At 41.4% G+C, this 141,403-nt stretch overlaps 11 protein-coding genes and 3 non-coding genes across 16 annotated transcripts; 4 read left to right on the plus strand and 10 right to left on the minus strand.

Moving 5' to 3' along the window:
• Positions 1-2,206: 2,206 nt before the first annotated feature.
• Positions 2,207-14,052, minus strand: prr14 (proline rich 14). Its single transcript, XM_061090726.1, has 11 exons — positions 13,997-14,052; positions 12,580-12,607; positions 12,310-12,419; positions 11,143-11,305; positions 11,011-11,037; positions 10,238-10,278; positions 6,301-9,198; positions 6,063-6,204; positions 5,416-5,525; positions 4,605-4,673; positions 2,207-3,794 (listed from the first exon to the last, which is right to left on the minus strand). Exons 3-11 carry the CDS (start codon positions 12,405-12,407, stop codon positions 3,491-3,493), a joined length of 3,852 nt encoding a protein of 1,283 aa, XP_060946709.1. The 5' UTR covers positions 12,408-12,419; positions 12,580-12,607; positions 13,997-14,052; the 3' UTR covers positions 2,207-3,490.
• Positions 14,053-15,761: 1,709 nt separating this feature from the next.
• cd2bp2 (CD2 (cytoplasmic tail) binding protein 2) lies at positions 15,762-19,699 on the minus strand. The gene is made up of 7 exons (XM_061089917.1): positions 19,630-19,699; positions 19,243-19,321; positions 18,107-18,236; positions 17,863-18,020; positions 17,194-17,782; positions 17,025-17,110; positions 15,762-16,041 (listed from the first exon to the last, which is right to left on the minus strand). The coding sequence occupies exons 2-7, from the start codon at positions 19,315-19,317 to the stop codon at positions 15,931-15,933; spliced, it is 1,149 nt and encodes a 382-aa protein (XP_060945900.1). The 5' UTR covers positions 19,318-19,321; positions 19,630-19,699; the 3' UTR covers positions 15,762-15,930.
• A 1,838-nt stretch (positions 19,700-21,537) lies between these two features.
• pheta2 (PH domain containing endocytic trafficking adaptor 2) lies at positions 21,538-24,638 on the plus strand. The gene is made up of 4 exons (XM_061090709.1): positions 21,538-21,595; positions 22,674-22,762; positions 22,865-23,168; positions 23,892-24,638. The coding sequence occupies exons 2-4, from the start codon at positions 22,682-22,684 to the stop codon at positions 24,287-24,289; spliced, it is 783 nt and encodes a 260-aa protein (XP_060946692.1). The 5' UTR covers positions 21,538-21,595; positions 22,674-22,681; the 3' UTR covers positions 24,290-24,638.
• A 6,730-nt stretch (positions 24,639-31,368) lies between these two features.
• mylpfa (myosin light chain, phosphorylatable, fast skeletal muscle a) lies at positions 31,369-34,469 on the plus strand (the record flags this gene model as incomplete). The annotated part of the gene is given in 8 exon segments (XM_061089832.1): positions 31,369-31,410; positions 31,412-31,438; positions 32,063-32,161; positions 33,307-33,382; positions 33,481-33,585; positions 34,022-34,100; positions 34,229-34,277; positions 34,368-34,469. Coding segments are annotated over 8 exon segments (579 nt in total), but the record flags the coding sequence as incomplete, so codon positions are not given.
• A 1,748-nt stretch (positions 34,470-36,217) lies between these two features.
• On the minus strand, positions 36,218-48,600 carry LOC133022587 (TBC1 domain family member 10B-like). 2 transcript variants are annotated; one of them, XM_061089417.1, is made up of 10 exons: positions 48,154-48,600; positions 46,139-47,167; positions 45,189-45,288; positions 44,917-45,024; positions 44,129-44,235; positions 43,577-43,691; positions 40,751-40,816; positions 40,470-40,659; positions 40,159-40,313; positions 36,218-40,014 (listed from the first exon to the last, which is right to left on the minus strand). In XM_061089417.1, the coding sequence occupies exons 2-10, from the start codon at positions 47,149-47,151 to the stop codon at positions 39,079-39,081; spliced, it is 2,790 nt and encodes a 929-aa protein (XP_060945400.1). In that variant the 5' UTR covers positions 47,152-47,167; positions 48,154-48,600; the 3' UTR covers positions 36,218-39,078. The 2 variants fall into 2 exon arrangements, with proteins under 2 accessions (XP_060945400.1, XP_060945398.1); XM_061089415.1 differs by having other exon boundaries at positions 46,139-47,170.
• A 2,033-nt stretch (positions 48,601-50,633) lies between these two features.
• hsd3b7 (hydroxy-delta-5-steroid dehydrogenase, 3 beta- and steroid delta-isomerase) lies at positions 50,634-58,166 on the minus strand. The gene is made up of 6 exons (XM_061089418.1): positions 57,927-58,166; positions 55,986-56,141; positions 53,775-53,883; positions 53,018-53,117; positions 52,746-52,908; positions 50,634-51,752 (listed from the first exon to the last, which is right to left on the minus strand). Exons 1-6 carry the CDS (start codon positions 58,084-58,086, stop codon positions 51,340-51,342), a joined length of 1,101 nt encoding a protein of 366 aa, XP_060945401.1. The 5' UTR covers positions 58,087-58,166; the 3' UTR covers positions 50,634-51,339.
• Positions 58,167-60,820: 2,654 nt separating this feature from the next.
• On the minus strand, positions 60,821-82,301 carry setd1a (SET domain containing 1A, histone lysine methyltransferase). Of its 2 annotated transcripts, none has more exons than XM_061089663.1 (21): positions 82,281-82,301; positions 81,100-81,244; positions 80,917-81,015; positions 80,543-80,813; positions 79,775-79,917; positions 79,372-79,628; positions 77,161-78,799; positions 75,438-76,424; positions 75,114-75,281; positions 73,820-73,904; positions 73,591-73,733; positions 73,288-73,327; positions 73,023-73,200; positions 72,870-72,913; positions 71,067-72,367; positions 69,560-69,908; positions 69,253-69,434; positions 64,260-64,370; positions 63,287-63,406; positions 63,005-63,142; positions 60,821-62,912 (listed from the first exon to the last, which is right to left on the minus strand). In XM_061089663.1, the coding sequence occupies exons 2-21, from the start codon at positions 81,235-81,237 to the stop codon at positions 62,739-62,741; spliced, it is 6,567 nt and encodes a 2,188-aa protein (XP_060945646.1). In that variant the 5' UTR covers positions 81,238-81,244; positions 82,281-82,301; the 3' UTR covers positions 60,821-62,738. The 2 variants fall into 2 exon arrangements, with proteins under 2 accessions (XP_060945646.1, XP_060945647.1); XM_061089664.1 differs by lacking the exon at positions 82,281-82,301 and adding an exon at positions 82,152-82,248.
• A 2,797-nt stretch (positions 82,302-85,098) lies between these two features.
• On the minus strand, positions 85,099-90,139 carry ccdc47 (coiled-coil domain containing 47). The gene is made up of 13 exons (XM_061089433.1): positions 89,860-90,139; positions 88,524-88,822; positions 88,311-88,409; positions 87,841-88,015; positions 87,606-87,727; positions 87,448-87,513; positions 87,215-87,316; positions 86,970-87,080; positions 86,701-86,786; positions 86,556-86,614; positions 86,352-86,461; positions 86,081-86,248; positions 85,099-85,585 (listed from the first exon to the last, which is right to left on the minus strand). Exons 2-13 carry the CDS (start codon positions 88,812-88,814, stop codon positions 85,505-85,507), a joined length of 1,470 nt encoding a protein of 489 aa, XP_060945416.1. The 5' UTR covers positions 88,815-88,822; positions 89,860-90,139; the 3' UTR covers positions 85,099-85,504.
• A 529-nt stretch (positions 90,140-90,668) lies between these two features.
• dcaf7 (ddb1 and cul4 associated factor 7) lies at positions 90,669-95,108 on the plus strand. Its single transcript, XM_061090013.1, has 7 exons — positions 90,669-91,033; positions 91,341-91,499; positions 92,071-92,182; positions 92,280-92,398; positions 92,489-92,698; positions 93,179-93,296; positions 93,545-95,108. The coding sequence occupies exons 1-7, from the start codon at positions 90,896-90,898 to the stop codon at positions 93,715-93,717; spliced, it is 1,029 nt and encodes a 342-aa protein (XP_060945996.1). The 5' UTR covers positions 90,669-90,895; the 3' UTR covers positions 93,718-95,108.
• A 1-nt stretch (position 95,109) lies between these two features.
• kcnh6a (potassium voltage-gated channel, subfamily H (eag-related), member 6a) lies at positions 95,110-121,037 on the minus strand. Its single transcript, XM_061090015.1, has 16 exons — positions 120,962-121,037; positions 117,137-117,367; positions 115,185-115,334; positions 114,839-114,960; positions 114,040-114,349; positions 112,567-112,769; positions 103,496-103,921; positions 102,384-102,801; positions 101,402-101,601; positions 100,467-100,719; positions 99,691-99,884; positions 99,347-99,446; positions 98,961-99,248; positions 98,085-98,274; positions 97,261-97,468; positions 95,110-96,475 (listed from the first exon to the last, which is right to left on the minus strand). Exons 1-16 carry the CDS (start codon positions 121,035-121,037, stop codon positions 96,194-96,196), a joined length of 3,651 nt encoding a protein of 1,216 aa, XP_060945998.1. The 3' UTR covers positions 95,110-96,193.
• Positions 97,977-98,048, plus strand: trnac-gca (transfer RNA cysteine (anticodon GCA)). The gene has a single exon. It is a non-coding gene; the product is annotated as a tRNA-Cys (tRNA).
• trnac-gca (transfer RNA cysteine (anticodon GCA)) lies at positions 101,177-101,248 on the minus strand. The gene has a single exon. It is a non-coding gene; the product is annotated as a tRNA-Cys (tRNA).
• A 7,080-nt stretch (positions 121,038-128,117) lies between the features above and the next one.
• gfap (glial fibrillary acidic protein) lies at positions 128,118-133,103 on the minus strand. The gene is made up of 9 exons (XM_061089834.1): positions 132,583-133,103; positions 131,143-131,203; positions 130,944-131,039; positions 130,624-130,785; positions 130,407-130,532; positions 128,968-129,188; positions 128,838-128,881; positions 128,380-128,462; positions 128,118-128,159 (listed from the first exon to the last, which is right to left on the minus strand). The coding sequence occupies exons 1-9, from the start codon at positions 133,101-133,103 to the stop codon at positions 128,118-128,120; spliced, it is 1,356 nt and encodes a 451-aa protein (XP_060945817.1).
• A 6,637-nt stretch (positions 133,104-139,740) lies between these two features.
• Positions 139,741-139,812, minus strand: trnac-gca (transfer RNA cysteine (anticodon GCA)). Its single transcript has one exon. It is a non-coding gene; the product is annotated as a tRNA-Cys (tRNA).
• Positions 139,813-141,403: the final 1,591 nt, after the last annotated feature.

The raw sequence follows: 141,403 nt of genomic DNA on the forward strand, positions 1-141,403 counted from the left end.
CTAGATTCCTTTTTACCTGTAATAGAATAAACACCTACCTACACAGGGCTTGTCCTCAGATAAACGGTGAAACTTATCTTAAGTTATTTGAGAAGTTAAAACAATAAGGTATCAATCACTCAGGTGAAACTTTATAAACATGCGGTTATGTTTTTCAGAGATGAACAAATCACCTCAGACGTCTGTGACAATGGAACAGGAACCACTACACACCATGCCAGGTTCGGCTGATGAGAGGAGCAGTAGTCCAGGAGGCGCCGCGTCCTGCTGGGAAGACAGGAACCACAGGAAACTGGCCATCTGCAGCATCATCTGTGGGTTCTCCTGCATCGGGATCAATGCTTTGATACATTCAGTCCAGGTGCTTTGTTGTCTCACTCTTCTTTCCCTCTCTCCCTCTGTCAGTCAACGTGTCTAAAGCCTAAAACTGCACCTTCCTCATGTAGCGAAAAGGACAGTTAGAAATGTTGTCAGTTAATGTCATGCAGCTCTCACTACCTCTGCAGAAACAGCTCATACACTCTCTCTTGGGGAATTCAATGTTCTCTGGATGAGGTTTAAGTCTTTTATGCCCTCATGTGGACTCGAAGGGTTTTGACTTCCTCCTGCACACAGTGTCTGCAGAGGTCAAACTCACTTCCTCTGTTCAGCTGAATAAGGCTCCAGCATCCACAGTTAGAGGAGTTTAATGAAAAGCATCCGGGGGCGAGGCAGACCCTGTGAATGCTGTATATGCCCCAATTAGACTATGCTAATATATATTGTATATATTATAAGTATGATGTCATTTTAGTCAAGGGGTCCTCAACCTCTTGTAACTTAACGCCCACTTCTGATTTTTAGAAACATTCTGAGGTCCACCTTTTCAAACAAATTAAGATAAAGAAAATCACCAGGTTGTAAACATTTGTTTTACCAAAGTAAATACTTAGCTTACTCCTATTAAGACGCTTCTGGGATATATATGATGAAGTTGTGGTGGGGGAGCCTGTAAAATTCTTGGCTAAATTAATAAAACTTAGACCATAGGACGTGAAATGATTTGTCGATATAAATAATCTGTAGGTCGTGTCTATTAAGTTATCAATGGATTTCTACGCTATATGACATACTTTCCATCTTTTATCATGGGGTTATGATATGATACATATATATATAGTTTAGGTCTATAATTTATTTTATGTCTAGTCCTAAATAACGCAGAGATACCTTGAAAGTGCATCTTGGAACTACAGTGTCCATGACTTTTTTTTAACTTCTTGATGACATCACTTGTAAGAAATCATAATAGGGAATCGTTGCCTGACCAATATCTGCTCTGTATTGATTTTTGACACATGAATATGGTTATGCATTTGTCCCTGCATATCCTTTACATATAAAACTGATGGTGTCATATAAGGAATTCATGATTCAATGTTTTTTTAGCCTAAACTAAAGATGTAAGCATCATGTTTGTTCGGGGAACGATTATCAGAGTTTTCCTTATGTTGGGTTGTGATGAGATCAGTAGAGAAAATAAATCCTATTGAAAAAAGTGGAACACATATTTTCAACATATAAAGCAGTATAGGCAGAAACTAATGTCAACAGAACAGATCCAATTATGTTCACAAAACCACAGAACTTGACTTGGAATCTTTTTCTTAATCCACTTATTGTCTTTACTTCTACAGGCTGAGAAAACAGAGGATGGAAGGGAAAAAAAGAAGTCTACACGACAGGCGAAAAAATGGGCCATCATATCCATCTTAGTGTGGGTTTTCTTTTTGGTCTCAATCCCCGTGCTGATGGCGCTGATCTCATATCTTCTCACTCTGAGAGACTGATCGCCTTTGGATGGACGCTAAACGACGGCGTGGCTCTTTCTGACTATGGATGATTACAGAGACAGTGGACTGTACTGAGGTGCTCATGCTATATTACAAGGAGATGTGAAGAAACTGGTATTTACGGTACATGTAACACAAAAATAACCACTGCTGTAGCTTTTCTTGTTGTCCCAGTTTCCGTATCACTGCTTCCTCTTAAACATCCTCATATTTTACACAAGGACACCTCTCAAGAAAATAGTGTTAAAAACCGTCTTTTCTTACACGCTGAAATATTTATTCGATATATATACGGACCACTCTAAATGGCAATAGAAAATTCAACATTGCTGATAGTTTGAGACATGAAACAACTTGATACATACAGTATAATATTACAATTCCTCAGTAGCGACCCAATCTTTAATATTATAAATGCAATTACAATTGAACACTCATTACTAACTTACGTATTGATGGAGGATTGGGTCTGTTCTAGAAGGCAGAGATCCTGGCAGTGCTTCGTCAGAACATAAGAAGAGACCCTGCTCTTGTTGCACCAACATTATCTTGGCATTATTGCATTTTTAAATTTTATTAATAATGAATGTTTCAATATGCTGTACCATATACAAACATGTACAAATTTTATAATAAAAATGACAAACATAAGAGCTCTTGATTGACTTGAAACACCTTGACGTGCCTTCCTAAAAAAAAGCCACATTTACAAAAAACTCTGCCTACAAAACATCTATTTCAACAAAATCTTACAGTTAAGGCAACTTCATTTTAATTTGGCAAAAGACAATTAAACATATAGTTAATTTGTCAAGAAGTTACATTTGCAATACAAATATAGACACCAGAAAACAATCCAGAGAGAACCACAGGTAATAAAAAGACAATCAGCTGTGGAATCTGGACACTTCCACTCTCGACTATAAATCTTTTCTGGGGGCCTGATTTGTTTCCATGTTACATTTCATACAACAAAAATCTCTTCAGCCATAAATTTATAAACTCAAATAGTTGTATAATTAAACATGGTCTGCCCAGAGCAGGATAAAACAATGATCAATTTGTATTCAGACTGTACAGAAACGTAGTTGTAAAAATGGTTAAAAACAAATCTCTTGCTGGCATGTTTCAAAGTTATATTCAGCATTTAATTTTAAAAAATAGCTGCCATTATAAATAACTTACAACTATGCTGCAACACCACTTCTTTACCAAACTGCTCCCTTAGAACCAGACAGCGTTACAGAAATATGATGAGGGAGGGAGGTTGTGCAGATTTGTGATGCTCGTTGAGAAGTCTGAGAAAGAAAAGTGCTCTCATCGAGAATATCGCGGAGGTAAAGTGGCCGACCGAGAAAATGGACGGCTATAATAATGATGAAGCGATTTATTGTGTAATACGTTTAACCGGTATGTTGATAACTTTGGGGATGAAATACATTTATGGTGCTATGACGGATTGTTCTTCAAATAGCAGACTACATCCTAAAGAATGAAAAATGCCATTCTTCAGTAGAAACATGTAACCACAACATTTAACACTGATTGTGCTGAAAGACTCGCATGTGAATCTCCATGTTGAAAATGCATTACAAAAAGTCTTATTAACAGCACAGCTTTGACTTTTTAAAAGATGTATCGCCATTTAAAAAAGGTATTCAGTCAGCTGTCGCTCTCTCATCATCATCATGTATCAACCACAAATTCAGCTGATCCAGCTTGGCACAGAGTAGTGAGTCCACGTCCTGCACACTGAGGGAGGGTTCGTCTTTTGTGAAGGCCCCTCGCCTCGTCCTGGAAGATGAACTCGGGGCCTTTCCGACACCAACTAGCGGCCTCTTTGGTTTTCTGGCTTCGCCGACCTCCAGGAACTCTAAAAAGCGTTTGAAACGTCTCTGGCCAAACCAGGACTCGGAGCCGTTCCGGCGATTGAGAGGTACCTCGAATATGGTCTCCAACCGGCTGAAAGACGTGGGACATATTCCAGTCAGTGAGTCAGTCCAGCGGGTTAAGGGACACAAATGACTAATAATGATGAATGAATGACATTTAGTCAGTCTGGGGACAGTGAAACTGTAGCTGTGTCCCTAATAATACTGCAGAGATTTCTTAATTCCTGTTAGGGTTAGGGTTATCACCAAGAGGTATGTTGCTTTCTTACATACCTTTGATGCAACAACTGTGTACCTGTATAAAGATTAGAATCAACAAATTTAAACACGAGGGGTGCAGGGTTGGTACAATCACTGAGGTGCTGTTGTTTAGCAAAACTGCTGAGCAGGTCAGACTGGTTGTACACATAATGTCCCCCAGCTGTGAATGTGCGTAACTGCACAGACTTGCATTCTTCCCAGAATATATCAATTTGAAATATATATGTATAATTAGACCATTTGTCTTTAATTCATCCATATGTTTTACTTTGGGGCTACTAGTATGGATAAAGATATTTTATTGTTCTTTGAAACTTGTAGACAGTAATGCTGCACCCAGACCCTTTGCTTACAATGTCATACATATGCATTTTGTTTAATTAAGTTTTAATTCAATTCATTTAAACACACTAAATGTCTGACTCATTATTGTGAACGCAAATAATGGTTGTGTCTTTTTATAATTCAACTTTAGGTGTAGAAAACACAGCATCGATAAAAATGGTGGTGAAGCTGCATTTCAACTGCATATATTTTGATTAAAGACTTGACCTTTAAAAAGCAGTATGTGTCATCTATGTGCATCATTCAACCTGAACTTGTCTAATGCTAAGCTTACCTTTCGGGGGGTTTGCTGAAGTTCTTATTGGTGTAAATTTCTTCCAAGCTGAATTCTTTCTTTTTCAGCCTGTAATAGAATGACAATGGAAATCCATCAGTCTGAGTATTGATCAGAAAGTATTCAATGGAAAACAGACATGTATTGATACTGACATTCGCTTTAAAGGGTAGGTCAGAGAGCGATCCATTAGAGTGTGTCCTACTTTCATGTGTTAATGCCAATATGAAGCAGAGGAGAGACTCCTGTGTGACCATCTCAGGCTAAATTCATACAAATAACAAATGTTATTTGACTGCATCTTTAAAAACCATATTAACCAGTGCAGATTTTGACCTAGTGTTTATAAGTAAAGCAAGCTGGGTTAACATTGCCTAAGATTTCCTGTGATGTTTATAACATGCGAGTTCTGATAGTTGATCTTGCCTCTCCAGAATTTGTTATGTTAGCTTGTTTACAGATTTATCTGTTTCTGAACTCGCTCCTTGAACTTATGGGGCAGGGAGGTGTTGAACAGAAACCTTATTTTTTGACTTGACAATGAGCATGTCGACCCTTTTGTAAGCAGAGGCGGATCAATAAAGGAAACACAAACAGATTTAGAGCAACTGAAATTAGTATTAGCAGAGAGATCTTTACTGGAACAAAGGAAAATATAAAATATGGGAATACACAGATTTTAAAAATGATTTAGCATGATGATGATGATGACTTACCGATGTTTCACGCAGAAAAAGTTTCTGAGTGGAACTTGTAATTTTGTTAGAACTTTGTTATACATTGTCCTAAAGTTAAAGATTGGAGTACATACCTGATTGGTTTGGGTAGGCCCATGGGTGTCAGGTTGTTCTGAGGTTTGGGTAACGTTTTCCGAATTCTGATGGATGAAACCTTCCCTCGTTCCTCTCGCTTTTGAACCACCTGTGATATACGATAAATGAAAAGAGTTAAGAAGGAAAGAACAAAATAAAAAATATCCTTGTTTTCAAATTTACTGTGAAATAACTTTGACATCTACAGTTAGACAGTAACTTAGCCTCTTAGTTACAAACTGTTGTTCACCAGCAACATAATATGTTTTCTCTTAATGAACAATTGTCGTAAATCTGGATTAATTTATCTTATCTCCAATCAATAACTAATCAAAATTACTGGTTTTTCATCCAACCTCATCTTATATATATATATTTCACAAAATGTTGTTTTGACTTAGTACAATTCAAGTTATACAATTTAGTTCAGGATTTGACATGAATCTGGTTGGTTGATAATAAAAAACAACAAGTGGGAGGAATATTTGTCTCAAACTACCAATTAACAAGTTCTTAAATCTGCAAACAAACGTGCATGTTTACAGACCGATGAATAAAGACATCCACAGGGATTCAACACAAAATAACAGACAGTTGTTAGCAAACCAGTCGTGTGAGAATTCCATTCACTTATATAAATAAGTACCTTGATCTCAGAATCAGAAAAAGCCTTTTCTTCTCTTAACCCAACATCTTCATACTCGTGACTGGATGAACATGTCTCTTCACCATCGTCCTCCTCCTCACTCTGTTGTCTCCTCTCAGTCTCACGCTCCAGAAGATTTCCACTGCAAATAAAACCAGAGACAATTTGAGTGTACCTGAGAATAAATGGCAGGACCATAAAATATCTTGTCTTTTCAAGATTTTAAAAAGTATGTTACCTGATACAAGAATCCAAGTTAGCAAGAGAGGAGTCACTTCTTTGAAGGAATCCTGGAAGGTGCCTTGAGAAGGCGCTCACTGGGGATGTCAGCAAAGAGGAGATGGGAGAGGATATGTGACAGGAAGTGCTGGGGCTGGTAGCAGCACCTCTGCTGCAAACTTTCCTGGAAAGGAAGGCCAGTGGACTTGAGAGGAAACAAGACGCACGAGCAGAGAGGGATGTGCTGGGAGAATGTGTGGCTCTATAAAAGGGGTAGCCGCCGTCACACGGGGCAGACCTTCTGGATGGGTACACTTCCTTTCGAAGACACAAGGGAGCGATCTCCCTCTCCACCTCTATGCTGCTGACTGTGTGTCGGCGGGCTCGTCGAAGGAACTTGTTGGCGTGAATGACGGGAGGGGTATGGGCAGACTGGTGCTGATTGGACGAGTGAGTCTTGCTTTGATGTGGAGAATAAGCAGAAGTCGTCCAGGGCGTGTCAAAGGGGCGGAGGGAGAGGATCTCTGGGCACGAGTAGCTACGCAACAGGCCCCTTGTGATTTCGACTTCTGACGAGCGAGTGCCCCCTGTGACCAGATCTGTATCCTCCATCGTGATCGAGTTAGTCATCTCTTCACCTTTATGTGTCCTACTTCGCAAAACTCTGCACCTTCTCCTCTGTTCATCTGCTCTCGTTGACCGACTGTTAACTCTTCTTGTACTTGACCTTAATCTTGAGACACTGCAGTGATTACTGGCTTCAGTGTCAGAGGGAAAACCATCATCAGCCCCAGGAAAAGTACTCTTTCCACTATTATCTATGAAATGCTTAACTTCATTATTTAATATTACAGAACACTCTGAATGAGACTGAGCTGGGGAAGAATCAGGTTTGTGATTACTTTCAAAAGGTGTCATTTCAAAATACACTGGGTCCATTGTGCTTTTACCTCTGCCGTCTGTAGACTGGCAGTCTCTGGTTATCAAATGAAGGTCATCGATACATTGCTTTGACTCCTGGGTTTCACCCGACCCAGAAGATTTAACAGCACCTCTCAAAGCCTTTTTGGGTCTTTTACTCTGACGGTTCTGTCCTGTTTTCAAGTTCTCCTCCCTCTGAGTCGGCAGAGAGGTTTTAGAATCTGTGGGTGTGAGTTCAAAGGGCAACACTGATTGTATTGACAAGTTAGAGACCAAAGTGCTGTCTGATTCTGTCGTTGAACAAGCCTGGATTGGCGATTTACGTTTTAGTGGTTTCTTGGTTGTGATCCTGCACTTGCCCGTGCTTTGAAGCTGCTTTTTATCAGGATGGATGAAAATGTCGGAAAGCGGCTCCGCCTGCACTTGTCTGGTAGAGGTGATTGCCACCATGGTTTCTAGATCCATACTGTCAGTGTTCACGTCAGGTTTACCCAAACCTGACCTTGTTTTAAGTCGTCTGCATGAACCAGGCTTTGTCTTGCTGCTCCCGCCTTTTTGGTGATTCTCTGACACAGCGCTGCTTTTATCCAGTGAGCAAACCAACATAGCATCAGGGGAATTTTCAGTCTGTGTGTTAGACATGGCTTCATTTATTGCAGGAAGCATTTCTTGTCCAACCTTTCCTTTCCTATTTGCTCTTGTTGATGCAGCCTGTCTTTTCCTAAGAGGCTTCAGTGTTTCTTCCCCGTCTACAGTGGTATTCGTTAACACAACGTCCTTCCTTGGTGGTCTGAGACCTCTTAATATTCCACTCTCTGCAGCCACCTTTAATGGCTCTTGGTTTTTTATATCCTCTGAACATGTATAATCTCTCAGTTTTTTCCTCTTCACCGTTTCTTGAAAAAGTTTCAGTCCCCTCTTTGACCGTCCAACACCTGCGGCTGAATCAGTGTCAGGGTTTATCAGATTTCCTAGCTGCCGAGTTTCTAACGTGGATTTCAGTGTCCTTCCAGCAGCACTGTCATTTAAGCTTTTCAAGAGGCTTTGTCTCTCCGAGCTGCAACTTTCAATGTTCATGATATTATCATCAGGCTGAGGACCGTCCGCATCAAGCTGACGGAAGGAAGATGACAACTGACTAAAGTCGGCTTTGTTTGATTGGACCGAACTCCTTTGAGAAACATGCTCATGACTGACCTGTTCTTTGTTGACTTCCAATATAAAAGGCTTGGAGATGACTTTCTTCGATTCAGATCTAGTTCCTGTGCGTTTTCTGGCCAGTGGTTTTGGACGGACAGCCTGCTTCTCTTGCTCCTCCACTATGCCGGACGTCTTCAAACTGGATTCGTGCGAGGCACTTAAAGTGAGGGAGGCCTGCGACAGCGGTGATGACCCGCCGGCTGGCCCAACAGATTCTGAAACTTGTTTAGAGACGCTGCAGGGTCCGGGAATGTCTTGCAAAGGCACAGAATCCGGCAAGTTTTTTTCTGTAAGAGTTATTGCACATTCATCTGCCTCTTCAGAGAGGTTGATGTCAAACGCTAGCTTTCTTGAATAATTAAGGGCGCTGGTGGTCGCATTTTGTGCACTTTCTTCAGCACTAAGCCTCTGTTGATAAACTTCAGCCTCCTGATTCCCAGTGTCACTTTGTCCTACTGGCTGAAACATGTTGCCCAGCTCATCATCGGATGTTCCTTCTGGTCCGTGGTCCGTGGACAGTGGGGGACTATTAGCTCTGAAGAGTTTAACAGGACTCATGATGATCTGTGTGAAACTGGCCATCGTCGACTTGAGTGACTGAAACAACGGCCTGATGACCCATCTGTTTTGGGCAAAGGCATCTTCAACAGTGTGTTCAACAGCCAAGCCTCGGCATACAGCGATGTCAGATTTAGAGGCATCAAGATTCTGTGTGGTGTTGTGAGCCGCCTGCTCGTCTACGTTTTCTGCTGCAGAGACTTTAGGTTCATTCGAGGAGCTTTCCTGGTCCTTTTGTCTACAATGAAAACAGAGAAGGGGAAGAATATTGTCATTATATCAAATAGAAACAATTACAATTGTCACAGATCTGATACGCATATTTATATATGTGCCGTGACAGATGACTGATAATATACCAGTTTTAATTATTAAAGTGCATCTGACTTTTTGGAAAAGACTAGGAGAAAGCAGGAAATACCTCCTTCCATATTGTTGTAAGATGAGATTTATTTTTTACAGTAACCTATTTGTTCTCCGGTTTATTGAGAGAATGGGTGTAATTAATTTAATCGAAAATGGAGTAGATACAATATATATAACCTGAAATGTACTCTGCTCCTGACATAAGATCCGGAACAATATTATATGGTTCACCTTGCATGTGATATTAAACATGATAAAGACGTTTGTGTTCAGTGTTCGTTGTCCTACTATTAAAGTGGACACTGATGAAGACAAAGTAACACCCTATGTTTTTACTTTACCCACGATCTGAAAGTATTTGAATTCAATAGAATTGAGTTTATAGTTAAGGCTGAGATTAGTGAAAGTTACATATGCTGTGGTGGGTTTGAATTCAATTCAATTAAAATCCCTATATTTATCCGTAAGCAACTTCATTTGTGTTTATGCATCAGTGCATATTATAACACATATATCTCAACAACATACAACACACAGCAAACCACATACAACATGAACAGCAGTGAGTGCCGCTTATAATCATAATATCACAACTGTTAAATAAATAAACAATAAATAGTGATGAAATTAATAGATCAACCATTGTTGAGTCTGATGAATGCTGGCAAAAAACTAGTCTTACACCACGCGGAGTCTTCATCTGACATTAACCTCCAAGTTTGAAGGACGACGTGAGTCAGTAACCGATCAGAACATTGAACATTTTCTTCTGCTCCCTGTGTCGATGTCTCAGATTGGAGTGCTGCTTGTGAACACTTCTTATTAAGAAATCAAACCAACAAATATCTAGACCTTTTAAATAAACATCATAGTAAGCAGTTTCTCCACATAAATAAAAGACACACACTTACGAGTTTTGGTGCTCTGCTGCAAGAGTAGAATCAAATCCATCCTGAAAAATAAACAAAAACATTTCAGTTGTTGTTAAAGAAACTTTAGCTGTGTTTGGTAAAGACATCTATACCATTTGAGCTGCTGATCCAACCTACAAGAAAACACTAAAATGCAGTTGTCTATGAACAAGCATTATAAAATAATTTCCCAAACTTGTTGATAACAATATAAGAAAGCAGCTCACATTCATGATTACTGTTTTTGCCTTCTAGCAAATTTCACTTTTACTCCATCGATTTTTCAATATTTTCCAAGTTTAAGAGAAACCTCCATTTAGATGAGTGGCATTCAGTTTGCTGCTCATTTCAGTCAATTTACTCAATTATCGATTTAGTCATTTGTGTAGGTTCTGGTACATAAAACTATTAAAGCTATTGTTTTGTCTGACAAGGACAGAGGAGACAATGAAGATACTTTCTGTAAGATCTACAGTCTGTGTGTTAGTGGGTCACATTGAAATACTCGATTGCTTGTCTTTGTCAGATGCAGCAGACCATGAAGGAGGATTAAAGTCACTCAATTAACCCTCACACCCTGCTCACTGTACTGGTCTCCAGTGTTGCCATACACAGGCCTATGGTAAAGCTGCTGCACAAACAGATTAGACACTGTCAGCTTTATAACACCAGAAAAAACTCCATCAATTGTATTCTAATAGACAGTAAGCAGGAGATGTACCTAACAGCGATACAGCAAGGGTCGAGTGAGAGCAGGTCATGATTAAACTGACCTTGTTTTTTGTGCTTTCCACTATCAGCTGCGTGGACAAATCAGAGAGATGCACAGGTAAAGCATGAGCAGTGACTCTTCGTTACTCAAGAAAGTTAAAAAAAAATTGATTTGTTATAAGTTAAACCTTTACCATGCTTTCACTCTCGCTTTGTCTCTTGCTGGGGGACGGACTCTGTCTAGATGTTGGCGGAGTCGCTCCACCATCTGTGGTGCTCTGCTTTTTAGGTGTTTCAGCTCTGATCCCTTGAATACGACCACTGGTCCTGTCTCCAGATATCCCATCATTTGTGCAGCTGAAGAGATTTTTGAAAATCATTTAGCCAACATGGAGCATTTCTTGTTTCATATACAGTGAAGAGAAAGAAGGCAGTGCAGTAAGTGTCAGGGATGCACGATGCATCAGTAACAGAAAAACACAATTTCAATATCAAAGCTACAGACAAAATATACTGAGGCAATATATTTATCTGGTGCAATATAATCATCTCACATTCCAAGACCACCATTTTTCTGAAATCGAAATCTGCACCATGCATAGCAGCATACTAGACAGGAAAAAGGCAGACAAAGAACGCTTTTACGATTAAATATATTATATAAAGCTACATCCAGACAACATTTTCGTTTGAAATCACATAATCACTCACATACATTGGCACGCACTTGCCAGTGTACGCAGGAAGACAAGCGCTGGGCATGGGAATTGTTGCAGATAGCTTGAATAATAGCCCGTGTGCTATGCATGTAACTAGTTGTATCATTTTAAAGCGGTTTGCAAAAGACAAATGGGTCAGCAACGGTTTTAATTAATTATGTATGTTGCATTCTATACTGATAGGCGAGGCTAATGCCAGTTTGTTTTCTTCTGGAAGGAGTCATGTGATAGGAGCCTTATGATTCAGTAAAGGCTACATCTTGACCAAAAAGAGCCAATCAGCAAGTGGTTGTGAGTGACTAATTTCCTCCAGACTAAAATGCAGCCCCTGAGTTTTCCGACTAACCTGGGTCCAGCAGTCGCTAAAACAGAGAAGTTTCTGTTTTAGCGACTCTAAAGCTCTGTAGTAGTGTGGACACCAGGCCTATCTGTAGCAAAGATGATGCGCTGTTTAAATGAAAACGTACGAGTGTGCGTGTAGCCAAATATCTGTACTGCAAACGTTCCATTATGTGTCCCACTCACAGGTGTTTTCAAGTCCTACCACATACGTCCATAAATCAATTAAGTGCCAAAAAGCAAGAAGGGGAAAATAAAGACACCGACAGCAAAAGAAAGCAGAAGGTGCCGGGACAACTATACCTGGGAGTGACGGAGGAAAGGGGGAGGAGAGGTGGTGGAGGTTCACTGTGGGGAGGTGCACTACAGAAAGGGTTTGGGGGAATGGCATCTTCATCCATTGGACAAGCTATCTGAGGGAGCAAGTCAGAGGGATAAGTCAACATTCCCGTGCCCTTGCCCTCTCTTTCTCCGGTTTTCCCTGCAAATAACAATGAAAAAAAAAAAGGTGCAGGGTGTCGTATCAATATAAAAACACTTCACAATAGGTCTTAAAAATGAGGCTTCACTTACTTTAGGGCCTTTGGGATGGATGTTTATTCTAAAATGAAGAATAAAACAGGATTTCTTTTTAGTTTCAACATTCACATGAAAAATAACCGCAGGGCTACAACTAATGAATATTTTTCATCGATGTTAAATCTTGATGCAAAATTGAGAGGCTGGAAATAAAAACTAACGCAGACATACAAGGTAATTTAAAGTTATGGGACAAGGTCGAGGAGATATGGCCGAAAAATCAGTCAATATCGAACATTATTACATTCTTTGAAATTTAAAGAGTGATTTTTGCTCCTGAGTGAAGGTCGTGGTGTTAAACTCTTCTTTCTGACAAACACTTGATAACAGCAAAACAAAATACAAATCTGAGGAGGATTAGTTATGAGTTTACATCCTCACTGTGCTACACAATGCATAAGCAACATATCAGTTTATATTGAATCTTTGTTATATTGCTACTGATGAAAATCATATTGTGATAGTTAATAATATCCGTTTCAACCCTACGTGTTACAAAGGCTGGAAAAACAGAGAAGTAAGAATAAAATAAACATTTAGTGGACAACACAACTGTTAAAGGCTATTAATGGGACCATTCTTGGGGAATTTAAATCAAATTGATTTAGACACATGCACATTTAATTTAATGAGGATGAATGAGTTTCACAAAGTTAATAAAATGTTGTTAGATGTTATTATTATTTATCAAACAGTCATTTGCTGAATTGTTGACACTGAAGACACCGATCAAATGACATTTACGCGAACCCGAGATTTTTTTCTAATGACAATCTACGGTGCAGACTGAAATATGCAACTTATAATCAATATCAAAACAATAATGAGCTCAGGAGGCAACAGCATGGGACGCATGTTTTGGATTTAAGCACCGACTCAGTCATTGTCTTCAGCCTCGGTTCACTGGAGAAAAGTTGGCTACATCCATTAGCTTTGCTCGCTAAGCTGATGTGCTGTGTCACAGTAGCCACACACATCTGGTTCAAGCTCATTCCAATCATGTGAGCGAACGTTTTCAAACGATGTGGCGGTTTGACCCATGCGGAGCGGGGTCTACTTGCTGGAACAGACACCGTTTCACATTCAAAGTTTCTAGAAATGAGAGAGCACGTTAGCAATATGAAATGTAACTGTTCGCTGCACAGAGGATTCAATAAAATAAATAGCACGAGTCGTTTATGTGGTTTAGCTAGCAGAGCTTCAGTGTGACGCCCCGTCAACATCGCATGGTTTGGCTAACGTCGATATTCACCCTCCCTGTACGTTCACTCTCAGAGCCAGGTAGTAGCCGTAGCCGGGAGCTGTCACTCCTCCCAGCGTTCACACGCATTGCAGCACAGAGCGAGTCTAGTCTCCGCCCGGGGCCAAATCACACACGTCTTTTAAATGTGACTCGTAGTGAAGCACTCACCGGGGCCGCTGCGCTGGACCGCGGGGTCGATTCTCACCGTAAACAAGACATGTCGGTCGGCGCCCTGCAGCGACTCTGATGAATCCGTTCTGCGAATCCAACGACCACTCACATGCAGCAGCCAATCACAACGCGAAGCCCGCTTTCCGCCGGCGGAAGTGTGACCAATCAGAGAGGACACCGAGGCGTCGTGGGCGGAGACTAGCCAATAGGAGCACGGAGACATAGAGGCTGGTAAGAAACATCGTCTTCTATTATGTCCCCGGCTGACCCATTATTTCAGAAGACCTACATTTGATCAAGTGAGTGAAATGAGAGTCAGACTCCAGGCTGGACTCCCCAGGGACCCCGGACCCCCAGGAGCCCCCAACACCCCAGGCTGATCATCAGGCTCTTCATAATTTGATGAGTTTAACATTCGTACAATAAAATATCAACGATGATCCTCCATCTTGTGCCAAAATCAGTTACTGTTGCATGTTTTTTTAATCAAATTGCATCATTTTTAGCCATCATATATAATCATTATCCATTAGTGAGGGCAACATATGAAAATCTGGGAACTAAATCCTTACCAAGAAATTTGGGAGGTGTGTAATATCATGTCTTCAAATGTTGAAATTCAACTCCCATGGGAAACCTCCAAAAAAATTGCTCAAAGTTGGGGTACCTGTAACCGATTTTTCAAAAATCGGTTACAGGTAACCCAACTTTGGTAAGGATTTAGTTCCCAGATTGGTCAAATATCTGCTAAAATGCCCTTACTATATGTCTGAATATTCTTTTCTCTAGTAAATAATATGTTCAGGCGAAACAATTTCAGACAGGAGTGGGAGAATAATTAAGTGATCAGTTTTGATGTCTGATTATCAGTCAAAATCAAAAATGTTGCGCTTACTGTCACAGAAAGTCCAGAAGCCACTAAATTTTTACATTTAAGATACGTATGCAAGATATTTTCTGGGAGGCATTTCACTTGTGAGAGGCGGTGGACTGTTGGAAAGGCAATCGGAGTAGTGGTGGAAAACTTGGACTATGAGCAGAAAATTGGGAAGACGTCATACTGGAAGGCCTCTGGTTCGACTCCATGGAGTAACAACCAAAAAACAAACCTGGATGGACAACACTTGGATCTGTTCAAAAGTCCAGGAGGACTCTCCCTACCCCACTGTCTAGTGCACGGCACCTTACTCCCCCAACTAGTGCTCCCCGGATGCCGTACACGGCGGCCCACTGCTCTGTGTCCTGCTGTGTTCACGAGATGGGTTAAAAGCAGAGGAAAAATTTCCCTCATTTTGCATGAGTGTGTCTGTGCATGTGTGTGGGATTAATACATGTATCTTCTATCTTGTATCTACTTAAAAATAACATAAGCAAATTACTCATTCAGTGATTTTCTTTAGATCTGGACAGTTGTTTTACTGTGAACTGTAGTCAGTATTCAGTATCTTACTGAAATACTGTTGTATCAGTGTCTACGTGCAAAAAAGTTATAATCGAATAACTAAGTGGTATCTGAAAATGTGAGAATTTAACTCTGCTGAAGACATTCATTCATTATTGAGGTATCACAAATATAAAGTAGCTGAATTGCCAGGTTTATATACACTAGTAGAATATTTTCCTTATACCAGGGTAAGCACCCAATCATACATACAAAATAATTATAACAAAATCTTTCAAATATCACTGAGAATGTGACGTCTTGGTGGAATGGACTTATAAACTCTTAGAATTAAAAGAAAGAAACTGAATGGCAGATAGCAACACCTCATACAGGAATCATTTATTTAAAAATGACATAAAGTGGCTCCAGTTAAAATGACACATCTGACACCACAACCCTGGATGAAAGATCAGCGAAGGAGAATCCGTCAAAACATTCAAAACAAAACAAAGGGCACGGTTGTGCCCATTTAATGGTGAATAGTGAATCATGTATAGAGCTCAAAGTCCAGTCTCTTGGAGTTGTACCACTGAGATCCCTCCTGGTCGATCTTCCTACAGTAAACGCCGCTGCTGAAATAGTCTTCATCCACCCAACCCTACAAAACAGACAATAAGAAGATTAAAACCCTCCTAGTCAGATTGAGGTTAAAGGTAGAGCCAGACTGCAACCCAATAATCCAGTAATCTCACATAATTGGATTCACTCATATGTTTGAAGGTACATTAGTTTGCAGGAGAAAAAAAAAAAAAAAAAAAAAATACCTACGTAAATTGAAATTCAAAAGGTTTATGCTTGTTCTTAAGTATACTTTACCACAGATCTATATCCCTTAATTAAATCAAATATTTAAGCTTTTTAAGATTTCATCTTTTTCCTGTTTTTTGATCTGAACTAAAATAATTACAATCCACTGTTTTCTAACCTCCTTTTTTTCCTTTGTAGTATATGTTTGATTGAGCTAAAAGGCTGAGCCAAGTAGAATACCGCAAACGAATTCCAACAAACTTATTTGTTTGAGGAAACCATATGCTCAAGGTTAACAAGTGCCCCAATCAAGTATATGCAAACAATTTAGGTACACATATTGAATTTGCATCTATTTTAACTGTGCTTTTGTTGAACAATATTGTCCCACGAGCAAACTCTTGCTTTGGTATTCATAACCATCAGGCTAAGATTCGGACCAAGTCAACTGGACAGACACCAATAAATTTGTAATTGATTAGTCCAATACCTTTGGCATCTTATTCCCTGGACTGCTACTAACAGCCTTTTCCCTGACACCGATGGAAATCGCTTTTAAGTTTGCTCCAATAAATTGTACCACTTGCTTAACCAACAATGGTCCAATGTGTTGTCTAAATATATACTAAAAGCATAATAATAAAAAATATATATATTAAAAGTGTTTTTATCCTTATGACTCTTTGGCCCAGAGAGTATCTTTGCTTTTTGATTATGACAGTAAAATAACATAAATCACTTTTTTCAAAAAGGAAAGATACACAAGAGTTTTTTCTTTCTTCATATCCGCTACAAACTCAAGAAAAAAATTGTAGTGTCAGTGTAAGAAAATACCTGCATCTGCTCACTGGTGAAGGGGCCATAGACTTCTGAATCATCCGTATTCTCCCATTTGTACTCCCACATCACTTCACCAGTCACTGAAGGAGGACAAAATGTAATTAAACAAAACAAGCATATTCACAGCAGCGAAGATAATCCTACTAAAGATACATTGTGTTACCTGTTCTGTTTTCTTCCTCCCCTTTGTCCCCTGATTTGCTGTCAAGTGCCTCGTCAAATTTGTCTGCAAACATGTCAAGGTCGTCCTCTTCTTCACCATCGCCGCTGGATTTCTGCCCCACAGCTGGTTTCTTACCAACCATGCTTTTCATCAAATAGGCCAGTTTTTCATATGTTTGCTGATAGATTTCAAACATCCCAGATCCCACCAGTCTGTCGGCTAATGCTGTGAGCCGATCAAGCTTTTCTGCATCCCTTTTAGTGTCCTCTGTGGGTCCGCTCTCTTCTCTCAGCTTTCCCTTCTTCCGTCCTTTAAGGCCTCCTAGCCGACGGAGCGCCGTGGCAACTGTCTCCCCGGGTTTCACCAATTCGAGCACACCTTCTGTGAGCTGCTGCTGAGTGAAGGATGCCAGGGGGTCCTCAGCCTGCTCCATCTCCTCCTCCTCCTCCTCTTCCACATTTTCTTTGTCAGCTTGCTGTTCCTCTCTCTTTTTCTCTTCCTCTGCCTCATCCTCGTCACCAACCCTGCGTTTGCGTTTGGCTGCAAGACCTTTCTTCTTTTGCTTGAAAGGTTGTTCTTTTATTCTCACCTGGAGATGGTAACAGATATTATTGCACATTGTTTGGAAAGTTTTCAAACCTAATGATGTTGTGCGCAAAATGTTCTTACCCAGTCAATGTTGTCAAGCCAGTTGTCTCTAATCTCTTCTTCCTTTTTGACAAAATAGTTTCCCTCTGAGTCAAAGTGTCCTTCCTGCATCTCCTCATCCAGGTTGAAAGGTGTGATAGAAACACCCTCGTCACAGTCAATGGTCGCTCCCTCTTGCCCTGAAAACAAAGATAATTAAGGTAAATGACACAGACTCTCCACATGTCGCTTTATAGTTACAGCCGGAATAATTAACACGACATACCATCCACATCATCGCTGGCCAGAATGTCGTATTTGCTGCTGTTTTTGACTTCGCCTTCATCCTCTTCATCGCTATCAAGGGAATGTTTACCCTTGAATCTGGAGCCTGGTCCAGCGACGACCTCACAGCTCTTTTTCAACAGGAAAAGAAAGAAAACAGATATTACATGTAACAATCTGACGATTTTTTTTATCTGATTGAAGAGATCACGTGGATCAATTCGACAATCACAAACACACAGAATGATAGCCTTCTAGATAGCTGTGCCATTAGGGTGGATTATATCATGCGTCTCTATCACAGGGTCTTTTTAATGCGTGACATATTTGAAAAACACTCGTGGAGCAGATGTGGAGCTGGTATCGAGACAGGGGTGGACTTCACTTGTGAGGCAGTGGTTTGGCTCTGCACTCTCAGACATTTCTCAAAGGAACGTTATCTTTAAACTTAGTTTGGCACCAGTCAGCACTTCTGGAAAGCAATCGAACAGTTATATTGAAACACTAAAGATATTGTGTGATTGATTTAGATTCTTTGGATTCAAAACAGAAAAATTAATATTATAGAAGATTGTGTTTTAAATTAGGGTAAACACATCAATACATTGGCTGGTTTAGTCTGGATACTCTTGACAGACCATTGGTGTGGTAAAATCTTTGTGATTTCTACAAGGCATGCGAGTAGAGCGCATTGTTAACAGTTAGATAATTGATATGCTGTGATGCATTTACCAAATCTTTCTTTAAATCGTGATTTTACATACACTGTTGTGTAATCAATCGTCAGAAGTATATTCTCAGGTTTACAAAGGCAGTTCACTTAGGATTTCTCTTAGGATTAAGGTGCGTTCTGGACTTATAGCTGACACAAGTATTGGGCTATGCAACGTTTCTCGTGTGTGAACCTCCCTACAGCATTTAACAGTCATATTGAATTGTAAGTTAACTAATCAGATAAAAAGATCAAACTCAATATCGTAGCTTAACTTTCCTTTAGACTTACATAATTCGGTGACACAATTTGAAGGATATAAAGATGTTAATAAGCCCAGTTGATTCTGCCTGACATTTAAAACAAATCAACAATGTCCTAGTTGCGTCTCCTCTGTGATCATAACCTGATCGGGAGGCAGTTACCTTTTTGTTAGGGAGATCTTCCTCCAGCTCTATCTCTCCGTCCCCGTCCTCAAACCGAACTTTCCTCTTCGGCATGATGCTACAGGAGACAAGACAACGACTTCGTTACTCTAATAGCGTGCCGTAGCGTGACCTGCAGCGTCAGTGCGTAGATTAATCTGTAAAGTTCCCACACGTTTCTTCTGACGTCGTGAATATGAGCGGTAAACAGTGGCTCTGCTATGTTGCTAAAATATTAGCATACAACAGCGCATGCACAGCGACTGCAGCATTTATCACGGTGTAACACGTTGAAACATTTCGTGTCGAAGTCTTAGACCTAATAAGGGTAAATATAAAACAAACAACGTGAGTGAAATGATATTAAGCAGGAAAATGCGCCAGAACCTGTTCAAAACAATTCAGGCCAGCCCTCGTTTCAGTTTCTTCTTCGCTTGTGTTGTTCTTCTTCTTTGCTTCTGGTAAACGCCAGTGATGTTTGACAAACAGCGGCATGGAGTGCTACTGCCACTATCTGGTGAGGAGTTAAATGGAAGTTCCTACAGGCTTCCACTGAAATGCTAAAACTGAGAATATAAAAAGACTGTAACCGATATTTTTGTCGAATAGGTACAATTCCAAGCATCTATTAACACTGATACTTACGGAAGAGGATTAGGGCCACTGTGGAAAAAATAAGTGAGTTCTGACTTTAAAGTCAGAATTCTGAGAAAAAAGTCAGAATTCTGACTTTAAAGACTTTAAAGTCAGAATTCTGAGAAAAAAGTCAGAATTCTGAGTTTAAACTCAGAACTCACTTATTTTTTCCACAGTGGCCCTAATCCTCTTCCGTACATCTTGTTGTGATGACACTCATCTTAATTTGAAGTTGAGCTGATGAAAGCCCTGGTACAATTACATCCAAGTAAAAATGTGGAATTTGGCCATTTTTGCCATTTTGCGACACCCATTGAAAATTCCTCCAGGATACGTAAATTTTCACCTCTTTCTAACTTTCTGCAAATTTTGGTAAGAATTTGAGCATGTCAAAGCCCTTAAAAAGCCAATTCATTTGCCTGAATAATAATAATCCTTACAATTTCAATAGGGCCTCACGTCTGTCAGTGCCTGTCAATGCTCGGGCCCTAATAAAACATACTTTTACAAAACAGAGATTAAAACATAACAGCAGAAAAGTTCAGAGGAAAAGTACAAAATTAAAACTGTTTAAGAGAATGCAATTAAGGGTTTGCAACTTCTCTTTGTTACATCTACAAGTAATTATCTTGGTTAATCTTTAAAAAATTGTAAGTCTCATTTGTGTGTGATGTGTCCTTGACTCTTTTTCTGTTTGGTTATAGTAAACTTGTTGTTTCATATCTTGAATTTAATACCTTAACAGATATTAAGGTCATATAAACAGATATGTCATGGGGTCTGTAGTCAAAACCTCCTCCTCCCTGAATATATTAGTTGTATTTTAGCATCTGATTCATACTGTGGGGATGCGCTTTATGAGAAGGGTCCCACAGTCATGTTAGCAAAGGCCTTGTGAGTCTTAACACTTTGGACTCTTTTAGATTTCAAATTCCTTGAGGTCCCCTAGGATGAAAAGGATAAAAAGCTGCCTGAGAATAGACTCAACAAGTTAAGGCACATTTTAAACAGGCCATTTTTTAAAATGTCTATTTCATTTTAGTTATTATTGACACCAACCTTTTTCTTGTTTAATTTTGATAACAAATATTCATCATATTTAATAATCCTGATGAAGCTATGTACATTTCACCTCTGAGTTCAAACACCACTCTGAGTCATGCCACATGCAGAAGAACTCAGGTGACACTGCGATCGTGGGTTGTATTGGGGTCAGACAGGAAGGAGAGTACAGGATTCTGGATTCAGTGTTGCAGACAACACACAACGCACAAACCACAAAAAAGGGACGAAGAAGGGACTCGTGCTCACACAATCCGAGAATAAAATAAAACAGATCTGAAATCGAGAAAAGTCTGACAAATGCAGAAGCGAGAGAGCTGAGCGTCGATGCATCCGACCTCAAACATGCAGCATCTCACTTCCAGGTTGCAGGTTGGGTTCATCTGCATGTGGCCCCTTCCGCTCAAGGTCGACTGCAGCGCAGAGGAGAGAGCGTACAGTATAATGTGTCAGGATTTTGTTACCAGGAAGTGGGTCGAGTTATTTATATTTCAACAGTCACCCTCTCGTACCCAAGGGAGAAGTGTTAGTAACCTGAGACGATATATTCAAGCATCGTCTGGATCAGGTCGTATCAAAGGGAGAGAAAACAATCAAGTCCACGTTTAGGAACGATGAGGACGAATAAGCATGTGAAGGATTCAACATATAAGAGGTAAGTCTACCATCTATCTATCTATCTATCTATCTATCTATCTATCTATCTATCTATCTATCTATCTATCTATCTATCTATCTATCTATCTATCTATCTATCTATCTATCTATCTATCTATCTATCTATCTATCTATCTATCTATCTATCTATCTATCTATCTATCTATCTATCTATCTATCTATCTATCTATCTATCTATCTATCTATCTATCTATCTATCTATCTATCTATCTATCTATCTATCTATCTATCTATCTATCTATCTATCTATCTATCTATCTATCTATCTATCTATTTATCTATCTATCTATCTATCTATCTATCTATCTATCTATCTATCTATCTATCTATCTATCTATCTATCTATCTATCTATCTATCTATCTATCTATCTATCTATCTATCTATCTATCTATCTATCTATCTATCTCAGGGTCAACCTATCTCTTATTGACAATGAAAATGATTATAAATTCAACAGAGAAGATAAATGTTATTGTTGTTACTATTTGAAATTAGACTGATGATTTAGATCAGTGTATTTTTTATAAACTGTTGTGAAGTCGTTCCCAACCTAACGATTGGGCCACTCCAAAGGGTCACAAGATAATTCTGAGAGGTAATGTTCTCATTTTTACCTTTTTTCAGCTCAAACAATGTTGAGAAGTTGAAAAGGAGAAATGTGTCTTTGTCGGGCTCACCTGACATCTGAACCATTACAAGATAAATAAACAAATAGAAAGTGCTTGTTGCATCTTGTTTTATAACAAGCGTATTTTTCATACATTGTGACAGTGTGATTACTTTTTAAAATACAGCCACAAAGTACTTTGCATGGTCAAAAAAGGATTACAACTACATGTGTAGGTAAAAAAAAATTCATAAGCTTCTCTTCAGAGATATGTAGGAAGAAGGGAAATACCTCCAAGTACCCTTTGTGACTTTACAAACACTGCAAACTCTTGTTCAATGTGAAAATGTCCAAATCAAATCAATATATCATAGAAGTTAGTGAAAATAAGATGATTAGCAAGTTGTAAATATCCTGTAAATGTAAACCCAGTGTCTCATCTATAGGTGATGAGATGAAGCTCCATGAGAAGATTTTGACCCATTATCTATCGTGCACGTCTCCAGTAGATAAAGAAGGATATCTCTACAAAAAGGTTTGAGAATAACACACAGACAAATTGAAATGACTGATTCCCTCCACACGATATAAAAAAAAGTGTAATAATCCTATTGTACTTTGACACACGTTTTTACAGAAAGAGCGAAATGCCAGCTACCATCGGCGGTGGTTCGTCCTGAAAGCAAACCTGCTCTTCTACCAGGAGCGTCCGGCTGACCGGCACCTGCTGGGGGTCGTGGTGCTGGAGGGGTGCGCAGTGAGACGCTCCGAGTGTGATGGACAGTTTGCCTTTTCCCTGGTGTTTGAAGGGCCCGGACTGAAAACGTACAGATTTGCAGCAGTGGATCGTCAGAGTCATGAGAGCTGGGTGAAAGCTCTGCTGTCGGCCAGTCACTGTTACCTGTCCCTGCTGGTGAGAGACCTGAGCAGCCAGTATGAAGGTGAGATAGAAGAGTTTGAGGCCTTTTCTGTTTACTGAGCCAAAGACCTATTTATACAGATGCAAGTTTGTGTCCGTTCTCAAGAACGTGTTATCTCAAGACCAGCGTGAGGGAATTTCTTGAAATTTGGTTTAAACGTTCGGTTAGGTTCAAAGATGAACGGATTAGAATTTCATGGTCAATTGTCAAGGTTGCTTTGACCTTATCAAACATGTTGTTGGTCTTGGGAACGCAAATGCCCCGAAACACTTTGAAAAAAAAGCATTCGTAGAGGAACTGATACAATTTCGTAGTCAAACGTGTGTGAGTTTGATACCTGAAAAAAGACAATAGGGAGTTTCACTACATCTGGCACAAACATTCACTTAGACTCAAGGATGACATGAATAGAGTTTGGAGGTCTAAATGGCCTCACATAACATGTTCTTGAACATGACATCTCCTGTCTGCCTTCAGGAAATGTCTTAGGATTGTGACCAGCTGTCTCATGGACTCAAAGATCAATTGATTTGATTTCAGAGGTCAAAGGTTAACACGTCACAGTGACCCCAAATAGAAACAAATATGTCAACTGACACTGCACTTGTTGGCAGAGGCATCATTGTTAATTCTAGTTTGTTCCTGAGATCATCGCATTGGCTATAGTTGCTCATTCTGTCTTAAACTGCTTTCTAAAATGATTTAAAACCCTATTTATAATCATTCCCTGTTTTCTATCTGCAGAGGCTAAACAGCAGCAATGCTCCAGTGAACCCCATCTCCGCTCCTCTGCCCTCAAACCGTCCACGACCAGCTTCCTCTTCCCTGTGCAGGGGCAAACAGCAGCAGTGAGAGAGGGCAGAAGCTTCAGTGCCAGCAGTGTTTTACAAACACCTTCAGTACCCAACCCAAAAGTGGCAGCTAAAAAGTCCCCGAAACCTTGGTCCAGGAGAAACGCACTCGTCACGCCGCTCAATGGGCCGGCGCCTTGCCATGGTGAATGGCCTTTGGTGGGTTTTGATCCACTTGAGGACTTCAGCAAACTTCACGACTATTACGGCCAAGAGGTGAGGAAAGCAAGAGAGGAATGGCTGAGGAGTCGAGAGGTGGGAGAGGATGGAGATCTCATCGACCTGGAGTGAAAAAGTAGAAGTGACAGTGAAGAAACTCTGAGAGGAACTGAGATGTTTATCAAAGACGAACCGAAATCTCCAACTTCGAGTCGGAGTCTCTAAAGACACCTGTAGATCTGCTCAGTATTACGTTTCCCTTCAATTTCAGATTCATTCTGGTTTGTCTGAGCAAAGATGAAGCCTCAGAGTCCATGGGAACAAACAGAAACAGTGTGAAGATAAGTTTTCCTCACAGCAGTTTGACTTATCACAGTTGGAAAAAGTTTATTGTTGTCTGTTCTCATCAAGTGTCAGCTTTTAACCACGACCAGGATCTGAAAGTGAAACATTTACAACAACAGTTGAATACTCACAAGTGATGCACTTCATTTCATCCATGTTTTATTGGACCGTTTTAATAAAGAGTGTTGTAAAATTTCATAGCATGAATCAATACAATTTTTATTTAAATGTCTCAACTAACTGAACAGGGTCGTAGATAGTGATACACAACTTTATCTCTAACACAAAAAAGTATTTGTCTACTTCTGCTGTTTGAGTATTAATATGGATTGAAGGCAGAATGAAGAAAAATACAAATACATAAATGTACTGTGGAAGTTGTTTTTCATCTCATATTAAATCAACTGAAAATACAGTAAAAGCTGGGATGTTACTTTCCGCCTCAATGAGCTTTGCTAGGGTGACACGACAGAGTCAGTGGAGGAGGTCGACCAGCAGATGGCGCCTCAGATACACTGTGCTGTCCCTGTAGTGAGAGTTTAATCCCTTGTGATTAATTTAGAAATTATAGACATTCGTTTTTAGGTATTCATTTATAGGTATTTATAGGCAGTAATATTCAAGTGGCAGAAGGAGTTGTTTTGGAAAACAGCGTGCCTTTAATTAAGTTATCCATTAATTTCCTGGGCTCATTACAGCATGTGTCATTTCTCTTAAATCCACTGTGTTAATATGACAAAGCAACATTCTTAGTAACATGTACGTAGTAGGGTGTTGTTTTACAGTTTTTCTCCATTGCTTTGGCTCATTTCACAAAACAGAAATGACATTCTCAGAGCTCTAAGTGCAATTGGCAAAATAGCCTATATGGTTCAGCACAACTACATAGATCACCTTCAAAAGGTAATATCTCACCCAAAACAGTTAACTCAAGCTTCAAAACCAAATCATTTTCTCATATAAATAGTCAGTGCCCCCAAAATGAAAAGTTCCTTCTCGATTGCTGTGGCTCATCTCTCAGAAAAAAAAGACATTCTCAAAGCTTTAAACACATTTGCCAAAATAACCTAGATGGTTCAGCGAAACTCCATGGCACACCTGCAAAAGGTCATATCTCTCCCAAAACAGACAACTCATCAGTCAAAACTAAATCCTTTTCTCATACAAATAGCCAGTGCCCCCAAAATGAAAAGTCCCTTTGGCATTGTTTAAACACTACAGCTCAAAATGTTTAGATGTTTTGTCAGTATGGCAGTGGACCATAGAAATATCCCTCATGTGCACATTTCAATCTTGGCTCAGTCCTTTAAAACTGAATGGTTACAGTAGATGTTTTCTTTCCAGAATACTATGTGTATCAAACAGAAAAAAGATTAATTCAAGGTTTCACATAAAATACTTTATTGCACTTATACTGCGATGGAAATTGTTACAGTAATTGCCATACATCGTGGTCGCAGTAACAGAAAATGTGTACAGGACAATATACTGTCGATATACAATAGGCATATCAAAACTAAAATTAGGTATAGCCTACACTAACAACATATACAGTAAGAAAGTAAAGCAAAGCTGCGCAACACTGCTTTACCTGTACATACTGGTAGCGCAGCTCCTTGGTTCTCTCAGAGTTCCTTTCAAATGGTACGCTGTACAGTTGCTTCAAACTCATCTGATGTTTAGACAGGACCCTGTCAATTGTCGAGATGCTTTCAGCGTTTACGTTCTGGAAGATGCCAGCATTGTCCTCTAGGATGTGGTCTGGATTTCTCTCAGTGTGATAGCATTGTTCGCCACTACAATATTGAAGATTTCTTGTTCTTACTGTTGGTTGGAAATTGCTCTTCTGCCACCCGCACCAGGTTGTCGTCCAATCCTAGACATTAGAATTCACAAATAGACACTATTACATTTGTATTTAGTTGTTTTTCTTTGACTTTAGTTCAATAAATTTGAATACTACAGTTAACTCTACCATCAATAATTCCATAGTTGACTGACCACATATCTGTTTTCCCTGCGGAATGTTTGGATGATAGAGGACACTGTAGAGCGTGGCACATTAGACTGAACTCGACGACCTGCCTCTGCCATTGTGAGGCCATGGTTGACCACATGGTCCACAAGTGTAGCCCAAATTTCATCTGTCACAGCTTGTTGTCTTCGTCCTCCTCGGCCTCTTCCCCCTTCTCCACCACCCTTGCTCCTCTTCCTCTTTTTCTTTCTCCTCTTCCTCGAGCAGGCAGTTGCCCTAGGTCGTTTCCCTGGCCAGGTGCTTCCATGTTCATAAATTGTACTGAGCTTGGTCAAGCTCTAGATATTTGATGGAAGCATTTATACTCCTGGATAGCACCTGTCAGCTAACTAAACTTACTGTGTGATTGGTGAATGGATGTGTGAAACTCCCCCTTGGTTAGCAAAGTTCTAGTTGCACCTGAAAATTAAGCCGATGATCCAACAGATCCATATTACAGTATATACCATGATGTTTGTCATGGTATTGTGTGCCTGAAAGATTTTGACAGTGGAGTGAACTATTGTGCAGGTGATGATGTACACATCGAAATTATGCCAACATGTTCTGCAGAGAACAACCACTTGACTGAGAAGCAACAGTCAGTTTAGAACAGCAAGATATATTCAATAGGTAATTGGGCTAACTGAAGGCAATTGTACCTAACCGTTTGCAAAGGTGTGCTAAATCATTCGAAATTTGTGCAAGCTGTAGGCAATTGTACTTGTCATGTGCAAGGATGTGCTAATACAATTGCAATTTGATTAAAGGAATGAGATATTCCAATCTGTTGTGAATAAGTGCCCAGTGGTTTGGAGGTTTGCACGTGTTGTTTTGAGAATGTCATTTCTGTTTCGTGAAATGAGCCAAAGCTATGGAGAAAAACTGTAATGCATAGTTGTTTTTCACTAAGCTGTTCATTCAGCTGCCGTTCCTCTTTCAAGTTCAATCCCACCACATTGAAAAAACAGTCCGAGCTGATTAGTGACTTGAAGATTTACAGTGGGGCCATTGTTGGAACACCTTCCTGGAGGGACTCAAATAACAAAACATATAACGTTACAACAGGAACTCTGAGGTCCTCCAGCATAGGTCAAGCTGAGAGCTTCTCCACATTCTAGCCCTACAGACAGACATACCGATCATGTAAAAAATGATAGATGGCTGCAAAGGACATGGCAGGCGGTTTCACATGACAGCCAGGGCCCCTGCAATGTACACACATCTGTATGGGAACACTTCCCCTACATAGCAGCCTGTTAAGACATCGTAAAGAGAGACCATTCTTATAAGTGTTTAACACGATTGGTACGTCTGGAACGTAGACAAGCTCTCAGCTTCACCTATGAGGACTTCATACTTGGGACGTGGGACGGCACTAAATCTTAGGAATATGAAACCATGAAGTAAGAATTGACTCCTGACTGTGTTCAATAAGAAATAGTAGGAGATTCATGTGAAACTGTTCCCAAAGTCGAACTGTTCCCTTAAATTCAATCAGGCTGTATCTAATTACTTATTTATATTATATTTATATATTAATATTACTTATATTATTTTATTTGCTATTTTATTCTATTTTTCATACTTTCACATGTTCCTGTCCTGTCTACCTCATTTTGATCATCTGCTTCTGTGACAAGTAAGTTAATAAATGCAATATTAAGTAGCAATCATTTCTCTTATTTATTTTTCATTCAAGGCTGATTTCAAAAGCACGGTCATTAACATTGTTTCTAAAGCTCATCTTCACAAATGTCAGAGCTTAACAATCTGTACAAGGTGGGACACTCTCAGACCTAAACCCTAAACTAGGGTCAGGATTAATGACAAAACAACTTTTAACTGGAGAAAAAATAAAATTAAAAATATAAATCTAAAAGGGAAATTGCGAGAAAAATGAGGCTGAATGTGCCGAAAATATTATCGTAGACATTGTTTTATGCTTAAATGGTTGTCCCACAAAGAAAACAAAACAAAAAGTTATTATAATCAAGTTGTTCAAAATATTAAAAAGTGTAACAGACTGTAAAATGGTCACTGATTGCCAAGGAATATGTCAAATCAGAAAAACAGCTTAATCTGTGTTTAAAACAGGCATAAAATATGATATATATATGATTAATATTATCATTGTATTCTCAATTGGTTAGGTGTTGAACTAATGTCAAACCCAGCACACACACACATACCTTAACATTCTTAAAATATCTCAGATATTAGGGATTGTCTATTTAAAAAAGCTTGATATGGTTTGTTAAAAGTCCCGTTCAGTTGTTTAAACTCCACAAATGCTTTCACACATTCCATATTAGTTATACTGCCATATGAAAAGTTTGTGAAAGTAAGAGTGAAAATGACGTGTCAAACTTGTGCTGTGACACATGCCACTCCGACAACAAGGTGGTGAACCAGAGGTCAAAGGTCAACGGGGAACTCAAGGGCAGGACTGACAGCTCTCGTCCGGCGCTGGATGTCCCGAACGAGAAAAGCAAATGACCGTCTGATCCGAATAATCGCAAGTGGGCTGGAAACCGGCACGGAGCGGAGAGACGTGACTCATCACCGAGTGGAAACACAAGCAGCCACGAGTAGAGAGCAAAAATAAATCCACCCAGCAGATGAGATTACATAGATGTTAATGAAATGAACACAGATAATCTCTGAGGTAAATTTGGACATAAAACCTGACAAAACAAATGAAGGGAAGTGTTTTGCTGCCGGGGCCTCAGCGCGTTGGCAGACTGTCAAGTTTATTTAGCTATTTTGGTCGCCCTCAGCTGTCCCTTTTATGTTCTCCGGGGGAATGTATGCGGCCATCACTCTGCTCAGTATTCCACATATATTCACAGGGGGGAGACATGAGGGGCAGACAGTGCGAGAGGGGAGTCCAGGGCAGACAGGTGGGAAAGTGTTCACGACCGAAGTTCTATCAGCAGACACACACCTTTGTAGAGGTGAGAGAGCAGGAGTGAAGACAGAGGTTAACGGTGCGCCCACTTGTCATGTCGTCGGCTGTTTAACGCAGACAACACACAACGCACAAACCACAAAAAAAACTGAAACAAGAAGTCAACATTTGTATAAAGCAAAGCACCGTACTAAAGAGCCACGCACTAGTTGGTTCAGGTTGCTTTCTTGAATAAAATGCAGTTTTTAAGATTAAACCAAAACAAGCAGAAGAGTCGTGCACAGCTCCAACAAACAAACACACATTTCTCCTTTGAATCTTTTCACAAACTTTTTAGTTATTTAGATTTAAAATCTCAAAATATTTCATGAGAACCTCCGATTTATCTCTTGACCCAAAGCACCAGATAATTTACTGTTGTATGAAAAATAAAATGATTTAAATCATCAGCCTGAGAACAATAAGATTTAATTTCTCTAGATAGATGAATAGATAGAATTATAGATAGATAGTTAGATGAGAAACAAATAACAACCAGATAAAAGTATTTTGTTGTTGGACTTTGCTTTTTCTTTTTTTCCCACCCTGTCAATCATCTCAGGACCCCTCACATGTATTACTTAAGGGTCACAAGACCCCGACCCTGTGGTTGGGAAGCACTGGACAAAATTACTTAACCGTCCCACAGTTGAGTCAGGACCTGGGTTTCTTATGAGGTTTCTTTTGCTTCCCAGTTTAAAATAATGGCCAACAAAAGCGCAGACTGTGATGATGGCAAAACAAAACAAAACAAGGATGCCAATGATAAAAGACGAGCAGAAGAAGAACTTTCTGTCTATTAACAGATGCAATACAGAACTTTGTCTGTGTGATCTAAATATTATTATCAAAGGTTTCTTGTCATCTAACTTCACAACCTTTTAAATCAGTCAAAACTATAATTTCTTTGGTAGTTGATTAATTAATTTCACAATTGGTGCCTATAATCTTTAATTCACCATGAGAGTGCAGGACAAGAAAAGATATAAATAAACATAACAGATATGTGTCCTTAATAGTCAACAGGAAAAACATCATGTAATACAAACATGTGTGTATTTATACTGGCTTTATATGTGTATATTTATGCACACACATATATATAGAGAGAGATTTAAAATAAAATCATTTGAGATAACTTTTTTATTTTAACCCAGTGCATTTTACTTCGGTGTAATTTACCCTTGTTGGCTTTCACAGGCAAATAAACATCAATAAAGAACATGTCTCCTCCGGGTTGTGTGAACTGATATTCTTAATTCATCTAATGAATGACATTTAATGCTACTGCAGCGTACATATCTGTCCTCACTGGGGACCTTCTCTCATTCCGCTTCTGTGGGAAAATCCCAAATTTAACCTTTGCATCGTTGCTTTGTCACCACTCTAGTTAAGAAGGCCGAGCCGTGCACATAAAGGGTAAAAGCTCGATCAGTTGCTGAGGATATAGAATGCCTATATCAGTCTATATCTATGTCGATATCACATCGGGCATCACAAACCAAAAATAAAGCCGCTGTAGATCTGCTCAGGCAGATGGAGGTGGATGGAAGGAGGGTGGAGAGACACCGTCCGGCGGTCCAACGAGCATTTATGTCCCGAATGTCCTTATTAGTCCACGTGGGACCGCGAACCTGTGGCATGGTCCCTCAGCTATCAGGTTTACTTAATTCCAAGACTCCTGGGTCTATTTCTGATCTCCTGTAAGGTGATACACCATCCCGCCATTCTGTCTCCTCCACTTTTTGCCCATCAGTTCATCCTTGACATCCGCCCACTCGCTCTCTTTCTCTCTCTCTCACTTACGGCCTCTCTCTCTTTTTTATCCCAATCCAAACTTGAGGCTGTTGCTAAAGTTAGATTGGCCTGTGCAGGGGTATATAAACCCCCCGTTGATGTTTGTATGATGCGGCTTCACACTGTCTTCTCTTTCTTGAACATCTAAAACCTCCACTCAAACCGTCTAAAGATGGTGAGTACCACGCTGCTGTTGGATATATCTACGGGGGAATCCCACCAGCACTACGGATTAACTCTATTATCACTTTCTGATGCAAAACTAAAAGATAATCGTTAAACAAAAACTTGTGTCATCACTTTTTGTGGAGATTTTACATTTTTGATAACAGCGGTTTTTGGATGATGCAGTTGGGTTCTATAATGTGCTGTTTTACATGATGCACTCAAAAGTTCGCAAAATTAAGGAGAAGGATGCATAGACCTCATAGTCATGTGTGGTAGCGAGATCGTAAAGGTCTTCACTAATGTGGGGAATGTATTTAAACTTGCTGGGAACTTTACTTGGGGTCCCATTTTAAATCTGAGGGTTCTAGAGATGATTGATCGGACAAAGAAATGTTCTGTTCCAAAAAACATGCTAATTTAAACTCCAATGTTTCCTCTAATCTTTGTTTTTAGTTTGAGCCTTCTAGACTTTATATATAAACATATATTGCAATAAATACATGAAAATTACTATTTTCTGCTGGGTATAAATGCAAGTGGAAACTGCTCAGGTTGGGGACCACTGCAGCATGCAAAACTAACATGCATGATTTTAGTGGAAGATTTAATTTCCCATTTGTTTCTCCCCCAGGCACCAAAGAAGGCTAAGAGGAGGCAGGCAGCAGGAGACAGCGGCTCCTCCAATGTGTTCTCCATGTTTGAGCAGAGCCAGATTCAGGAGTACAAGGAGGTGAGGTTTGACACTCCATCTCTAAAGGAAGCTCCTGTTTTCCTCCTGTGAGACATGGCAGCCTCAGCTGGGATCACACATCTGTGTCGCCTCAGCTTATCTGGTGAAAGATTCTCAGTAAAACTTGTTGCGATTGCAGTTTCATTTCTTTGAGAGTGAGACCAAAATTAGAGTTTGGCTGAGCAGCTCTCGGATCCGTTTTCACAGCAGTTGGCATTCTATGCTCGTCCCCTCCCTCCGCTCCCTTCCCAATTTAATAAGGCCGAGAATGTCATTAGGGGGAGCTCTGAAGTATCTGACGCCATCCGAAGCTCTCCACATTTTGTTCACCTCTGACCTCCCTGCAGCCGCACAGCTGTCACTCAGACCTCTCCCTCAGTTTCCTGTTAAAGGCTGAGCGACTTCGTACAGTAGAACAACTGGACCGTAGACATTTCATAATGCCAAAAAAAGGATACATACTCTTATTGCACATTTAATCTTTAAGCTTTTCTCCGACACCATTGAGTATCTTCCATTTCAGAATCCCCGCAGAGCCAAATGCAGCAGGAGCAAGTGTTAAGGGCGTGTGCTGGAGATGAGTAAGGTCAGGAGGATGGGATTTAATAAGGATGTGCTGCTAAGAGATTGGATGATGATGGCGTCTGTGTTTTCAGCGCGTTGCCAAGGGATGTGTGCTGCGACTGGAGGAAACATTCCTCCTGTGATAAGTGATACAGGCTGTGGAGTGTGTGTGTGTGTGTGTGTCTAAGAGGGGGAGAGACAGAGGGTGGTGGGGTTACCAGAAAGGTCGGTTCAAGTCCAAGATCGAGTTTAAGTTTCATAGACGTTGCAGAGCGTGAGCACATCAGACAGCTGTTCCCTGATGATACTTTCCCAAATTAACATGTAAGAAAAGACTGAGGGGGGGCACTTTTAGCACCCCCCTCCTGCCCCCCCTTAATGCCACCATGGTCAGGTCTGATTCTCTGGGTGCAGCCCGTTTCTCTCCACACTAAGTTTAGAGAGAATCTCCAGCTGCCACTTTAATACTCAAGTGATAATGGAGGGGTCCCTGAGAGTGTGTCAGTTGCCCTGTCCTCATCTATATTATCTGCTTCCTTTGGGTTGTAAACACACTCTCTTTTTTCTTTTTTTCTCTCCAGGCCTTCACAATCATTGACCAGAACAGAGATGGCATCATCAGCAAAGACGACCTGAGGGACGTGCTGGCCTCTCTGGGTGAGTTAATCGAATCTGTTAAAGGCGTCCATGAAGAAAGTCAGTGTGTTTTCACGAGCTCCCTTCCTAATATGATCCGTTGTGTCCGTGGCGTGCAGGTCAGTTGAACACGAAGAATGAGGAGCTGGAGGCCATGATCAAGGAGGCCAGCGGCCCAATCAACTTCACCGTCTTCCTCACCATGTTCGGAGAGAAACTGAAGGGTGAGCGACACTCATTTGAACGGTCACTTTCCCGTTCTTGTGCATTTCCGTTTCTTCAGACCTCTGCTCCACTACTTTTCTGAAGGGAGTACTTTACCTCTTAACACACAAAACACATGTGGTCAGCTTATAACACATTATATGATGCGTAGTTAGAGATTAACTATTCAATTCTATTTTTAAATTTGAGCCCCACATGTTTTTGTTCTAATAATATATGAACCACAATTTACAATTAATTGAATAATACAGTAATCATAGGAAGAAATTCTTTATATTTAATACTTTGTTGTTCATAACTGTACTTTACTAAGTGAGATTTCGAATGCAAGACTTGTACTCATACTGGAGTATTTTTATGTGACATTAACTTAAGTCTGGAACGCTCCCTCCATCACTGTCAGTTGATTTAACCTCTTCCTTGTGTCCCCTTCAGGTGCTGACCCCGAGGATGTTATCCTTACCGCTTTCAAGGTCCTGGACCCCGAGGCTACTGGATCCATCAAGAAGGAATTGTGAGCATTACTTTCTTTAAAAATGTTATTAAAATAATTTTACTATTCATGTTCCAATAGGACTTATTTGATTTTATATATTTTTTTTATGATTTTATTTATAAAATCTTCGTCTCTGTCGTCTCCAGCCTCGAGGAGCTCCTGACAACTCAGTGTGACAGGTTCACCAAGGATGAGGTAAAACCACCTTCCTCTTAGAGTTTACAAAAGTGGCGTTTTTGTGTCATTGTGTCATGTTGAATTTACAACCTTCATATCCCCCCTCAGATTAAGAACATGTGGGCCGCCTTCCCCCCCGATGTTGCCGGCAACGTAGACTACAAGAACATCTGCTACGTCATCACACACGGAGAAGAGAAGGAGGAGTAAAGAGAAAGCTAGAAGACAAGAAAGAAAGAAAACATCCCTTTGCTATTCTGCCTTCCCTTCCCTTTCCTTTCTTCCTCCTCCTCCCTGCTCACCCTCTGTGTTAACCCATGTGCTCAGCCCCTCATGTTCAAACCAAAGACTTGTCATAAGGACACATGAGAGGGCTGATGCCCATGGGGTGTCTATGTGTGCTTATGGGGAATAGGGATGATTTTCAATAAAATTATCCTTTAAAAAAAATTCCATCCAGAAGCCTCTCTTATACACCTTTACTTTCCTGGCAAACGATCTTCTGTCGTCTCACCTCGACACCTTGGTCTGCACCGTCACTTCAGCCTCTGAGGTGCTAGTGTGAATGAAACGTGTCCCTCTGCCTCCCTCAGAATCTGAGAGGGGAACGGGTTTTATAGCTGAGAGGTGCTACACAAAGTACAGGGACTTCATTCCAAATTTTGAAGATGTCCTCCTGGGTAGAAGAGGTGGGAGGAGGGAGAGCGTTGGCAGGTCACAGAGGGAAAAAAGTTGCCTCCTTAAAGTGACGACAACTTTTCTTTTTCTTGTGAAAGTGTTTAAAAAGGACAGAGGGAGGGGAGAGAAAGGGACGAAAGAAAACATTCAACTCTTCGATATCTTTCTCCCCGCTCCTTACTGCAACTATGAAATCACAATTCATTTTGCCATAAGCTGTCTCCACTACAGTGACTGGAATCTTCCACACCTTTCCTCTGTAACGAATAAAAGGTAAAAAAAAACTGTGAATAAAATCTCTTTCTTTTTGTACAATATTGTCTTTGTTAAGTGGCTCTGTGGGAAAAGGTTAGAGGGAGAACAACTCAAGTGATAAATGACAAAACCCCTCAGGAACATACATCTTGTGACATCTAGTGGTGATCATGTACAGACAGGGGCCTGTAAGACGCAGCCATTGGTGACAAGGGGCGTTAAAAGGGTCGGACAGGCAGCCGGTTGCCAGGGGCCATGAGCTGAGAAGGGGCCCTTCCTGAGAGTAGCTGATGATGGCGTTAGTCCACAGCAACAACAACTTTGACCCACTACAAGTTAGCTACAGGAGACTGCAACGACTGGGACATAGTGACATCTAGTGGAGATCCTTTATATTGCAGGTGACAGGGCGTTGCAACAGGGGAGGCAAAACATGTATTTACCAGGGGCCCTAAATTGAGACAGGGTTCCTCCGAGAGCAGCTGATGATGACGTTAGTCCGCAGTAACAACTTTGTGACAACCCCTACAGCTGGTAGCCGGAGACTGCAACGGTAGTGACATCTAGTGGCGACCCCTTATACCTGCAGGAGCCTGTCAAGAGCACCCATAGGTGACGAGTGTTGGCGAGGCCCCTCATTGCCAGGGGCCCCCAGCTGATAGAGAACTCCTGAAAACAGCGGATGATGTTTGTCCACACACCAACTATTAGATGAAACCCCTCAATTTGGCTACAGGAGACTGCAAGGACAGAACCCCCCATGCAACTAACTTTGTGCTTGGTTGAAGAGTAGAACATCTATATGTGTGTGTGTGTATAATGCATTAATGGTAAAGTCAAGACCAAAACAGCTGTTACAGCAGTAGCAATAGTTATGTTCTATATGTGGCCCCAAATCCATAATGTTTCTGTAGACTCTAACCAGCAGTCATATGATCAATAGTCACAGAGCTTGAGGCGGAACATGTTCATCCTCCACAAGCACAAACAGAAACTCAATGATGATTTAATATATTATGGTTTATTACTCATCACAAATGTCATTATCATCATCAATTAAATACATCAGTTGTAGATCTGAAGGAATGAATTCAATTAGCTATGATTTTATTTCACTTTCGCCAGAGAGTGACATGTAAACTTAAAAACACAACGACATGGGGAGAAAAACAAAACGGCTGAAATGCTTCTTTCAATATTTGCATCAGTAGGTTCATTCCTAATCAAATGTAATCGAGGATGATGATTTCAGGGTCAAGGACACCTGATGGAAATGGATTTGATTGATTTGTCCTCAATAATGCAGAGCCAAGTGCTGATTCCACGAGAAGGAAATCACAAGATCGCGAGAGATTAATTTGATCAGTGCGACGCCTCGAGCCCTCTGAACACAGAGAAATGATGCGATCGTTAAAAGACGAGCTGCGAGGATGTATTGCTCTAGAAATATTGAAGTCCACGGGCCTGAACGTGTGCTAATAAAAACACCTACTGAGGAACAAAATCCATTTTTCCATGGCGTACATCAGAGTATCTGAAACAGACGGGAAAATCAGTGCTGCTGTCGCTACACGCTATCAACAGACATGATGGAGTAAGGTTTGCATAGATGTGTTCAGGTTATCCTCACTAACACTACGCTAATCTGTGCCTCTAAATGCACTGGCGTCAAAAAGAAAAAGGAAAAGAAAAGAGGAGGGTGTCTGGGATATTAATATCTTCACATGAAAGCCGCGTGATGACCTGAAGTGAAAAACAGTGGAGGACATGTTGGCGACAAGTACACAAACGTCCCTCTAATCCTTAACTACGAAAACAGCACAGTTAAAGAGCATCAATGTGTTGTTTTTTTGCCTTCAAATGATTTTACAATAACTAGCTGGCACTGTTCTTCATATACTGATGGGGTTCAGTGCCGTTTCATGAATGCATAAATATGTTACAGTACAGGACACTGAGTGTAAATAGGTTAGGGATTTAGTCCATACATCATTATGAATGGTACAACACAACGCGGTGAGACAGACAGACTTAAGATCTCCAATTAAAGAACGATTCAAAGCTCAAAATTCACCTCGGAGTATATTTTACATTAAGACCTTCGACTCCCAAGTGATCTGTCTGTGTCACTCGGTTCATCATTTGTTCGACCGGAGGCCCTGTTTTTTGCCCCCCACGTTTGTTTTAATACTGCACTTCAGTAAACCGGAGACTCGTGAAGCTAAGTTGACTGAACCAACAGTAAACAATAGCAAAAAGACATGCATCGAAAAAGGTTGTGTAGAAAGCAGAGGACTCAACGTGCAAATAAAGTAAAGGGGAGTTGAAAAACAAACACTTTAAATGATCCTCCTGCAACTACACGGTGTAGTCTGCCATCGTTCCAGTCATCCAGGTGTCTCTACAAGCATAGAAAAATACTCAGATCCAAAATAATAATAATAATAATTCATAATATACTATATTTGATTAAATTAACCACTTTATACATAAATACATCAGAGCCCGAAGGTCAAAGGTCAGAGGTTAATGCTACATTGGCACACCTGGCAGTTCCAGTCAAGTGGCTTCCTATAGTAGGTCCTCCAGGCACAGATTTCAAACTGTGAAACTGGCCCGTGGAGACTCTTCTACCTCACTACGGTAACGGAGTGGACAACTTAAGTGGTGCTTTGTGACAAAATCACAAGTGCAAAAATCATCCTTCATTCTCTTAAAACACTCAAAATCACATTCTAATGATGAGTTGATGAACTTGAGTTCTTATCCCCATTCTGAAATTTGGCTAAAATAAATGCATAAACGATTCTGTTTGTTGAAAGCAAAATAATACTAATTTCAAAGACATGGCTGAGTGTTTGAAGTTTTTTCCTTTTGATAGAGTTGAACCTGCTTTTTCGCCGTGATTCAGAAACTCAGAAAGGAGAAATGTTAAACGGGGGGTGGCAATAAAATCGATGAATCTCCCTGTGTGTTTTGTCATTGACAAAAGCAAACTAAAAATGTAATATTAAAAATGGCCACCACTACCTGGTGTCTGGTTGTACTTTTAAACTTTCTCCCTCTTTTTCTCTCTGTCAGATTGAATCCAGACTGGAGGGAAGAACCACACAGAGGATTCAATGATGACAAAAAAAAAAGCAGGCGGAGGGAGACTGAAAAAAGGGAGGCCACACAAAGAACAGTAACACTTTTCACTATACTACTAAGGCACACACTCACTCACAACATTTAACATGACAATAAATACATCCTCAACAACATAACTAGCATTTCTGTTTTCAGTGCCTGCATTTGAGACAACTTCCAAGGGATTTCTTCTTCTTCTTTTTCCCAGTCAGCAGATAACCTGTCCACAGATGAGAACAGACGGGTGTACGGAGTGCTAACAACATCCTATTTACTGTAGGTAGACTTGTTATTTACATACTCTATGGCACCAATAACGATTTCTGCAAACATTAAACAAACCCTCGAGTCGATGTTTCTCAAACCACTGCCATCAATCGGATTAAAAGAAAAAATGAAATGAAAATAATTTTTAAAAAACTAAGAGAGAAAATGACTGATCCTTTGAACAATGATTCAGACTCACAGCCCGTGCTCCAGTTGAAAGAGGAAATTTGTCCCATCTTCATAAAAATCGATGAAAAAGAAACCATTGAGTGAGGGGGCCAAAGCTCCCCGAGGTGCTATTAAAACCATGATCCAGTTTGCTCCCCCATAGTCCTGCGACTACATTGAGTCTGAAATTATGCTTTGTACAGGAAGCCATCCCATTTTTGTTAATCTATCACTCTTTCCGTTTCTGGGGGGTCTTTGTTACCCTGACCTCTCTTTTTGTTCTGTGTCCCTTTTCATAATCCTGGAATGACGGGGTGGGAAACTAGGCCGAATCTTTCGCTGCTGCGGCTCCATTTTTGTCTTCAGCCTCTCCTCCCCCTTTGTCCTTTTTCTTTCCTCCTTTCTTCTTCTCTTTTTCTAGCCTCTCCTTCTCCCTCCTGAGCCTCTCTTTCTCAGCCTTATCCTTTTCCTTCTTTTCCTTCATTTTTTTCTTCTCATCTTCCTTTTCCTTTTTCTTGGTGTTTTCTTTGCTTTTCTTCTTCTTCTTTCCCTCTTCCTCTCCGGTTGTGGCGTCAGCCACTGCCACCGCTTCTTTTTTTGACTCTGGACATAGGGACAGAGGGGAGTTGTTTGCAGTAGGTGAAGGGAGAGTGGGAGTAATTTGCTCTGAGACGATCTTCGGGGAGGGGGATAGAGTAGTGGGTGGAGGTGGTGGTGTGCTCTGTACTGGGGCTGAAGCTGCAGGTTGGCCTTGTGCTAAGGAGCCTTCTGAGGGCTGAGCAGGCTCACGTGATGGGCCAGCTGCACTCACGACCAAGGGGCTCTGAATGTGGGGTGGGACTGCCCTCTGACCTGCCCCTGGAGGAATGGGGGGTTTGTGGTTGGGGCCTCGACTCGGGCTTGATGTTACTACAGGTGGCGACTGAGGCGGCAGGCCGTCCATTCCTGAGGGCCCTGAGAATGAGCCCTTCTTGCTTTGGGATAGGAAAGGAGCCCGAGACCTGCGGAAGCCCGGCAGTGAGAGGAGGCTGGATGAGGCCCTGAGTGGTCCTGGTGGAGGGATCGAGCTTCCAAGGAAAGAGAAGCTGCCACCGGAGCTGATGGAGGCAGCGCGTCGTTTGAACTCATAGATGGCTCTCGTACCATGGAGCCGGCGGCCCGGCTGGTGTGTCAGCTCCCCCCTGGACTCCCTCCACTTCCTCACCTGGATGTTGCACTCCCTCTCGATGAGCGCCTCCGTCACTGGGAGTATAACAATCTGGACACATCAGACAAGGATGAGACAGAGGAACTGAAGGTTACTATACCGGGCACTACGGGGCAAAGTGACTCATAACTCATGAGTCTGAGTAAAAACAGAAGCAGATTTTACTCGTATATGTGTCTGAGGAGGAAAACTCACCTCCTGCACTATTATTTCCTCTCTGACACTTTCGGGAGAAATGTTTCTCAGGCGCTCCATGGTTTCATACATGCCCTGCAGCTCTCGAAGTTTATCCACTGAGCCAAGCATTTGTTTCAGTAGCACCAAGCCCACCCGAAACACTATTTTCACTCCTGCAACAAGAAACCTCAGTTAGGTTTCTGACAAACTACAGAACAAAAATTCTCAATCCTTAACTACTATACTCAATTTGACTCCATATATACACTGAACATTTTGAGTTGTAGAAAAGGAGAGACACCTATGAACCACGTAATTATGAAAGATACCTTCACAGAAGAACATGTCCCATACACGCAGCACACAGGCCCATGGTAAAGTGCGTGAGAAGATGCACATGAACCACTCAGTCATGTAGAGGATCGGGTCGATCTTGAACTTCTTTAGGTGACGGTACGCCATCGGACATGTGCGACGTAGCAGGGAGAAGAAGATCTCGCCATCCAGCTGGATCGCTTCCTAAGAGGAATTTAAAATAAGACACATCAATAAAGCGAAAATAACTGACATGAAGGTCTGAGTAAAAAATATGATTTGTTCATTCACTCACCAGCCCCGCGCTGTAGTAGCCAGGGAGATATTTCTCACATATCTGTACGAGGCACCAAAACGCTTGCTGAGAAACAAGTGAAAGTGAAGAGTTTACGTTTGGAAATAAAAGCACATGAGGATTAAATGTTTAAATGAACACACAGGGTAGAAGCACCACTGCAATATCAATTCCTGCTTCTATTTACTGCTGCTTTTAAAAATAGAACGATACGCACATTAGTCACTAACTTCTTCCCGCGTTTGTTGTGAGCAGGAAACAAATATATGAAAACTAAATATGTACACAGGTCTTTTTCTCGCATTTACGGTAGTCTTATTTTAACCTGTTGTGCTTTTTCTTTATTTACGGTCGTAAATCCTGGCAGCACACGAGAGAGTTCACTTCACTGAAAAAGAGAAAGTGGGAACTGAAAAGCTGTTTAGTTGTTAATGTTTGGTTAGATTGTGTCTATGTGAAATGAAGTTATATATTAAGAAAAAAGAAACAGGGGGAAACTCAAAACTACATCTTTTTATTTATTTTTTCAAAAATGAGGCATTTTATTTTAAGATGACTTTTACAAATGCTCTTTATTTTGTATTCAAACCTTATTTTACTTAACAAAAGAAAATAATATTCATTTTATTATAAGACTACATTTCAGTGTGAAAGTTTATTATAAACATTGTAGAAATGCTATTGAATTATACTTATTTTATTTGTTCGTTTTTTTATTCATACAGACATTGATACAACTACAAGGTTTTGAAAGACTGTCAAACTAGAATTTACACAGTGCTCTGATATTCTTCTAGCCTGACGTTGTCATACTCATTATTCTAGTCAGACTATGAGTCTGAGACCGCTCCATTGGGCTGTGATTATGGGGCGTGTTTCAACCGAACCAGGAAAAAAAATGCCTCTTCGCTCAATTGGATAGACCTACAACCAATCAGAGCAACGTAGTATGTGACGTATGACGTTTATCTACAAATGCCTTGATCCCGATCTCTGTTCCTCTTTCAAAATTAATGCGCTGTCGATGTCTTCTAAAACAGACTCAATGGCAGCATTTACACATCTCAGCTCTCCAGCAGCAGGCATGTTTGTGGAAAACAAAGTCAACCCAAGCGCTCTTTGATGAAGTAGTTGATTACGTAACTGTTCATCTTAATCATCTGTCCATCATCATATAAAGCCTGCCCTGACAATTTGATTGGTCCGAACAGTTTCTGTTCATAGATAATTTCTCCCCAACGTAGCGACTCCAGACCGAACTCCCCGACCGAAAATGTTGTGGGCGGGGCTTAGTTCGTCTGGCACCCAGGCTAATATTCTTCCAGAAAGTTACTTGAATTTTACTTTGGTTTTCATATATTTTGTTGATGGACGGCTTAATGTAGATTGATATATTCCTTTTACTTGAATGTAACAAGCTCTTGCACTCATTTTATTTTGGAGAGATATGGGACTGTAAAAGGCAGATTAGCAGTTCAGTTCAGAATAATGTCTTGAAGTGCATACTTTGGTTTGTTTGTATTTAAGAGAAGATAAATAAATATAAATGACACAAGTTTCTAAATTTTTGATAAATCCATTATTATATAAATATAGTAATAGAAAATAATCGTTAGATTGATCGATAAAAGAATAATTGCAGCCCTAGTCATTGACACTTACAGCAGATAAACACACTTTGTCGACACCCAGAAGTATTTACATTTACACATTTTTGTTCCTCAGGCTCTGAGCATCCCACATTCAATTTTAAATAAAAAAACTGGTTTAAAGTAGCATTAAAGTCTCAGCTTTAATTTGAGCTGCTTTACATCAATATTGAAATGGCTATGTGGGAGGTAAAGCCCTTTCAACGCAGTTGTCGTATTTCAGAGGGTCAAAAGTAATTGGACAGATGCGCATGAATTCAAAATGATCAGATTTGATATCATTCGTAAAATCCTGGCATCTTTTTATTACAATGATCCACGTCTCCGGAGCAGCCTCCCCGAAGACCTGAGGGCAGCAGTGAATCATTTTTAAAGCTAACTTAAGAGCTACCTTCTTAGGCAGGCTTTTCAATTAATGTATCTGTCTATTTATTTATTAACAATATACTATTTAAAAGTTCTTTATACAATTGTATTTATTAATCTAATATTTTTTTTATTTATTATCTGGAATAGGTTTCCCACTTAATACCATACTTTTTATCTCGTTTTACTAACTCCTCTCTTTTCAAATTTAATCTTTAGTATTTTATTTCAGTCGTTTTTAGTGCTTTATTATTTCATCTTTAACATTTCATCCTTCTTTGTTCAACTACATTTGGTGTTTCCTCATTTGTTCTTCACTTCCTGTTCTCATTGTTCTGGTCTGTGCTAGAATAGGAGTGGGTGGACGAGTGGGTGGAAGGTTGGAGATTGTTTTTAAACTGTAATGCAGCTCTTGTTACATTGTTTGCATGAAAAAAGCTAAACAAATAAAGTCTGACTCCTTCAAATTAACACACAGCTACTTGAGAATCACGTTAGTCAGCAGTATCACCAGAGCAGTGTCTGTTGTTTGCTACCATTTCTAATTTAGTAGGTAACCTCAATGTAATAATTCTGCCTCATTCAAAATCATACTTGGTTATACTACATATTTTACAGCCTTGTGTGATGCATGCTCATGTTTGAACTACCTTTGTGGTGGAGTAACATGTCAGTGAAGATATTGAAATTGAAAAGTAACCCATCTGTTCATTACATTAGTAATAAGCATGACATTAATGCTGACAAAACCCTTTTTGTATCCCATAGACTTAGTGAGAATGTGTCCCCCACCGGCTTATCCCCCCCTTACCTCAGCAGGCATGTGCATGAGCAGCACTGCGGCGACGGGAGCCTGGGCCTGGCAGTATCCCTCATCAGGCCGATAGATGGTGTAGGCTTTTAGGATGCGGTACAGGTCCTGTTGGCTGCATGAACAAACACTTTATTATCCAGTGGTCAAATCTACTAAAACACTAGAAATCCACGAGAATCAAACTCACAGGAATCTGGTTAAAACAAAAAATACAAAACAAAATGACAGAACATTTCAATCACTTCCTGCAGAAAATAACACTGTTGGTTTACAAAAAATTGCTAGAACTGCTATTTTCACCCTATTCAAATGTACACCATAGTTGTACAGTTTAATCTGTTACTCGAAAAACCCAATTTCCAATGGGAATCATGTATTCTTACTGACAGATATGTCCTAAATACAGTTCTCAGGCCATTATAGATCACTTTGTGACATTGACCTGATATAGATCCACCCACCACAATCAGATAAGCCAAACTAGTCTACACAAAGATTAGTAGCTTATATACAGTGTGCAGGAGTAAAAAAAGGTTTTTGTTTTTTTACCCATGGCCCCCCCGAGCAGCAAACATTTCATGGAAGGGGAACTGTCTGTGGAGATCCTTCTCTATAATGTCCAACCATTTAGCCTCACCCTGTTCTCTCTCCAGCTCCTGCAGTGACACAAAAAATATTACACATGTTTTACATAAGTTCTGGGTGTTTTGGAATACTTAAATAGATGAATAAGCCATTGAATTGGATCAGATTATAAAGTCCTGTATATGACCATAGTTGAGAGACAATGAAGTAAAAACAAAAAAAGATAGGCGCAAAATTGTTCCTCAAACAAAATAAACAATACTAATCTGACGGCTCGGACTCAGACCCAACTAAGGCCAGACCCCGCTCTAATGTGGACATGGGGGCAGAGCTCTGACAGGCAGGATTACCGGTCATGATAAGAGGCTTACAGCTCACTAGGTGTGCGCCTGCGCCCCTTTAGCACCCCAGGAGCTGAAATTGGCCTACTCAGCCACATTTCCCCTCACAGTGATCCCCACTTTGAGCAAGTTCCTCAGTCCAACCAGCAGCTTTGTCACAGCTCTAAAATGTTTCCAAACTACAGCTTTCTGTGGATCGAGCGAGAGAAGTGCAAGAAGTAAGGGAGCAGATTTGAAGAATACAGGTGACTGGGAATAAAAGTATTTTCCAAGTATTGTTCAGAAAATGCCCAAACCCACATGTAATGAACTGTACACGTGTCCCTGAATTTATGTCTTCTGTTTAACCCTCTGCATAAAATATATATATTTAAATTGTCATTAAACAAATAAATATGAAGACAGTGATACCTCAAATTTCCCTGGGTTGGCGTCTAAGAGATCCTGGCTGTTAGACAGCAGCTGCCAAGCTTTGGATCTGAGAGAGGATGGAATGCCCTTCCTGCAGCGCAACTTCACCTATAACACGCAAACAGATACACAGGGTATTAGCTTTGACATAATGTAAAGTAAACAAGTACAAAATCAAGAACATACTGAAACACTACCAATGGCTTGTGATTCAAATTTCTAATTTTAGTTAAATCCCACGACACAAACATCTGACAGGCTGCCATGCCTACCTTCTGGAAGCGATGTTTGGTCCACTTATCCCAGTTGTTGAACATATCAATCCATTTCATCTCCCTCTGTCTGGCAACTTCAACTCGGAGGTCCTTTTCACTGCAATAGTGAGTAATATAAAATGACACCATCGTTGACAGAACTGGGCTGTGGACTTTTTCTTTTTAATATTCCTAAATATAGCAAGGCTGTGTTCAAGGACCATCAACAATCTCATGTCACAAATGGATTACCTCACTTTCTCTCTAACATTCATTTGCACAACCTTAGCCAAACCGCACAGACACAAGACATCCTTAACATGGACCAGAATGCACTGCCACTACTGATGGTAGATCAATAGTCTTTTAATTATTTAACAGTGGGAGAGCAATTAGCTTGTCAGAAGAGTAGAAGCACATCTGATTTATTTATTTTTAAAGAGAGGAAGACAGCAGATGGGTGTGAGGGGTTGATAGCACCGAGTCACACAGTCAGTACATATTGAGTCACAAAAAAAAAACGCTCTCAGCATTATCTGAGTCAGACCAAGGGGAAATAAAAGACGATCAGATACGTGTAGAGCCGCAGATGGGAGAGGAAGACAGGAAAGCGAGGGCGAGACCAAAAGGAGATGATGTCTTTGGGGTAAATTGATGACAGTGTGACTACGATTTTAGGACAAGGCAAAGTGGTCAATTAAAAGAAGATAATTCAGGCAGGATCTACACTCATCTGTGTAAACTAATTCTCAGGTCATAAGTCAATGTTGTGTAATACTGTAACAGTCAAATATGTGTCTCATTTCCCTCCTTCATATAACCATACTGAATATGCATCTCTTATTTTATAATATCTTAAGATCTTGTCATTAAATATAATCTAATAGCACTTAAAGAAGATAGGATCAATATTCTGCACATTACCCAGGAGTGAGCGTGATGTGTGAAGTTAATGTCCTAATACATACCTGCAATCACTGTACTGATTGCCACCCAGGAATCCATATTTATCAGTGCGCTTGACTGTCAGGCCGTTGATCTCCGAGTCGGAGCCAACAGAGCTCCCATCCTCTCCCAGCCCAGACAGGGACTCCAACGTCCCTGACATAAGGCTAGCTGAGTCCAGGTAGCTGAGGGTATCAGGGGCTGGGCGGGGCTTGGGGTTGTACATCGGGAGGGCGCAGGCCGGCTCATGGATCAATGGGACAGTGGGGCTGGGGTGTTCGCCTCCGGCCTGGGTGCTAGGCAGCTCTGCTTTCTCTGCTTCCTTGGGGGCGTCGGGCTTTGGGGACAGAGGGGGAGGTGGACTTTGGGGGTTTTGAGTTTGTTGAAGTGGCTGAGGATTCTCCTCTTCGGCTGTTGCTGTCACTGTTGGTGATGCTGTACTGGTGGATGCTGGAGGGGCAGGTGCGGGATTGGGATCTGCAGTAGCTTGGGGTCGGTCTGCTGTAAAGTTACCACCATCCAACATGGGATTTGGGGCATGGGTGACATGCACATTTGGATAAAGGTTAGGAGTGGGATTAAGATCAGGAGAGGGGGATGCCTGTTGTTCTTCACTCTGAGCTGAGGGCTGACCCGATAGTGCTGTTGTCTCTGTTGCAGTAGTCACGATCTCTGCAGCAACTTGGTCACTGGACAGAGACTCCTGCTCAATGTTAGGAACTCCAGTTTCTACATCTCTCCCTGTCGATTCCTCTTTCCGAAGAACCTCGGGTACCAATGATGGGAGGGGGGTCTCGTCAGTGGTTGTGAGATGACTCAAGGGTGGGTGGCGAGTCTCGGGTGAACTCCCCGACAGTGCTGTAGAAGTGTTTCCAGTCAGAGTGTTGTCATTGTAGAGGGCAGACTTCGGTAGAGACTCCAGAGCAGAGTTGTTGGGAACAGGGAGAGAGGATGCAGAGGATGGAGGGATGGAGGGAGCTGCATGCGGATCACCCAGCGCAGATGGTGATGGGGATAAGGTGGAGAGTTCAGCCATGGTTCCACCCTGATCTCTTCTTTACAAATAGAGAGAAAATGATGGAGGACAGTTATTCTTTTGCCAAAGGGAAACTATCCATTCTGTAATAACTTCAGCAATAAACAATCTCTCCAGCATCTACAGAGATGACAGAAGCACACAGCATGATGCTGAAAACTACACAGGTCAACATTTGACATAAAGTGAGGGAGAAAACAAATTATAACTGTTTAAATTGAATTGAAAAGAAAAGATGGAGAAGCAGTTAGAGAAGGGAACTATTTAAAAATCGTAGAACTATGATTCATACAAATCATGTGAAATAATGTGCAGATATATACATTCTTATATGCAAATATATATATATATTTATAGAATTATATATACATATAAATATTTATATTTACATAGAGAGAGAGAGAGAGAAAGAGAGAGATTTTGCAAATAACAATAAAACGACAAAAACATTAAATGTGTCAAGCAACCTGTCCTATTCACCCACTTATACAGAAGCTAATTTCAAAAGGTTAATCTATTTTAGCAAGATTAAATGTTATTTATTATTATCATTATTATTAAAGAAAAGCACGTGAAAGCCCTCTGTCAGCAGTCTTCACATTAAAAAGGAATAAACACAATAATATTCCGCTTTATTCTTTACTAGGGGCAAATCACCCTAAAACATCCTCTGAGCTTATCAACAAAGCGCCATGGAGAAGCATGCTGCTGCTGTGTTTTGCTGATGTAGCAAGGCGCCGTCTGCAGCGGTGCTCTCAGACATGCTAGCGAGGATCATAGCGGCCACTCTATCCTCACAGCCTCCGGAGGCCTCGCTCGGAGCAACTTCCCTCTTCAGCACACACACTGTCCAGAGACGGTTTACTAACACAGCTAATAGTCACCTCCCTCCCTGTCTGTCTGTCTGTCTGTCTGCCGGGCCCAGGCCGAGCAGCTTCCACGGCCTGGTCCACCCCGCTGCACCCGTCATCTGCAACTTCCAACTCGCCTGGCTCAACTCACCGGCGTGTCACTGCGATCCGTCCGCCTGGACAGCCAGGGGGTTCCTGTCCGCACGCTCCCCCGCCACAGCTCCGGCTCCAAAACGTCTTCCGGGAAACCAGAACACGAATGACCGGGGCAGGCACCACAGGACGGGCGTGAGGACCGGGCAGAGCAGAAGTCCGGTAGCAGGCGAGCAAGCTAGCTAGCTGGCTGGCTAAGTAACCACCTAGCCAGGTTAGCTTATTTTAGCCTGCTGACACTGTTAGCATTAGCTCTGGTGGTGTTCTGTTTGTTAGCGTAGCTAGCCACGCTCACTGTCCCCGCTACTTCAGTCAGGCGTGTAGACTCACAGAAACCTCCAGATTCAAACAAGCCTCTAAAGTCACAGTTTTCATCCTGTGGCGAAAAGGCGTCTCTCTGATGGACAGATCAGAGCAAAGCGACCAGCGAGCACCCAGCAGCAGCCGCCTGCGTTTCCTACTGACAGCTACGTGCGTGCTCTCGCCACTGTGGTCGGGGGGCGCGCACGCATCCGCACAGGAGCCTCCCTTCCACAGCAGGAAAATACGGAGGACTCTCATTCACGATATATATTTATTAACCTTTAAATTATTGTAAACGTAAATCTTTAATAGAGAAATTACTAAATCTTAACTTACTTACAATTTAAAAGTATCGGGGTAAATCGATACATATATGATAGAGAACATATTTTGAATTTTACAATGGTATTTCGCCTCGATGTTTTTTAGTTGCACCAGTAGATGACGCAATTCCCTTTCATAACATGCTTCTCTAGCCCGTTTATGTTTTAGCCATGTGGTGATTCACCATAACACAGCTGACACACACACGGTTGTACTTCTGTCTCAGTGGGGACTCTCATTGGCATAATGCATTCCCTAGCCCCTTACCCTAACCATACAAACTAAATGCTTAACCCTAATTATAACCCTAAAGTCTGAACCCTAAAATAGCCCTTTTAAACAAGCAAGGACCGGCCAAAATGTCCTCACTTTGTAGGGTCAATGCTTAAAGTGGTTCTCTGTAAGATGCAAGTACAGGAATACACACACAGAAGCACCCACGCACGCACGCACACAGGTTTGCACAACTACACTACCAGAGCTAATGCACAACTATTTATGCTGGAAAAGGTCCTAGGGAGGTAATGAAAGAAATGAGTATGCACGTACGCAGACACACAAGCACACACATTTGTACTTCTGTCTTAGTGAGGACACTTATTGGCATAGTGCATTCCCTGGCCCCTTTCCTTAACCTTAGCGAGCCAAACTAAATGCCTAGCCCTAAAACCCAGTTTTAAGCCTCAAATAGCCCTTTGAAGAAGAGAGGAAAGACCAAAATGTCCTCACTTTCCAAAAATGTCTCTAATGGGGCCTACGCTTAAAATTGTTCTCACCAAGATATAAACACAGGAACACACACAGGTTTGCACAACTAGTTATGCTGGAAAATTTCCTATAGAGGTAATGAAAGAAATGAGTATGGACACAAGCACACACACACACATTGTACTTATATCACTTTCGGGACACTCATAGATGAATGAATAAATAACCAAACCCAACTCCTTTATCCCTAAACCCAAGTGTCAACTCTAATAGCTCAGGGAACGAAGATGAGCCTAAAAAGTGAGACCTCATGCTCAAATTGGTCAGAATAAAGAGGTAAAGATTACTACACAAACACACTTTGCATGAGGCACACACTGAGAAATGCATACCGAGGACAGCAGTGCCTCAGGAGGAAGGGAGGGTCTGCATTCCAGTGTCCTTGAGCAAGATACTGAACCCCAGGTTGCCCCAGACAGCTCTGCTCACTGTGCGAATGGTGTTAGAAAGAAAAAGTGCATATAGAAGCGCTGTATGAATGTGTGTGTGCATGGGTGAACGTGGCTTGTCCTGTAAAAAGCTTTGCGTGGTTGAGTTTGGAAAAGCCTTATACAAATATAGTTGGTTTACCACTGCTGCAGGCCTGTGTTTGAATAATCCGCAATGATTTCTACACTTCCAAAGACCCACACTTCAAATTGTTTTGTTTTCGTTCAGGAGGCCATCAGAGGTTCAGTTGGGAATTGTGAGTCATTTTTCTGGTTTCCCTTTCATTCCAGCAGGCGTGGAACTGTTATGAGGATTGCCATGGAAAACCACAGAAATGGGGGACACCCCTTGCAAACTGGAACACGTCAAGTTATCCTGCAAAGGAAACTCCCATATACTCCAAAAAACAATACATGTCGTCCAAATGGTTGTTATGGAGTATGAAGATATGTTTCCAGAGGGAGGCACGCCTGCATATAAACAAAGATCTTCATATCCATGGAAACTTAGACGTAGTGAACTCACCACAGTGAAGAAATAGTGAGGGCAATTGACATAATGAGTCATGTCTGCAGAGGGACAACCTTTCACAATGGCACATCAAAATAAAAACATGTGAATGAAATCACAAACATGCAGCCTCTTCCTGCAAAGTGAATCAAATACAAAATAAAAATAATCTTTATTTAAAATTCCCAAAACCTTATATTAAACAGGATATATTTCTGTCATTTAAACGGAAAATGTTCTTAAAAGTATAAAGTACAACATTTATATCAATAAAATATATTACCATATATGTAATTTATTGCTTTTAAATATAGTTACAATGCTGATGTAAAATATCAACATAAATGTTAATAAATGAACAAATAATTAAATTATATTTTCTGTATAACTAAGCTATAAATGCTGGACATACATGAATGCAGTTATAAAGGTTTTGCACCAATCTGACTATTGCCTTTACAGACTAAATCAGTGTCATATTTTAAATTAAGCTTCGTTAAAACCCATTCATAAAAAGGCACCTTTCTTCATAGCTACAATTTCATGTGCAACATTGGCATTTCCCTTGACAACACCCTTTAACGTTTCCTTTCATTTCTGTTCTGAAAAGTTGGAAGCCGAATTAGGTAGTGTTACACAATGCCCTTTTGGGAGATGCAGACCAAGATAGCTGTAGTCACTCAATAACACATCATTGAAGATCTTTTAAATCTGAAATTGAATAATTAATAGTACAATAAGTTCCTTTTTGTATGGTCATCAATAGCAGGGTGCTCCTTTTTTATGGAGCTACTATGTAGATTCTTGTGAATCTACATAGCAGCTTCTGATGCATGTTGCAGTAGTCACATTATGATTTTTTGAGGTGATCCAGGGGGAATGTATTAATCCATATCTTTGTGCGGGCTTGACACTCATCCCAGTCGTACAGGGGGCGATACTGGAAGTAACGTTGGGCTTTGTCTGTGAGCACAGTGAAGGAGGTAGAAGCTATGGCGCATGTGAAACGGTTCAGCAGCGGTGTGTAGTTATAAACGGGGCTCAGTATCCAACGGAGCATGTCGTTCATCAGGGCCATGAACCAGATCACCAGGAACGGAATGTGGACTTTTCGGAAGTTAAACTCGGAGAGGAGGAGCATGTTGAAGTTCTCGTAGCTCTTGTAGGGTGAGTCATCGTAGCAGAAGAAAGCCTCACCTCCGACCGTCTGCGGGCGCTCCCTCAGGCCTCGGGCTGCAAGTACATGCATCCAGGCCACGTTGCCTAGCAACACATACAAATGGATAAATACCAGATTGAATCATCAAAGAAGTAACCTTTTAACTTGAGATAAATAGCAACAAAGATTAGAGTAGGACCCTAGTTGCTTCATATCTATGACAACATTACACTGATATTTTCCTATCTGTTCATCGATCTATATATTTTTAGGGTCTTATCTTGTTTATTGTTGTATTTGAGCAGATGCTTCACCTCCTTACAGAGATCTACAGAGTGTAATGTTCTAACAGTTAACCAGTATTCTAGATTCTTTGTATAATACATGTAGGGGCCAAACTACAGGTTGGCCCCTACATCTGTGTGTTTTGAGGCTGCTTAAAATATCAGCCACTGATACATGTTGGCTGATACTTGGGTCAAATGCAATAATGGGGAAGATGAGATTCAGTCATGATACCAAGACAGAACTCTGAGAGCTCACACCTCTGTCCGAATCATCAACACTGAAACAAGCATGCTGAGCCTGAACCAAAATGTCATCATGTCATCATCTCTTCTGCCAGTATTCAGTGTGTTCATATTGCGTCACGCCCAGATGACTGGATGATACTGTTCACGTAGACTTGTTATCACAACAAGAAATCTGGATCTGGCTCCTCCGACGGTGCATTCCATTCCATGTTGTACCATCTTTCTTTATTTTGATGTCATCATACTTTTACCTCACTGACTGGTTGTTGTTAATGCCTCAACTTGAGAGACCATCAGGTTTCTTATGTTTAATGTCATCTGAACTGCTCGTCAAAAGACTTCCTGTGACTTGCAGAGGAAATGGCTGCATGTACTTCTGCTTTTAGTCCTTGTCCTGAACATATGTCATGTGAGGCATTTATCAGTTTCTCCTCTGCTGAGTGGTACTACGTGCTTTCAGAACTATCAATAGATCACAAGTTGGTTTGACTTGTAACGCCCAGTCAAGGGTTTCTCAGACACGTCTCTAAAGTAGGGGTTATATATCAGTAAGTTCAGACTCACCTACATAGACTCGCCCATGTTCAGTACTCTCTGGGATGCCCCCGATAATGCGGCCCCAACAATTAATTCCCATTTTGTAGAAGTCTTTTATCAGCTGGTTCCCTTCGCCATAGATCCCCGTCGGCCTAAGGGAGCATGTGTGTAACAACTTTCCACCTTTCAGCTGGAAAGAAAGCAAAACTTGAAGTCAGTGGTAGGAATCGGACGGGGAGGTACACAGAACATGCACAATAACATGTCCACAATGTTAACTTCAGACTGTAATAAATTACCTCTATGCCATTAGCTTCAAGCACAATTTTGTCAGCCTTTGACTTGGACTTGGGGTAGGGCATAGAGTGGCCCACATTGTAAGGTGTATCTTCATTGCCCCTGAGAAAAATAAAAGTAAAACATTCAAAGGAAGTATGCAGGTGTTTATTTGAATTTGTCCTCTATGAGAGAGAAATGTGAGCATGAAAGATCAAGGGTGAGGAAGGAAAAAGATAGACTGAATCTGGTCTGAGCCACGTCTCCTCTTGCAGCTTTCCACTCAGTCTTTCCAGCCAGAGCAGACAAGGGTTAGTTCTTCTCCTCCGACACAGCCCCGTGATGTAATCAGGGAAGGAATTTGAAAATTGCTCTGGAGGTAAAGCTGCAGCTGTGTAAGTGCAAACACACACGCACTCACACACACTCACAAACAAACACACATTTTCACACACCATCAGAAAACAATGCCATGATCCCTTCACATGCAGGTAGAAGTTTTTAAGCCTCTTACTTTAAGCATTGATAAAACCCCTTTGCACCTTTTTGAATATCATTGGGTAACATAAACAAAGTCAATAAGTTTCTAATCTTCCAAATCTTGGGAATGACCTTGGCACAAATCTTATCTCTACCGGCGTCATACTTTCTATGATGGTGCGTTCCGGCCAATAAAAAGAGAGGATTCAAGAAGGTGAATAAAGAAGCACAAGACAAAGACCCAAAGCAAACCCGAAGGGAAAAACGATGAAAAAAATGATGACATTTCTTTAGGGCTACCTGATAAAGTGGTCTCCATTGAAGTTGGGACCAATAACTTCCATGCTGCTGGTGTAGACCAGACACTGAATGTCACACTCCACACAGGCATTGATGACATTCTCCGTTCCTGAGAAGAGAGATGGAGGATACTCAAATTGGAAAAACAAGACTTGAATATCATTGGGTAACATAAACAAAGTCAATAAGTTTCTAATCTTCCAAATCTTGGGAATGACCTTCGCACAGTCCGTTATCTTACATACACACATTATTTATATATAAAAAAATTGAAAGAAACTTCCATTTCAATGGAAGAGGAATCTTCAAGATTCAAAAAAGCATCTCAAACCATTAAGACATAGACATGTTAGCAGTGGTGTGTTTGAGCTAACTGCTAATATCTGCGTGCTAACATCTTGACAATGGCAATGCTAACTTTTAGATTAAAGCAAGAATAATGTCCAGCCTGTTTGACAAGATCAGATTGTAACCTCCATCAAGGAGGTAATGTCTTCACCACTTTCCATTTGATTGTTGGTTGTTTGTTTGTTTGTTTGTTTGTAAGCAAGATTATACAAAAACAACAGGACGGACCACTATGAAACTTGGAAGGATGCAGTACGTTTCTGGAGAGAACCAGTTCAATATTGGTGTGGAGCTTTTATTTTTTTTCTTCCCTTTTCTTTAAGAGGAATGAGAAGGACTGTTAGTGGCATAAAACTCAGACATATGCCCTCAATCAGAACACTGTTTTAATATTATAATCTGTAAATATGAGTAATATCCTCAGTTTGGATCTGACATGGAGATTCACATCAATAAAAAACACATTTTTAGTTTTAATAAAAGCATCTCATATCCTATATTTCCTTAAAAACACAGGTCACAGCCGGGGAATTCCAACAAATAAACAAAAGGAATTTCCTGAAAGGATAAGGGTGGAAATATTTTCTGTTTTTGTCATTGTTAAGTTCCATTTTACTTCCAAACCCCAAAAATTAAGCAATTCAACTATGGAGTGTTGTCTGAGCATCCAAAGCCTGAAACATCTTATTCCTTTCATTGTTTAAAAAAAAAAAAAACACACCAATGAAACAACATATTATACAGGACAACAAGTTTCATCCACATGAAAACAACCAAGATAATGTAATAGGGTTCATACACCACCCTACTTCCCAAAACACTCCAGAGAGCCAAACAAAAGTCCCTAGCAAAAGACCACTGTTCTTTTTTTATAAGATCTGATACCAACCAAAAAACCCAGCTGTTTAGGGGAATCACTGAGCCTTTTCAAACAATTAAACTTCTATGTGAACTGTTCTTGAAAACTCTGTCTCAAGGCAACAAATTGATGATGATTGAGATGTAGGAGATCACTGGAAGACTAACCTATAGTTGAAATCTTTCCAGATACCTATAACTTGATTTATTGGCTGAGCACCAACACCAGAGCATTAAAAATGTGTAATATGCCACTGACCTTGTATGGAAGTGACCATTGCCTTCATTGTTGTTTGGCAAATTACTAGTGTTTTAATTGGCACCACTAGTGGCTGCCAAAAAAATATCCAAATTCAGGTGAGTGTTTATGCCAAATGTGAAAGAATTCCTACACGGCGTTCCAGAGACTTCACTTTCACAAGATAAGAAAAATAAGCTTTTTGAGGCCACCGTGACCTTGATCTTCCTTTATCCACCAAAATCTAACCTGATCGTCCTTGTGTCCAAGTGAATATTTGTACCATATTGGAAGTAATCCCCTCAAGGCATTCTTGAGATATCACATTAAAAGGAACGGGCTTTTTCTCAGAGTGAAACTAATATACGTTAAACACATGGTTTTTAGTACTTAATTCTACTAATTTGCAGACTGTTGGTATGAGTGTTGTTGTTATGGTGGAAGTAGTTTTATTGCAGTCCGACGTCATATTTTGGGCAAATGATTCACAGCCTCATTAAATCACATAAGGTTTTTGTATGTTTGTTCAGACATCAATGAGTCAAAACCAAAACACCAGGTCACATACCCACCCAACCACACGCAAAAAACCACACCCACACCACAAATGACCAGTTTCACTAACAGGATATGACGCTTTTTTCCCCCCACAAGTCCTTGAAAAATCATCAAGGGCGTGGATTTCCTCTGAATTTATCCCTGCTTTCCACAGAAACAAAAAAAAAAAAACACACACACCCAGCCTCCCTTTCATCATCTTGTCTCACCTGTGACATTGACAGCATAGATTACGGTCTCTGGGACTCTGTGCCAGACATCCACGATACTGGCCATGTGGATGACGACGTCCACTCCCCGCGAGGCCTCCAACACGTTGCTGTAGTCTGTGATATCCCCTTGGATGGCCGTCACCTTTGTCCGCTCTGAGGGAAAAACAGGAAGACACAACTTCAAAATGTGGTACTGTATGTGACCCTGCATCATGACGTTTTCCCTCACAGCTCGACAAAGCATTTCAATACAAATGTCCCTCAGTAGAGCGCAGTGTTCCACCCAGGCCCAACAGTCCCCTTAAATTCAATAAACTCTTGATAACCTAAAGAATCCTCGGCAGGTTTTAAGCTCCATTTGTCATACAGCAGCTGAAAACACATAACTATTCCTCAAAAAATATTTTTAATCTGTAAAATCAATGTTTTTCTTTTATTTATAACGATTTTCCACACACTCATGGATATTAATCCCCTAAATTTGGCTGGTTTTATTCATCAAGATCCATTAACTATTGTGTAACAAATCTGCAGAAATGTCAAATACAACGCCCTGTCTGCCCTTTTTGGATCTGCATCAAATCTGTCAAGGTCCTTTGGACAAACATTTAAAACTATTGATGATATATATTAACTAATGATCCCAACCAAGTCCATAGTATTATGAAGCCTCCATTGTTGTTACAGTAAGAGCACACCCTTGTTTCAACAGTGATACTATTTCAAGTATCTGTGTAAACCTGGAAATATTACTACTACTACATAATACAAATCATATAACTGAGAAACGACTGAGAAACCTAATTAATCTTGTGCCTACAACATAAATGTATCTTTTTACATCAATCGCATATTAACTTGTGTGCACAAGATAATAACTTATGTAAATAAAAACCTTGTGTCAATTAAGGAGCTTCGTACACCTTATAAAAGCAAATAGCCAAGAAGGTAGTGAATTTCAGAATCCCCCACAATGTCAGAGAGATACACTACCTCCCTGGTAGACACAATATTGCAAAGTCCCGCCATGCCATCCCTGACACCACTTAAACTTGAGAGATCTCATGGTGTCTTGTTATCGCATATGGAGGTCATGTACCTGAGGTTTATCTGAGCTCTCATTCACTGTCCTTGAAATGCTGAAAGATAACGAATAGTTCCGTCATGCAAAACCACTTCTCAGAGTCAGAAGTCTCCTGAACTTTGCAATTCCATTGGAAACATTTACAAAGGATAGAATGGAAGATGTTTCCCTCCAGATGGAAACATAAACCATGTAAAAGCACACATTCAGTTTTGTCACTTTCCTGTGGGACGCCTTTAATGTGTGTTACTGACAGTGAACCTGAGCTGATCTGTCACCAGGTCAAAGTGCACTGCATCTACGACATAGCCCTGCACTCTGACAATGAATAATGGAAGCTGAACAAAGAATTTCCCACTGAGGGATGAGGCGTCCCTTGTTTTGAGACGCAGACGTCACACGAAAGCCGTTGTTGAATGTAATTTAATATTATGTAACTTAATACACACTTTTTCACCAGGAGAAAACACATTCCTTAGCTTTTGTTTCATTTATTGACTTTTCTCAGCGAATAAAGAAAGAACAGTCACAAATGGAAGTTCAACCACATCAAGTCACAACTCTGCTTCCAGCACACGCCTATAACATCATAAAATATATCCCCTCTCACAAAATGCTCCGGGGATGACAACATTGGCAAAGTATAGAATGAAAGGACAGCTGCATGAGGAAGTGCCTCAGAAAACGAGTTCAGATGTTATCTATGCAGAGTAACTGTGTGATTACACGGCATGTTAGGGAAATTAATATCATGAGGACTTGACATGTTATTTCAAATTCACATTAAAAACCTCACGTTCAAGCTGATGGTGAGAAACTAAAATCGTATTTTAAACAGAAACATTCTTCTTTACCTGAGCTCAGTCCGTTCAAACTGGGATCCACGTGTTTGTCGAACACCCGCACCTCCTCCAGGTTGTCCTCCTTCTCCAGCAGAATCCTCAGCAGGTGCCGGCCGAGGAACCCGCATCCCCCGGTGATGAGGTAGACGAGAGGCCGCTGAGTGTCGGACATTTTGCCGCTGAGCTGTGGAGCAGAGTCGGTGTCAGCTGCTATTTCTCCGGAGCTCTGTCTGCAGACTGTGAGCTGCGTTCCGCTCGGTTGCCTATATTGTGCCGGTTGGTTTACACCGGAAGGCGGAAGCGCTACACCGCCCCCTGTTACACAATTGTGCTGTTCCTATTGGCTGTAATTTTAAACTATATAAATGACATGTTTTATATGATGTAAGTGATCACATATGCATCCCATACTTTGTATTCCCCTTCTGTTGTCAGTTCAGTAAAGTTGGCAAGACATTCACAGATTCGGACTTCCCGGATCAATAAGTCATAAGCGAGACGTTGTTAAAGCACAAACGCTGCATAATTCCCACCGTAGTAATGTGGACAACGGACTACAGGCGAGTTTTCATCAATGTGACTCGTCCTCCGTGATGGACACATAACATTGGTGTCTATGTACATGTTGCTGAGAAACGAGTCCGCAGGGACCGTCTACATAGTGCAACACCGAAAAGAGATATTACAAAAATATTTAATAACCTCACTGCTCACCAAAATCATGTCACAGGTCCAGCGAGTCCTGCTGACTATGCTACACTAGAAAGTTAAAAAAAAAAAGTAATTTATCATAATTTTGGGAAATATGTTTTATGAAGATTATTCAATAGCTTCACTGTAATACTGTACATTTTCACCAAAATCACATCTTAGGTCCAGGGCGTCCTGCTGGCTGTGCTACGGAACTAAGTTTGAGGAAAAGCGATTGAGCATAATTTTGGGAAATATTTATAATGAAAATTATTCAATAACTTCGGTCTAATACTGTATATTCTCACCAAAATCATGTCACAGATCAAGGGTCTCCTGCTGGCTCTGCTACTGTACTAAGTTTGGGAAAATGTGGTTTGTAGAATTTTGTGAAATATTTTGTGAAATGTATTTATTTAAATATCTGTTGTCCTGGAGTTTCCCCGATTTTTCACCTCCCATTATTAAATTTCCCAATCTGCCCATCCCACTACAAGCACACAAGCAGACAGAGAGAGAGAGAAAGAGAGGGTTGGGGGGGGCTATGAAGACCATCATCATTTACTCCCGAACCCCTACATTGAACGGGTTATACAACAGGAGAAGTTTTCAATCAAACCTGTGTTTGTAGTCTGTCGTGAACAGGGCTGTTACTGGGCGTTAGAGAAAACAAATGTTTCTCTTACATTCATCACTTTTCCTGCCAGATTTAAGTCGAAATGTCCAAAGAAAATGTTGACATCAAAGTCAAACTGTAATGGAGACATTTTCTTTATTTAACATTTTGAGATTAAAGTCGAAATTAAATATATCAAAGGAGAAGTTTTCATATAAAGAATTTTTTGTAAAAATTGCTTTGATTCTAAGTATAAAGTATGTCTAAGAATGAAGTCCATATCTTTCCCAACCTGGCAACCCAACATTCTTCACGTTGATGGATTTTAGCTGATCTATAAACTCAGTGATTCATTATTCATTGAGCCCCTGTGTTTTGGTAAATTGCCACTGATAACTGCCAAGCTGTTAACTCGTGTGAAATATAGTATTGTGGTGAAGAAATAAACAAATCATTTGACATGGTTCCAACATTACATATAAGTATCACATATTGGGACTTCAGGATTTGTAAGTTTGTTTCTTTTGTTTCTAACTTTGTATCTCCATCTTGTTGTGATGACACTAATCCAATTTGAAGTTGAAGCTGATGTAAGCCCTGGGACAAGTACCTCAAAGTAAAAATGTGGAATATGGCCATAATGGCCACTAAATGCAAAATAGCAGGCTTCCTGTGGCGTTTTTCTAATTGCACTGAGATACTTTTTTGTTTGTCTGGTCATGATACACCTGTGTATCGATTTTTGTGAAGATTGGTAAATGTGAACACGTTCCAGCCACGTTCCAGCCATTTTGCGACGCCCATTGAAAATCCCTTCAGAATACGTACATTTTCACCACTTTCACCTAACTTTCTGCAAATTTTGGTAAGAATTTGAGCATGTTAAAGCCCTCAAAAAGCCAATTCATTTGCCTGAATAATAATAATAATCCTTACAATTTCAATAGGGCTTCACTTACTGACTTTTGATGTCAGTGCTCGGGCCCTAATAATCCTTACAATTTCAATAGGGCCTCAGCTGTTAGTGCCTGTCAGTGCTCGAGCCCTAATGACACCTCTAACAACAAGGAAACTGTGGTGTTAGTTACAGAACGATGGTTTGTACCGTCACCACACGCAGACAGGCAATATCCTTCCATTTCCAGTATAAGCCGGCCTTGCTCCTACCCAGAGGAAGATGATGAATAACATTTCCTGCATATAAGTATTATGTGTCTTTTCCCGTTTAAATTCTGATATGGTGTGCATCTGATTTTTTTTGTATCTTAATAGAATAACAGCACAATGGCTTTGCAGAGACATGAGATTTTGTAACTCGGGCCACCATCATCTTATGAAATCAAAGTTTTCAAATGCTTCCTCTGACGCTCTTAAAAAAAAGTTGCAGGTGCATAGATTTCCACAACTTCCTGTTGACTCTACCAGCTAGGTATCTGTACACTGTGTAGCTGGAATCATAGTGTACATGCTACATGTACATGTAATACACGAAAGCATCCTTGAGACACACTTATAATTGTCAACATAACCTTAAACCTCTACTTCTAACAGCAGGACACCGAAAATCATTTTAGAAAAAAAAGCAGGTTTCATTTATTTAAAAAATATTTTAATGCACCATTAATAAAGGGTCCAACGCATTAATACAAGAGAAATATTGCAAATAATATTAAAATAATCATCAAATTAAAAGGAAAAACAATAAAAAATAAATGAATGGAAGGTATGAACATATTTCCTCCTCATGGAGAGAGGAAAAGGAACAACATATTTACAGCTTGGAATCAGTGTGTTTCTACGAGAAACAAACACCTCTACAATATTTACAAGATCTTATTTGATTTTTTTCCCTCTCGTCTTTTCATCCTGTAGTAGAGAGGGTTGGTTTGTACTGAAAGGCTTCCTTAACAACAAGAAATATCTTACACATTTTCATGTTTGGGCGGGAACAAAACAAAGAGTTTTCTGCTAGTTAAGAGTTAAACTTTGGACGGCCATATCCATTTGAAAAACAAGAGACGCAACAAGGGGGCCAGAGGTCAGTGGGCCTTCAGCATCACAAACCAGCTGAGGCTCATTATTCCTACAGGCACAGTTTGCTACCACCAGTCCACACTGCAAACAGATGGTAAGCGGGACATTTGTTTGCCTTAAGCTGATAAAGCTCATCAGTTGGATGTTTTTTTCTATACTACACTCAAATAAAAGAGTTACTAATGAATTCTGGAAAGGGGGGGAAAAAGAGAAACTAAACCTTTAAAGTGACCTGATCTAAAATGTGCCTTTTAAAAACATCTGTCGCACACACAGTGACTCAAGTCAAACAGCAGAAAATGTTTATACCCTCTCGAAATAAAAACAGCTGCTGGTTAAAAGAGAACATAAGGATGCAATGGAACAAACAGGTCAACACAGACAGACAGAGACAGACAAAGATCCTACAAAACAAATACTTGACTCCTTACAAGATTTTGCAGTTGATGGAGCGCAAACTTGGGGAAGAACCAGAAAACAAACAAAAAAAAGACAGGCCAATTTTGGTTGTGCTGATCCTGCAGACGAAATTCAGCAGCGTCGTAAAAATAACACACTTTGAGCTCGAACTTAACTCACATATGTTCACGTCTGGTTAAAAACAGTAGTTGAAAGGACTTTACTCTCCAGACAGGAGGTTGTGGCAAACCAGGAGAGTAACGCACAGTGAAGAAGGGAAGCAACAGTTTTATAGGGCTGGTGAATCACAAGCCACTTGGTACACTGAAGCTTATTTCACTGTAAGATTCTTACAGCCAATGCAACTAAATAACAAGACCATTAATAACAATGATAATAATATCATCATATCGTGAAATAACATAAGAAAAAAGCTTCGAAACAAATCTTCACACTTGGAAATCTTGCATAACTGAAGACCAAATTGATTGAAGTTTGTCGTCTGAAAAACCCTGAATTTGTTGGATATTCCTGTGCGTTTGTATGCGGATCTGTGGGGGTGGCGGGTCAGTGGGTGCAGGGAGGGATTTAACACTGGAAGCGTGATCCCAGGCTGTAGAATACGTGAGCTGACCAAGTCATAAAATACTGGTATTTTTTTTTTTACAGTTTTCATTGTCTTCCTGCAATCCTGCTTCCTGGACATTGGCATGGAAATAAATAGGCCCTTCGGGCCTGGCTGCGGGGAACATATTACCCAATGAAGTCAACAATACTGCCACAGAATAACTCATGCTGAAGCAGAGGCCCTCTCGAAGTATTCACATGCCTGGTTGCACAACCCTGCCACACACTGGTCTGTGAAACTGCCAAGTGAATTTAAAATATACGTGAAAAGTGCAAGTGTGTGCGTCTCTGTTTCCTGGGTATTGTGAGGGCTGCTGCAAGGCCATCCGGAGGAGCGGCTGGGCGACACCTGAGGGTGGCTTTTTTTTCTATGCACAGTCTGAGGAGGGCAAACCATGGGGAGGGTGGGTTTCCATGTTTGGCTGGCCATTGGCGAGTGAGGGAGAGAAATGCGTCCACTAGTTGAGTGTCCCACGGCAGTTCTCTGTTCCACACAGGCAAGGGATCTTGTTGTCCTCCAGGGGGAATTTATAGTCGTAGGTGATTTCTTCGTTGACGGCGATGGCCTGCTTCGAGTAGATCACAATCTTTTTCTGAGACTCTATGGTGATGACCTTGGCGTAGCAGCTTGGCTAGAAGAACAAAAGATGAGATACGGATCAGCCACAGCTCTACAAATAAAGCTTAATAAATCTAAAACATGAGTGAGGACGTTCAGACTCACAGTGCAGCAGTGGTTGATGAATCGTGCCAGGTTGCCACACTTGGTGGCGTCTATAATTGTGTCGTGGTCCACTCTGAACAAGTAGCTGCTCCCGATGCCCTGCTGTGCGTACCGCTTCTCTCTATTGTCAGCAACCATCTGGACACACACGAATTTGCTCACTGATCCCATTTCAACTCTGAGTAACATTGCATTAACAAAGCTTTACACTATAATGCATTAATAATAATTCAGTATTATTTAATGTTGACGCTAGAAATGAAACATTTTGGGAGGTTGTACCTGTCGGATGTTCTGACCCACATACTCAATGACCATCTCATCAGCAGCAATGGGCTCCATGGCGAACAGGCCCCACTCATGGATCCTGCTGCGTCCAAAACGAAGCCTCTTTTTGCGGAACTGCACGAGAAGAAAAACAGAGCCACTGTAACAATGGTCTTGGCAGATTTATAAGATTCTTGAAGGAAGAGCTTTCAGATAATCAGATAAATTCTACGTTCCAGACAGACATGTGAGAATCTTCACTGAGCATGATTGTAGCATCTCTATCAGAGAGAATAACCAAGTAATATCAAGGAAGAGAGACCATTTTTTTAAACTCAAACTAAAAGGTTGGTTCCTCTAAAGAATAAAAAAAACTATTTGGTTTACAATCAAACTTTAAGTCCTTCTGAATAATAATTCAATAGTATTTTACAGTACAAGTAAGCAGAAAAGGCTACTTTGAGTATCCAGGCTTTGGTAATCCACAGTTTGCAAGTATGTTCTAAGTCAGTATTTATTACAGTTCCAGTGCCAAACAGCAAACACCCAAGTATCCATCTTCAGGGGGGTTATTTTAAAGGGGATGTTCCATTAAGATTACTTCACCGTTTTCGGAGTGCACAGTTGCCAAAGCCAGAGGTTTTTATCACCTGCTCTCAGTAATTATGTTTGTCAGTGTCTTGTCTGAACCCTAATTTCAGTTAAGTACTTTAAGTAGGATGTAAATACACTGCAAGTGGCAGCCTAATGCAGGGACAGGAACTTTATTTCTCTGAGGCATTTTTTTAGCAACTTAAGTTTATTCCAAAGCTGTGGGAAGATTTCTTCTTTCTAAAGGGGTTTATTAGGAAAATGTTGAATATCAAGATAATTATTGTAAACAAAAAAAGGGTTATGTGTAAAGAATAATGGCACACTATAATGCACAATAGTTTCAAACACTGTATGACGTGCATGTGACTGACTTCATGAGGAAACGCAGGTGTACCTTGAGCTGGTTGAGCTTCAGCAGGTCAGAGTCCATGACAGCTGTGGTGCCGATGGCTGTGAGGAGGCGTCGCTGCTCTGAGCGTCTCTCTGACAGCACCCGGTTAACACCCTGAAGGGAAACAAAACAAGGAAGAGACTTACAAATGAGCCTATGACCCATAATCATGTTATCAACTGGCCTTGGACTGGAGGAGAATGAACCAACATAGCACTGAACGTTCACTCTGTGTGGGTAAGGGTTATTTTGAAACCAGTGACAGACAATGTAGACAGGACTGAGTAGAAAGAGGAAGAACCGAGGGAAGTTTCTCTTCTGTGTCTGCTATTATGATAGACTAAATTTATGTACAATAGACACTAACTACAAATGCAGAATACGAACACTTATTTCTCTGTCTTTCTATATGATATCAGCAAGTATCTCAAGTTTTTTACATATCAAACCTTGTAAGAAAAACATCTTGAAATCAACAGTCAATAGACAAAAGGAAGATTAGTTTAAGTAAACACAGTACAAGCCATTCACACCAAATATGAGGTAACCTTTCCTTTTTCATATCACAATTTCAAAACAACACAAGCGCCAGTTGACATTTTACTCTTTAAAAAATGTTTTTAATGAATTATACTCCTATTTCCTGAAGAGATCAAAAACACTTATAAATTTAACTTTCTAACAACTATTATGTGTAGATGTCGAGCTGATGGCAGTTACAGCCCATGACTCATTCCTTGTAGTTAATAATAAAAACTTAGGGAATACAACTTTTTGCTTCTGTCACTAGTAGTTAGGGACCTTGTTGCAGCCTTAGCAATGTTTCTTTTGATAACAAAAAGCATATGGATTGAGTTACACAAGAACAGTGTCTTAGCTTAAAACATTTAAGCTGTGCCCTGGGGTAGGACGGTTGAAGCTCGCAAAGACAACAGAGTCACAGAAGGTATGTCAACACTTAAATATTTGAGCAGCAAACAAATTGGTCAACCGCAGTCAACAACAGTGCATTACATCTTCTCTTGGTTTTCAGCTTTAAAAAAAAGTTGAGATGGCGTTATGTGAGCTGAGTGCTGAGACAATGACCTGAAAGCAGAATGTGACGATTAAAGTTGACAATGGTCAACCTGAAAAGCTGTACAATTAAAAGACACTTATTAGCAACGGACCACCTGAATCAACCTGGTTATGAGGTCTGTTCTTTTGTTCAAGCAGAAATGTTATTTGTTACTTGAATGTTGCTGTAACCACAACAAGCCTGCAAATCTGTATGTGAGACCAACAATGTCTGAATCAATCAACTGGTCAATCAACAGATGTTAACCTGCAATCCCCCTGGTGTAAAGTCTGTGTGATGCCCTATTGAGCTGATGTGTAAAAAGAGCAGCTCACTGTCAGAATTCACAGTGAGCAAGTTTGTTGATGATAATTATTTTCTGCCTCCTGCGCGCTCGACTCAGGCGCCACTGTCCAAGTAACACTGTACCTTTAAAATAACATCACAACAATAAGTCACCGGTTATAACAAATCTTGTGTGTTTGCCTTGACTATGGAAGCACATGCTTTTTTTCCATGACGACAGTGAGACACAGCACGAAGCCAGAATGGGTCAGATGCAGTCATGCATAGCAACCAAACACATTTCACCTAAATATCAGTTCCTAGTTTTCCTAACAGCACACCTGCAGTGTGTGAAAAAAACTGTCGTATGTAAAAATCTATAATGAATGAATAATATATGGCTCATTGACGTGGCGCCTATATTTTCTGTCAGACTGCCTTTTCCTCCTGTTAAAAAAAGGGTTTAAATACATAAAGAAATACCATATATATGTAGTACCTCTCCCTTATATGTACACACTTTCAATTTGCAAAAACCATTAGTTATTTCAATGTTGTCACAGCTGGTATGTAGTAGTTCCACATTTGAATATCATGTGGTATGACCTCAAACAAACTATGAATTTTAAGTTATTTCTAAAAATACATATTTTGATTATAAATTTCATAGTGACCTTTTGTGCTGACCTAGTTTTTTTTATTTATTTAGGTGACCAATTCTGTGGATGTAAATTGAACTAGAAAATATCATGTGGTGTGACCATTGCAGAGTGTTTTACATGATAGATATATCTCCTAGATTGGGAGTCTTTTATATTCAATTAATGATTTATATACATAAAGTACTTTATTTAAGTATTATTTGGAAAATATTTCTATGCAATTAGAGTATTTTTCATATCATATGGTGTGACCTATAATACTATGACCTGAATTAAATTTAAAGTAAAATATACAATTTCTGTGGCTGAAATATGAATCACTGATACATTATGCGTAAATGAATGGTATATCAATTTTATGCACTTTACCTGGAAAATAAGTGTTAGTAGTTTACTACATTTAATAAGGGGACGTTGACATTATAGAACACAAATATTAGATAATTATTTAGAAAAACTCAAAAGAAATGCAACTACTTTTTTTTACTAATGACTGTATATTATTGAGAAGTTGCCAAAAGAATTTAAGCATATAAAGGAAATTAATTCATTTAAGAATGTTGAAAATCCTTATACATTGACCCATATATGTGGCTGTCAGAAAAAAATGTTTTTTTAGAAACTAAGAACTAAATGCCCAACTGAATGAATCGTGGCCTGATGGTCCAAACTAAGGAACTGTTATCTTGATGTCATCAGAAGATCCTGACCTTTGGCTTAGAAACCCGAACCTAAACCAGAGGGAGAGGAAGGAGCCGAATGTATAAAGAGAAACAACAGCTTTCCAGGATGTCTGGGTCCGAATTATTTCCTTTACTTATTTTAAACTGTGCTGTTTATCATTGAAATGCATTAGCAGGAAGGAATAGCGTCAAGGCTCAGAAAGATTTAGCTTGTCCTTGGCACAGACCCCAAAAAACTGTTTTCAGATAAGGTCAAGGCGACAGGTTTGGTTTTATACATTTTTGGACATAAAAAAAAAATATGTTTATGTGCACTAGCTCTCATGCAAACATAACATCTGTCCGACATATGTCTGGAAAAACGAGTTACATCCATCCGTTCACGTCAACTTCAATACAAAAGGAATTGCACACCAACTGATTTCAGCTTTTGCCGTTAAATTTAGCCAAACAGGGTTTTAGCTTTTAGTTTTCAATGATACGTGACATTTTGTTTTCTTACACCATTTTTTTGCTGAGATGCTTAAAAAAACAGGACCTGAGACTATCATTTCCTTCCCAAATTAAGATAATGCAACTGTGGATTTCTTTTCAATCTTTATTCAATAGTGTGGTTCTTCAGTTTGAGAGCAGGGCTTATTGATTTCATTTTCAGATTTTGGAATCCTCTCACTCACCTGCGACCCTGCGCTTGCAATAAAATAGTCCCTGCCTCTACTTAGATTTGCTCTGCTTGTCCTCAAACTGTGCACTTCTGTTGCTTGGACATATTTCCTGTACTCCAGCTTCAGCTCTTCTCTTCGCACTCACACTGCTTCCGCTCCTGGATTACTTTGCACAACAAGTCAAAAGTCCCCCATCAATAGAATGCCAGGTGCAGTGTTGATGAAATTATACTGTCCTTGTTGTGGGTGCATTAGCTTTGTTGTCTGACTTAGAAGCTGTAATAATAAAACTGTGGAGGGCAGGAGTGCATGCACCTCTCGTATGAGACTCAAAAAAACCGCAATACAACATTTTTTTATTTACTTAATTAATGGATCTTTAAGCTGCTTCGTGTTTAAACCATTTCAAAAATATAAACGATGAGTGGGAGCCAGATCTGAATGGGGACTACAAAAAGTAGAATACTAGCAAATTGCAGGAAATATGGTCAGAACTCCAGGTCCTTTCCTGAGTTATAGCATTGATTAATGGCAAGAAAAGTGTTTGATCACTATTTAAATTTGTATTGTTTTTCGCCATTATAAAATGTCCCCATTATATCCTATTGGACATTTGTGTGAAATTCTATCATAATTACAGTAAATTCAAAGTGACCTTTGACTCCCCTAAATCTATTGGTTCAGTGTTAAATTCAACTTTGGCAAATATGAAGCATTAACTGGATGTGTTTCTGAGATATTGTCTTCAAAACTGGGAGAGACAGAGCGGAAAACAGCATTCCTCCAACCACAGCTGTCGCCAATGTGGCGGCATTATGAGCTTCAACCAATACTAACTGTTTCGTATCATTTAATTTGTGTGAATCCTTTGGACTCGTCACGACTATAAGCAAAGATATAAATCTTTGTGCTGATCAACTATTTAGAAAAACCACATCACATCCAACAACTTCCATTTGGAAATCCTCATTTACCACCTTGAATCCAAAATCTCAAATTACAAGTTATCTGAGCCAAATGACTGAGGACCAACTCTGAGACTCCAATGGGCTATTATCAAGCGCCAAGTTCCCCATCTGTAATTATCATTCTCAGCAGCCACCAGATCTCCTAAAGCTGGTTTACAGAGCCAGCTTGGGACCGAAGAGTAGAATTCTTTCCACTGCTTGGCCTCGAATCCTGTTGGGAATTTCTTGTGAATTCTGACTCATTTCCACAGAATTTCCGGAATAACCGGTTAACCTTGACTGCCGGCTGAGCCAGCGCTTCCAGTGTTATCAATATTAATGCTGAACATTATCTCAAGAATGTCCAAAGCTCAGTCTGATGCTCGATGAAAAATCCCTGATATGAGACAGACTGCCCAAACTCACAAAACGAGACAGTATTTATTTCCACATGGAAAGTCTGGCAGAATTTTGGGAAGTATTAAGATTTATTTTTACTTAGTTTCTCAATTTGATTAAATCCATATGATAGATATAAAGAGTAATTTTAAAATGAATTTGTTCAAATCTTTGGATAACTGCAGACTTTAAAATTTGTTGCTATACATTTCAATTGAACAGAAACATGGTGCGGATAAATACAGATGTTTGTTAAATACTGTAGAGAGAAAGACAATGAAATTGGGCAGAGGCCTACCATGATGTCAACGTTCTCCACTTCCCGTATGACCTGCTCAGGCAGATCCAGGTCCAGATACACGTCCTTCTCCTTGCGGCTGATGGCGTAGTAGCCCTCGCTCCTGGCACAACCAGTAACATGCTCACGAAGCTGCCCATCCGTGGTCTTCTTCTTACGCCGAGGGTTCGGCAAATTGGTTAGTGCAGCTCAAGGTCAAGGGCATTAAAAGGTTACCACACAATGAAAATGTAGACTTTACAAACTTTCTCGATTTAAAAACCCAAAGGTTTATTTTAATTCAGAAGGTAGTCATTGAAAAGGATATTGGTGTGGCCGACCCAGTGAGTATCATTGAGCCAGTCAGAGCTGTGGTTGTCCTGGAGCAGCTTCTCATAAGTCTTCTTCAGCAGCATCAGGTCTTCACCATCCAGCCCAGAGTTCCAGATGTCGTACAGGATGGTCATCTGCTCAAACTCACTGCGGTTGTCATACTTCATGGCTAGGGGCTCAGGGGCTGGAACAGGTTTCTGCCAACGCTGGGACGTCGTTATGCCCGCCTCCTGCAGAAAGAGGCGTTCGCTCTTCCTCACCTCTTCAACCACATCGTCCTCCGTGTCTGTGCTGGACAGCTCCCCAGACTCAAGCTCCTCCACGTCCACATCTTCCTCGGAGTCCTGAGCAGAGGAAGTGGAATATTATTGACAGCAGGGGGAACACAACTATCATCCAGTACCTGTCCGTGTTCACATATAATCCTGGTTCAAACTAAAGCAACCAAACAACTCTCAATGGTGGCCTTGCAGTCACCGCTCAGTTGAAGATGTCACATGACTACTGGACAGTTTCAGTCCCTAAAAATAGTAGAGACAATGGCTTAATATTTTAAAGTAGGTTCATTTCATTTTTACAGACTTGCCTACATGTATGTGTACATGATGGATAGTTACACATGTATAAAGTTTCATGAGAAAACAAGCACAATCCACAATCTGCTATCTCAATTGAACCCTAAGGATCGATAGAAAGTAATCAATCATAAAACAGACATCAACAGAGAACCTGACAGACATTCATCATTGATTCAATCTCTATCCTTATCTTGTCCTCTTGAGGGTTGAGGGTAAGTGAGGGTTGTACACCCGGCCTGGACAGACCATCACATGGCCAGCATACATACACAATCAACCAATTGTACTCACATCGACAGTCAATTTAAACTTTAGAGTCTCCAATCAACGTAACTCAATATGCAGGACTGTGGGAGCGTCCGAAGAGAAGACCAATGAAGACCAGAGAAGACCAATGCCAACGGGGGGGAGAACAAGCAAACTCGACAGAAAAATACCTTAGCTGAGCCTGGAGGGACAACATTGCTAAACGGCAGCCCACTGTGCTAGCTGGCAGACAGCTTTAACTAAATATCCTTGTTACCTTTTTAACTTTAAAAATCAAATCTAGTTAAGCAGCATGTTTGTATTTCCACTGATTAAGCCAAATGATTTATTTGAAGATATTAGAGCCTTGGGATGGACCTCATTGAGAGTTTAATAGTACTGTTATTGCTACTTCTCATCGATCAGTCATTTTCACAAAACAAATGGTAAATCAATTAATAGAGTTTCAGTACTTATCTCTGTATGGTCATATGTGCATGCACAGGACAAATCTAGAGAATAAATCATTTCCTTACCTGAGGGTTAAGCCCCAAAAACTTTAAATACTTTCTAAAATCTGAAACGTCAGATGCTTTTGCAGCATGTTGTTGGACACACGATTAAAAGATGCAGAAACATTTATAGGAATGAACCAGAATAAACAGAATTCCCACACACCTCTGGCTTCCGCTTCTTCAGTTTCTTGCCCGGGTGCTCCTGTTTTTTTGTATGATGAACATCAAGGTTTTCTTTGTCTTTTCTTCTTCTCTTTTTGCTCTCCTCCTTTTCATGTTCTAAACCCTTACCGACCATGCTCTTCTTCTTTGATGATGGAGGGACAGCTGCAGCCTGGCCAACATCCTCAGAATCAAAAGGCACTCCAATTGCAGACAAGTATTCTCCTGTATCTCCCCTTGATGGTAGCGCCTCTCCAATGACCTCCTCAGGGGCCTCAAGCACCCCAGAAATGGTGTTGAGGTCTGCTGGGAGCAAGACAGAAGAGTCTTGTCTGGTGGAAGTCCTTTTGGTGCTGGGTGGTGCTGTGAGAACAGGGGGTTTGCAGTAGTTGTGCTCCGTGAGGACAATCACACCCTCTGGGTTCATAACCAGTGCCAGTGACTCTGGGGAGAAGAGATCCTCTTCCATCTTCTGCTCCTCTGCCTCGTCAGACGTCTCTGTCTCCTCTGAGTCCCCAGCATCAGGGTCCATTTTCAAGGCTACATCAGCCAACACAGACAGATCAGTGGCTGAAGCTGAAGCCAGCTGCAGGAGGCTTGATGCCCCAAGCTGCTCTCTGAGTCTTAACTTCTGCTCACTTTCTTCCTCATCCTCATCTTCCTCTCTGAGGGAGTGACAGGATGAAGCAGACAAGCTGGGTGTCCGAGTTCTGGCTCTGGACCGTTTATTAACAGTAGGCAGTGGAGGAGCCTCCTCAAAGGCCATCCTGCACATAGACGCGTGATCTTGTGGCAGGTTCTGCACAGTGCGGCACACCATAAGAGGAGGTGCAGGAGATTTGGGGGAGTCTTTGCCTGCACCACGTTTGCCAGGGGATTTGACAGGGGTGGTCTGGGGAGAAACAGGGGGTCCCTTTTTGGATTCATCAGAGTCTTGAGTTCGTCCAGGTGGGGGCACAATGAGGGCGTTGCCTTCACCTGGTTTTGAGGCAAAGGGGAGAAGCTGGATGCCTTGGGAGGGACGAGTTGAGGTGGTTGCTGCAGCAGATATGTGTAAGTCTGGGAGTCTCCCAGGAGAAAGGAGGGGAGACTCACCGGCCATTTGTGAGGGAGATGGAGATAATGTTGCAGTTGGCAGCTGAATTTTGCTGTCGTTCTCGTCTGTGGAGAACGAGACTGTTTTCCTGCGTTTCTTGAGAGGGGGCAGAAGAACAACGGGGGACGAAGGACGCGGGTATGGTGGGGATGGAGGCCGTTTGGTAGGTGCTGCTGTTGTATCTGTTTTGCTGTTCTTGGCTTCACCTGAGAGAAGTATTTAAAGACAAGAGAAATATTAAAAACAAAAACTATGCATAGCTTTTCAAAGTATTGTTAGTCCGTGCTATTTTTTTTACAAGCAGCCGATTTTGTCTGCTTGTAAAAAAAACAATTGAGGCAAACTATTCTTTTATAAGGAGGTTATGTTTCGCCTCGGTTTGTTCACTTGTTTTTGTGTCTGTTATTTACCAGGATTACCACAAAACTTGTTGTAAAAAACACAGTATGGGTTAGGGAAAACTCATTAATTTTGCAGATCCAGGAATTTGTTTGTTTCTTTAAAGTTGTGAGCTCCTTGTTTTTAAAAAAATGTAGGGGCCTGATATTGAAGAGTTTTTGCAATTTGGTGCAGATCCAAACATACATCTTGATCAAGTGAATTTAAGTGTGGTTTCATAAGGGGACTGTTTGCATTGAGGGAGGTGTCCACACTATTGAGAGCCATTCTAGTTCCATTTGTGTATGTTGATGAGCAGTTCTGACAAACCTGTTTTTAGTTCTGCCTTTGAAACTGCAGCTGCGTTATTTTGCCTGAGGAAAAATGTAAAAAAATTATTGGATACAGCAATGACAAAATCATGAAAAGTACAACTTTGAAGAATGTTATACTTGCAAATAAAATATTTCTTAGACTTTATACCTGTAATCTTCTTTCTCTGTTGTGCTGTCTATGGTCGACTCATCCATGGTGTCTGGTCCTTCACTATCAGGCCGCTCTCCTTCCTCATCCTCAGAAGAAGATGAGGATGCAGAAGAGGAAGACCCATCAGAGGACGAGGAGAGGCTCTCATCATCACTGTCAGCGCTAAGGCCATCATCTAAAAATAAATAAATATGAAATTTTGCTTGAGATAAACAACACAGCTGATGAAAACATAATAATGAGATTACTGGTTGTGATTTACCATCAGACTCCTTTTCGCTTCCGTCTTCTTCCTCATCCTCCTGCACATAGAAGAAAGGTTGTAGTTACAACATTAAAAGCTTACAGTGAAATGCTGCCATCTAGCGAACAGAGAGAGGAAGTAACATGATTCAAATCAAACATGTTAAAATCAAATTGAATAAAAAAAATTTTATTATTTACTTGTGTGCCATTTGGATCAACCAGAGATATTAATGTAAATATGGTTACATATGTGTTTCTGTATTTTGATGGGTTTGCTTTAAAAAAAAAAAACAGACTGAATAACCCCCCCCCCACACACCTTTTCGGTCGAGGAGCCATCCGACGTCTCCTCTCCCTCGCTGTCAAGCTCCCATGGTTTACGATTCCTTGGCTTCGTTTTCCTCCTCTTGTTGTCCCTTTCAGCTGCATGCCTGTCCGCCTCTGGCATTCTCCCATCAGCAGCTGGAAACAACAGTGTCAGAGTTATATGCAGCAGGCATATTAATCTTAACGCTCTTTTAAAAACTTTCAACGTTAGCTCAGCAAACCTTCGTCATCCTCGTCTGGTGGGGTCGAAGGTCGTGGCCTTTTCATGTCTCCTTCTTCGAGCTCCAGAGGTTCTTTCCTCTTCACCTGCACATTTGGATACAAACAATATTCATATCAATGTTTCCCTAGAATAACAGACTGTTGCTCATTACAGCAGTTTGATAATAAACAAAAAAGTTTTTGACACTTTTCATAACACAAAAAAACCCCTCTATTTTGTGCATTGTATTTATTGACTTTCCCCTCTTTGCCTCCCCCCCTGTTTCTTACTATCTACCCGTGTGTCATAGTTGCACAAAGAGAAATCAGGAGCCTGCTTGACCATCCAACAGCTATAAAGCTTTTTTCATCCTCAAAAAGCAGACACATATAAGCACAACACCAGTAGGTTCCACTGCAGCTGTGGGCATTCCGACGATGGGCATTCAATTCTCAGAGGGAAAGACAAAACTCTGCATGACACGGGTCGTCTCTATATCATTAAGGATGTGTTTGAGGGCTAGGCTAAAGCTCACCGGCCACTCATAATAATAAGCTCTTGTAAAGCCAACAAGTCCTGAGTTTCAACTCTTATTTGACCACTACAATACAGTCCTCTGTTGACACTGCTTAAACTGACAGGAGTCTTGTGTTTTTTGTTGAACAAATATGTATCTACAGAAGTTGCTTCTTCTACTCAGCGAACTTAGCCTCTGTATGGTGATCCAATTTCTGCAAGGCATTTTAGTTCTTACATCTTTATTATTATCTATAATAATATCATATATTACTCTATAACCCTTCATGAGTCTGGCCCTCAAGAAAGAACCTCTGGGCTTAAGAGAAACAATTGAATTTTTGACAGTTTCACTTACTGTAGCTCTGATGCTATTCTTACCAATAGCACAATGCTGCAGACCAATGAGCTGCTTAAAATAAGGCATGGCCTTATTTATGACAGGTAAATTACTGGCTGTCGGGCGAGTGACTTAAATAAGCGAGGGATCAGTCGAGGAAATCCACCGCAGTGTTGAGCGCATGCTTCAATGAGAGCGATACAACTCGGAGGTACAAAGATCTCATCTTTGTGGAAATAGTGCCAAAACTTAAATTTGTTATTTCTTTATTTTACACGACATCCCTACTTATGTTTTTAAAAGTTTCTGATTAATTAAATTTTCAGGGGTTATTTCCAGATTTACGTGAAAACTTTTTAATGTGCTTTTAGACTTTTGGACATCCCTGGAGATACATTAATTTATCAACTCAATGTGTGCGCTGTCAAACATGCAGATACAGTCCTTTTGTGTTTACCTTGAAGGAAGGCAGTCGTAGTGCTCCTCGGAGAGAAAAGCCCTCCACGCCACCACTCTTTGCCCAATCCACAAGAGAAGTGAGAGGCTCCCGTGGACGGCTGACCTTTTCCTCTTTTTTCTCATCATCCCGTAAGGCAGACACCCCCCTGACCATCGTCTGGAAAGGCTGGAGAGGGAAAACATTTACAATTCAAACTCATTTATAAGAGACTTTGTTTTTCATTTTTAAGTAATAACGACGGTAACTACAGATGACAGCAGCATGAGTGCTTACTACTGAGAAAGATGAAAGCAATTTGAAACTTAGGGTATTCCTCCTTACCTTTGCCTTGGTCTCTTTCCTCTCCCACCACTCATCAAAGGTAGCAAAGGCAACATTCTCCACCATCTTGCGGTTCAGGTCTCTCTGCATAATGTTTTTCATTTCCTGGATCAGAGTGGCCAGGACCATCTGCACCGTGGCCTCATGTGGATTCTCAGCCAGCATGGGCATCTCCTCTCCTGGAGCCCTGTACTCGTCTCCATCCCCGGGCAGCATGGTGCCATATTCCGGTGGGGGCATGTAAGATGGGTAGTGTGTTGGCAAGACATGTGGCGGCCAGCCTGTATGGGGAGGTTGGATGCCATGGTGTGGATGGGGTGGTATCTGAGTGCTGTGAGGGTCAGGGTACGGGTAGGCCATATGAGGGGGCATGTAGCGGTGGTCCTGGTCGTAAAGAGCACCCGCCCCGCTACCCTCTTGGTCCATGTAAGGGTGGTGTGAGTGTGGTGGGGGCATAGGTTGGAGGTGGTAGGAAGTGTAGTCAGCAGTGGCTGCCTCACCAGGGCCCGGAGTGCCGTTGGATGACGACATGCGTAGCTGATGTAGGCGACTTAACATGTGGGTCTGCATTTGGAAAGACATAGGAGCTCCACCGCTGTACTGATTCATCAGCTCCATGGAGGTGGCATAGTCATACATGTGATGGGGCATGGGAGGGGGATACTCAGGGTGCAGCTCCATATGGGCAAGGGGAGGGATCCCTGGGAGAGGTGGGGGCTGGAGGGAATAACCAGGAGGTGGAGGCAAATGAGGATGGTAGGAGGGTATGGGTGGGTGCATGGAGGTACCAAAGTGCTGTGCAGAGTCAGAGATGGGTGGGGATGAAGATGAGGGGTCAGCTGTATGTGAAGGCATGGCAGCCTGGGACGAAGAAGGTGAGGAACCTGAGGTGACAAAGGGCTGGTGGGTGGTCACTGTTGTGATTGTTGACTCCTCCTCCTCCTCATCTGATATCTCCATGTCTTCCCCTGAGGAGTGAGGGGAGGACTGAAAGAAAACAGAGAGTATCCTGTTTTAAGTAGGGAAATCACCCATGTTTTTATGGACCACGTTGAGGACTTTTAAATATATCTCAATGCCACAAAAAAGGTGTGTATTGTGCCAAGATGAAGTATAAATGCCTTAACCACCAATCCAAAACACAAAGTGCACATTGTTTTTGTATAATGCCAATCTTAGCAATCTTTCAAACACTTTTTTTTACAGTTATTTTCATTTACAAAAATGCTTTTCATTCTTATCATGCATGGAATAAGTTTGGATTGAGTTTAGTTAAATTTTTTGTTGCATTCAACAAAAACAGTGCGCTTCCCTCGAATATAGCCCCACAGCGAAATAAATAATCAGCAGCCAACAAGTACCTATACATGTATATATGACAAGTATTGTGGTAGATATAATCAGTTATAACAATGGTTAACACAAGTGCTGAGGAAGGCTGAAACGTGTGTCTTTTTTACCGTTTCAAAATTAAAATGTAGATTTGTGAGTGCTTGATATGTTAATTTTGGGGACTTGCGCCACTGGCTTGTAGCACCCTCTAGAGTAGTGCAATTCTTTACTAGCTCTATGCAAGACTTGTATATGTCTACACACAACTCCAGCACTACTCTGTGTGATTTCACAACCATACACAAACAAAATAAATTGTATTTGTCAGCACAAAAAAGGCAGTCCCAATGCTTTTGAACTCTGAGGTTTCATTATGTGCTGCTGATCTTACCTGACTCTGTCCGTTAAAAGGTGGTGTGTGTGCTCCTGTTGTGCCTTGTTTATCAGCAAATCCAGCAATTGAAGACTCCACCTGCAAAGCTGCAAGCCCAGCGTGGCCAACCTGGGTCTGGGGCTCCTCTGGTGGCGGGATGTGCGGAGAATAGGTGGAAGAGGATGGTGTGTTTGCATTAAGTACAGTGGGACTTTTTCTACCCTCTCCTCCCTTTCCCCGTTTCCTCCCTCTGTCTCTTTCCCCTCTCCTCCGTTGGTCCTTCTCTCCATTGTCTCCCACCTGCTCCCCTGTTAAATCACCTGACCCCCCTCTTCGATCCCCACGTGAGCCCCTCTGCTTGTCCTCTTTCCTATCATCTTCATCTTCCTCATCAGAGGCAAGGAAGGAAAATTTAGCCTTCTGTTCCTTTAGGAGCATCTCAATACGAGAGTCAAGGCTGCTGCTATGGTAAGCGAAGGGTAAACTCTCATTGGTGGAATCTGGTTCTGGTGAAGAGGAGTCACGTTGGGGAGGTTGTGGGGAGCTGGAGGAAGAGGGTATGAGGCGATGCGGGAGTGAGGTGGAGGAAGGAGAGGCAGAGGAGGAAGTAATGGAGGGGTGAGGCGGTGAGGAAGGTGGCGGTGTCTTCGGCGGTGCCGGTGGGGTGCTGGGACGGCGTTTGGGCTTTGTCCACTGCTCTTCGCGGGCTGGACTATCCTGGCTGAAGTCCATTGTTCCAAGTGTCTCAGCTACAGCCGCTGCAATAACAGAAGCTGGTGGGAGGGGCGGTGGGGGCGGTGGTGGTGGAGGCAGAGCACTGTGGTGACCAGCATGATAGTCTTTGTCAGCACCTACGGAAGGCGGAGCACCCCTCTCTGCAAGGCTTGGGCAACCTTGAAAGGTGGAAACGTCCAATCCCTGAGGAGTGGCTGGGGCAGGCTCTTTGGAGGAGTATGCAGAGTAAGATGAGGGTGGGGGAGACATACTGTTAGAGGAAGAGCGGTAGGGGTTGGAGTTGTATCTGGGGTCAGAGCTGTTTGAGAAGTCACCGTCTCTTTCTCGATCTCTGTCCCGGTCGTGGCTGCTCCTTCGGCGGCTGCTGCTACCATGGTGATTGTGAGAATGGTGATGATTGCGGTGTCTCTGCTGGCTATGGTCACCTGACCGGGAGCCCAGGCTGTCTCGCCTGTACCCCCTGTCATCCCTGCGTTCTGAGTGGTGATGGGAGTGATGTGTATGGAACTTTGAGGAAGAGTTTGTGTCCTGCTGGTTGCTGTAAGATGACCTTCTGGAACCAATACCCCCTGCACCATAGCGCCCGCCTGAGTCTCTTTCTCTGTCCGACATTGCGGGCTGATCATATTGGGTGGCAAGGGGTGGTGGAGGCATTGAGGTGTGGTGTGCCATGTTTTGCCCAGGCCCTCCAATATTTGGGTATGGGGGAAAGCCCGGTGGCTCATTGGGACGGTAAGATGTGGTTGGGGGATACATAGGGCGACCTCGATGATAAACTGAAGGCTCCTGTGCATCCTCAGAATAGCGGGACACTTTGTATCCTCCGACAGTAGATGAGACTGCAGAAGACGAGGAGGAGGAAGGTAACATGTCCTGGGGAGGGTAGCCACTGCCCAAAGTGCCGGTGTTGAAGCCAGTATGCCTGCCAGAGATAAACATGGGAGTTTTTAAAATTACAATTTTTTTGGATATAAAAATTATTAATATCGACAAATATGCTACTATAGTCAGACTAATACTCTTAACCAATCTTCCAATGCGACCACTACCAGTTGAGCAGATTGATCAATGGAACATCCTCCATTCTACTTTTACGTGCGGTTTAAACAGCAATATTCTGGGTTGCATTTACATAACATTAAGTATAGGACATGATAGTGTGCAAAATACTGTAATATAATGGTGACAAACATTGGTGCACTGTCCAAACATACTGATGATGCAACAGCTCTCTTTACATGAGCTTCATTTTATTTGAAGACAAGAAAAATATTTGCCAGTTGTATGTAAATTAGCAGATAAGATTTGAAAAGTTGTACTAACATTTTTAAAGTGATATCATCTTAATGGCAGTAATTAATACATCACAGATAGAGATATAACACATATGATTTGATAAAGAATGCCTTGAGGCACCTCAAGATATCTACACCACTGACACAGTGATAACATTTTGACATGCAACTCTTTATCTGCTAAAAATCAACAACCAACCTGGCACCGGCGTAACCAGAGTCTTGTGAGAAAGGAGTCCCAGATCTGGAGCTGTAAGGTGTTCCTCCACCACTCTGAGTCGAAGCAGAGGAGGCTGGGGTGAAGGGGCCTGCCATGGTGGAGGGGGGCGTGTCCAGGCGCTGTTCACTGAAGACAGGTTCCGCAGGGCAAGGGGTAACACTTCCTGATGTGAGAGCCTGGACCCCTGCTGCCAAAACAGCAATCTCACTAGAGAGCCTCCGCCTGGTTTCCGATGACTGTGCACAGAAAGTAAAAATATCTTAGAATTGATCGTGAACCTGTGCAACTAATAATAATGCTGATGAAACACTCAAATTACTCTTAATATGCATTCACACATTAGCTGTGTTGATAAATAATCGAGATGACAATTTTAAAGTACCGTGTCAGGCTGTGGCTGAGGCTGTGGCTGTGTTGGGGCCGGGGGCTGGAGCCTTTCTGTCAAAGCCTTGCCTCCCAGGGGCACTGTCTGAGGTGTGTAGGACCCATTCACCATCAGGTCATAGTACTTCTGCCTTTGCTGTCCTGGATAAGACACAAGATTCAGAGAAAGATAAATACAAACTTAGAAAGAAGCTCATCACACATATAGACTGCATCAACCTATAATTTCAAGCCAAATACCATTAGGTTTAACTACCACCAAGAGACAGCATATGTGTTTTTAGGTTTCTGGTTTCTAGTAGTAGTAGTAGTATTAGTGGTAGTGTGCAGGACATTTCAGAAAACTGTTGACACATTTCAATTTAAGTTTACGGGTAGTAGATATTTCCACATAATTTAAAATTACGTTTAAGTATTTTCTCATGAACCATAGCTCTTTCTTGCATGAAATAAAAAGGTGGCACACATATATATTTTCTTATGGGGTATTTAACTTTTGTATTATGTACAGATAAAGACCAAGAAAATGAATTCCATCTACAAATGTATGTATGCATGTGGTTGTGCAGCCTTGGAGGGGTAAACAGGGTGCACTGTAGTTCACTGTGCAGTTAACAAGTTTGTATACAACAGGCTTATGTTATATTTCAATTTGTGCAATATCGTCAGAGTGTTTTGAAAGTTTTAAGCAGAGGAATCACTGTTTAACTTGTTACTTCTTATTCACTCATACTAAAGATGCCTCAAAGGAGCTGTATTAACTCACCCTTTATATCCAGTTGCGCATGAATGATGTTACCCATCACCGAAGTGTTGTGAAGTTGCTTGACGGTGTCCTTGGCTCCTCTCGTGCTGGTGAACAACACTCTGGCCAGGCCCAAGTGCTTCCTGGTCTTGGGGTGGAACAGGATCTCCATCTCCTCCACTTCACCAAACTTGGCACACATGTCAGCCAAGAAGGGCTCCTTGATGTTGTCATTGAGTCTAGCAAAGGTCACCTCCTTGAGGGGTATGGGACCCACATAGAACTCATCAAGCTATGAGTAAAAACAAGACAGGATCGGGGGAAAAGATTGTGAATCAAGTCAAGAAATGAAGAAACTGGGATGAGTGAACTGAATTTTGACTTGCTATTATCACCTTAAACTTGGGCACTGGCAGGGACATTTCTGTATATCTGGACCATAACCTCCGGGGTCGAGGGTCACGCAATTCACCCACAGGAGGAAATCCAGAGTCCTGGGAATAATGTGCAGATTACAGTATGACGATGCAGGCACAGCATGGATGTGATAGAGGATAAACAACTGAAAATCAACTCACCGGCACACTGAAATGCACTCCATCGTATCTGTAGATTTTCTGTGTGACACGCCTGATCGCGGGGTCCTGGACGAGTTTGTAGCTCTTCCACTGCAAACTGACAGCGTTTTGTGTTTCTGCCCCACTGCCTGGATCCATCCTATAACTGAGAGGCAAAGGGAAACCAGGACTTTACACAGTTCTGCAGAGCCACAGACTGGGAACAATAACCACAGCAGAACCACCACCAAGGGGAGTGAAGCGGTCACAAATGAGATGGTTAATGATGATACACTGAGCTGAAATGCTGCGGTAATTACACAGAAAGTATATTTGGCCACTGGCAGTGGACACTTAGTAAAGTAACGTAACACAACAATGAGCTGCGTCACATTAACTTAGCCAAATAGCTGCTCCGACTAGTATCTCCTGATAAAAATATTCTCCGCAGAATAACATTTCAATTTAACACAATAACAAATCCATGGCCATGATGCCGCGCGCTGTCAAAACAATGACCAGCGTTACGTCACTAGGCAGTTGGTTCAGCTAGCAACCTGCTGCTAGCACATGCTAACATGCACCAACAAAATGCAAAGAAGCCCTTCGCCCATGTCTGTGAACATTTCACGTAAAATGCACCTTACCCCCGGTTCCGAGTTACTCCGCGAGAGTAGCACGACCGATATCTACTGCGTTAGATACCGTAACAAGCTGTTAAATTACTTATACCACATCTCGCTTTAGCCCGAGCAAGTTAACCCTCCCGAATGCTAATGCTAACTAGCACGAGCGTCCATAGTCAAAACTGTGATCTTGTTGACCCCCCCGTCCACATCGGCAGCATTTAATAAGCAGCATTAATGTGAAGCATCTCTCTACGCGGCTCTGGGGACTTGGTTTGGCCCCTTTCCGCCTGAATTCAGACCCCACATACTGCCCGCTCATCCGAAAGTGGCAACCCGCCGCCACAGTGGAGGCAGCCGCGGCCAGGCCCGGGAGACGAACAAGAAAAACACTGAGACCCGAACAGAAAGGGGACGTCTCCGGTCCCGCGTTAAAACAAAACCAACCCGCTCAAACGATGCCGCTAACATTCCGGTAGTTAGAAATGACAGCAGCGCGCCGCTCCGAGCCTAGAAGCCATTGTTTTCGCGTTAAAACCCAAATACTGATGAGAGAGCGGCCATCGCGTAACCAACCTGAAAGCCTCGCCTGTTCTCCATCAGTGTACGTGAATGCAACCCTGAATTTCTCCCCGGCACTTTCTTCAAATCCTGTAACTGGGGGAAAAAATACATGCAGCTACATTAAACGCTAGAAATAATTTTAAAATAAAGGTTTGTTAAGTATGGGAAAAAACATCTATATTATTTTTACGGTGGGATTTTTATACTTGAAAAGAATATGATCGAATCTGCTGATAGGAACTCAAGCTAAGGGAAATAACTACACCGCCCCCTACAGGCTGAGTCGTGCCAGGTCGGCTAACTTAAAATAATGTTGAGCCGTTTACTAACCTAATAGTTGTTGCATTTTTTATTGTTATTAATATATAATATACAACGCAAACAATCAATACAGGTATTAATTATATAAATTACCATTTTCTCTATAACCTATGATAATAAAACCGACTGCACATGGTTATTACAACAGTGGAAGAAGTATTGAGAATTTTTAGGTAAAAATAGCAGTATCAGAGTGTAAAAAAAACTCCATTACAAGTAGATCACCGCATTCACAATTTTCACAATCAAAGTAAAAACTTTTATCTACAAAATGAACTTAAAGTATCAAAACAAAAAGTGGTGATTACAAAAATGGTCCTGGTCAGTGTTTGTATTATTTTTGTATTAATATTGGTGAAGCATAAACATGTAAAGATTATTTTTATTTATTTTTCAAGTTTTATATGTGAAGTCAGCAAAGGATCAAATAATCACATAAAGCGAACTTGACAGGCACTGAGTAAATTCACGAGATCTGGATTTCCATAAATAACTATTCCCTCAGATACCGTTGAAATCTTTTTTCATTTTTTTATTTTTATACTTCGCCCCCTACAGGCTGAGTCGTGCCAGGTCGGCTAACTCAAAATAATGTTGAGCCGTTTACTAACCTAATAGTTGTTGCATTTTTTATTGTTATTAATATATAATATACAACGCAGATAACAATCAATACAGTTGTTGATTATATTACATTTTCTCTATAACCTATGATAATAAAACCGACTGCACATGGTTATTACAATAGTGGAAGAAGTATTGAGAATCTTTAGGTGAAAGTAGGAGTACCAGAGTGTAAAAATACTCCACTAGAAGTAGATCACCGCATTCACAATTTAAGTAAAAACTATTATCTACAAAATTTCTTAAAGTATCAAAACTAAAAGTGGTGATTACAAAAATGGTCCTGGTCAGTATTGTTATTATTGTTGTATTTATTTTACTGAAGCATAAACATGTAAAGTTTATTTTATTTATTTTTCAAGTTTTATATGTGAAGTCAGCAAAGGATCACATTATCACACAAAGCGAACTAGAAAGGCACTGAGTGAATTCACGAGATCTGGATTTTCATAGAGAACTATTCCTTGAGAAATCGGTGAAACATTTTTTTTACACACCCTATCTCACAATGTTAAACAAAGTGAAAAAAACTGGATCCACACCAAGATTTAATGGATTCGTCCTGCCTCTAAATATGATGAAATAAAAATATTCAGTCATACAGAACAACAAATTCAGAAATTGGTTCAATGAGTGCAAAACGTCTAAATTGTGCGAAGTTAAACACTACAGTTTATTACTACTTAACAGTTTAAATTATGTTTGTTTTTTTCCCCATAAACTGTGATATAATTTACTAAAATTATGGATATCATTTACTAAAATTATGGACAGGAAAGCCGAATAGCATGTGAAATAAAAACCTGAGCAAGAAGGCAGAAAGAAATTAAGTACTATGCATTTTTTTTATTATAATTTGGATAATTCTGAAGATGTAGTTTGACGTGCTGCAGGTGGTGCTGGGCCCTGTTGCACCTCGTGGATCTGAACCTGTGTCCTGAAGGTATTATTGAGAAGTGGCAGTTGAGTGAATGCACAATGTCCTGTGCTTATGAGGTCTTGATGTGAGTAATGACGTTACATTTGAGCTCAGAGAGGTTGGGCATGGGAGGACCTGTTGCCTTGGCAGCAGTATGGGTTATGCATGTTGGTTACACTGAGACGTGTGACTGGTGTTTAGTAACCCAGTTTATATAAGTGTGGTTAGACCAGAAAGAACCACCAATCTGTTGTTGAAGTCTTCCATTTTCACTCAATGTCCTCATTAGGGCTCACTCTCACTAGTGTTTGTCTTTATTACATAGCTACATCATCCACAGTGTTGATTCAGAATAACCAAACACCCTTAAAAAACAAAAACTGGACATTACAACCCTCATGGGAGTATTGGATTGCATTAGTTTTAGATATCTATCCAGAACCTGCACTTGAGTTTACGCCAGCAATATCACGATTTATGAAAGTTCATTCTTATCGTCTGCACCATTACCGGTGGACACTACTACACTGGGCAGTTTAAACATTATACACTTCAGTACACCTTATGTAGTTGTTAACTTAGGAGTTACGTTTTTGGGTGACTTTAAAATATTCCATGGCAACTTCCGAGACGGTACGTTTTATTGTATCAGATTTACATTATAAAAAGCTTCTGACTAGACAGGGCTATCATTACATCTTTCAGCTTGTTAAGAGATGGCCACATTGATGTAACCAAATCTAGTTCAGACTCTGCTGACACAACTAAAAGTTAAATTAAGCATCAAGCCTCTGGTGCCTGTTTTAGACCCTCACTCTTAACTGCTGGTTCCAAGAGTTCTGTGTATAAATTACTAGATTGCACATTACTATTACTACACCACTATTCAATGACCCAGAGGCCATATTTAATTCACTAATCAGTTATCAGATATTTACCATAAAAAAACAAAAACAAGAGACAGTATTCCAACAGACTCCAGTGCACTTTATTATTTTTGCTCAGATATTCAATATAAACAGCCTGCAAGAAACAAACTTTAATAAAAAAATTAGTTTAAAAACCTCATCGAGCTACACAGCTTTCAAACAGAGCTTTGATTAGTTTTGAGAAGATAGTTTTAGAGAAAAAAAGAAATATCCTGGCATGATTTGTGGCGACAGATTTGATGGTGAAAAAAGTCCCTCTCAGTCATTAAGCTTTAGCCACACCAAATGGAGCAGGTGGTGGCACGAGCAGCAAAGCTTGACACACCCAGAGGCACAGAATGTCTGTTTGGAGCGACCGTGAGCCAGAGCTGTAGTGACAGAAGCTGGAGAAAACTGAGCACTTCTTCCGTGTGTGCTTGTAACTCAATCCCTGTGGTGGCCTTTCACATGGCCTTTACTTTGATCTGCTTCATCTTCATCTGCTTCTTCTCAATCTTCTTCTGATCACGTCGCTGGGCTGCTTCCTAAAAGACAAAATTGTATATTCAACTCACATGTTTGTACAGTTAATAGCAAGTGAGCACTACTCAATAGGTAAAAAAGTACTACATCTAAAACCAACGAAATATAACAGAAATGTAGATTAGAAGGTTCTGGTAGGCAGATTCTTATCTTTTGACAGTGCTACACCTACGATTCTTTCAGACATTCACTGAACTCTGGACATTATCCTGAAATTATCCAGAAGGGCTGTATGCCACAATGCAAATTTCTGAGTCAGTTACTCTCGACAGTTTTTCCTATTCACCTCCTAGTAAAATGTCAGGAGAGTATCAGAGTGAGCCCATGTGAAAATACAGCCTGATTAAGTCAAGAGAATTCACCCCCGGCGAGTGAGAGCTTTTTTTTTTATACAAAAATATAGGATTTCTGCAGGAAAATGTCGACGTCATATTTCTGCTTCCAAGAGTGGTATCAATTATTCCTATTTCCTATTCCTATAATTTCCTATTTCAGACCTCCAGACGACGTTGTCTCTCAGGGTCCTCCTCAGCCATGATTCTCTCCTTCTCAGCTCTCTTCTTCTCCTCCCGGCGAGTCTGAGCTGCCTCCTGGCGCTGAGCGTGAGTCTGCTTCAGAAAGTTCTCCTCCACCCGGGCACGGTTCCTGTCAGCTTTCTGTTTTCCCTAAATATGCAGAGGAGCATAAAGTGAGTAATAGCTGCACTTAAACCTTCAATTTAAAATTTGGGTGCACCATTTGCCACCAGAGCATTTGAATCCTGCTCACCTCCCTGTTGAGTCTGAGTTTCTTGACTTTATCGATGCTGTAGATCACCATGTTCATGAGAGGAAGCAGAGAGTCCATGTCTTTGGGAGAGGTGTTGCCCATACCAGGCACTACAAACAAAACGCACACACCAAAAACATTAAGTATCGATAAAAGCCACCAGTTCAATCTAATTATGGGGTAAAGGAGAGACAGAATTCTCACCATTAAATGTAAACAACAGCGTCTTCTTGGTCTCTGGCAGCTTTAATGGCTGACCCTCCCTGAAAAACAAAACAGTAACTATTAGCGCCACATAGAAAACAAGAAAAAGTTGAAAGATCATAAAGGTGGCGTGAATAATACTCACTCTTGCATAACCTTTGGACCTGAAAATTGGTCCGAGAAATGGATGGACTCGATCTTGTCAGCATTGTTGGTGATGTAATGCACCATCTAAAAATAAACAAATGGATCCAAAGGCAAAGTTGTCATGGGAGAGTTGGATTTAAGTACACGAAGCGGTTACAGGCCAAAACCAAGAAACCATTCTCAAATGTTCAGACTCTTTGTAGATCATTTTATAATAATAATGAATGTGAGACTAGGATAAAACTACAAAAATAAAAGAGACTTCACCTTGTTGTCCATCACTCCATCTGTGACCTCACCCATCTCACTAAGTATAGTGAGGGAGTCCGGGAGACCATACTTGATCCCAGACTTGGGCTTGTCACCGCAGAACTCACTCTGAGAATAAAATTAAGGGGAGACGTCAAAATTATACACAGATTATCCTGTAACAGGTGGAAGGGAAATGAATATATCAAACGCGGCTTCAAAACGCAGCGATTTGTTGACCAAACGTTACAAAGGATATTTACCAAGTCCTGCATCTCCTTCTGATGTTTTGCCATTGCCTTCTTCGTGCCCACAGCAAACACAAAAGTGTCCATGTCCTCATCATTAAGAGTCACTTTTATTTGCTACAAACCAACAGACAGATGTTGTGGGTTAGAAAAATAGGAACTGTGATAATAATCATATATTCCAGAAAGTCTGAACTTTGAATTGCACTTCAAAGATGCCAAAGAATCAATGTTTGACAGGCACGTACTACTTGGTCACCGGCAGGCCTCATCATCCTGGCCAGAACATTGAGCAGGTCCTGCCTCTTAAGAAACTGAGGAAGAAAATAAATATATTACATGACGCTATATTGAACACAATGCACTAAAAACCGACCACAAACATAGTGTAACACAAATCCCATACCTTGAGTTGGATCAGCATGCCTTCACAGCAAACCCGTCCTGAGCACCACAGGTTGTAGATGTGTTCATTTTCCTGATTCAGCTTCCCGGTGCTCACTGCTTCTTTACTGGTGCCATCATCACCTTCACAAACCAATTACGGACAATTAACTGACCGCCCCCGTTTGAACCATTTGGCTGTGACCACAGACGCAGTTGATATACACAACAGGGAACAAAGATGTGGAAGCACTCACCCACTAGTGCAAAGTTACTCTCTAGAAGTTCTCTGTGTGAGTTGAACCATGCCTGCGCGAGGCGGCTGTTTTTATTCTTGCCGATGATATAGTTCATGATGTAGGCCAGCAGGCCGGTCACCATCAGGATCTCCATGTAATAACTCTCCCAGCTGTTCTGCAGATGTGCAGGAACCTACAGAGAAAGAGCAGGTGGTGCATCAATATCAGTGTGAATAAGTAGAAGTTAGATGTTGACAGGTGAAATAAGTGACACCAATACTATTCAACAGCAGCTACAAACAGTGCGGTGACCTGCATTTTGTCTGCTTTAAATGTATTAAAATGGCCTCCTGCAGCTGTTTCCTAGAATTCCCATTACATTGAAAGAGCATTACAGTGCAGCATGCTTTGGTGATGTAGATCCTAAGCAGATCACAATCAGCATGGATCTCTACTCCGAGAAGATTTTAACAATAAGACCAGCTTACTGTGTGGATTATAAGAGGGTCCTTCATGGAGTGGCCAGTCTTCTCGTCTCCAATACCCACGAACTCTTCTGGGTCATACTTGCTGTACATGTCTTGATCCTGTGGAAACAAGTAATTAGTTGGCTATAGATTCTGTATACATTTATATAACAGTATATATATTGGATAATAATTTCCTTAATGAGCTCTGTCCCCCCCAAAAAGACAACATACCTGCGTCTCAGAGTCCTCAAAGCCATCCTGGCCATCCTCGAGTTCCACGGTGGCTTCATCTTCATCCTCCTCCTCATCAGGCTGCGAGGACTGTGAGACTCTAGGCGGAGGGTCAGTTTCGGCCTCAGCTGCCTGCTCCTCATTCATGTCCTCAAACTCAGCAAAGTCATTGTCATCAAAGTCCACTATGTCCTCGCCATCGTCAAAGTCATCCTGGTAACGCCCTCTTGTGACAGGAAGAGCCAGAAGGAGGAGCAGCGTGGGTATCAGGAGGAGATATGCACTTCGCATTGTCGGACCTGCATGAAGTAGGAATAGCAGGGTGTTAAAGAAAACACAAAAATAAGGGTGTTTAAAGGCTAATAGGGGAAGGTCAAATAGAGACATTTACAAGTGGAATACAAAAAGAAATCATACAGTGTTTGAAAAGAAGGATGCCAAATTTCAAGAGATCATAGCACAACATGTTGCAATGTCAAAGGATTACGTTCATATTCTAGAGACCTTGGCGTTCTTCAAAGAATGATATGGCACAAGCCTTATAAGTGTGGTGATCCTTTCAACCTGTTATCACTTCAAGACAACTTGTGTAATATTTAACAATGGTCCAAACTAGGCCCCTGGCACTGGCGGTTAAGCTGTGACAGAGTGCAGGTTAAACAGGTCACAACACAGCAACAGACCAGCTCACACAGTGGATGTTCACGTGATGACCCCATAGACTGTATATGACCCCCAAAGACCAGATGATCCCTGCGGATAGAGACTAACTAGCAGGAGTAAATTAGCTGTAGTGCACCTCCACTGAGAAACGTCGTTTAAATGAGAACTCGTTTCCAGTGTAGCACTTTAGTGGTGTGAATACAAAAATTAAGACATATCAATAAATCCAAATAAGATATTGTGATGACCTGGGGCAACATATAGGCTTAGCTCAGTAGCTGAACCGTGTGTGGCTAAATCCGGTAAAGATTCAACCAACTAACTTCAGCTAACACTGGAGACATTCTTGCTAACAGGCTAAATTAGCGGATTATGTTTGACTTTGCTCGCTTCTGTAGAGGCACTTGAGTCCACGCTAAAGGATATATAGTGTAGGATTAAACCACAAGCTGTATATTACAGGGTCCGACCCATCCCCCAGCACTCTCTCACTTCAATATTAGCTGTTAGCAAATCTTGCATTAGCATGCTAGCGGTGGCTAGGTAGCATGGGACCATGTTGCGAGCAAACAGCCTCTGATCCTGAGCGGAAAACATCCGTTTGTTTCATTGACACAACTCAGAGAGATAAGCGCATAAAAAACCACATGACAAAATGTCTACATCTCCTTACCTCGAGTTTCTCTGTCAGTAAACGAGACGCTGGCTTAGCTTCACCTGAACTGTCCTTGGTAGTGACGTACAGGAGGCACGGGGATGTTGTTTCAAAGTAAAAGCATTGGTGTCGGCTGGTGTCTCGCAACGGATATCACGTGACCACGGTCGCTGCTGAGTAATTATCAAGTTTTATTTTGCAGGTTTCTACCGGTAGTGTTGTATGCTGCCCCATCTATGTGCTGCCCTATCTGATTATGATGCTCTAGTGCCGCCGGTGGTCGTAGTGCGTAACTACAGCTACGATAATTATTACAGAATAGCGTTATATGTAATTCATGATAATAAATATAGCGTAGAAATTTATAAAAACCGTTATGACCATGTCAATTTTATAAATTATACTGTACACATTATACTGAACCTAATATAATGGTCCCGTTCAAACAGACATCTAGGACACATGACACTACTTACTGGCAGTATAACAAAGAATAGGACCGTGACGAATAAAGGAACTTGAATAGCATATGACAAATCAAATTGAGATGGGAAAGGAACTAATAATAAATGATTATATAAATAATTACATAAATAACCAACTACAGAAATGAATAAAAGTATTTAATGAATAGTATTATATGATTAGAACATTATTCTTACAAATTTCCTATAATACCACAGTCATTATCTGTTTATCTATATAATCATACATTTTTTAGACTACATTGTAAAAGAAAGACCTAACTTTTGGGGGGAATTTGGCGATTTTATAAAACGAAAAAGAAAAAGAAAGAAAACCCCAAACCGGAAGTCTCTGGTGTTTGGTTTAACTTGACAGTTTATTGAGAGCACAACGAAGCAATGCAACTCTTTGTTGGGTGAAGTGGTGAGAAATCTTCCTCCTGAACAACATTCGCTTGACTAAATGCTCCTCTTCACACCGCAGGCTGACATCTGTTCGTGTCAGGTGGAGTAGCGGCTCAGACTCTGCGCAGACGAGCACTTATTTCTTAGTTAGCTAACGCTAGCGTGCTAGCTGCAGGTCGGGGGGGATGTCGCTCCACGGTAAAAGAAAAGAGATCTACAAATACGAGGCGCCATGGACGGTGTACGCGATGAACTGGAGCGTCCGGCCCGACAAACGCTTCCGACTGGCACTCGGGAGCTTCGTGGAGGAATACAACAACAAGGTGCGTAGTGTGTGTTCTGGATGTGGCCATTTATCAGCCGATGCTAAAGATGGAAGCGTTGGCGAGCTAATGCTAATGCTAGCCGTCCTGCGCAGCACTTACGCGTAAAATCCCAGTTTTGTTCTCATTCCCCTATAACGCATTAGTAGCCATGTGTAAATATGCACCAGGCCTAGTTTGTGTCTTTTGTTGCACTGACTCGTTTCTATGTAAATCACAGGAATTTGTCATTCCCAGTCCTCGTAGCTTAGTGGAAAGTCAATGGACTCGTTCTGAAACTAGTGGTTGTGTGTTTTCTCCTGCACAGGTTCAGCTGGTGGGTCTGGAAGAGGAGAGCTCCGAGTTTGTGTGCAGGAACACGTTTGACCACCCGTACCCCACCACCAAGATCATGTGGATACCCGACACCAAGGGGGTTTACCCGGACCTGTTGGCCACCAGTGGGGACTACCTGCGCATCTGGAGGGTATGTGGGTAATTTCTCTCATGTTCATCAAATCCCACAGAAAGATCATATCACACACGTGGCAGACAACCCCAACAAGCATTGTCTGTTTTGTTGAAGTCATTCAAAGCTGTGCAGTCCACAGCAACTGTTTGACAAAAGCTATTTTAAGCACACTGCAGCACAAGTTCCTTCCTAACCATTTGGCTTCTTGAAATACTCATATGAGAAATATCTGCTGCTAGAAATAATCTCCAACAAATGTGTTGTATAGACTTGTTTTTGATCGAGTTTGGAATATTCTTAGCCTTATTCTTAAGCGTATTGTGTGTCCCTGTGGACAACAGTTTCAAGATACATAGAACGGGAGGAGAGATCTTTAAAGACCCTTTTCAAGCAATATTTAAAAAACAGGGGATAATCTCAAATTTTGGTGCGAAAGAAACATATCTGTCAGTTATCCATCATATCCAGAAGTAGCCATGTTGTTATTGGTTTGTGTACTGCATCTGCTTGGCCAGATAGTTGTTGTAAAATGGTCCTATTGACTTGACATTGGTCCCAATTAAATTCCTTTGCATCCGTCTTTCAGGTCAGCGACACAGAAACGCGTCTTGAATGTTTGCTGAACAACAACAAGAACTCAGACTTCTGTGCGCCCCTCACCTCTTTCGACTGGAATGAAGTGGATCCCAATCTGCTGGGTAAGCAATCCTCTGTAATGATTTATAGTTAGAAAGCTAGAGCTTAATCCTTCACGGATAAAGTTTGAGGGTTCTAAAGTGTTGGTTCAACCTGCAGGCACTTCCAGCATCGACACCACCTGCACCATCTGGGGGCTGGAGACCGGTCAGGTGCTGGGGCGAGTGAACCTGGTCTCTGGACATGTGAAGACTCAGCTGATCGCTCATGACAAAGAGGTGCGTTTGTGTCTGCACTGCAACATGAAGTGGGGTTGTGCTCACAGCCGGAAAGAACATTTACTTTAAAGTGTTTCTGTGTGTGTTCAGGTGTATGATATTGCGTTCAGCCGTGCAGGAGGCGGCCGAGACATGTTTGCCTCTGTAGGAGCTGACGGCTCCGTCCGCATGTTTGACCTCCGACACCTGGAACACAGCACCATCATCTATGAAGACCCCCAGCACCACCCGCTTCTCCGCCTGTGCTGGAACAAGCAGGACCCCAACTACCTGGCCACAATGGCCATGGACGGAATGGAGGTGAGTTTTCTATAACGATGGAGCTTTTGATCAAATCCTTTATTTCTCCCCAAAAAAATGGAGTTTCCCAACTGCGATCATGCTCCGATTGACATTTTTCTGAGCACTGCAAGGAGCTGTTGTTGATGTTGGCTTTGAAGTTGGTATTAACAGTTATCCATATAGTCAGTCTTAATAGATGAATAAGTACGTAGTGTTTAGAAAAATTCCATGCAAAAGGTAGAGATCAATCAAACAACCACTCTCAGAAAAAACCTTTTTAACAAGGAAAAAACCCCGCAGAAACCCCAGAGAGAGTCGTAAGTGAGAGATCCCTCTCAGTATGGACAGAATTGCAAAAGATGTGGCTTGTAATAGAGCACATCAACAAAATAACAATATTTACCACATTTATAGGAGGGATGGAAGGAAGATCATGTGATACAATCAAAAGCTCCAAGCAACAGCTCTAACCTGTCATCAATATTTGTGTGGCCATAGGTTGTCATCCTGGACGTACGTGTGCCTTGCACACCAGTGGCTCGGCTGAACAACCATCGGGCCTGTGTTAACGGCATCGCCTGGGCTCCCCACTCCTCGTGTCACATCTGCACTGCAGGTAAGCAGACACTTAGGCCCAAAGTGGCACTTTGATTAAACACCACATGAGGCTGCGTTGGTGGAGGATGTGTCTCTTCAGATACTGGACCAGAGAGACATTCAATATCAGCCAGGAGATCCTATTGGATTAATGAGTTTAAAGTGTAATTGGATGCCTGAACATTTGTCCACAGTTGAGCCTCTTCGAAAAAACGAGGGAGCCGTGTTGTTTCTTATATTTTTCTTCAAATGCTCTTCTTCCCTCAGCTGATGACCACCAGGCCCTGATCTGGGATATCCAGCAGATGCCGCGGGCCATTGAGGATCCCATCCTGGCCTACACTGCTGAAGGGGAGATCAACAACGTGCAGTGGGCCTCCACACAGCCGGACTGGATCGCCATCTGCTACAACAACTGCCTGGAGATCCTGCGTGTCTAAAGCTACGGACACTTAGATGAAGAATAGAAGGAGTGTTTTGTTTCAGATTTGGACTTGTTTTCCCCCCCCCCTTGTCCCACTTCTTTCAAGATGAGGATGAGGTCATGAGTGAACTGTCTGAAGGTGTTCGGAGTATCACATACCAACTCTACAATAACCCGTTTTACATTTCCTTCCACGTCTTTACTCCATTCTTCTATTAAATGTGTTTATGCTCTTATTTATTTTGCTCACAAGGTAGTGTTCAACATCAGCACAGCAGCTAAGACGATTGAACTCTGAGCTGTTGTCTTTGAAAATCCAATCTTTTTATACTTCTTGGTGTGATTTCAGCCAGATGTGAGATTATCATAAAGGATTTAGATGTTGTGTGTTTCATCTGTTTGATTTGTAAAGGTTGATTAAAAACTACCCTAGGTGGCAGATGTCCTCTCGAATACGTAGGAATATGTCGTAGTTTTATTGTGGACTCATACCATTATTGCTGATTCAAAGAATATTTTTGTCTTGTTAACCTCTGTGGCAATATAAATTTTCCGGTATCCCCTCTCCACATATTTGTATTCAGGCTCTGACTTGTGACCTGTGCAACTTTTAAAAATTGTAAAAATGACCAGAGGGGGCTTCATATCGTCACTGCGGTGGTGTCTGTCATCATATGGTGTGTTTCAGTTGGGCTGTTGATACTGTGAGTCAGCCGTGTACAGCAACACTGAGAACCTACCAGAGCAATGTTGTTCAGTCTCCCACCTCCCTAGTTATCCTCCTCTTCTTCTTCATTTTATTTGTAGAAGATTGTGCTTGGAAAGCTGCATTTTCTTTGTGTTAGAGTGCTTTGTGAAACGAGAGGAGAGCGAAAAACAACTTTCTGACTACGCCTGCCTCTTTTTTTTTGTTTTCAATAATTAAAGGGTCATGTCCTTGTAGCATGCCATTACAAGGCAAAATGTACATACATATAAATATATCAACTTGAGATGTTGGTAAGCCAAGTGTTCATGTTGTAGCTTTTTTCATAAAGTTTATTATTGAATTTGCTCTAATAAATTGTATTCCTCCATGTCTTAGGAACAAACCTGTTGATGTTTGGTTTCATTTTGTTAAGTTGGAAGTGTTTAAACGGTCACATCGATCTTCCCCTGCGTTAGGTAGTTATGTGATGTCACCATAACACTGCCAAATAATACATTTAAGGAGAACACAAAGGAATAGCTGGATTTAAAATATATTATAATATCTGCGCATACTGCCAAACACAAACACTGATGTGTCTGTGAAAGGCTTCTATCTGCCAGTTATTATCAGCAAATGCCTAAATTGGTGTATTATTCTGTTGAGTAAATACTTTCACTCAGGTCAACATTTGGAAAATAAAAGCAATGTGGACTCCTGTTGTAAATCTGCAGTGTCTTTAATCAAAGATAAATAACAGAAATTTGTGCTTCCAGAAACAACATACAGAATTATTAAATGCTTAAAAAGGCATTACATTCACCTCATGGTTGGAACTGTGACTTCATCTCTGCAAAGGACACCCTTGATTGACATTTACCATTCACAGAACCCTCAGCAGTGTTAAATATCACGGTCCAGTACAGTATCTGGTCCTTTGTGAAACCACGTGACCACGCCATGAAGACATCCGACACATTAGAGCTGAACGGTGCAGTAACAGAAAAAAGAAACCGGGGGGAAACCGAGCAAAGCAGCCATGATCGACCAGCTAAGTGTGAATGTTTCTCTGCTTGACTGTGTTGTAGAAACGCTCTCGAGTACAAATGTCCCACCCAACAAGAACTGCTGAGTCAAAATGTCAGAACATGAAACATGAGATGAAAATTGTTATTCTTTCTAATACAGCCGTGAACCTCCATCGTTCACAGTTGTGGTTATGCCTTTTGATATTTTTTCAACACTCATTAAAAACAACAGGGAGTTTTTTACACTCATAGTTACGTATGGCTCTTAATGTTACTAACACATCTCTAATATTATGAAAATAATTTCAGTACAAGATAAATGATTGTTTTCTATATTCTAATTGTGCAACTCTTTAACAAAGTGAAAGCAGATAACTCTTCACACGTGAAACACATGAGTCCTTGTCATTTCCCCTCTCTTCAAGGAAACCTCGGCCTCCGATCCAGTTGTTTGCCTGATTTTTGTGTATGATCCTGCGCTTACTCTCATTTCGTGTTTCATAAAATTCCCGGCCCAGCTGGGCAGGAATTATCTTTTCATTCACGATTGAAGAGATGCTAGAGCACAAAACCCCAGCAGCCTGTTAGTCCCTAAGAAACAGGAGGCCCTCCGAAACCTCATTGAAGGGGGGAGCCGAAGTTTCCCACGCTATTCAGCAGCATCTGAAGAGGACAGAGAAGATTTTAAGGAAGGTAGAAGGAAGCAACCATCTGGGGAACATGTGGCCATCCAGTCCAAGGGACCAGGCTTTTTTGCTGGTGGTGATGTTGGAGTTCTAGCTGCCTGGCAAAACAGGGTCAGAGACGTGCCTCTGGATCTCCTGCATCTGGGTGGAGGTCTCCAGGTGCTCGGGGAGGGAAGGGAAGCGCTGGCTGCCACATAACAGTCCAGGAGGCTTGTCGATCCCTGACAGTTGAGGAGTGGAGAGGTCCATGGTGGGCAGGTGTGGTGGGTCCGCCTCCGGTGACATTGACATGGTGTCATCAGAGGCCACAGTGAGATGGATCCCACTCGACAGGGAGTCCTTGGATTTGTGCTTATAGTCAGAGTCTGGACTCTAGAAAGACAAAAATGGATAAATTCAGACAGGACTAGGTGCAGTACATCAATAACCTGATGAACCCCCCCTCCAGCCTTTGTGTTTCATAAAGAAACTGGATGAGAAAATTGCGGCTATTATGGCCTGGTTGTCATAAAGGTTTAATCATCAAACTTTCCAAAGTGGTGAATACCGCCAACTCAATCAAACATCAAATCAGAAAAGAATGGTTTTCTTTCAAGTCATTTTTTGTTTTGACATGGTCATGTTTATGTAACAAAATACAATTGACAAGTAAAAATTATCATTCACAATATATTCAGTTTTTTATTTAAAAGGATTCCAGAAATGATTCTTTATGAAATTTAAAAAAATAAATAAAAAACATATCTGTCTTAGATACAAATGAGGCAACTTTTGTAACCTATTCCTACTTATAATTAATCATTGTTAACTAATGCGGATAATAATGGTGCATGTCTGTATTTCTAATAAACAGAAAAGTTCATATACTAATTGTAAAAAAAAGCAGAAGGAAAAGCTCCTCTGACATTGAAGTTATTCCTTGATCTGTAACTGTAAGACAAATTAACCATCGACAGTCAGAATTATTGTTATTATTGTTATTAAAATTGGCTGGATTGGACTGAACTTCCTGATATGTGTTCATATTTCTGTTTGATCTGCACAATTAATATGATTTATATTTACATAATTTAGATTTTCATAATGACACATTTTATGAAAGTTAAAATCAACAAGAAAGCCAACTTGTGTTAAAGACATGCGTGTAAACTCAGCACCTGCAGCAGTGAGGCAGTGCTGTCGATCTGCACCGGCTGGACCGGGGGGACAGTGTGAACTGTGGGCGGCCCTGTGCTGTACAGGGTGGTGGGGTGAGTTGGGTGAGGGCTGGGGGACACGGCGCTGTAGGCTGGAGGCACCGGGACCATCTGTCGCTGGAGGAGCTGCAGGATCACGTTGATATCTGCCGTCATACGCGTCTCCAGCCTGGCAGAGGTGAAGGGAGATGTGAAATGTGAGCCGAGGAAAGGATTTATCTTCACGACGAGAAAACACACTGTTTAAATTTGAGTTTCCATGCAGGATGGAGGGCGACATTACATTTGTACAGTGAGTAATCTGCCCTTTCAAAAGTGTCCACTAGGTTTCTCTGTTGCTCTCTCCACAGTGTCCCTCCCTGTCGTACATGTAAAAGCAAACAGGTGGTTTACAGGATGTGCATTTAAACAGCTTTGAAGATATTTTTTCTATATTTTTCTGCGTCACCTTTGACCTCTCTTATATTGTATCTCTCCTTTCTCCTCATGTTTCCTCCATTTCTCTCATACACATGCATGTCAGACAGTTCACATCACGTAAGCAACCAGCTGGGAAATGATACAGACACACAGCAGGGGGGGAGGGAGGAACAGCCAGAAGCAGACCCACCTAGAAGGTAAACACACTTCACTGATGGAATAAAATAGCCGAGCAGTGGCCAATGAAAACCATCAAAGGGGGTATAGCTCAGTGGTAGAGCATTTGACTGCAGATCAAGAGGTCCCTGGTTCAAATCCGGGTGCCCCCTCATACCTTTTGACCCCCGCCCAAAATATTGACTGACCGATTTAACTGTGATTGCAGCAGCTCCAGTCTGGATTCCAGCTCACTGGGCCGATCCTCAGCGCACGGCGGTGGGTGGCAACTGGCTCTGACTGCTGACGTCGGTCTCTGTCCTTCAGAGGGTTTGCGGCCCGGCCAGTAGCCATACAACCCTGAGATGCTGATTGGTGCTGCTGCTGTTGCTGCTGCTGCTGTACAGAAAGGGCAACCTGTCAGTCAGAATCCTTTTTATACTTCAGTATTTCTGGTAAACTTAGTTAGGTTTTGGACCAAATGCTTTACTGGATTTGATAGTCTGGACATCTTTCAAAGTAACAAGACTGTTTATTGTCTTCATTATTGCCTGCCTTTATGTCTGTAAGAAGTGGTTGGTGTCATTTTATTCCTGAGAATTTCAGCTTTCCAGTGATGTTTGACACAATGCTTCTATGAATGGATGTGGAGTTGACATGTAAAATGCACTAATGTACTCTCTTTACAAAACAATTGTAATTTGAAGGAATGAATGAATGATTCAAAGAGATAAAGGAAAGAAATTTAATTGTAATCATTTAAATGTCATCCCTGTATTAAAAAAGAGGGACTAAGATTTTAAATTAAAAAAATTGAATATATGAAAGTTTCTCTCAGTTCGTAAAACACACAAAGTCCCTAAAATATCTGGAGAAGGATGGAGCCGTCTGATGTTGCTATAGTGGAGAAAGACACAGTGATAGTGTGTTGGTAAAACCACGGCCTGTGGTGAGAATGTCAAGTGCTGAGATTGAACTGCGATTTGATAATGAATTTTCTACAATTAATTTGAAGCTCTTTTGAGCCTCCTGCAGTGTTTCAACACATGACTGTTCAAGGGATCGTATCTAGGTTGACTCTCTACCTGAGGGTGGTGGTCCTCCGCGGTCTACGGGGGGTCCCACCCCAGCAGAGAGTCCACTGTGAGGCAGGATGTTGACCACTGCTGGCGGACAGTCTCTGGTGTCACCTCTGGGGGGGTACAGCTCCCCTTTGCTGTGTCCCATGGGCTTCATCTCCTCATCACTAGACTGTGAACAGATACTGGTGCTGCTGCAGAGGTCATCCCAGTGGGCTCCTGCCATCGTGCTCTGGTGGTGGTTTGCCATTGGACAGGACTGATCGGGGTAAGAGTCCTCTCGGTCCATCCCGTCTGTACAGAGAGGGTCACGGGACAGCCGCACACAGAAAATACAGAGATCAGACATCCAACAGATGTGTTAACTCTCTTAAACTCGGACCCTCACTCACCTGGACGGTTTCGGCGCCGCAGGGAGCTTCTCCGATGCCTTGTCCGGCGGTAGCCACATTCAGAATCCCTGCTCGGAGTTGGCTGGTTTACTCTGTCTGCCTGAGACATATCAGCTTCAGTAATTCAAAAACACACAACACATCTCATCTCACAACATTTAAAAATAGGCCTTACAGAGACTTCAGTGAAATATGTTTAATGTGTAAAAATTAATTGCACCATTTAAAACTTTCTGTCATACACTTAGTCAGATAACTGGTTAAAACATTTTCCCAAAAGGCTTACAACACAGATAATATGAATTCAAATATAGCATTTAACACTGCCCTCTAGTGGAACTCACATCTCTCAGGTTGAAGGTGATCTCTAAGTTGTTCCAGAACACGTCAGCAAAGTCGGGATACATGTCCAGCACTTCCAGCAGGTCATCTCTCAGGATCTTGTGCAGGTCGCAGTAAGTCAAAGCTCTGACGTCAGCGCTGGACTTCCCTGGTCTGCAATAGAGACTGATGGGTTCACCAAAGATGTCGTTCTTTCCTGGACAAACCACAGAAGAAAATGAGAGGAACATTATGGGAAAGGGTGAACATTTGTTCATTGACATAGTCGGTCAGACACTGCTAAATTATTTTACTAACAAAAGAAAACACAGACCCTCAACAGCACCACAGCTCAGCGTGCATTAATAGTGCCCTCAAACACAGCTGAAATAAAAATGACCTATGCAGCCTGGATGTGAGTGCTGGCTCTATTGATGATCAATGTCACTGTGAAATGGAAGTGGAGCTGTGCCCAAACACCTCTGGCAACACAACAACTACAGAATTGTTGTGCAGTGTAAAGGGCAGAGGGAGATTGTTGGAGACAGATGAGAGGATGGAAGACAAATGTTAGTTTGACGTAATTGTAGTTTGAGTTATTTAGCAAAAATACAGCAGATTTGAGTGGTTTCAGATTCACAGATGAAAATGTTTACCCTTTTCTGCGTTTCATGATTTTTATGTACACTTATTGATTTTTATGTTATTTTGAAAGCTTACTTTAACTGAAATTACTAATGAAGATCAATATCACAGATTTACAAAGTAAGCATGGCCTCCGTCATGCCGTGTAGCTCACCCAGTATTGCCACCACCACGTCGTCCCTGAGGATCTCGATGGACCCTCTGGAAATGAAGTAGACGGCGGTGAGAATGTCCCCACTGTGGACCAGAGTGTCCGCCGGGGGAGCATGGGTGGTCTTGAATCGCATGGCCAAAGCGCGGAGGCAGCCCTTGTTGGCGCCGCGAAAGGCTTTGCAGTTCTGAAGCAGGCTGCGGTTCAGATGGAGGCAGATGTCCGCCTGCAGACACTCTGGGAAACCCTTTAGAACCTGCAAGGCCACAAAGGGCATCAGGTCAAATCCTTTTCCTTGATACATTTTATTGTGCACTTTCCTTTAGTGACCTAAAGATGAAGAATAAAACTGAAAAAGAAGGCGAGGGGTAATAGAAGGGGAGCAATCAGTCAGTTTGAATCAGGTAGGGCACAAAGGGCAGCTGCTCCAACTGATTATCTATTCTCACATTGAATTGACAGGCGCTAATGTTGATCTCTCACCTGCGTCATGCTCCAGTGCTGTTAGGAACCCGAGGAGCCATATGACGCACTACATAAAAACTGGGTCTCCAAATGAAGCAAGCTCAGTGGAAACACTCATTTCAATATTACAATGAAAGGAGGGTTATTTTGTCCAAAAGGATCTTGATCAGATAAAGACCAAAGCTATCCCCTTAACTGGGAGGAAGTCTGATAATGTATTTTCTTTTCAGAGTAGTATAATATGGAGAAGGGGGCACCCAGAATTGAACTAGGGACCTCTTGATCTGCAGTCAAATGCTCTACCACTGAGCTACACACCCTTACATTGAGAAAAGCCATGTATACAGATGTAAATTAATATTTTTGATAGTCTTGACTTCTATGGTCCAACAAAAAACGGTTTCAAGCCATTATCCACAACCACAAATAGAGATCTTTCCTCCTGACTGTGTATGATTTTCCTCATGACTTACAGCATTCATGTCGATGCCGTTGGTGTAGGACCAGGCGTGTTGGAAGTACTCCTCCAGCCTCTGTTTCAATCCTCCTGGGATCTGATGGAAACGTATGAACTCTTTCACCCGCAGCATCTGGGTGTGGTAGCGGGCCGTGCCCGAGTACAACCTCTGGATAATGGCTGACACGTTACCGAAGATACTGGCGTACATCAGAGCTGCACAGGACAGAGGAAAAAATGCTGCAAGTTCTCCTGGTGCAAATGATTTGTACAATGTGATCCTAATGTCCCTGGTTTGATTCAAGTGGGTGAAATTTGTTACTCGTAACATCCGCTGTCTTTTTAGCAATGTGTCTTGTCTATCTCTCTACAAAAGAATAAACGTATATGTATGCAATTCGAAAAAATAAAAAAATGGAAGAATGCGACAGCTAAATATGATTAATTATAAAAAAATAGTCAAATCTGTTATACTTTAGAATGATGAGTCAATTTGTCAACTTGTAAGAACAAATTGATGCTTATGTCAGCGTCATCATCACTGAACAATGCTGCATAAATATCTCTCAAATGTACCATATTATTTTGAATAACTTTGAATTCATCTATAATTTAGAAATGTATTTATAAACTGATTTAAATCCCTAATTAAAAAATGACACCTGTAAATATTGACCAAATCGATCGGATAAATACATATACATTTAGTAGTGTCACATGTTAATCATGGTTCACACACTTTTCAACCATATAAAATTATAGTTCTAAGAAAAACATGGGACATCAAAAATGTGAGAGATTGAATATTGCCATTAAACAATGGTCACTATTTGTTCTGTCTGGATCACGATAAAAAAATTTGCTATCAAAGTCTCTCACTCTGATTTTGTCCCTTTTACAGGAAAACATTCAAATTGAAATTCCCCTGCTTTAAAACTGAAGGTATTTTATTTGTTCTGAAACTTTTCACATGTCAGGTTTCCTCCCACTCTACTCACAGCCAATGAGCATGACACAGATGGAGAAGATCTTCTCCGGGTTGGTGTTGGGCGAGACGTTCCCAAAGCCCACACTGGTCAAGCTGCTGAAGGTGAAGTACAGAGCGGTGACATACTTGTCCTTGCTGGAGGGGCCTGAGGACGCGTCACTGTCGTTGTAGTTTTTGCCGATCTGGTCAGCCAGGTTGTCCAGCCAGCCGATCTTCATACCGCCGATGTGCAGAGAGCTGTGGCGCTCCACGTTGCCGATGGCGTACCAGATGCAGGCCAGCCAATGAGCGATGAGGGCAAAGGTGCACATGAGAAGGAACAGGACGGCGGCTCCATATTCAGAGTAACGGTCCAGCTTCCTGGCCACTCGCACCAACCTCAGCAGCCTGGCTGTCTTTAGTAAACCAATCAGAGTGGTGGTCTGGGGCTGGTGGAGAGAGTGTTGGCTTCATGTTAGCAACAGACAGTTAGCTTTCATACCCATGAATACAATTCTCAAACCCGTGACAGTAATATTTTGCTGCAGATGTGAATGTATGGTTCTTGGATACAGGAATTGATTAATCAAACAAGCATGGCACTCAGTAGAGCGCATTCCTCCACCGAGGCCCAGCAGTCCTAAATGCAACCAAGCTGCACAAATTACACTTAAAGACAAAAGTTCTCTAAATATGCCTGATTGAACTCTGGGAAATTGGTGAAAATGTCAACCTTGTTTTTTCAAGTTAAAACCATATTCATTTTGTTATGATTCACTAACAACATAAACCATTAGTCTAAAAGTGGATATAACACTCTTCCTACAGTACAATCACTAGTATGTTTGATTAGAATACTTAGATAGAGGTCACTGTGACCTTGACCTTTGATCTCCAATCACCAAAATCAAATCAGTTCACCTTTGAGTTTAAGTGAATGTTTGTTCCAAATTTGAAGACACTTAAGATGATCTTAAGATATCACGTTCACGAATAACATCGACATCTATGATTGTGTGAAAGCTGGTGCCCTAGTCTTTTTAACTTCATCAAACATCACTGGATGAAGCAGGGTTACTGTAACAGTGGAGCTTATGAAGAGCACAACAGTGATGCTGAAATACACTCTCCACTCTTCCTCACCTCCTCTGATCCAGAGCGGAATATGAGCAGATCGAAGGGAATGGCGGCCACGATGTCGATGAGGAACCAGCCCTTGAAGTAGTGCTGTGCAATGTGTCCTGGGTGGCTGACCACCTCGTCGTTGTGGTTGACGTAGGTGGTCCTGAAGTTGATGAGAATGTCCACGATGAACATGACGTCCACCACCAGGTCCACCACGTTGAGCGGGTTGCAGGTGTAGCCGCAGGTCCTCCTCCGCTGCTCCTCCACCTCGTTGAGAAGGAAAGCAGCCGAGTATGGTGTGAAGATTGCAGTGTAGATGACCAGCAGCAGGATGACCCAGTCCCATACCGCTTTGAATGGGCTGTAGTGCAGGATGGTCCATTTGTGGATGCGTGGGGCCTGGAGCTTGTACTCTGGCAGCACGTCAGCACCGAGAGACAACACCTGAGGACACAGGGAAGGGATGGAGAAGATGTTAGAAAGGTGTTCAGGGGAGGTGTATGCAATCTGTTCAGAGCTGAGGGTGGACTTCCAACCAGTGACAGCTGAGATTGGCTCCAACCCGCCTGGAAAAAACATTTAAAAGCTGTTAAAGTGATAATTGACCTTACAATTATCAGTATGATTTCAATAATATTAACTAAATATAGCTTTCATGGACAGGTTTAGGTCAGCTTTTTAGAGCAGATATAGGTTCCTAATTTCTCATTTCTGAGATAATGGAAGTGGCCTACACTAACTTTGTATTCATATATTTGTATATTAAAACAGACCACATGAAGGTTTATGTTGACCAACCCTGCCTAAGTTAGGGGGAAGCGAACAGAATTTTACACGGACATTGTTGTGTATATGCAATTTTTAAAGAAATACATGACTTCTTCCCATTTCATGCGAAGATTAAGCAAAGACCTGGGCTGAAACAAAACCAGGCAATTAAATAGAAGATGTCGTTCTCAGCAAAACACTTTACTTGAAGTGAGGAATCGGAAATCAATCTCAAGAATGATTCACAGATTTTTAAAAAGCTCAGGGAAAATGTGTATGAAAAAATTAGTGGCTGCTGCACACACTCCTTTATTAGTGCTTGTGCCTGCACACTGAGCTCTGTATGTCACAGCCTGTCAGACAGTAATTTGCAGCATCCTGCACCTTAAGGTAAGTAACCAACCTCCTGTCGCCATGACTCACCAAGTTTGGCAGGAGAAAATGTCACAGCTTTACCGACAACACGTCCACACTCAGGCAGTTGCTCAATATGCTAAATTGTTGGTGCAGAAAAAGCTACAGCAACAGTTCCTGTCTTTAATGAAGCAACACAAAAAAACACCAGTATGAAAATCCATCCAGTGTTGCTAAAATCAGACAGACCAAAACAAAACAGGAAGATATGAGGAACAAAAGCATCGAGGTCCGACTGACCGGTATGGCAGTGATAGCCTCTGTGTCCAGGTTCTCATCCTGGTGTGGAGCACAGCAGCAGAGGTGGAGGCTCCTCCAAACCCTCTGCCACCCCCTCCTCCCCTGCATCCCTCACACCAAACTCCACACACAGAACATATACCCTGTGCAGCTCTGAACTCTCTCCACAGTCACTCCACTGGGTCAAAGCTGCAGCCTCACCTGCCTCTGCCTTTCCACGTGATCCCTGTATTGTCTATAGACCACATGACCCCTCCTGCCAGTGCCCTGGTTAATTGTGGACCACAACAAGTGCAGGCATTGATTGCGCTGCATGCAGAGCAGCCGTTTTAGCTCATTCTTGTTAACTACAAGGTCATGTGGGGTTGTTTTAAATAGTCATTCCTGGTTTGAAAAAGAATGTGTTTTTCCTGATGCCTCACTGTTTGCAGTTGCCATCATGGTCACAGTCAGTGCAGTGTTGTACAAGGAAAAACTCACACAGGAATCATTAGCCTGAAATATATTCAGTTTCTTTTCACTTTCCCAGCTAGTAGGAAAACAGTGCCCAGAAATAGTCAGAGTAAATTGCTTCTTCAGGACAAAGTACACCATTAGAAAAGCTACTAAATGTGCACTTGGCCTTATTTGGTTAGAAGGGAAAAGAAGAGGTAGATCTTCACAAGGAATTACCCAGGCGGGTATAGTTTTCCATTATGACATGAAATGCCCTTTAATGGCTTTTTTTTATCGCCAGTATTTGAAAATGGGGTTAAGTCAAATATTCATTGAAAGACAAAAAGCTGTGACTCTCTTTTTGTGTATCAGTAAATGACCGCGGCAGCTGAACAGATGCGAGGAGACAACACAGTAAAGAGAATGTAAACACACAAATAGGCAGAGGCTCACTCATCCAAGAAATTCTGAGGTATTGATGTTTGTCCACAGCTCTGTTTCATAATGACCAGCAGGGTCACCACTCGTTGGCACGCAACGGCTCGGTGCTGCTGCTCTGACTCCATAATTATGAAAGGGAGAGTTCACCGTGCATTTTCAGACTAATTAGATACAACAGACAACAGAGATGTGAATTAAATATGCATAGAAACTATGAAAGTCAGTGTGAAATAGAAAACAAACATGATGCTTCTGGGTATTAGAGGTAAAAGGTAAAAAAAATCCTGAAAACACAGTCATGTTTAAGAATTCTGACAAAAACAACTATTTACGTTTTAAGTCAGTGAATCTTTCACGTTTTCTCCCTCAGTTCACACAGAACCTCACTTTAGTGAACATGGAATACAACTTTTAAGTAAGTGCATCCTCATCCTTCATCTTATTCCTCTCCAAACACACACACACCACCTATTTCGGGACCAAAACACCATGAGTAAAAATAAAGAAGGAGCGACTCTTGGGACAGGGGCCCATTAAAATGACGGTGACATGGATAAGGCTGACGTTGCTCACCTGTGGAGCTTCAGATAAGTATAAGCAGGGAGAGTGAGGAGGAGGATGAAGACAAGGAGGGTAAAAATGAAGAGGAAAGGGGGACAACAGAGAGGGAGAGAGTGTGAGAGAGAAGACAGTACGGCTGAAAAACTCACAGGCTGAAGTTTCTGCTTGAAGCTCATGCTGAGGCGCACTGCAGGGTAAACAAAGGGAGAAGACTACAAGACTATGAGAGACGGAGGAGTAAACCTCTGTCCATCCGTCTGTATCTCCCTCCCTCCCTTCCTCCCTCCCTACTGCTCCCTCACTCATCCTCCCTGCCTGTAGCCCAACCCTCTCTGCGGGACACTGTTTCAAAAAATGACCCGGTGGTTGTATGAATGACAGCATCCTACAATTGAAGTTACGCTGAAAGTCAAAGTAAAGTACGTCTTTGTACTGCAACCAAGTCTATATATTTTGCCACTTTTAAGTCATTAAGTATATCACATTAAATACATTAGTCAGACAACTTATTTTTGTATATTTGTCTCAAACACGGATTTTTTGTAACAATTGCACTTTTTTGTTAGAAACAGCTGCTTTTGAATAAGAACTTGTAGAAAAACACATTCACAATGCAGAAAATCACAGATCCGACAATATTCAAGCAAAGTCATCTCAGTCAATTCATACTAATATCCAGATTCTATTCCTGCTCCTGTTGTGTTATGAGCTAATTCAAAGCCAGGGGGCACCACATAAACACACTTCTGCTTTCCCCAAAACACAGGCACAGGCCCACAGGTTTGGTCGGCTAACCTTATTCTGAGTTTGCATTGACATTCATTGTAGGCAGCCTAACCAAACCTTATCCCTAACCTTAACCAATTCATGCCTAACCCTAAACTTAACCTAACCACAATTAATATCTTACCCACGACTTTAACCAGGACTTCAGAAATTAGTTCTACTGGTCCTGAGAAGGTCATGTTTAATGCTGGAAAATGTACACACGCACACGCACGCATACACACACACACACACACACACACACACACACACACACACACACACACACACACACACACACACACACACACACACACACAGCTTTTCTACAATTATCTGTCTTTTACGAGCTACAGTCTGGTCAATCCCATTGTGTGCTTCATGATACGCAGACAAATCAATATTCCCAAAGATCGATGACAACCTTCATTTCCCTTTTTGTAAGGTGCCAATCGAAATCCAATTACAAAGAAGGGATTACAAAGAATATTGTATAACTGAACAATACAAAAACAAGGTAACATATGTTTAAAGATTTGGTTTCAAGTAAATAAAATGGTAGAATGTTAGATCTGATAATTGATCTCCTTCACCCGCATGGCAGCAGCAATGATTGCCCTAACCTAAACCCTGACCTGCGGGTCAGGGACAGATATTTATCTGTGACCCCACCACCATGATACCACTGTGATACAGTAAAAAGGCGGCAGGGTGGTGGTGGTACGAGGCCGAATGTGGTTTGGAGAGTTGTAGCATGCCCGCTGCCCTCCACTTCCATTAGCTCCAGAGGCCAAGGTCACAGGCAGCACCAAGCCAATGAGTGCCGATCAATAGCCTCACGGCTGCCGCCCTTATTCACTCCCTTTCATAACTGCATCTCACCAGACAGCTTCAGCGACAGTCTGTGATCCCCAAACACCAACACAGTCTCCATATGCATCCTCACACATTCAGCAGAGCCTCCGCCTTCACTGTTCTGCCTAGTTACCACTTATACTGACATTGCATACATCACATACAAGTATTTTCAACACAGATTTTATTCCTGGTTTGTTTGAAAGTTAAAAGAAGTAGATCTGTGTACTATGTATGGACAAAAAAATACAATCAGCACAATAAAAACATTTTCATTTCCATGTTTCTGTTACTTCACTTGTATATTTAAGTGTCACTGTGGGGAGTATTTGCATAATTTGACCCTGAAAGGTGTTATTCTGAGTTTAAGACAAGCCCCCGCAGGATATCAAAATAGTCTTTCAGCTAATTGAGGTCCAATATGTAACTTACACATGTGTGACTGGCACTCAGTAAAGCGGTAAATATCCGCCAAGGCCCAAGACATTCATCTGTCTCGCAGTCTTCAGAAAGTGATACAAAAGTTCCTGGGTTCATGCCACATCCTATCACCAAGTTCCGTGGTAATACGTCAAGTAGATTTTGCGTAATCTTGCTCACTGTGATAACTCCACTTTACCTTCCAGCGGAAACAAACACTCACTTCTCATCCGATTCTGTACACAAAGTCACAAGTTTCAAGACAAAGAGTTAAGGGAAGTGTTCTGCCAGGCCTTTTCGGGAGGACCTTCTGTTAGCCATGTCACTTTCTCCAAGGCAACAGAAGCCATGTTGCCCCCACATTGTACACTGAGTCACAGCCGCCTGTCGATTCCGTTCTCCCTGCTGGTGTGAAGAAGTGAGATCTCACCACCAACACCAACACCATCGCAGTGGCCACATACGGTATCAGTGCTGTGTTAATAACAGGGAAACATAGGAGCCTTAGACTAATATTTGAAACTAGAAACGATTCAGAGAACTCATGTCTCCAAAAATGTCATATATCCATTGTTGAATTTAATTATAAAAACAATTCAATGGATTTGGGTCCAGAACTGAATCAAATACAAAATTTGTAGCACTTTTCCAGTATTATCGACCACTCAAATACTTTACAGAACAAGTCACATTCACACACACATTCATACAGCGCTTTTTCTATCATACCCTGTTCATACACTGTCAGCACAGCCATCAGGGGTCATATGTTGTTGGCTGGACCAAGGACACTGACTGGAGTGCAGACTGGAGGAGCTGAGCCGCTCTTCCTCCTGAGCCACAGCTGCTTTCAACAGATAATTTGTTGACAATATCCAATATACTGTCTAGACATATTAGGGGTTTGTATGATGATGAACTGGTCTTTGTGTTCTGTCTATTTAAATAAACCTGCTGGCAGACCCGATAGGGATGGCGTGATAATAATATTCACAGGGCTACAGTTACTGTGTACCTCACGAAAACAAAAATCTGGGAATATCCCAGGATAACACGTATTATAATAAAAAAATACAAACACATTTGGGAGTTAATGCCCTTGGATAACATGCTGAGTTTGTGGCGAATTTAATGACCTATAATTGTTTATTTTCTTGAAGCGGTAAATACAAGGTTCTGCTGCACAGCATTCAGACAATCTTTATCTCAACCTTTTTCTTATAAATGCTCTGGGAGTTCTTTGAGATATCCTGCGAAATAACAAACCAACAACCACAATAACAGATTTAATACGAGCAGAACCACCACCTCTTAGTCCAAGGTTGGTTGGAAAGGGAGTCAACTGATATGATTGGAAGTACTGCAGATATACATTTTTAATGTTATGCACTAAAGAAGCCCCTGACAGTGATTCACTACCATCTCTATCATGAAACAAACAACAGGCCATTGCATGGCATGTATGTTTGTATAACTGTATTAAGTAAATACATTTATTCAGTCTATAAGTTGTACATTATAACTGTATGTTTAATGCTGTTAAGATGATGTTTCCCACTTTTTCTCTGCAATTTCAGATGTTAACATTGTGGTTAGTATTCCACTGCATTAACCAAACACCTCCAGATAAAAATTGCTTGGTATATTGAGACTTTTCATTATATTTTTAGATTTCATGGAACGTATATTGGAAAAATCTCCGAAATGTCACCTTTCTAGGAAAATCAAAAGATTTACTGACATTTAACATCATCAAAAGTCTTTTTTGAGAATGATCTCATCATGCAGACGAAGTTCTTCAACTGAAAAATGTATGACTTCTATTCATCATTTCATTATCTCCGATGTTCCAACTCTGGAACTTTGTCACTTTTAATTTTAATATCTGAGTACATTTTACTATTGATGCTCATAAACGTATCCTCCAGTCAGGTTAATAAAACAGTGTGTTCTTGTTCCACTTTTATGTGCGAGATGACGGTGAGCCAAACCGTGGTGTGATGACAGGTGGCTGATGAGCTTGTGCATCTGCTGTGGTTGTCGCACCTCAGGTGAGAGCATTCGTTTACACTCTCACCTTCTGATTGCAAGTGTCTCTGAGCAGCTTCACTGAGATACACGCAAATACCATTTATAGATGATCTTTGTCTGAACTGTGTGTGTGTGTGTGTCTGTGTGTGTGTGAGTGTGTGTGTGTGTGTGTGTGTGTGTGTGTGTGTGTGTGTGTGTGTGTGTGTGTGTGTGTGTGTGTGTGTGTGTGTGCAGGGACATTAACTGGATGTGACAATGACAAGCTCAATACTAGCGAAGACCCTGAACGTATCAGACAGAATGACAGCAGTGAGAACATTGTATGACAGCAAGCAGACACAAAGCTCAAAGTTTGACACCGTGACTTGACACGACATCAACCTTTTAGAAAGTCTATAAACTGTCTTATCTTGAATGAGGCAAAAGATGAAAATAAAGGGGGTTCAGAAAGTTTTATCTGCCAATTGCCAAGAACGATTATCTGACATCCGAACAATGATGGTTATCAATATGATATCTTGGAATGGGGAAACCTTTTTGGTTAATAGTCTAGTAGCCTGTTAAGCAGCGGGTGAGATTCGCCTAAAATGCCTGTCTGAGGAGTACCGAAAGTAAATTGAAAGCTGTTCTTGAACCATTTGGAGTACATGCATGATGTTGGTCTCTTTTGAAAGTTACATTCTGAACTTTCCCCCCCAACAGTCAGAATCAGTCTAAGTGCTGCTGACATTGAGTAATAGCAGTTGGAACACAGTGAAGTAGAAGGTTTTTATTTCCGCCTCAATATTTTTTGGTAAACAGATGCCTGCAGATGACTCTAGCTGGGACTTATGAGCTGGAAAACACACTGGGACCCGAGCTTGAAGCCTTGAGTAGCCCAGGTTCAAATTTGATAACAATCCCACAGAAAATGAATATTTCACAGATTTTTTCCGAAGGGCATGTCTAGGCGTTTTCCACAAAGACCATTTGGAACTATGGTAACCAACTAGGCTAAAAAGGCTAATTTTACACTCAAAATCATACTTTTATATAAACGTGGCAAAACCAGTCATATGGTTTTAAATTTATACAAATAAACATCTTTCATGTTGTTTACATCTCGATGCTTGCTGCGCTGAGATAACGCAACAGCTGACTGTGGCTATTCTTTGATGTAATAGTGTGTTTTGGACTGATTATGTTACTGGATTGGATCGTCTGGACCTTTGGCAATGTACCAAGACTGTTTCTGTTGGAATGTTATAGATCTGTGGATTAATATGATGCTTCTTAGGTTAGTGACGTCGACTTTGTGAGTGTTTTTTTTTGTGTTAGAGTCTTGACTTAGACGTTAATTGTACCGGCTGTGGTGATCGGATCTTGAAATGGTTTACATCAGTCGAATCGGAATAATCTTAGCTTTCTAACGATATGTTGTATCAGTACCTAGCCGTACGAGGCAGTTCTGTAGATAACAATGTTTGAGGCTTATCTGTAAAACAGCCTGCCCTGCGGGATCATGCTGATCTTGTGGAATGAATTTATTGGATTCCTCCAATACATGGTGTTGGTGACATGACATGGTGTTTTACTGATTAACACTCTTTTAGATTATTTCATTCATCTGTAGTTATAGCATAGATTCGTCCCTGTCTGGATTTTTTCTGTCATACTAATATATGTCAAATTTCCTTTTACTTATAACCAGTATTGAAGAGTTTGTATGTTTTGTATTGTATTTTCACGGATTTGGTTTTCATGTATGTCCCAACTGGTTTCTAGCACAAGCCAACAATTCCTTTATGTATGTTTTTTTGTGTGAAGTAAATTAAAACTAAATTAAAATCTAAACTGAACTAAGGACAAGTGCCATTATTTCATTTCATTGGCAAAAAGTCTTGCAAATTTTATCTGGCACCAATTTCCTTTCTTCAATATGCAATCCAGTCTTGACGGTCATTCCTGAGCAGAAACATCCATTTTAAAGATTTAATCAAGCAAAAGAAAAAAATGTATATCAGTCCTCTTTCATTACCTGCCTCCAGTCATTTGGCAAAGCTCTCAGGAGTGTTCTTTTAGTTTTCAAAGATGATGTCAGGTATACTTGCATTTTTTAAATAAAAAAGGTGATTAGAAGTCAAGACTTACAGCCTGACGTGATAAAGCACTCGTATTACCTGTGTGACGTGAGTGACCTTCTCGGTGACGTTCTGGGTGCGGTCTTTCATCCTGCTGGGCGCGATGATTTCGATATCCGCGGGCGAAGAAGCTCTCATCCGATCTGAGCCGAAGGTGAGGGTCACCTGAGGGATGCGGCCGATGGTTCGGTGTCTTATCAAATCCGAGTCTGACGTGGAGTTCAGAGTGCTGGGCTTCAGATCTGCAGCAAAAAACAGCAGCGTCAGCGACTAGACCATGGTCGTTTGATGTGAAAAATGCCAGAAAAAACACAAATATGAGAATATTTATTTTTAATGTTTTACCTACTTACTAGGGGTATAGACAGACTGTGCCTCACAGAGACAGATGGACGTGATCTACAGTACAAATATGGTGAAAACGTGTCGGACAGGGTGAGCGTGTAGGGCGTGATTGGATTTCTGTATCCTGCATTAAAAATATCGTTTCTCACAAAATATTTCCCCTGAGAGAAGAAGGGCACAGATGTGCAATGATGTACAATTTTAACACAAATGGAATAATAATGAAAACCACACTCACACACACACACACACACACACACACCAGTATGTCCCTGCTGGATCACATAATTGCACATGCTCACATTGATGCTCTCTGTGTTATGAATGAAAAGAAAAGGTCTGAGATGTATGGTCAACAGTTAAAACAGTTAAGATTATTTCTGGGAATCATGATGGAAAATCTGGCATTTGCTGCTTTAAATGTTCTTTGCGTGTAGATAATTTACTCTACATCTGATATCATTGTACTAATGATATGTACTAATGTGTGAAAACCTCAACGTTTTCACACAAATTTTGTTTCATACAAAACACAAATAAACCAAGATACAATGATTTCAAAGGGTGATGTATGGGTTTCATTTCACGTTGTACAAAAATGAAGATCATCATTCTATGTTGACACTTGTTTGAAAAGCAAACAAACCTTTAGTCTAAATTAAGTGAACTATGTTCCCTAATAGGCCAATATGCAAGATTACGTGGTTTATAGAATTTTATTTTAGTCATAAATTTATTATAGAGGGGTAATTATACCTACATTTTATCAATTGTTGTTAAAATTCACATTATAGCGAGAATACCTCATACGGAGATCAAGGATCCCAGCCCTCGTGTTATATCATAGGTTGTGAAATGTTTTGATCATAATAAATACCAAGATAACAGAATCATGAAATTCATTATTCTATATAACTTAACAAGATTTGTTTATTTTATTAATTACAATTCTATTTTTAAGAAATAAAGATAAGAGATGAAAAATGATGGAACCAAACCATCTAAAACAGGAGGATGATGTAATGCTTGGTGTCACCTGAATGAATTGTTGTGTTCTATTCCAGTCAATATATTTTAGCTTCTTGGAGAAAAAAAATGCATGAATAATAACCTAATACTACTACAACTCCCAGTAAGACACTCCCAATGTCCCACTCAGATACTCACTGCTGTTGGTTCGAGGGTCTCCGGGTCGACTGCTCCACTCTGCCCTCATCCCTTCGATGTCGTCCAGTGATGAGGCGCGTCGGAGGCTGCGGACACTGTCCCTGGAGCAGCTCCGAGGGACGGTCCCCCGGGGGAAGGCCATGCCGGGGTCCAGGCGGTCCGTCAGCAGGGCGCAGTGTTGGGAGGAGGACTGGGCTTCAGGCGACGGAGGATCCAGGTCCTGTTCTATCAGAGCTTCTGTCTCAGACTGCATGCAGCTCTCCTTGGATGGGATACGGAACTCTTTCAAAGGAAACTCTTCACTGTCCGGCTGTCAAGCAGAGGAGCCAAAGTACTTGTAATTTAATTCATTTTGAACAGATGTATATACAGCGGCCTTGAGATGCAAAACACAACACTTCAGAAAATAAATCCACAAAACGTACCCCTAATGGAAATTAGCATTTAAAGCAACCGGGACTTTTTTAAATGTCAATGTATTTCCTTTTTTGTTGATTTATACATACATACTTATCTACATGAAAAACAATGTTGGCCTGCACCAGGATGGAACATCTTATCCCTGCCGCAGGATTTCAATATGTAAATATGCTCTGGTTTCATGTTTGAAAATTTAGGATTGAATTTAAAAAAACTTCCTCACAGAGTTTTTTGTCAGAATAATTTAAATACAGAATGTTATATGTAGTTCAGTTTTTTTGTACAGACGTCAGCAAAGTTTGAGGCAAACATACAAACTAGAATACTTAAGATCCTCGTGGGTGTTTCTATTGTATGTGTATTGCATACACCAACTCACCTGCAGGTAGTCCACTACGACCCCTTCAAACTGATCTTTGGAAAGTGATGCCTGTCGCATGGAACGCAGCACTGGCAGCCTCATCTTCAGCCGGCGATTCTGACCTGAGGGGGAAAGTCTGTCTTTTATTATGTTGATTATAATTATTTGGTTCTATTTGTCCATGTATCTGTAAAATGTTAACTTAACATTTATCAGTAAATGTCTGTTATTGTCCATGACCGGAAACTAAAACCATGGTTGAGTTAATAACTAGAAAGATCAGCACACATCACTATGACGACATGTGACACAGATCGATTAATGTAAATCACTGAGGCACAGTAAAAGAAGTGTTAATGTTTACAGTAAATCCATCCTTGGGTTACTCTCTGCCTGAGGCCCGATTTTTTGAGTGTTGGATCGATCAGCTCCTGGAAGTCGAGGATGAACATGATGACAAAGCCTTCCTCATTTTTCACAGGGACAATGTCCACCCGACAGGGTCTGCAGGTCCCTGTGAGGACAGAAAGAGATGCATTAGTAAGTCAGCAGGGGGGACCTAGAGTTGAACCAGGAACTGCTTGATCTGCAGTCAAATGCTCCACCGCTGAGCTACACCCCCAAAGCCTGAGCACCGTCATATTCTTTTCTAGGTCATGATTACAGGATAACACTACAGGAGGGAGAGTGAGATAGTGACAGAGAGAATCAAAGAGTACAAAGGCGGGACACTGACAGCTGAAACAGGCTAAATGAGTGACACTTCCGTCTGGTCTAACTTCAGGCTGTAATCAGTGGGATCTAAAAATAGAACGGGCAACGGGGGGATAGGGCAAGCACACACATGAGAACATACATCGACACATACTGAGGGCCTGCGTTCAGTGCTGTTCACATGTCCACTTTACATATAAAAATCAGCCAGTGAGAGACTCGTTCCTGAATCGTTGTTTCAACTTGTTCACAAATGCTTCAGATCTGAGCGCAGTAGGAAGCAGGAGCCAAAACAAATAGATTTTTGATGGATTTGAGACGGCATGCTGATCGCATTTCCATGACAACGGCTCTCCACAATGCACTCCTCATGCCCGAGTGGCCAAAGTAACGTGTGTGTGTGTGTGTGGTGTGTGTGTGTGTACGTATGCTGACATTAAAAGTGTTTGCGTGACTGTGATTGTTCGGAGCTTGGTGAGTTTGCGTCCCTCCATCAATGTGGGTGAAACACAGACCTCCACATAGATAAGACTGCAACTGGTGGCAGCATCAAAGATGAAGTCAGAGGGTAAAAACAAAATGAGGCTTTGAGAGGAGAGAACGCTCAGTTAAATGCCACAGTGTCTGTCTTGATGAATAATTCCTCTGTGTTTTCTCACTCTTAAATCACAGTTGTAATATGGTCAACTTTAAGTGGCTTTTTATAAACTCCAAGTTTATATCCAATATCTAGATCCTGGAGAGAAAAAATAAGATCGCTTTCTTATAAAAAAGGGATGATTAAAACGTAGTAAAAGCTGACCAAAAAAATCCAGTTAGGATTTAAAAAGCTTCCTGCATGTGCATGATGGATTGTCTCATTAGCTGGATTAATCATATTAAAGATAATTTACACTATGTTGAATGATTGTTATCTGAAACAATGTGCTGATCTAGTTCTAATTATGAGTAACTATGAGTGTTTTGATCATATTTTTGGAAAGAATAATAATCAAATTCAAGACATTGTCAGAGAGCTTGAAATAAAAAAAGACTGAAATGAGATCGTAACCCCACCCTTATCTCAACGTGCATTGAATTTCTGAATATAACTCCATTGCTTATTATAAAAATATAACTTTTAGATTTTATATAAAATTACTTGACCTTGCTCCAGCAGTTGATTAGATATATTAAACTGCAGATTTTCAACTGGCTCTGCATTGTTACAATACTGATAGCATCCGAATTAAACGATGTTTAATTTCCGACCGTGTTGCCTGGACTGACATAAACTCCATCTTTGTTTTGAAAAAGTCCGCCAGATAACGTCACTGGCGGTGGAATTTTCTATGTTTTCCCAGTCCTGTTGCACCAAATTAGTCCCCCTCCCCTCATCTACACCATGTGTTTTGCTTAACCTTAGATTTTAGCAAATTGAAGAGGCTTAGGATTCGTCCTGCCGGGGTTCTTGTCTGAAGATGGAGGGCAAACTAGTAAGCAAGCCGTAAATCAAATGTCCAATAATGACTTTGTGATGGTCAGAACTTTTCTACCCAGACATCTGATTTTGACTTCTTAATCAGCCTCCTCCTCCTCATGCTTCCCCTTCGCTCCCCTTACCTTCCTTGGCGTAGTACAGGATCTCCACCTTGTGCTCCTCAGAGCCGAGCAGAGCCTGTGCCAGCTGGGCCAGGGCGCTCTTCATGGTGCCGGGCCCCACCAGGAACTGGCAGGTGCAGGGCTGCTGCATGATCTCCGCCCTGGTGAAGCCAAACATCTGGCAGAAGCCTTCATTGCAGTAGATGATGCCACAGTTCTTCATCTGAGCATTGGCGATCAGAAACTTGCGATCTGAAGAGCGACACAAGCTCAGTGTCATAAATCTTAAATCATTAATTTAAAAAAAAAGTGAGCCATTTTCAAACTTGAAATATGTTAAATTGAATTGTTACATCTGGTTTGTTATTTCAATATATATATAAACAAATCAAGGTAAAGTTCAAGGTATTTTAGTGGAATTGTTTGATGTTGGCTGATCCATAGACATCAGTTTCATTAAAACTGGTCAAGTAAATACAAAATATATATTTTGCACATATCAGTAAATTGGAGGATGATTGTGCTTAAGCAAGTATTAAAAATGCCACAAATTGTGATCAAATGTGGCAGAAAACATTTTTTAATAATATTGATACTCATATTAATGCTCATGGCAGGCATGAGGCTGATGTGAGGAATAAAAGACTAATCTTACAGGACAACTCAAATTGGCTTCATTAAAAGGTGTTTAACATAAAAATATATAACTGTATAAAAGAAGGAAAAGGAGAATTAAGGTTTTGCTACTGTCTCACCAAACCATGCAACATAAATAGATGCATTACAAATTAAATGGCTTCATGAAATTAATTCATCACTTTATACAAAGTCGTCAGGATACAGGGCTACATTGTACCATGTACAGTAAGATTTCTTAAAGCAGATTTCAGAACCAAAATAAAAATAGCAAGGGGTTAACACACTTAGCTTAACAAAACTTTCTGTGGCTCTCAAATCAAGCTTTCAAATTAGCTTTTAATTTTAATTTTAATTTCTTTTTTTAAATTTACTTTTTTATTTATTCACTTTTGTTCTTTTTTGAACAGTCTTGTTTTTAATCTCTGTTTTGTAGCTCTACAAACTCTACAAGCTATTCTGTTCTGGCACAATAATATTTTACACTGCAAAACAACAACAACAACAAATTGGGTTTACGGGCTCACACAGGTTCCTGATCAAAGTGATACACAACCATCCTCACACTGTTCACCACTGAATAAAGGGAATACACAACGCGTTTGAAATGGTCTGCAGGGCTCAGTTTCTGATGAGCTCCAACGTTATATTGAACAACTCTTCCAACTCGGCTCTGACAATCAGCTAAAGTGGAACTAATGAAGTCCACCTTTCCATGTTGCTAATGCTATTAGCGTCACAATTTCTCCCAGTGGACAGTGGAGGAGCAGCTGGCCACTTTAATAAAAGAGCCCGTTTCGGATCACACCTGTTCTCACATAGCTTATTGTAATTTACAGCCTGGAGGATTTTAGCTGACAATTTTTAATTAAACTGGAATAGGCCACATGTTTGTTCCAGGGTTTAATTACTTGTCCATATTTTACTCTGCTCTACTGTACTGATATTGTTATTATCTATTATTTATTCGGAAAGGATGTTTCTGTTTTTCTGCATATTTATACTTCATATGTGTGTATATACTTAAAAGGAAATTGTTGTAACTCATTTACATCTGCCCCAAGTTTTACATAAGAGTTTCGGCCTGAAGGCATTTACTTGTCAATATTAATTCATAGTCATAGCGCTACCCACCGACAACAGTTTTTTTTCATATGTTCATATTAATTATTTTATTTACTTCTCTTAGTCTGTTGATCAAATGTGTCTCAATGTCTTGATGATGCTTTATTGTGAAATACCAAGGTTTGTGTCATATTCATAGCAAAAGGAAATACACCCACCAATTAAATTGGGGATCAGGCAACAGATCCAGGATTATAATTTATTTAAGATTGTGAAATAGGATGTTTTTAATATTTTCATTGATTTCTCAGAGAATAATTAATGGATCTTGATTAAGGAAATCCGACATGTTAAGGGGACTGACATTTATGAATGTGTGCAATTTGGTACAGCTCCAAATTAAAATATAAATGTGTTTTCATGAGGGGACAAACTGAATGCCATTCTAGTTTGTCATGATTACTTTTCCCTTTTGTAATAACAAACTGTTGGTGATACAAATTGGTTTGGGCTGGGAGCTCCGGAATACAATGGACTCTGATATGTCACCAACACATGACCTTGTCTTGTGGGTCAATCACCACTAATAATCATTTGTCCTGTGGGTTAAGATCAGCAGTGATGTTTTTCCCGGGCTGTCAGACCTTTGATGCTGAGTATCTCAGAGCTCCTTTCCACTAAAAACAGAAATTCAAAGCTCATATAGCATCTAGTTCCTGTTATTGATGATTGTAATGTACGTAACACTGGCAACAGCCACTGGGCCAAAAACACCGCTGTCTACCATGAGAGCGAATTAGGACAGTTTTGTTCGAAGGCCACTAATGGAGGAGTTCAATGAACTAAATGAAAAGTACATAAATAACCTCTGTGGCCTCTGACTGGCCCTTTTATTATCCTGTTGTGGAAGTGGTTTAAACAGCTCTCACGCACACAGACGAGAGGAGGGGACTCTTCTCTCTGGCCCTCGCTTGAAACTAAATGGGTGACTTTCTCTGGTGGAAAGCAGCATCCTGTCGAAAGTCATTATCTGGGGCTCACAGCAGAAACCCTGATCGTCACACTGTTGCTAAGCAGCACCACTGTGGCACATGCACTCACCTTGCCGTGCACGTGGCCACGCGTGCACTCTCACACATTTGGGGGCATACAGTAAAGGCATTACATCATGGATGTTTCACAAAGCATCACAGATCTAATCAGTCTGATTCAGATTGAGAGTTGTCATCCATCAACTATTTTTCCATGTTTGGTCAGAGCTACTCTGTGAGTGGTCCACAGCGAGATAAGTGAGCTTCAAGGGGGGAAATGTGCCTTAAAAGATAGAGTGAAAAACAGACGCTACACTGATTACACTCCAGCAGAATGGTGTGTAGCTTTATGCTGCAAAAAGAGATGTAACTGATGAATGAATTGTACAAAATCTGAGATCTAGTGCCTCAGAAATTGCAGAAGAAAGAGTAATTTTCCTTCCTAAGTGAGTCTGTCCCTCTTTGCAGTCTGTGGAACATGTGAGCTAATGGGACATAATGTCAGGCATCAGGTGAGGGTTCACAAACACACAGGCAGGTGTAATAACGCTCAAGCTCAAACATGAAAAGAGCAGCGGAGGTCGGTCAGCACCACTGATACAAATCAGATAATCCATCTCAGTGTATCACGCAAAGCCACCTGCAGCATTAAAAGAGACAATAAAACTAGACAAACATGCACCAAATACGAACCCATGCACGAATAAAATTACACTTTACCCATTTGTATTTATGCAAAAAATCTAAGGCTGTATTATATAGGGAACAATGATCATTGAATTAATTTGTATCAGTCAGAAGCCCTTTATTCTCCCTGATGACAACTATGAGCCTGAGAAACCCTGAAAACATTAATTATTTATTAATTGATAATGATTAATCCTCTTCGACACATGAGGAATACGAGTCTTACACATTGATCGGATGAATTTAAATAATTTAATATAATTCCATATTCAACATCATCAAAATACTGGATACAAGGATGTTTAAAACTATGAAAATATGCATGTTGTTTATGGTAAACCGTTATCTAAGTTGATGTGTGGGTGCTCTGTGTTCATCATGTCAACAACACATGGTCCTAACTTCACTCGGCCTCAGGGGCACTTACTTTGCTCGTCGAATTTCCTGATGATGGTGTCCAGGTAGGTGTTCTGGAGCGCAACATGACCGCGTCTCACAGGCATCGTGGTGCTGAGAGAAAATACTTCTCCGACTCATGAACCTCACCATTTAAAAAAACATAGTTCAAATATAGAAAAGAGATTTCAGGAGGTAACGAAAAATCTGTCTGTGTCCATCAGCAGGGCGAGAGTAAAAAGCGTTTTGTTCTTTCAGCTTCTCTCGGAGGCTGAAGGGGGGGAAGGAAGGAGTCGAGGACTGGTTGCCAGGGTGATGGCAGATGCAGGATGGTGCGCGATAATAACGTGAAGAAAAGTGGACTAGGAGGCAAAGAAAGCGACATGTAGCATCATGTCACCTTTAAAAAGAAAAAACAAAGTGGTTCCCGCGGCGTGAGATCCTCAGAAAACTGCTTTGGTTCAAAGGAGTTGCGAAAAATAATCTTGAGAGCGCAGCGTCTCTGGGTTCGTTTCACAAAGGTCCGTCAGGTTTGGACAATGAGGATGAAGACCGCGGAGGAAACGCTCCTGTCAGCTCGAGTCCCTGGATCCACTCGCCTTCCACCGCCCCCCCCCCCCCCCCCCGTTCCACCAGAGCGACAAGTCAGCCAGAGTAAGGAAGCAGAAACATAGAGGTAAGGTTTAATTAGTCCTTCAAAATAAAAGGCTTTTTCTTTCCATAATCCCCCCCACCCCCCCAAAAAATACCATCATGGAACAAATGGGTTATAGATCTCTTCAAGGTGGCTGGAGGAGAGTTCACCACCTTTGGTCTTCCCCAATTGCAAATATAATAGACTTTTGTTACTTATTTGATCAAATAAAATAATTAAAATATCAAAATATCAAAATTCCGTACAGCACATCCATTTGTAAAATGAGTTAGCCCTACATCAGGGCAAACAATTATTTATATCAAGCTATTCATCTGCTTAGTATGTTTCCATTTGATAAATTGTCAAGATCTTCTGTAAAGAGCGATGACATGACTTTGCCCCCCGGAAGTCAAGCTAAAGAGTCGTGATTGCCACCTGGTGGCTGTCAGCTGACACCGCCTGATTATATATGAATTGTAGAAATGTCTCAGATGACCCAAAATTTAAAGTGTCCCTCACCATCATGATATTTATGGATTATAAAGTGGTTTAAAAATGTATTTTGAGATTATAAAAAGATAATCACACATATATTAGGATTTGGAGACTGCTAAAAATGTGTTTAAAAAGAGTGTTTTATTTTGAAATTGCTCTCTTGCAGGTATCTTAGTTGTATGTTGGATGACTTAACAGTGGTCTGACACTGACATAGTGCAGACCCTCACCATTCTATTCTGCTGCTCTCCACATCACAAGTCTCTGGGCTTAAAAATAGCTGCATCCTCTTTCTCTTACTGTCATCACACGTCTGCAGAATCATCTATATTCGCGATAAGCTTTGAAAGTGTGTGTGTGTGTGTCGAAAGGACACATCCGGATATTCAGTTGTTATCCATAATGTTGACGCGCTCCAATATTATAAATCAAGATGAGCTGGATAAGGCCTGTGCCGCTAAAGAAGAAACAAATCTTTACAAGACGGTTGTAAAGTACTGAGTAGATGAGGTGCTCTGGCTTTTTACAGGCGGGAGAATGTTACTGGAAATGTCTAGTCTGTATTTTATTGTTGGACACAGGCAGACAGACTACAGTGGACCTCAGTAACCTGCCATGATTTGAATAAAAAATGTGACAAATACAGACTTGATTAAATAAATAAAGACTTGTGTTTTCACCTGGATCCTGATCTTTGCCCTAAGAGGTCCCAGCAGCAGCATTCAGACACAGAGCAAACGTTGGGGCCAGATTTGTTTGTATACCTACTTAAAGGTCACCAGGAGAGTTTCGAGTGGCCTCTTGACATACACTACACATTGTTAGTTTTGTTTGGGAGCAGCTGCCATAAAAGAGCTTCATTGACCAACTGAGGCTTTTCTGTTAAGTGGTATTTACAGACTTCAGCCAAATGTTTTGACCCTTGTCCGTTTCTGTGTTGGTTCCTTTTTCAGTAGGATGGAATTTAATGAAACTTAGTGGAAGGATGGGACATAGACCAAGAAGGAACCCATCACATTTTGATGCCCATCTGTGAAACCTTTTACTTTCTTTAACATTGTGTGATCATTTGTTTGTTTGTTTGTTTGTTTGTTTGATTGTTCAGGGAATTGATATCTGTGTGAAGTTTGGTGCAGATCAACATACAAACTTGGAAAGTGGATCCAATTGTGCTAATCTAACTTGATCAAATGAAAAATCAAAACATAACATAAGACTTAGTTTGATGACATCATGGAATCATGGGAGTTTGGGTCTTGACCCCCATTGCTGATCTACATGACGCTACTCAGGCACAAGTCATGTTCACGGATGAGGTAATGGATCAAAGTTGTATTCACGTTATGCAGCTAACAGCAATCATCAATGGTGCACTGTGTTCATCGCATAAATTGGAAGTTATAACAGACAATCAAAAGGCGACCAAAATAAAATGTTACTTTGAATAAAATTGGAGATTACTCTGGGTTTGAGCATTGTTGGAAACATTTTGTATGATTTAAGTACACAAGTCAACAAAGTATTTCATATATGACTCCTTGTTTTCAGATTTTATATATGTATTTAAATTTGGTCTCATAAGGGGACTGTTGGGCCTGGGTGCTATTCAGGTTTTCTTTTCTTTTTCGTTTGCCATAATCTGAAAAGCTTACTTACAGTCCAGATGTGACCTATCGTTATTTATTAGAGACCATTAGGAGAACATAGATTAGCTGTCAGGTCGGTTACCTACACACCTTAAAAGTCATCGCTCCACTTTATCCAAAGAAAAGCAGCTGCAATTCGCACATGTTCTCAGATCCAGCGGTTCAGTCGGTGCAGGGTGTCCAGAGACCGTCTGCCGGAGCGTGGCTTCACACTCCGGCAGACGGCCTGAGGTGGTTGTTCTGTGTTTTCTGTCAATGGCCCCGATGAAACGTGGGCTAAAATTAACCAAGGAGGGCACATGCCTTCCCATGACCCTTCGGTGTGAGAGCCAAGTGAGACAGGAATGTGAATGAAGGAAGGCAGCGCACACATGATGGGAGTTTGTTTTGTCGGACCTGCTGCAGCATCTCACTGATTCTTTCCTGGTATGAGAGCTTTTATGACTTTGTTTGGTAATTGTGTGATAATAAGTCACCTGGAAGCTTTAAAAAAAACTCAAGGAATAAACGTACATCAATTTCAGTGGATTCTGGTGAAACGTTTATGATGGGTATATCAAAAAGATATATTATTGGTTTGTCTCCTTTTATTATTTCCTTAGTTTATCCTAAACCCCAATTTATAACAATAACAATAATATTTATACAAATTACATATAATTAAAGATAAATTGTAAAAACTTTTTTGATTATTTTACTGTCAGTTTATTGACTTATAAATTCAAATTGAACTCAAACTAAACAACTACAATTTTACAAGCTGTACAGCTTTGGTGGCATCATGATATGTCTACAATGTTAAAAGATTTTGTTGCCCCAATTAGACACAACATTCAGTCTGGAAGGAAGGAATGTCTTTATATTGATAACATGATTATCATTTTAAAATCACACTCACAATGCACACTCCCTCGGTGTCCACGCATTTGCTGACATCGTGTGTATTCATGTTTTCTCATGCTGATATGACAGCTGTTGTCACTGCACCGCCTGAGGAAACATAGTTAATTTTAAAATGCCCATCTCTGTCCCCCATTCCCGGTCTGTGGAAAAAGGACTGGACGGGAAAGTGTTTCTGAGTCAGACACTGAAAGTCCCCCGGATCGCCTGGGAGATTTATTTGCCTGGGATTCCTTCAGCTCAGGGTCACCTTCAGTGCAGACCTGAGACCTTCCATTCTTCCGATAAGAGCAGGACAGAGGAGATACATACTGTACTTTATACACACTTCAGAACACACACATCCTTCCAAAGGAAAATAAGAGAAGGAGAGGAATATGTTTATCTACAGAGACGTGGGTATCTTATGTGAAAGTGTCATGATTTTCTTCACAAATCAGCTTGGAAGGAAAATGACGTCCTTCGTGATTATCTGAATCACAATATTCACTGAGTTCTGGTGGAAAGATGGATTTCATTATGTAATTTACTTCCATTAAATGTTTATTTTAGCAAACCTCAAACATTTGTTTGAGTGTTTTTTGCCTCACATTGTTTTATTTACTGTCTTAAATCCCCAAGTAGCAGATACAAACCAGGAGAGGAGTGAGGACATGATCTAACTCTTCACTTTAATCTATTTTGAGCTTTCCTAACTGGGAGATTTTTTTTTGTAAGATGTTATTGGAAGTGTGCGTCACAGTGATCTAGTGGTACAGCCCAACACCACCCTCAAAGGTTAAGTGGTAATTTGCGGATGGATTTTGAAATCCAGTAGCATAATGTGCACAAAGGGTTTGCATTATTTTAACTCAACTTTCTAAACTACACACACACACATGTGGAAAGGATCTGTCTTTGTTGCCTTTGCCCTTTTCAACAACCACCTTCCTCATTCCAAACAAATAAAACAAGTATCCCAGAGTTTATTTGAGTTTAATATGATGCTTTAGCTGTCAGAGCCAATTAAATCAAATGGGTATCTTACAGTTCTTTAAATGAGGACTTCCTGCAGAGGAGTTATAACTCCAAATCTTGTCACCATCAGGAAGAGATCTTTTAACAGAATGAACAGGATGAACAACATGGTTTGTTTTGATTGTGCATATCTGATTGTTCTTTTAGACACATTTCTTCTTTCACGCCTCAAACAAACCACCCTGACATTTAACAGCCTTGGATCCATAGCTTTTCAGCGGAATCAATACAGTGACATTTTAGATAATAGACTTTTTTATGAAATGTATGGTCAGGTGCATCTGAGGCAACACTTGTCTCTCTGCCCGGATACAGTACCTCATAGTGAGCTGACACTACAGGAAGCGAACCCATCAGCTCCGCAGCACAACCAGTCTGATTGAGCCTGCTTGCTGCTGTCAACCTCTGACAGCCTTAAGTTGACTATCAGTATATTTACTGCTCATTTCAGTGAGATGAGAGCTGACATGTGTGTATGTGCGTCAGAGGAAAACCACAAGAGGCATGAACTCTAACAAACACAATCTTTTATTGTTAAGTTAACATGGCTCCACAGATTGTAGCACTGGTCAAAACTAATGTTATGTTCACATATGCGGAGGTTTCAGCAGCTGTGTCTTTGCTAGGAGACTCAGACTTTCTAATAAACACAAAACAAAGTGAGTACAAGAGAGGGCTGGATGTTAATGGGAGAAAGAGAAGAAAGGCTTGTGTGATCGGGGTGGAAGTTGCTATGGGGAGAAGAAGGTGGGAGGCACATGGGAACACGAATCACAGTGTGTCCTTGGCGATGAGCAGAGACAGCCAGATACAGAGTAGAGTACCATTCTCATTAGTGCCAGGGCCTGTCAGCACGGCTACAGTCAGCAAGTGCTTCCAGAGAGTCACAAGGATTACAGTGTCTGAGCTAGGACGTCCATCCATCCATCCATCCATCCATCCATCCATCCATCCATCCATCCTTACAGCAGCTTTCTACTTCAACATCCTCCTTTTCAAAATGAAAATAAAAACAAGGGTTCCAGCTGCACTGCTGGGTTGTGGGATCGGTTGGAGGTTATCTCCACAGCACCCTCCTCCACCTCTGCGTCTCGCTCTGCTATCAGTCAAACACTACAGAAACTGGCTGGTGAATTCGGAGGATTAACTGGAAGCAGTGGGAGCAAAGGTCGAGTCAGTTTTTACCAAACAACCTCCTCCACACCTCCAGCCCGGCCCTGTCCCTAACACCACTCGAGCTGGATAAGTGGGCAGACCCTGACACGTCCAAAAAATGTATTATCAGGTCGTGTTGGAGAAACACCTCCAGATGAGTGTGTGGTGGAAGAAATAGGTGCAGATGAGAGGAGATAAATTCATGTAGGGATGACATTTGGTTGTTTTCACTTATTTGTGCTAATTTGATTTTTTCAATTACAGACAATTGCACGTGGTTGTAAAAGGTCACCACGGTACAAAAAAGAATCTAAAACAAGGTAGTCAATACATGTCGTTGGCGCAGTCGTCTGCGGAAAAGAATCAAAAACAAAACTGTAACGACTAGAAATTGTTATTGTTTATTTATTCAGGTAAAACTTTTCTCACAGATGACTGCCGCAAAGCTGACGAGAAAATAAACCACTGCATTTGCAATTGAGATGCTAACACACGCATGAGTAGATGCATCTCTGTGTTAAAATACAGTATTCTTCAGTTACATTTAAGACCCTTTCAGAATAAGGTTAAATACAGTGAGTATAGATGTACGTATCTTTGTTTTCCTCTCGGTTAGGTAAAGGACTAGCAGCAGAAGATCATGGAAACAAACCAGCGGAGCTCGGCCAAATTCAAACCCGAGAGCAGGTCTAGTCAGAAGCATGTAAGACTTGCTCCTGTGTGCAGGACCTTAAAGCAACGTGTGGCTGCTGCAGCAAGCAAATGAGCGTAAAATAGCACCAAGTCAAAAGTAAAAAAAATAATCGGCTTACATTCACTTTCTGCCAAACGTTGCTCTAACATACACAAATCTCTCATTCTCTGCCCGAAACCCACTCTGACATCCGCGAAAAGCCCCAACTCCCACTTGCATCTTCCTCACCCTAATTCACATACACAATAACCACATGTCGACCTCCACCACGCTACATATTAGCTGATCGCTACATTTCGAGGCCTCCTCTACGCCAGCTAATCAGAAACAATGCAAAAAATTTGGTCTGTCAGTCCAAGTTAAAATTAAACACATTACCAGTAAATTCCAGTCCTTTTTCTTCACTGGAACAAGCTACAGACCATTTAAGATTAACTCAAGCTAACAAGTGGAGATGTATAAAAAGCTAAACAGAAATTAGTGATGATGTTCGTGGTATTTCATGGGTACAACATGAGTGTAAGGCAGTAAATAGTTTAGTCTAAGGGTACCGATAAAGGACAGACATATGAAATGGTGTGATGACTCTGACAGGGCAGCTCTGGGGTTTGGAAACAATGGAGGATGAGATGGGGGAACTGGTTTAGGAAAGATCTTTGTGTTCAGAGGTCGAATCCTTAATGATCTGAAAAGAAAGAAGAGAGAAAAAAAAGAGGTTTATAAATAAAAGTCTCGGGTGAGTTTCCGGATTAGTTGTTGCACCAGGCATCAGGTGTGGTGAGCCACGGTGAATAATTGTGAGAACCTGCAGAGGGGTTCAACATTGCCCTCCAGAGGGACTGGGTAAGAGGTGCAATGTGCAGCTGTAAATGAGAGCGGGAGTGTGGTTCTGTGGGAGCACCTACCTCCCCGTCTCTGGTCTCCACAGTTCGTACCAGGATGCTCCTCTTCACGGGGGTCTCATGGGTTTTGGTGTCCAGATTAGTTTCTAAAATGTGAGCCGACGGAGAGAGGGGCAACTTTTAGACCAGAGCAGTCACCTACATAGTAGCAGGAATGTTTCTAGGAGGGACTTACAGCTTTCCCCCCAAGAAACTCATCAACCACACCACATTTTCACACTCAAATGGCATCAGAGAGCGCAAACCTCTGCCAAGGCCTGAACAGTCTTCTCATGAAACCACGTTCAAATTCACCAAATCCGGATTTGTATTTGGATCCGGATGCACACTGCTTTTGGAAAAAACCTGAACCATTTTCAATGTTTCTACAAACAACGATTATTCCAGACAGAATCAAAATGCATGTATGCAAATGCCCGAAGGGAGAAAAAACAAATGTGTGGGTCTTGTTTGATACTGACCTCGAAACTGTGTGTTGGAAAAGCTCTGAATTGGAATAGTGATCCTGGAGGAGCAGAGGAGAAACACCATCATCACATACACCTGTCCACGGTACACCAGTACACTCCAGTCCACAGGGCTGTTGCTCACCTGCCCTCCTCTCCCTCCAGCAGCTTCCTGTAGGTGGCGATCTCGATGTCCAGGGCCAGCTTGACGTTGAGGAGGTCCTGGTACTCCTGCAGGTGTCTCGCCATCTCATCCTTCAGGGCGTGGATCTCCTCCTCCATACGGTTCACTGTATCCTGATAACCGGAGGTCTCCATGGCAAAGCGGTCCTCCATCTCCCGGAGCTGGCGTTCCAGAGAATCGTTCTGATGGAGGAGAGACAAGAGTGGGTGATGAACTCTGCAGCCAAAACACCAGTCCCACCATTCCGGCAAGTCCCAGCAGTCCCACCAGCATCTGATGTCATTTAATGTTCTGGTCAGATTAACTGTAAAAGCAAATTCACTAACAGTGTTTTAATACTTTCATTACTGCTGTAAATCCACCACTAATCCCACAATATAAGTACTTCTCCTTCTACTTGATAATATGAGTACTGTGACTACTATGTTTTCAGTGCAGATTTAAAATGAAACAATGATTTTTATTTGGATCTGCATCGAATTTCACAAGCTCATAAATATCAGTTCCCAAAACAAGTCAGTTTTTTTGTCATCAAGAACCATAAATTATTCTCTATCCTGAGACTTAGACCTTTGAAGACCTGCAGCAGAAAGCCAAGTCTGCTAAAAATCATACAGACAGGTCTTGAGCCTGAGTTCACAGAGCTGAAGAAGATACTGAAAGTGAAGGAGAGAGAAATCTTCTCCTTGAAGGACAGTCTCCACATTCAGCAGGACGAAACTGAGACCATAAGAGTTGGACACCATCAACAAAGAGCTGCAGATGCAGGAGGACATAAAGCTCCTCATTCTAAAAAACACTGAGCTCCAAGTAGGTTTCATCAGATCCTTTTAATTTGAAGAATAACTTTTAGTGACACATGTGTCTTTTCAGGAACTCGCCTCAAGGGTCGACAAAGACAAGGGGAAGCTGAAGAAGCAAAAGATCGCAGAGAAGGAGGAAGGAGCAAAGAAGGAGCTGAAAGAGAAGAATGTGCAGGAGAAGGGTGCGAGGAAAGAGTTGCAGAAGCGAGAGAAGATGGAGAGGGATGAAAAGATGGAGAGTGAAAGGCAGGAGAAGAGAAAAAAGTAACCCTTTTATTTCCCCCAAACCTGACTCATACAGTATGAAGTGTTTCCACAGAGTGAACTGCAGCTGAACCCTTTCATACATCTGAGAAACAGCACCATCCAGTGTTTAAAGACTGATACTACATCAAAATGTACACACTGGAAAACTATCATTTTGTGACACATATTTACCGTGACTGCACTAATGAAACATTTAATTAGAATTACTAAACAAGAAGAGCAGTAAAGTTGTGAACCCCTGCTCCACCATACAGACTCATTGGACATTGGTTGTTAGATAACATAGCAGTATAGTGTCTCCCAGTCTTTTCCGTGGTTTAGGGGACTTACTGCTCCACGGAGAGCCTCCATGTCACAGGTCACCACTTGGACCTGGCGCCGGTATTCGTTGGCCTCTTGCTTGGCTTGGCGCAGGGCTTCTGCGTTTCTAGTGGCTGCGTCTGTCAGGTCAGCAAACTGCATGGGAAGACAAACAGTCAATTGGCCTGTTTCCGTTCCATCTATTTGACTTTGTGTGGCTCTGTGCTACATATCAGAGCGTCCTGACCTTGGATCGGTACCAATCCTCCGTCTCCTGCATGTTTGAGGAGGCCATGGTTTCATACTGGCCCCTGATGTCTCTCAGGGCAGCAGTCAGGTCGGGTTTGGACACATCCAGGTCAACGTGCACCTGCTGGGACATGATCTGCTCCTGTATATCACGAATCTCCTGATGAGGCAAAAGGACATTGGGAAAAAAATGTTGAGACCAAAATAAGAATCAATGTCAGCTCCAGAGAGGTGTAATAATTGGAAATAAGCCAACTGGTGGTAAAGTTGCCTCAAAATTTGTTATCTGTCACCTTGTTTTTTTAAATTCGTCCTTACCTCGTCATGGATCTTCTTCAGGAAGTTGATCTCATCCTGCAGGGCATCGATCTTCCTCTCTAACTGGACTCGATTCAAAGAAGCCTCGTCCACATCCTTGAAGCAAGCAATGAGAAACATGGAGGAATGAGTGCGGACGGAGGACAAACATGCTGAATATCTAAACTGTTTAGAAGATGACTCCGGGAAAAAGAATTACCTGTCTGAAGGCGTTCAAGTTGTTTTCTGCATCCTGTCGGAGGCCGATCTCGTCCTGCAGCCTGAGGAAAAGGAAAAGCTGGAATCAGCAAGAAGCTATTGAATCAAATTTTTTGCATTGGATTTACAGCCTGATAGCTTCCAGACACATTTATTTTCAAGGGGTAAAATGTATTAATTCATATATATACAGTCAGTTTTCGGAAAGATAGATAAACATTGAACTGCAATTTTGTTTTGGCTTAAAACGGTCAAACGTACAGTTTTGGAATTTGAATGGGACTTCTCTGTAAAATAACGAGTCAAATTGTGAGGACTGAAACCATATTTCAGGGGTTTTCATCAGTGCTGCTCTCTCTGTGCCTGCAGGAGCCGAGGGGGGCTCAGCTGAAAGGACAGCTCACGCATCACTACACATTCACTCTGATCTCACAGCCAGAGGCCTTTCCCACGGGATGGCGTTCACACAAATACACATACACACACACACACACATACACACACACACACACACACACACAGGATGCAAATACACCACCCTGCAATCCATCTGAGACATGGGAACATACACGCTCAGACTTGGGGTAACATCTGTACGGCTTCACGCAAAGTCCTCCGAATGGAGTGGCTGGAGGAGAGAGGTGGTGACCTTTGACCCTCTCAGCCACGACCATACCTATACACTCGAGTGGACCAGCAGCTATGTGGTAATCAGAGGGCGGAGAGGAGTTTGAAGTAAATTTTCTACCCTGACTAAATTAAATTGTACATTCGTGCCACGTGTGCACCTTGAGTGAAAACAATTCTGGATTTGCAACTGCAAAAAACACAGGGGACAAGAGAACATCTGCCCGAGTGCGGGCTCCCTTTGTGTAGGGCCGCCATTGTGTTTGCCTCATTCCTCCACACTCGTTCAATAACGAGGGGTTCAGCCTGGATCAAGTTTGTAAAAAAAGGGATCCAGGATGAAAGCCCGGGCAAAGCACAGCGGTCTACATTCCAACGCGTCAGAGTCCAATCAAATCTGCATATAAATAGATTTGCAATTAGTTTTGGGAGACAAAACTCGCAGCTGAATCTTTTGGTTCATTTAAATCCTGTATTTATGTTAATAGGGAGTTCGGTCATTGTTTGTTGCCTAAACGAAGAGCTTGTGCATAAAATGTATATTCTAACATAAAACCTTTTGCAAGAATTTGTCAGTATTTATGATATTTATTTAGATTATACTATTTCCCGTGAAATTTACAGTATCATATCTTTGATTGTCAACTGTATCATTAACTAAACCAAAAGTAGAAGAAAGCAAAATAAGGATGTAAAGATCATTTGTTGCATTATTCCTCTGAGCACTGAACAGTAACAGGGTTGATGTTTCTTCTCTGTTCATCACATCAACATCATCCTCCGCCCACTGGAGCCCCACCCTGCTTCCTCCTACCTCTGCTTCAGTGTTCCCACATCTGCGGCCAGGTTGTCCCTCTCTATCTCCAGCCGAGCTTTGCCGTTAGTGAGACCGTCCACCTGCCGTCGCAGCTCTCTCAGCTCCTCCTGGTAGATGTCTCCCAGGTGGCTGGGCTCCTTCCCCTTCACCTGGTTCAGCTCTACCACCAGAACCTTGTTCTGCTGCTCCAGCTGGCGCACCTTCTCGATGAAGCTGGCAAACCGGTCGTTCAGGCCCATCATCTCCAGCTTCTCGTTGGTGCGAGTCTCCTTGAATTGGGCCTTCATCAGGGACTCGGCGGGGAAGTCCAGCCGGTCGGCCGGGCTCCCCAGGAAAAGGGCCGGGTTGGTGGAGCCCAGGGAGATCCTGGACACGGGGGTGTAGTGGGTGAGGTTGCGAGGGGAGCCATGCCAGGAGAAGCGGTTAGAGGAAAGGCTCCCGATTCTTGGGGCTGTGGAGCCCGAGCCCTGAGGCCCATAACGCTTCCTGTACGAGGACTGGATTCTCTGACTCTCCATGATGGGGAATGAATCTCGCCTGGGGCACAGACGGGGCTTTTATAGAGGCGGGTGCACCCCTCAAGTCCCGAGCAGAGAGGGCACAGGGTGGGGCAGAGAGAAGGGAGGGTGGCAGGCACTGAATGGGACAAAAAGGGAGAGTGAAGGGCTGGTTTACATGACACTCACCAAGCTGTGTGCCAGGGATTGTCTGTGCTCGTCCACTCAACTAAAAACTTCTCGGGGCTTTCTCCCTCTCTCCCCCTCTGCTCGCTTCTCCCCGGGCCACTGACTCACTCTCCCTCTCTCTCTCTCTCTCTCTCTCTCTCTCTCAATCTTACTTTCACCCCCTTTTTGTCTCTCTCTCTTTCGTTCTGTTCCAACTGAATGAAAAGGAATTTGTGAGACGGGGTCTGGCCACCAATTCAACCTGACCACACATGCACTCTGACAAAAACAGAAACAGGGAGAGAGTTGGATCGGACAAAGGGAGAGAGTTTTTGGGGAGAGTTCTCCACTTTCTAACAAGAGAAAGTATCAGCAGATGGATGGAGACGTATAAATAACACCAAAATATTATATATGTTTCTATGTGGCCCGTTTAAAACATAGAACCTGCAGCGTTTTATGAAATTAAACAGTGTTGGGAGGCAACTGAAAAACGCTTTTGTCTCTCCTCTCTGTTTATAGTACAGTTACATAACAAGGACACCACTTAAAATAATTCAGTAAAGACCTATGAACTGTAATGGTAATAATTGATCAGAAAATCAGGGTAATCATTATATAAAATCTAAATTTGCAAATTCATAGTTTTGATCAAATAAACACATGATAGATATAACACAAAGGGATTATTATTATTATGTTATAATAGATTATAACTGCTAAAATAATTATGTAGTATTTTTGGGGGGTATTTTATAGCCTTCAATAGACAGAGTAACGAGATGAGAGTAGACAAGAGATAGACAGAGAGAGACGTCCAAATGTTCCTCAGATAATATCAGATACATTGGGTTCATGTTTTGCTCAGTTAGTGACCAAAGGTTGTACTCTACTTTTCACGATGCATTGTGGGAAACAAGAAGTCTACTGTTTACGGTATAACAAATTTCGCTAAACATTCGGACACCACCACAAAATGACAAACTCACTATACTGGTGAGTGGTTTAAAATAATGGAACTGAACATAATCTTATCTGCAATCTGTAAATACAACAGTCTCCATTGATTTAAGCAAATAATTAACCATTAAATCTGAACCCTAAACAAGGTTTTATAACCAGGAAGTCAGCTGTATTTCATGGACAAGACATGGACTTTATGTGCTTTAAAAAAAGAAGAATTAGCAAGATAATTTGCGTTAATTTTGTGGATGGATAGAAACAAATATAAGTGTATGAGAAATTATTATATACCATTAGATAACATTGCTATAATGAAAAATTATCAAGGACAGAAAATGTATTTCTACATCTATTTTTCTATCATTTTTTATGTATTCATACCAATGTCATGATGAATGAGACTGATGAAAATATATGAGGTAATTAATGGGATAATGAAAATAATTTTATTCAAAAAATTACTTCTGCTTTCTCCAATTGTGATGTCGAAAAGAAAATATGTCACAAACATACATGTCATTGAACTTGTGCTCAAAATTAGGCACAGACCTGTTGTCTTGGCAACATGACAGAATCTTATTACCCACTAAACACCCACTTCGACATTGGTTTGAGCAATCATGCTGCACACTTGTATTAAAGCTGGGGTAGAAAGCAACCAAGGCTCCAGAGACACTGCAGGACTCCGGGCTGTTCACTGTGGTGCAGGTTATTAGACTCTGACAGATAGATGGTGGAGGCAGGAGAGGGGGGGGGCTGTGAGGAGGGGAAGTTCAGACCTAATCTGAACTCCAGGAGGACTGAGAGACCCGACTGCGTCACAAAAACATTTTCATCCATTTCCTTGACAACGGCAGGGCCACATACACGTCAGAACACTTCAGCTGATCGCTTTCTTGCCTCTGAAGAGGAGCTGATTAATGGAGATGATGAGACTGTGACTGTCTGTGAGCGAACATCCCAGAGGACGAAGAGGAATTGAAATAAAGACAGTGAAGCACTTTGACACAACCACTGTCACGACAATTATGTTGTGTAAAACAATGTTTTATCACATTTACAAGCTTGTTTACTGTAAATACAATAAAATTTGAAAAAAAATACATACATTTCAATGAAATTAGTCTGAAGTTCAAATTATGCACGTCTGCTCGATCATAATGGTTTAAAAATAAATATACACATTTATACTTTTACTATAGCCTCTAATTAGTTAATTTTTTCTCATTAATCAGTTGATTAATCACCTTTTCTGTCACTTTGAATGTTTTCTAGTCAGTTCTACTATTTATCTGTCATTTTACCGTTTAATAGACCCTGCTTTTGTGTTCGGAGATGGCCCCCTTATAAAACCCCTTTATAAAAGATCAAGACTTTTATTTGGATCTGCACCAGATAACATTATCAGTCCTTTACACAAGCAGATTTCTTTCTTCAGGATCCTTGAATAATTCTCTGAGAAGTCAATGAAAATGTGGAAAAACATGATTAAAAGATTCAATGAGCTCTTCCCTGACCCATACCACATTTTCCCAACAAGTTCTGTGATGATCCAGTGAGTAGATTATGAGTAATCCTGCTGACTAGCGAACAAACGGACAATGATGAAAACACAATCTCCTCGGCGGAGGTAAAAACAAATTCGTTTGAATGGACACCCCTGGTTGGAGGAAAGAGCGAGGGAAAAAGGATGCATTTGAACAGTTTACAGCTTAAAATAAAACGTTATTTTCCGACATCATTTAGAATCAACAGGATAAACGTTGCAGGAACACTGGCACGGCCATTTCACAGGTCGTAAAAGAACAACGGCAGAGGGAACTAAAGCTGCTCTTTGTTGGTGGGTCGTCAAATCACAACGAGTGCAGACCAGTGGCACTAGGAGACAGTGAATGAAGCCGCTACAACTCTACTATCTGGCCTCATGAGTGTTTTTTTACTTTAAAAGCAGAAAAACAACAACACAGTGTCTTGAATTCCAAGTGGACTCTGTTAATAGAGGTTAAACGACTCTAAGTCTGGCAGAGGTTTGTTGATATAAAAGGCTCAGCGTTGACGGATTGATGGCACGGTTGCATCATTGTGGTGACACTAATCGTCTGGGCCCTCTGGATTTTTCAGACAATCAGGGCCGTTGCCTCAGATCTGGTCACTGAGGGAATATGTCTGGAAGAATAAACATTCACGTACAGCGAGGAGGAGGAAGGCGGGTGCAGGCCTCCTCCTCCTTCTCCTCCTCCTCCTCCTCCTCCTCCTCCTCCTCCTCCTCCTCCTCCTCCTCCTCCTCCTCCTCCTCCTCCTCCTCCTCCTCCTCCTCCTCCTCCTCCTCCCTGCCAGAGGACGGCCAAGTCAAACAGCTGATTCATGTGTCCACTAGGAGAGCATCTCATTTGAGGGACTTACAAGGGAGTAGAGGTGTCGAGCAGAATCTTAACACCGCTGCTGCTGCTGCACCCGAAACTGAACTCAGGCCAAAACAACATGGCTGCCAGCTAAGATTGACCGAGCGCCACTCAACGCTCGCTTTGTGCTCTGGCATTTTACACCCAGAGTCCCGCAGTGTGAACTTCACCACCTCTCATCCCTCAGCCCCGCTGAAGGCTGAATGTACATGGCCACATACCAAATTGAATCCCGACCAATGAGCCGGTAATACTGCCTCGCCTCTGTCACGACATCAAGGGCGTGTTTTCCTGGACAGGCTGAAAAAGAACTGTGGGGAAGGCTTTAATCTGGAATAGTAGCTCTTGGTTTGAACACTGGCTCACTGAAACACACACTGAAACAAACGTTAGTCACTTATCAGGCCTGTACTGTTCAGGTCTGCCCCTGTTTAAGACTTTGTGGACTTATTTATTTGAACTTAAACTTGGTTTTCTTTGGATTTCATTGGGATTTGGGAAGTTTTGGTTGGACTTTGTACTTATTTCCTGTTTTAATTCTTTCCTCATGTGTGTTTTGCTTTTTAATTCATGTCTTTCCTCCTGTTTGATGCTTCTATAGCTTTGTCTTAATTCAAGGGCTGCGTCCTTCAGAGGACGTGTTCTGCCCGGTCCACAAAGACCGCTTCTTTGTGGCCAAATTGAGATGATCCGGTCCACGGAGAATTTGCCTGATCGGTGTCACCATCCCATCACGCCATTAAAGCTGTAGCTTAGCACCAGAGCTGAACATGGACACGGCAACACAGTTTAAATGAACCTCAGTGTAAGTTCAGTCAGGAAGACTTAACCTGCTTATTGATCAGCTGATAGTGGGCGTTCCTAAAAGGCCAATCAGATCTGCCACAGTCTCTTCCAAGCAACCATTCTGCTGAATGTCAAACTTTAAATCCCTTCTCCCTCCTTCAGCTGTCATTCAGTGACGCACAACAACCACCTCCACCCCAATCTCCTCCAGTCTTCAGCAGAATCATCATCACCTCATCCAGATCCTCGACCTCAACAAGCATTGGCAGCTGATCATGGATCACGTTCCAGACATAGTGTCAGTTGATCATGAAAATGGATTGTGGATGATGGCTCCATCTGATCATGGTGGCAGCTGATCACAGACTAATTTCAACCAAACTGCCTGATAAAATAAACCTATTATAGCGGCATCTATTGCACTTCTGTCCGTCCTGGGAGAGGGATCCTCACATGTGCTCTCTCTGAAGTTTACCCTGTTGTTTGTTTCAGGTAGTTTTTTCTTGTTCTTTGTTGAGGGTTAAGGGGCAGAGTATGTTGCACCTTGTTAAGAACTGTGGGGCAATGTTTGTGAATATGGGCCATCCAAACAAATTTGACTGACTGATTTAACCTAGACCCCGGGTCAATTCCTGTTCTACGCTCTGCTTCAGCCCTTTCTAATCCTGATGATATCACACAGGGGTCTAAAATGCCAAAGACAACAACATTCACATCACTTCTGTGTACTTGTCAAATAAAAATTGTTAAATAGGGATTCAAGTCTCTCCTGATTTAACGACCCATTGTGCACCGTTAGCTGATCGGTTGAGTTGAAGCGTGATACCCAGTCTTCCTGGTCAGTCCGTCTGTTTAGTGTTCAATTCCCTGTTGGTTCATGTCCATGTTCCTGAGCTCCACAGGGTGATTTTCTGCACGTACTATATATTTTTGGATTCTTGAGTTTCCTCATTTCAGCCACACTGCAATCAGAGTCTGTATGCTCTGTTCAAACACTTGTGTCTGCCTTGTCTAGTGCCTGTAAATTGGCTACAATGACTCCTCAACCTAACATGTACCAAACTGAACAAGAAGCACGTGTGTTAGTCATTAGAGAGAGAGGTTTCTGGCTGGTGGTGCTCTGTAATCATCACCAAAATTATCCATGTGCTTCATTACAAAACCAAAAAAGTCATATAAAGGCTCCATATAATCTTGGTCCACCCAAACTTGTCCGTTGGGGCTGAACACATAACAGTTTAATCACTTTTCTTATGGTGATGTCTTGTAATTTTCAGCATCGTTGAACCTGAGCAGAGGTCTAATGAACCAGAATAATTCAAATCACTGTTACCTTGCTCCAGAGCACCTCATCAGTTGAATTAATTTATATGTATAATTTATTTTAGACCCTTTTCATGCCAGCCAGTTTGACATGAAATCGTGTAGTAAATTCAGATTTCGTTTAAGATGTATTCAAGCAACAAAATATGCATTGAGTTTTTTAAAAAATGTTTAAGTTTTTTTCAAACATTTTATAATTGTCCCACTTTATGAAATATGATTGATAAAGGGTGATAGTGGGTGTGCCACCGGGGTCTCCCACACACAGCCAGAGACAAACATGTTGCTTTTCAGCATCATTTATTGCAGAACATCAAACATAAAAACATAAACTCAACACAACTTAACTTGCCAGCACTTTCTGCTGGCGTCAAGCTTCTCTTCTCTTCTCTTCTCTTCTCTTCTCTTCTCTTCTCTTCTCTTCTCTTCTCTTCTCTTCTCTTCTCTTCTCTTCTCTTCTCTTCTCAGATCAGTAGATCACAGAACAGTCTGTCCTGTGTGCAGCCATTGAAACATGTGGAGCCGCCTCAAGGTTCTGCTCTGTTTAGCTCAAGCCTAAATGAATGTAATTAGCAATACCTTTGTTTACCTCGTATTTTTTAGTGGACGCTTCATAATATAAACTTGTTTTAGTCTCTGCACCCACTGGTTGATGGTTTTATGTCCTTCCAGTTTACAGTTATCATTTTTTTGGCAGTCAAGAAAAGTCTCCGTAATATGTATCCAATATATATCTAAAGGAACGTAGACTTTCCATTTCTTCTTTGACACCTCTCCAAAATTCTTGGATTTCTGGGCAATCCCAGAAAGTATGTGTGTGGTCCCCTATCTTCCCATGAAAAAGGTATATTATTATATAATATAATAAACGATCATTTGTGGTAATATGCTTTCACTATTGTCTAAAGCTGAGCTTGTTCCCTGTTTGGGAAACTGAAGTTGAATTGCATATATTATATTGTACAACAGAGCTTGCCCCAATCACATGATACAACTTATAACCTTCATCTTCAAGCAGGGGGCACCCAGATTTGAACTGGGGACCTCTTGATCTGCAGTCAAATGCTCTACCACTGAGCTATACCCCCTGTTGGTATGGATAGACCCTAGTGGATAACTCAAAAACGCATGAATGTGTTCAAACTTTGCTTGATGAATATCTGTCTCTCTCTAGAGGGAGGAGAACTTGGGTCACAATCTCTCTCCCGCCTCCAACTAGTTCAGAACGCAGCAGCTCGGCTTCTGAACCTGATCCTTGCCTCTCTCAATTGGCTCCGTGCTAGTTTTAGAATTGATTTCAAGGTTTTACTGATCACTTTCAAAGCACGCCGTGGTCTGGCTCCAAGCTACATCACAGAATCGCTGACCCATTATGTGCCTGCACACAGCCTTAGATCCTCAGGCGTATCCTGTTGGATGTTTCAAAGTGGAGGCTGAAAGCTAAAGGTTTTAGTCATCAGGGCCCCTCAGCTTTGAAACATCCTACCTGATGAAAGTGATCACAACAAGGATACTAACCACCCGGCTGAATGTTCGGGTGGTACTGAAGCAGCAAGGCCTCCTGGGAATGAGCTGTGTGGAAAATCAGGGGGGGCTTAACTGGGACAGACTGGACGGCTAAATGACTCAGCACCACCAGGTCCAAACAGAGCGCTGCCACAAAGAGGGCCGGGGGAGAGCTGGTTCAGGCTCAAAGCTCCAGTCTGCCTGTCAGCAGGAATCCTGGGGCCCTGAATACACCACACACACACACATTTATCTGCAAACCACACAAACACGTCAACTCAAAGGCACAGCACTCAGACACAAACACATGTAATAATGATGGCACACTTATTACCAATAAATCTTTGATTATGATATATGCCGGGAATTAGACGGCGTCAACAGTCATGTCAGCTGCTCTGAGGTCAGTGCTATCATCACCCTGTTGTTATCAGGGATATTTACTATCTTAAACACTAACTATCTTTAGCTAATGTGCTCACATTTGTTATTAAGGATGATATATAAAGATCACCTGAGGCTGGAAATGCTATTAGATTTAACTAGTTAATTCATGGAGGTAATAAAAAAACTAAAATCAACCAATCTCTGTGTCGCACCATTTCAAGAAAAAGGCCCTTTGTTTCACACAATGTTTTCTCATCTCGCAGCCCGACACGGTCGCAGAGCAGAAACTCCTGAGCCTCCTGTTTTCATCACAAGTCGAGCACAAAGACCCGAATGAGAGGAAGAAAGAAAATGAGGGAGAAAGAGGAAAGAGGAGAAATGGATGCATCAATCAAGTGGCTTCCCGGTGCCAACAATGAGCTCAGTCTCCTGCGTGCTTTCATTTACTGGACTCACTGAGTCTGGACAAGGCACAACTGTCTTCCGATGCATGTAGACAAACCAACGAACTACAGTTACCGGTTGTATGCCTCCATCAATCACAGCATTTTCAGTCTACATACATTTTTCTATATCATGAGAAATGTCCTAAAGCCAGACTTGAGATATCTTGTTCAAGATGTTCAAATACATGTTTTGTGAGGTCACAGTGACCTTTGCCCCCAAATCAAATCAGTTTTCAAACATGCACTGGACTCCACAAGTGCATATTAGTGCCAAAATTAAAGCATTCTCTCGAGGCGTTTCTATGACCTTTGACCACCAAACTAATATCACGTCTTATTT

This window comes from Limanda limanda, chromosome 17 (genome assembly GCF_963576545.1).
Source record: "Limanda limanda chromosome 17, fLimLim1.1, whole genome shotgun sequence".
Taxonomy (NCBI): Eukaryota; Metazoa; Chordata; class Actinopteri; order Pleuronectiformes; family Pleuronectidae; genus Limanda; species Limanda limanda.

Bases quoted from the DNA above. Each gene is read 5' to 3' on its own strand.
- prr14 (XM_061090726.1), bottom strand. From the start codon at position 12,407: ATGGATGAAGATGCCATTCCCCCAAACCCTTTCTGTAGTGCACCTCCC. The intron at 9,199-10,237 runs GTAAGTGTGTGT...TTTTCATTGTAG, and splicing joins GCAGCAGAGCACCAAAACTC to ACAAAAGGACCAGGAAAGCT. The intron at 5,526-6,062 runs GTACTTATTTAT...CGTATATCACAG, and splicing joins TTTCTGATTCTGAGATCAAG to GTGGTTCAAAAGCGAGAGGA.
- cd2bp2 (XM_061089917.1), bottom strand. From the start codon at position 19,317: ATGCCGAAGAGGAAAGTTCGGTTTGAGGACGGGGACGGAGAGATAGAG. The intron at 18,021-18,106 runs GTATGTCGTGTT...CTTTGTTTTCAG, and splicing joins GGCCAGCGATGATGTGGATG to GGCAAGAGGGAGCGACCATT. The intron at 16,042-17,024 runs GTATTTTCTTAC...TCTGTTTTGTAG, and splicing joins TCACCAGTGAGCAGATGCAG to GGTTGGGTGGATGAAGACTA.
- pheta2 (XM_061090709.1), top strand. From the start codon at position 22,682: ATGAAGCTCCATGAGAAGATTTTGACCCATTATCTATCGTGCACGTCT. The intron at 22,763-22,864 runs GTTTGAGAATAA...ACGTTTTTACAG, and splicing joins AAGGATATCTCTACAAAAAG to AAAGAGCGAAATGCCAGCTA. The intron at 23,169-23,891 runs GTGAGATAGAAG...TTCTATCTGCAG, and splicing joins CCTGAGCAGCCAGTATGAAG to AGGCTAAACAGCAGCAATGC.
- LOC133022587 (XM_061089417.1), bottom strand. From the start codon at position 47,151: ATGGCTGAACTCTCCACCTTATCCCCATCACCATCTGCGCTGGGTGAT. The intron at 45,025-45,188 runs GTAGGCATGGCA...TGCGTGTTATAG, and splicing joins CCAAACATCGCTTCCAGAAG to GTGAAGTTGCGCTGCAGGAA. The intron at 43,692-44,128 runs GTAAAAAAACAA...TTGTTCATGCAG, and splicing joins GCTGCTCGGGGGGGCCATGG to CCAACAGGACCTGTACCGCA.
- hsd3b7 (XM_061089418.1), bottom strand. From the start codon at position 58,086: ATGTCCGACACTCAGCGGCCTCTCGTCTACCTCATCACCGGGGGATGC. The intron at 56,142-57,926 runs GTAAAGAAGAAT...TTTTTCCCTCAG, and splicing joins TTTGAACGGACTGAGCTCAG to AGCGGACAAAGGTGACGGCC. The intron at 52,909-53,017 runs GTAATTTATTAC...CTTTCTTTCCAG, and splicing joins TTGAAGCTAATGGCATAGAG to CTGAAAGGTGGAAAGTTGTT.
- setd1a (XM_061089663.1), bottom strand. From the start codon at position 81,237: ATGGATCCAGGCAGTGGGGCAGAAACACAAAACGCTGTCAGTTTGCAG. The intron at 76,425-77,160 runs GTAAGATCAGCA...GTTTTCTTTCAG, and splicing joins CTTTTAACGGACAGAGTCAG to TCCTCCCCTCACTCCTCAGG. The intron at 75,282-75,437 runs GTAAGGAGGAAT...TTCCCTCTCCAG, and splicing joins GGAAAGAGACCAAGGCAAAG to CCTTTCCAGACGATGGTCAG.
- ccdc47 (XM_061089433.1), bottom strand. From the start codon at position 88,814: ATGCGAAGTGCATATCTCCTCCTGATACCCACGCTGCTCCTCCTTCTG. The intron at 87,081-87,214 runs GTAAATATCCTT...TTTTATTCTCAG, and splicing joins AGAAGGAGATGCAGGACTTG to AGTGAGTTCTGCGGTGACAA. The intron at 85,586-86,080 runs GTCTGAAATAGG...TTTGTCTTTTAG, and splicing joins AGAGACAACGTCGTCTGGAG to GAAGCAGCCCAGCGACGTGA.
- dcaf7 (XM_061090013.1), top strand. From the start codon at position 90,896: ATGTCGCTCCACGGTAAAAGAAAAGAGATCTACAAATACGAGGCGCCA. The intron at 91,034-91,340 runs GTGCGTAGTGTG...TCTCCTGCACAG, and splicing joins TGGAGGAATACAACAACAAG to GTTCAGCTGGTGGGTCTGGA. The intron at 92,183-92,279 runs GTAAGCAATCCT...TTCAACCTGCAG, and splicing joins AGTGGATCCCAATCTGCTGG to GCACTTCCAGCATCGACACC.
- kcnh6a (XM_061090015.1), bottom strand. From the start codon at position 121,037: ATGCCTGTGAGACGCGGTCATGTTGCGCTCCAGAACACCTACCTGGAC. The intron at 103,922-112,566 runs GTAATACGAGTG...CTGTGTCCTCAG, and splicing joins AGGTCACTCACGTCACACAG to GTGTTGTCTCTCGGTGCTGA. The intron at 102,802-103,495 runs GTGAGGAAGAGT...TCTCTCCACCAG, and splicing joins TCCGCTCTGGATCAGAGGAG to CCCCAGACCACCACTCTGAT.
- gfap (XM_061089834.1), bottom strand. From the start codon at position 133,103: ATGGAGAGTCAGAGAATCCAGTCCTCGTACAGGAAGCGTTATGGGCCT. The intron at 128,882-128,967 runs GTGAGCAACAGC...CTGCTCCTCCAG, and splicing joins CTGGAGGGAGAGGAGGGCAG to GATCACTATTCCAATTCAGA. The intron at 128,160-128,379 runs GTAGGTGCTCCC...CTTTCTTTTCAG, and splicing joins TGGAGACCAGAGACGGGGAG to ATCATTAAGGATTCGACCTC.